Source organism: Lacerta agilis, chromosome 2, assembly GCF_009819535.1.
Source record: "Lacerta agilis isolate rLacAgi1 chromosome 2, rLacAgi1.pri, whole genome shotgun sequence".
NCBI classification, from domain to species: Eukaryota; Metazoa; Chordata; class Lepidosauria; order Squamata; family Lacertidae; genus Lacerta; species Lacerta agilis.
The window spans coordinates 64,708,831-64,847,582 of record NC_046313.1 but is presented as its reverse complement, the minus strand read 5'-3'; the positions used below and the strand labels follow the sequence as shown (position 1 = coordinate 64,847,582).

At 45.6% G+C, this 138,752-nt stretch overlaps 3 protein-coding genes across 7 annotated transcripts; 2 read left to right on the top strand and 1 right to left on the bottom strand.

The window, feature by feature from the left end:
* Positions 1 to 8,074: 8,074 nt before the first annotated feature.
* GPRIN1 (G protein regulated inducer of neurite outgrowth 1) lies at positions 8,075 to 31,123 on the top strand. Of its 2 annotated transcripts, none has more exons than XM_033140416.1 (2): positions 8,075 to 8,253; positions 28,522 to 31,123. In XM_033140416.1, the coding sequence occupies exon 2, from the start codon at positions 28,573 to 28,575 to the stop codon at positions 30,334 to 30,336; it is 1,764 nt and encodes a 587-aa protein (XP_032996307.1). In that variant the 5' UTR covers positions 8,075 to 8,253; positions 28,522 to 28,572; the 3' UTR covers positions 30,337 to 31,123. The 2 variants fall into 2 exon arrangements, with proteins under 2 accessions (XP_032996307.1, XP_032996308.1); XM_033140417.1 differs by lacking the exon at positions 8,075 to 8,253 and adding an exon at positions 27,067 to 27,088.
* Positions 31,124 to 35,975: 4,852 nt separating this feature from the next.
* CDHR2 (cadherin related family member 2) lies at positions 35,976 to 63,080 on the bottom strand. 2 transcript variants are annotated; one of them, XM_033140414.1, is made up of 32 exons: positions 62,997 to 63,080; positions 59,669 to 59,733; positions 59,058 to 59,126; positions 57,839 to 57,978; positions 57,377 to 57,430; positions 56,776 to 56,865; positions 55,933 to 56,022; positions 55,092 to 55,217; positions 53,829 to 53,972; positions 51,512 to 51,587; positions 50,936 to 51,042; positions 50,593 to 50,826; positions 49,710 to 49,865; positions 49,035 to 49,202; positions 48,765 to 48,826; positions 48,396 to 48,636; positions 47,893 to 48,132; positions 47,293 to 47,362; positions 45,946 to 46,560; positions 44,799 to 44,870; positions 43,579 to 43,628; positions 42,936 to 43,087; positions 42,350 to 42,452; positions 42,167 to 42,255; positions 41,112 to 41,195; positions 40,610 to 40,687; positions 39,740 to 39,800; positions 39,211 to 39,335; positions 38,416 to 38,529; positions 37,721 to 37,795; positions 37,326 to 37,389; positions 35,976 to 36,455 (listed from the first exon to the last, which is right to left on the bottom strand). In XM_033140414.1, the coding sequence occupies exons 1-32, from the start codon at positions 63,014 to 63,016 to the stop codon at positions 36,303 to 36,305; spliced, it is 3,987 nt and encodes a 1,328-aa protein (XP_032996305.1). In that variant the 5' UTR covers positions 63,017 to 63,080; the 3' UTR covers positions 35,976 to 36,302. The 2 variants fall into 2 exon arrangements, with proteins under 2 accessions (XP_032996305.1, XP_032996306.1); XM_033140415.1 differs by lacking the exons at positions 35,976 to 36,455; positions 37,326 to 37,389; positions 37,721 to 37,795 and having other exon boundaries at positions 38,423 to 38,529; positions 39,211 to 39,277.
* A 7,001-nt stretch (positions 63,081 to 70,081) lies between these two features.
* On the top strand, positions 70,082 to 138,543 carry RNF44 (ring finger protein 44). Of its 3 annotated transcripts, none has more exons than XM_033140410.1 (11): positions 70,082 to 70,278; positions 120,172 to 120,353; positions 121,458 to 121,674; positions 123,917 to 124,084; positions 124,925 to 125,098; positions 128,629 to 128,796; positions 129,379 to 129,497; positions 129,745 to 129,832; positions 130,151 to 130,272; positions 133,686 to 133,785; positions 135,770 to 138,543. In XM_033140410.1, the coding sequence occupies exons 2-11, from the start codon at positions 120,247 to 120,249 to the stop codon at positions 135,830 to 135,832; spliced, it is 1,326 nt and encodes a 441-aa protein (XP_032996301.1). In that variant the 5' UTR covers positions 70,082 to 70,278; positions 120,172 to 120,246; the 3' UTR covers positions 135,833 to 138,543. The 3 variants fall into 3 exon arrangements, with proteins under 3 accessions (XP_032996301.1, XP_032996303.1, XP_032996304.1); XM_033140412.1 differs by having other exon boundaries at positions 70,084 to 70,278; positions 121,555 to 121,674; XM_033140413.1 differs by lacking the exon at positions 70,082 to 70,278 and having other exon boundaries at positions 120,247 to 120,353; positions 121,552 to 121,674.
* Positions 138,544 to 138,752: the final 209 nt, after the last annotated feature.

The window sequence follows — 138,752 nt, the reverse complement described above, 5'->3', positions numbered from 1 at the left end:
TTGTAATAGCTATCCTTGACCAGTAAGTGGACTCTTAACATTCAGAATAACCCCTATTGACTTATTAATCACTCGAGCTCATCTCCAACAGAGAAACTGCATAATCATCAAGCTATATTGTCTCACTGCATGTTTAAATATGTCTTTGAACTATGAGGAAATGAGGTGACCCAGACTGGCCCAAGGCATTTTGAGGCAGAAAATCCAAAAGACAAACCCTCCTTTCCTATAACTAATATGGAGCATAATCCATCTCATTGAAACAAAACAGAAACAACTTGGAGTGTTATCATCCTCATCAAAGATCTTTCCCGCACCCAACACCTCTGCTGCCCCTAAGACTCAAAGCAGGTGTTGCCATTGTGTTGCTCACAGAGGCCTTCCCAGATGCCCATGGGGTCCCAGCCCTCCCCCACTGAAATTAGGCTTGAATGAAGCCTTCTGTAGCAAATGGAATGCTTTTTTCAAGCCTCATTGCTGGCAGGTGGCTGGGGAAATGAGCACATGAGGGGGGGGGGAGGCTGAGATGTGTGCATAGTTGCAATGTCTGCATGCTAGCCATCACAGTGTCTCTGGTTATCAAATGTCCCCATGGGCTCAAGAAGATGGAAAGCCCCTTGCTTAATGGCTCCTGAAATCCATGGCAGCCGCATCACCAGGCATCATGGTTAGATCACCTCTGTGTGCAGCTGAAATCTACATGTTTATATTAAATCCCTATTTATATTTTAAAAGAACATGGATTAAAAATAACCCATCTAGAGTCTTTTGCTTGTCTGACAACTCACCTCACCATGGAAATCTGTGGTGTGATATTAGAAGCAGGCACAGATTTCCAGAATGAGACAAAATGCGTTGCTAGCTTGTATTTTCACTTTATTCAAGAATTTTGTTTTTGGCCTTTGAAAAATATTCATTACCTTCTTTAGACAATGTAGAGTATGTACAAGAATGTAGTAAGTCCTTTAAATGTATACCTGTACATTCTGTTTCCTTCAGTGGTAGTCTTAATCATCATGACATTATTTTAATCATGATTCCTGTATTTTGTCCTGCAAATCCTAAAAGGAATTCAAAAAGGCTTGCCTACCTGTTAGTGGTGATCAGCTATAGATTATTACAGTTGAAATATTCCACTTTAATCTATTTTAAGGGAGCCTAAATTACATTCCCATAGTCTAATTTTGCTTCACAAGCCTCTAATCAGCCTATTTTCTTTAAATTGCTAAGTGAAACCCCTTTCTTTTAGAACCCATAGAAACTAGTGCTGTGTACACACTGCTTCTTAGTCTGGCTGCAGCACGCACCACTATTGTTTGAGGCTGAGTACACATTATGTTAGCCACAATACATCTGGGTCTTGTAGCTTCTCATGAAATGCTCCTGTTTGATGTGCTTTCCCTCAAACGAAAACAGAAGCCATGGTTAAACTGAGGTATGTATGGCTCAGGCAGCCATTACACATGTGCAGCTGACAGCACATGCACAGTGAAATGGAGTACAGCATGACGAAACAAATCAGATAATGGACATCCCCACCCACTCTCTGGTCTGTACAAAGATGTAAGAGTGCAACATGACCTGCAACAAAATGTTGCAATCTGGACTGCTCCTGCTGAAGCAACCATCACTGCTGCTTATGTGGATGGATCTAGGGTATGATGGCATACCCCATGGGTATGTTGGGGCCATGCATGTACATCAGGTGGGACTGCCAATCTGTTGCTCCTCCCCAGTGCACGCGCATGGCCCCAACCTTAACCAATGACCCACCCTAGTCACAGGCAAACCGTGTTGCTGGTGTCAGGAGGGCGACTGCGATTCTGCACTGCCACACACACCACTACTCTCAGCCATGCTGTCTGCCATCACCTACCCACCCCGCCAGCCCTCCTGTGTGTGTGTGTGTGTGTGTGTGTGTGCTCTTCCTGTCATACACACTTACCTTTCTGTTCCAATTAAACATGCTCAGTCCGGACTAGCTGGGATTTTGGGGGGGGGGTGTTCATTTTTCTTTCCTCTTTCTCAACTTCTATAAAATGTAGTGTTACCCTAATCGTGCTGGTACCTCCTCATGTGTGTAGATGGTGCTGCTTTGGTTACATAACATTCCACACTCAGAGAATCAGCTAACTGCTAGCTTTAGAATTATTCACAATGGCTATATGGAGCCACCAGTGTCAGAGGCAACATAACCCTGAATGCTAGTTGCTGAGCTGCAACAAAGGGGGTGTGCTATTGCCCTCTTGCTCTGCTGGTTTGCCCCAGTGGGGAAAGCAGGTTACTGGGCTAGATAGGTCTTTGGGCTGATCTAGCGGAGATGTTCTTATGTTCTCATGTGCCAGGTTTTCCCCAGCATCTGCCTCAGTCTAGTTAAGGAAATCCACATGTTAAGACAGGAAGCTAACTTATACTAAGACACCATTGGTCCTTCTGGCTCAGGATTGTCTACGCTGACTGGTAGTAGCTCTCTAAGGTTTCACACTGAGGTCTTTCCCAGCCCTAACTTGAGGATACAGGGATTGAACCTGGGGCCTGCTCTGCCACTGGGCCAGGGCCTCTCAAAACTAAAAAGCAACAGCCAAGAGGCATGATTGAGATTCCACCTCAATGGAAGGAGAAACAGACAGGGGAAAGGACTTCCTTAAAACTGTTCCACTGTCAGTCCTACTCCAAAGCAGAGCTGAGCAGCATGAGCATTGACACCCTGGGTCAGTGACAGTCTCCCTGATTAATCTGAACCATTCCTGGAAATTGAACACCAAAATCCATATGTAGACCTTCAATTCCCATAGAATCCTGCTGCAAGGGGACAGGTGGTGGCCTCTTCTCAGTAGGAGGAAATGGCTACTTGCTTGGAAGTGGCTTCAGTTATTTGACAAGTATGTTTACATTACATGCTTTAAATGGTTTTTAAAAACAGGTTTAGCGTTCACAGCTGCACTGCCTTTCCATCTCATGCTTTCGCCTCAGGCAGGAAGTCATCTATGAATTATCTGTGATTGCGTAACGGTAGACTCCATGGAGCCCTATGCCCAAGCAGCTTAGGAATGGCAGTTATCATTTAGTACAGTTCCGTACACCTCAAGACAGTTCCTGCTTCTTGGTAGACCTTGGCTATTGCTTACAGAAGAGAAGGATTAGAACCTTCTCCAATACGGCGGATGGAGAGTCAGCGCTTTAAAGAGAAACAGTGGGCAGGCAGACCCAAATGGGCAGTTCTAGGAGAAAATGGACACTTCAAAAATAACATTTGGGCAGTTAAAAAAAGTTTGCCAAAGTTGCATTATGTTTGGTGATTCAAAACGACTGATAACAATGTGAAAAGTAAATTGAGTAGTCCAAGCTCATCTAGAGCCCCAGGCCCTAATCAAGGATATCCATTTCTCTTTCTCCTGCCAAAGACACCCCCTTGCAGACACCACTGCTGCTCCCCACAGAATATTCACCAGTTTTTCTAATATGAAGGAAACGTAGCATTCTTCTGCATTAGCGTAGTCCAGAGGTCTCCAAACTATGGTCCGCGGGCCAGATACGGCCTGCGGGACTCAATTATCCAGCCCGCGGTACCCCCGCCGCCCACTGCCGCCGCCCGCTCTTACCAGCGTGGTGCGGATGCCCACTTCTGGGTTGGAGGAGCACCAGAAATAGCTTGTGCGCATGCGCAAACGTCATTTCCGGTTCACTTCCAGGTTGGAGGAGGCCCATGCGCACAAGCTATTTCTGGTGCTCCTCCAACCCAGAAGTGCACTGGAAATAGCGTGTGTGCACGCGTATGGGTGCACGCTCCTGCGTGCTCCCCCGCCCTCCGGCCCACCGCACAATCAGCACTGGAGGTAGTGGCCCGAGGCCCGGTGAGTTTGCTGATCCCTGGTGTAGTCAGATTGCCAGTCCTGAGGATATTCTCCTGCTCTGTGTAGATTTGCTAAATGTCATGCTATTGAGCAAGAAAACACATATGCACATGCAAGGTAATTGCATGTGCACCAGTGTGTTGCAACAGAGCGTGCCGTGTGAATTATAGTCACATGCTGCTGGACAGTTCTAAACTTTCCTTTTTAAGATGTTCTGATAGGGAGCTGTAGTCCAAAACACCCGGAAGGTAACTGGATTGGGTAAGGTGGCTCTACACAGTTGATGGTCCTGAATCTGTTGTTATTTTGAAGCTGAAGTGACCCTGCTATCAACCAAAGCACTGTGCAATGCTGAGTTGCTGAAGTCTGAGCTAGAAAGTGGAGGTGGAGAGAGTGTAGCAGGGTGGGAAGAGAAGAACCTGCCGCTGATGAGTATAAGTGGTTTCCTCGTCACTGCTGAGAGTGAGTGCGTAGGATGCTGTTAGACAAAGCCTGAGCTGGGAAGCAGCGGCAACAGAGCTTCTGTGCTCTCTGTGTGGAGTACTTTCCTTCCCAACCGCTCTGTCTCAGGTAGCGTCAATATTCAGCCTTCCACACATTATTCTCCCCCTCCCATCACCCCATCTACAATACCTCCAGAAGTGCAGAAGAGGGGGCATGAAGCAAATGGGAGGGGGCGAACATGCAGTGGGTGCTTCACCTTCCTCCCCCTCTCAGAGAATCCAGGCTCTTGTCTTTTTTTCTGGCAACAGCACATGTTGGCTTCTCTGATGGAGTTGGCAGAGTGGGTGGCATCAATTGTAGATTCAGGGTGTGGGTGGATTTGCACTTTGTGGGTTTTCATTCTTTCCCCCTCCTTCCCCCAGGCAATATTAGTAATCAAGGCAGGGCAGGGGATGGCAGTTTTGTTCCATATAGGGAGTGGAGAGAGGGAACGGGTCACTGTTGAAAGAGGAGAGTGATGATGTAGTTCATTTGTGCCCTTCTTGCAGATGTTGAAGGGTGCTTCTTGGCTTTTCATAAAGCTCACTTTCCAGTAGAGGGGTGGGGAATTGAGGGGTCTTGTGGAGATGATGCTGGCAGGAATGTGTTGTCCATAATCAACTTTACTGACTCTGATGCAAAATCAAACACCATTTCCCCTAGCCATCTATGGTTGACCCAAACTTTCCAGATGATTTTTGTGCAAAAATTGCACTGTTGTTTGATCCAGATGTTTCTACTGCAAAATATATCATTGTCATATCACTCCAACTATGACTTTTGTCACTGCAGAAATGCAGTCTCTCCTCCTTTCTCATTTAAATGGTGTATTTAGCACTGTATGGTATGTGGTCACACAATGGACAAGTGATAGACTTTATGCCCCCCATATTATTATATGATTTTTTTTATAAAAAACCATACTGTTTTTAATCATGTTTAAAAACTTGTTTGCTCTCCTAGTTTGTTCTCCTAGTACAGGCATGTCCAACAGGTAGATCGTGATCTACTGGTAGATCACTGGACATCTGCAGTAGATCACTGGTAGATCATTGGCTCCCCTCCAAAGAAGCTGAACAACTGTAGCTCCCGCAAAAAAAGTTCAACATCTTCAACATTTTACCTCCTCCCTAAAAAAACTCAACAACTTTGACCCCAGTTTTTATCTCTGTGAGTAGATCGCAGCCTCCTGGGAGTTGGCCACCCCTGTCCTAGTATAACATTCCAGTGTGGAATTATTCCTCTTAACTCGGGGGGGGGGGGGCTCACCGGTGTGATGCCCTCCAGATTTTGCTGGAATCCAGCTTCCATTACTTCTAATGAAAGACCATTTTGGCTAGAGCTGATGAGAGTTGGAGGCCAACAACATCTGGAGGGCTCCATGTTGGGTGTACCTGTTCTAATTCTTTAACAACAATGGTAGGAACACAAACAAGGTGTGTAACTTTGGCAAGGTTCTGATCCCTTTTAACAATGCCCCGCAATTTCATTGACTTCTTCAGCTACTGACTTGGAAGGGTGGAAATTTTATTTTTACACTTTGACTCGTATGGTCATGCTAACCTGACTCTGTGGGATAATCAAGATTTGAAAATAGAAAGGCAGTCTTTTTGTGGCAGAATGGGGTTGATAGTGAGATTTATTTGTTAGATTAGTTAGCAGGAATAGATAGAGATTTTTGTCGTTTTAAGTTCACTTAAATAGATATCACTTACCCACTTGTACTGAATAACAATATATTCTACTACAGCACCTTTTAGTGTCTGTTTATGGACCGTCAGCTTTGAGTACCTCGGCTTCTCCTATATTTCTGGAAAAAATAATTGGAAAGCTAACCTATAATACTTGCTTATACATGTTTATTGGAGTGTTGTAAATGGGATATTCAGGATCTTACAGGCAAATGGAACAGAGAGTTAGAGTGTTCCATTCAGCTCTAGCAGTGGAAAGTTGCATTAGCATCTGCAGTGTTTCTTTAGATTTAAAATTGAGATTTGTGTTTTGGGTATAGTGGACCCTACAGCATCTTTATAGGAAGGAATTTGCCAGTTTAGACAGATGCTAGTGATGTAACACTGAAAATATCTCTTTGAGGCCTAAGATGTGGGCATGTCCTATGGTGTCTTCTTTCTGGTCAGAAATTATTCTTTGCATTAACTTTGTCTAGGAGAAATCCTAGATATTTGTGGGTGTTCACGCACCCTTGAATTGCATCCCTGTGGTAGGGACTAACAGATGGACAACAAAACTGAATCCTATGATGGTTGCAAAGGCTGGAAGGAGAAACATGCACCTTCCATTACTTGGTGGTCTAGAGATCTCACTGCCTTTCTACATGGCTTATAATCAGTCTTGTTTGGCTATTTGGACATATGGACTGCTTAAAGTAATTTACACATTTAAGTTAGAATTGATGGTATATTCTTATTAATGCCAAATGGTGATGTTTCTATCTCCCCACCCCCAATATTTGCAAATTAAAAGAATAATATATATATATATATATATATATATATATATATATATATATATATATATATATATATATATATATATTTAAAGTGTGATCTGAGTAGAATTGGGAAGCTGGCACAACACTCTTAAGTGACTTTGTAGTAGCACACAAGTGACATTTAGCTGCTTCTGGTGTTAGCTGCATATATATCTTATTGTTGTGAGGACCAGGCTTTCAGAAATGATTAAATTACAAACAGGAATAGAATCTTCTTGCTACCTGTAGCTGTTGAGTCATTTTTCACATAGGAACAGTCATTCCTGCATTGCAGGGGGTTGGATTAGATGACCCTCGTGTCCCTTCCAACTTTACAATACTGTTATTCTAAGTGCTATGGCACTATATAGAACATTGAAGTGTAAGCTTGGAAGGGTAACAGGCTTAACAGCCAAGGCAAAGAGATATGGATGGAGCAGAAGAATGGGGGAATTGCCAAATATGAACCAATTTATAGAAAACCCCCAAAAGAAACCTTGTTGGTGTTAAAACCAAACAAAAGGAACCAGAATAGTGAGCAAGCCTTGAGCTCAAGGAACATCAGGCTGGATGGTAAGCAAAATAGAGAGTAGGGAAAAGAAAACGCTGTCTTGATGTTGGTAGCCACGCTTTTGGCAGTCCTGTGCACATCTACTTGGAAGTAAGTGCTACTGCGCAGGGGCATTTGCACCATTTACTGTGCTGCAAACCAGGGATGAGGAACCTGTTGCTCTCCAGATGTAGTTGAACTCCAACTGCCATCAGCCCCACCCATGGCCGGTGATCAGGGGCGACAAGAGTTGGAGTCCCACAGTATCTGGAGGGCCACAGTGACCCAATCTCTGCTAGAAACACTTTCCTGGGGAGTAAGCTTAGCTGGAAACTGGCACACTTTCGGGTGGACGTGTATCGGAGCTCAGCCATAGCGTTCTCGAAGGAGCCCGGCCAGTAGACCCTTGTTATTGCAACAAACTAATGAGACTGCCCCTCTCTGTGTAGAAGAGTCATTGTGTGTATTTTCGCGGAGGGACCAAGAGCAAAGGCAATCTGTGGCCAGTCTACCCGCCCTGCTATGGCATTGCCACGAGAATCGCAGCTCAGGCGAGAGATCCACTCTCTCCCACCCCCCCACCCCACCCCCCGCTCCTGTGCAGGTTCCTGAAGAGCTGCATCCCTGACAGAGCCTAGACTCTCCTCCCCCGTTGCTGGGAGCGCTGCCTCTCTCTCTCTCTCTCTCTCTCCAAGTGCCTGAGCAGGCAGGCAGCCTTCCTCCCGCTCCCTCCCTCCCCGACATCAGATGCCTGGCTGGTTCCCACACGCATGCTCCGAGCGGCACTTTCTCGTCGCCAGCAGCGCCCGGAGCAGCGGCGCAGGGCGAGCTGCGGCGCCTTTTCCGCACCCCGGGGCAGCGCATGACTCCAGCAGGTAAGTAATGGCACGCACCCCTCGCGGCTTGGGGAATCTCTGGAGCGCAAGGCCGGAGCCCAGGCCCGAGCGAGACTCCAGGAGGAGGAGGAGGAGGAGAACCCCTCCGCTAGGGTCCCAGATGGGGGCGCCTTTGACCCTCGGGAGCGTCTGGCGCGCTCTGTCCGCCGGGGAGGAAGGGGCGCTGGCGGAGCACGTGCCCTGGCGAGCCGGAGCTGGCTTTGTTCGGAGGTCGCTCGCTCCGGCGCCACCTCAACCTAACCGGGGGCAGCGGGCGGCGGACAGACGTGAGTCGCCGCTCCAGCTGCTCACTCCTACAGGTGATCAGAGGGTGGCATCGCCTACTGATCACGGGGTGAAGATCCCGGGTGAAGTCGCCTTGCATTTGCGCGCGGTGCGGGAGTCGTGCGCGCTTGGTACCCTCGTGCGCTGCGAACGGGAGAGGAAGGAGGTGCCCTGCGCGCTTGTGCGAATGCGTTCGCCGTGCCCGGGAAAGCTGCTCGAAGGCATCCTCAAGCAGCCTGCCGTCTCCAAGTGTGTGTCGTTATGAAAGATGAAATTTGACCCCAGTGTTTTGCGGGTCTTTCCCCCTACACCCCGCTCTCCGCATTGTGTGCGACCACGCGTACTAGGTAAAGCGTGTTGTTGTCTCGGGTGGGTGCGCGCGTATTTGGCCATGTTGTGTGTGTGTGTGTGTGTGTGTGTTTTCCGCGCACGCCGCCGCGGTTAAGCAGGCGTGTGGGCAGGGCGCCGCGTTAGTGTTATTTGCCTGTTTGTGTACATGCATGCGCTCGTTCTGTTTATGTGTGTGCTTGTGTATGTGCGTGCGGATGGAGCGTGTGCCCGTACCCGCCCCCTGCTGGTGGGTTGTGAAGATGTGCATTTTCCCGTGCGATCAGGTCCAGCGTAGTTTTGCCCACCTCCATGGCGCGGGATCCATTCATCAGTTTGCAGCCACGGCGCCAGTTCGGTTTCCGAGGCGACTGGTCTCTGCTGACAACCGCCTCCCACCCCACCCCCCCGCCCGCTCGCCTTCCTCTTCCCCAGTGAATCATGCTTGCTTTCCTACCGCACACAAGCCATTATGGCAAGATCCTTTCTCTCCAGCCAGCTAGAAAGTCCCTGTCTGTCCTCCTGGGGCTGCAGATTATTTAGGGATTCTCTTGCTTCTCAACTCTGGATCCAGCATTCTCTAGGCAGGGATTTCGTTGACTCTCAGCTCTTTCGCTTCACTGAACTCTTCCTTCCATTTGCCTGACTTTGCTTTTACTGGCTGTGTGCATTTAAGTTGGAGGCCACAGACCTTTGGTTTGTAGTGGGAGGGATGTGTTGCATATTAAATGTGGATGCAAGGAATACACTCCCAGTTTAGGCTCATAGTAAATCCTTCACAGCAAATCCTTCACATTTTAAAGGGCTCTTAGAGTGTTTGAAGTGCATCAGAGATTTTAACTAAGTAATCTTTAGAACAACAAGGTATGTGTGTTTGTTTAATACATTTATATCCCACCTTTTTCTCCAAGGAGCTTAAAGTGGCACACGTGATTCACCCCATCTCATTTAACCCCCACAACAAACCTGTGAGGTAGGTTAGGCTGAGAGGCAGTTACTGGCCCACTCATGGCAGAGTGGGGATTTGAACCCTGATCTCCCAGGTTCTAGTCCAGCACACTCACCACTACATCACATTGCCTTTCCCTTCATAGACGAAGAGGGTAGGGATAAGAATGGGCCATAGCTCACTGGCAGAGCACATGTTTTGCCTGCAAAGGGTCCCAGGTTCAATCCCACAATCTCTAGGTACGGCTAGAGAACTCCTTTCTGAAATGCCAGAGTGCTGCTGCCAGTAAGTATGCAGACCAGGCGTGGGGAATTGCAAGCCCTGGGTCTGAATGCGACCCCCCCCCCCGGCCTTTCTCTAGCCCTCGGGACTCTCATTAGATCATCCTTCATTGGCCCTGTTCCATGCCCTCCTTGAGTGCTCTTGGCTGACTGGAATGTGTCTTTGAACTGTGCCTGGATGGACGTGTGTGTGTGTGTGTGTGTGTGTGTGTATAGTAACACCTGACTTTTTGTGTGATTGGAATATAGCCTTTTATACAAAAGTAAGAGTCACATCTATAGACCTGCTCACTTTTGCCCATGGTCCAGCCCACGACTGGCATATGACCCTCAGATTGTTGGCCCCAAGGAAGTATGCTCTTCAGGATCTAAAAGGTTCCCCACCCTAGTATAGGCAATACTGTACTGAGCTAAATGGACCAAAGGGGCAACAAAGTATAGGATGGCTTCTTCATGGCTTGCCAAAGACTGCCTAGTAAGTTCATGGAAGGAACAAGATTTGAACCAGGGGCTTCTAGAGCTTACCACTTAAATGTCCCTGCTTCTGGCTGATGTGATTTTCCTCAGACAGATGCTGCTCCATAACAGAGGTGTGGAGAAACTTTGGCCCCTTCATATGCTGCAACATCTGGAGGCCAAAGGTTCCCCACTCCTATCATAAAGATTGCTGGCTTGACCACAGTACAGGCAGCTCCCAGGGGCAGCAGCACTTTGGAAGCAGCATTCAAGTTCTGCTGCTGATGTCAGTCCTGGCTTGGGTCCCCAGGCACGTTGACATGCCACGGATTTCCAGGGCCAGCTCTCAGGTTGCCTTTGCACTGCCCAACTTAGCGCAGTAAGAAGGGCCTTTCTGCCAGCCCTGTTGAATGAGCTGCTTTTCCCTACCCACAGATGAGAGGGAACTAACCTGGAGATTTTGTGGAGCCCTTGCACTGCTGCCTCTAGCTTGGTGGAGAAAGAAACAAAATGAGCCTTAATCATAGGAAATAAAGCCAAGGCAGAAAAAAGAGCTAGTTACGTGCTCTGGTCCATGGGGTCACGAAGAGTCGGACACGACTGAACGACTGAACAACAACAAAAATGAATTTTTGAATTCATTTCTGCTCCTGGTGCGATCCCAGCCTTGCCATGGCGATGCTATGCAGCTCATATCGCTGTAGGGAAGATATTGCAGATGTGCCATTTAACAGCTGGGATATGGATTGGGGAGCGACTGCAGCTAATGCCGTGAAACAGTTTTACAGACTCTGAACTCTGGAACTAAATAGGTGCTTAGGCAGCTAAGCTCAGCTGCCTTGCTAACTTTTGTACATTCAGAAGCAGCATCTGTTTAGAGGGGAACTCGGCCATAGCAGTGCTTGATTTCTCATACCTGTATAAGAGATGGTGCAGCTCAAACCAGCTGTAATGCCAGATCATATACTTGGAGTCCATATGTGTTGGTTCTAGCTACTCACATGTATGTAAGGAAAATGTGCATGTGCTCAGAGACCCTTAGTTTTTGTTATTTATTTACACAAGCAGGATTTGCAACAAAAGGTTGCAGCATGGACTATGCCTGTTCAGTGCAATCAAGTTACAGGATCTAAGCCTTGCACATAGCTTCTGTGTTCATAGATAACACATTTTCCTTATTGAAACTGATATCTGGGCGGGTGATATCTGCTCACACAGGTTCTGTGCAGGAAGTGTGTATTTACCTCGTGCATTGGTTAAATGACAGGAATGTTAATGTTACCGAATGGGAATTCTTTGCAGCTTTCTGTTTGACTGATGCTGAGAGTAGTGTGCGAATATATCAGAGGATGGGGAAATGCTGCAAACTCTTCAGATTGGCTTATTATTTTTATTTATTCGACTGAGTTATAGTACTCCATGAGCAATTTAATTGTAGTTCAGCTTTGAAAATAAATTCACAAAAGCTACAAACCCACTTGCCCATGCATAGCCAGACTAGTTAGTTGCCACCTAAAAGGAAAGAGAAACAGAAATTGCTTTTGTAAAACTTTCTGGTCATCTGGGGGCAATTCTGCATTCATCATAGGTGACCAAGTTGTTGACAAGCCTGCTGTAGATCACTGCATTGCATCTCTGAAAGAAGGAAGAATGACATTTTCAAAACTTAAGTACTGTATCTAAAAGGTTATGGGGCCTAGAAGGCATTTTTGAGCATGTTTGTGAATTTTCTTGAAGAATTTTAAAAGGGACATTTTTTACTATACTTTCTGGAAGCCTTGTGATGATTCTCTTGTCTCCATTGTTAAGTGAAAGACTTTTACCACTGATGTCATTGCTCAAATGTTTTGCAAGATGGAAGAAACTAATATTCAGCCATCCATATCAAAGCCTTCTCTCTAGAAGCTGCCTCAGACATTTTATCCTGACAAAGCCAACTATACTCACAAAAACAATGTGAGGCTTCAGGAATTGCTTTCCACAGGAACCACCAACCAATGGCATTCTGCTTAAGGAAGTAGGGACCACCATTGCAGCTCAGGGATGCACAGAGTAAAAATAAGTACTGGCACACAGCTGGATAGCATTTAGGGCCTATTAAAAATGCAGCTTCCTTGTAAATGCTGCATTGAATGCTTTTCTGTTTGTGCTAAAATGCAACCAGTAGCTTTGCTTGCCCAGTTATAGCTTTGCTTGCCCAACACTCTTGAGTGTGAAATGGTTCTCTTACAGGTTTGCCTGAGCATGAATGTGAGCAACTTGTTTTTGCCCAAATACATCAGTAGGAACCTGGCTGTGGAACTCTGGGCAAATGATGGTTCTTTGGCTCCAAAGATTAACTGGAATAAATATTGATTGAGACCCAGGCAGTCCTGTAGCTCTCCAGATGACGTGGGACTCCAAATCCCATCTGGCCTAGCCAGCATGGCCTCTGATCAGGGATGATGGAAGTTGTCATTCAGCAACAACTGGAGGACTGTAGGTTCCCCATTCCTGATGTGGCAATTGCATGAAATTTGTGTGTGTAGCAAACATGCCAAGTCTCTCTCCACACACTCTCCTATCTGGGAGAGGCAGCAACCAGGTATGGTGTAGGTATAAGTCCTAGAGGACAGGGCAGGAGCAAAACCTCCCCCCCCCACCATGGTGCACTTAATTATACCATAGTTCTAGAAAGGAGAGAATCTTCTGGAATGCCTCTCCTGATATAAACCTACACAGACCCTCTTCTTCTGAGGCCCTTTCTTCAGGCTCGAGGGCTAGTGACAAAGGAGAGGGCCTTTTCTGTTGTGGCTCCCCATCACTTCCTAGTGAGGTTCACCTTGCACCTTCATTGACATCTTTCCAGCACCAGGTAAAGACTTACATTTCCCCCCAGGCATTTGGTAGACCGAGATGATATTGTTTTGTTACTAGTGTACTGCCAAGTTTCTTGTAGCTATTATGGTTGAGAACTAGAGGTCTGGGGCATGGAAAAGAGGGATGCTTTTAGGTAGTTGAATTCATGTTCAAAGCAAAGGGGAGCCAGCAACTGTGCAGCACTGTCAGAAGCAAGGTTGATGTGTTACAGTGAGATTATGCAAAGTGGTGTGTGTGTGTCTTTCACACCGTGAAAGCGTGGGCCACATTTAGAAGCACTGCTGATCCCTTCTGTTCAGAGATAGCAGTGTGCCTCCTCACTTTTGTCTTTCATCAGCACAGGCAGAGAAACCTTAAGAAACTCCTATGTGGCACCTGGGCCTTCTGATGCTGTTTGGTCTCTGAGATGTATGTATAAGTTGTTGTTGTTGTTGTCATCCATCTGTCTCAAGAGACAATGCAGTGCACGTATTTAACAGTACCAGGGCAACCTCTCTAGGGTACAATCCTGGGCAGTGTGTTTGGAGGGCCTGGGCTACCCACATGACAAGGTCCCCATCTTGGCCTCGCTGATGTGATCCACAGGAACACAGAGCAATACGTTTGGCTCCAGCTTGGCTGCAGGAATTGCCTGAAGGAGACGTACAAGGCAGCATCCAACCATCTTAGGGACTCCACTCCGCATTTGTGTAGGGTTTGCTCCTTAGCCTTTTCTTCCCCCGAAGATATCCCTCAAGGCAATGGAGGTTTAGCATCAGAGTTTTTCTTCTCTGAGATGAGTTGAACCCCCTTCCCAGGTTGATGAGTGCCATCTACCCCTCACTTCCCTTTACAGCCCGTGCAGAACTACCTTCTTGACCATTGGACCCACTGTTGGTGTCTTCTGCACAATCTGCCAGAGCCTGTCTTTGCAGGCAGGGGAAGTCTCTAATCAAACTGGGAGATTGAGACCCATCAACTACCTTCACCTGGTTTAGCCAGCCAGTCAAAGCCGTTCCCAGGGTGTGGCCGCTGTCACATGCTGACAGCTTCTAGGAGCCACAGGTGAGGGGTGAGTGCAGGGTAGGGACCAAAGGTGGACAAACTACCCCAGAAGGAGCACAACTTGTCCCCTACCAGAGGTGCTACCCCTCTTCTAGCACTGCATACTAATAACCTACAGTCATCAGCCTCTCTTGCAGTAAAGGCTGAGAATCACTCATTAAGCATTCTGGAAGAGCTGAGGGATCTTTGTCATTGTTTTGTAAACACTGCCAAGTGATTAATGTGTCATACCCAAAGACACACATACATCCAGGTGTTCAAAAATAATGTACAGCGTGCACAATTGCTTATCCTTTTTGACATTTATACACAGTCTTTTTAAAGAAAATAACCATGGCTGTTATCTTCATCCATATGGGCATCAAACATTTTTCTCCATCACCACCTGGTTGGCATAGCTCATGGATCTAGACCAGGGGTCAGCAAACTTTTTCAGTCGTGGGCTGGTCCACTGTCCCTCAGACCTTGTGGGGGGCCGGATTATATTTTGGAGGAAAAATAAATGAACGAATTCCTATGCCCCACAAATAACCCAGAGATGCATTTTAAATAAAAGGACACATTCTACTCATGTAAAAACACGTGGACTGTCCACGGGCCGGATTTAGAAGGTGATTGGGCCGCATCCGCCCCCACGGCCTTAGTTTGGGGACCCCTGATCTAGACCCTGGAAGATAGCATTTTAGAGATAATGGATGTACCTGAAGACCTCCCCCTCACACATTCACACACAACGTATGATCTGAAGTCTTCCAATGGCATTTGCATGGATTTCTCAAGTAAATATCTTTGAGTCACATTTTGGCTACATTAGAATAGTGTATAAAGTGCCCAGAGAAGGCAGGAGAAAAGGACTATACCCAAAACTGGACACAAAGGGTGTGAACGGTTTTGGTTGTTGCTGTTGTTTTAGAGTAAATAGAAGGTTGAGAGCAATCCATATTTTATTTATTTATTTTATTTGTATCCTGTCCTTCATCCAAAGATCACTGAGCGGTTCACAACATAAAAATACAAATATTAGGACTCAGGTGTGTGGAGATGTGTTAAGTGCTTTAATGCTTTGTCCCGCTGATGTGGTCTTGATCCAGATGAACACTGCTGTACTTGCTGTTTACTTAAAATACATATGTGATTACTTGCACATTTTGTTTGGCTCTAAAGCAGGGGTGGGGAATCCATGGCTATCCAGATATTTGTTGGACTACAAATCCCATCATCCTTGATAATTGGCCCTGTTGGCTGGGGCTGATGGGAGTTGGAGTCCAGCAACATCCAGAGGTGGCACGGCTTTACCACCCCACTCTAAAGGAATGTACCCGTGTCTTGCCAAGAAGTGCTAGGTAGAATTTTGATGGAATGATTGGCATCTAGAATTAGAAGAGCAACACATTTAACAAGTTGTCTGGTAGACATAGGCCGCAAGGAATTCTCTGCAGCAGGCTAATAGTCTCTTTGGGGGCTAGTAGAAAAAAATCTGTGAGCAAGTGTCCCTTATAGGCTAATTTACAAGGCTATGTTAAAGGCTGAGAGACCAAAACAAAACGGCCTGGATAGCACTTGCAGTGAGCCTTTGGCAGGGCCAGCTCAAAACATTTGGCTGCTTGAGGCAAAGGAGAAAACGGTGCTCACTGATTCATGTACAGAAGTCAATTGGACCGACAGTTGTCTCTTACTTCAACACTGGCAAGGGGATAGCAAACCCAACCACAGTAAAGGGAAATAGACTAGTTTAGAGGGAAGCAAGACAGGCTGTGGGGCACACGTAGCCCTGTCCTCCCAACAGAGGGGTATTGGTGGGCTCGGAATGCTGCTCCCCAGAATCTGCTGCCTGAAGCAGCTGTCTTCTTCTGGCTAATGATAGGGCCAGTCCTGGCATGTGGGATTCTACCTCCACCGCTCTGCTTGACTTAGCAAGTTTTCTTGCTTCATGTCTATTTTTTGAGACAGGTTTCCTTCCCATCAACCACATTTGCTTATGAGCCCCAATGAGTTCCACCCACCCCACCCCATTTCTTTAAAGCACAGCATTCACACAATTCCTCAGGGCACGCACACGAAAACCTTCCCATCAAATTTGGCATCAAATTAAGCAGCTTTGTGAGCAAGTGCTCGTGAGGCATGCTTTATTCCTATCCCAGAATTGGGAGGATTTGTTGCTGGGGTGTGTTTTGAAGATAGAATTGCAGCCTCCTTGAAGATGCCAGCTTATTACTATTCAACTGAAAGCCGGCTTCTAAGATCAAGGCAGAGTTATTTGCCAATCTACTTGGTTTCCATGCAGGCTGGGGGTAAAGGAAGCAAGTCTCTCAGTTCCATCCTTTCTCTTCCATTCCACTTGGTGGAAGACAAACTTTTACCAGCTTACTAAGAGGCCAGTACACTGCATTTCCATGCTAGTAGGAAACAAACACAACCCCACAGACTAGCAACTTTTATGGGCTTACTTACAAGGCTACCCTATTGCAGTTCTCTTTTGTGCTGAGCAGTGGTAGGATTTGAATTTAATTGACACTGGGAAACCTGTAACCCCTGTGGTGTTGGAGCCGAAACAATGTAGAAGTTCAAGCAGAATTTGGTGCCATTGTGTGGAATGAGAGAAGGTGATTGAGATGGACAGGCAGCTGCCTGGTTCTTGGAAAAGACAGATTATTCAAACATGGATGGACACTGAGGGGGAACACATGGCAGAACATGTCACTGCTCAGATGTAATAGAAGCTGGCCTGATCTGATGGGAGATCCTGCCCTGCCACAATGAGTTGCACTCATTTGTGTGAGAGATGTTAGAGCTTCTGCAGTTCTGCACTAAAAATCCCATACTGCACAAGTTTTCAACTGGTGAGGTGAGACCCACTAGGGGATTGTGACCTGATCCAATGTGAGTCGCAACAGAAGCACTACCACCATGCAAATATTTGGTAAAAGATTAAGATGTGGGTCCTCAAATGCATGTTTGGGTTAAAAGCAGATCCTGGGTCTGAAAAGGTTGAAGATACCTGCTGTACATCATCCTCTTCCCTCCCCTCCCAAAATAGATTCTGCCATCTGACTATATAATGCGAACTAGGAACATTCTGCACACAGCTGGCATTTTATATATATGTATACTTGGAACTAAGCTTGTTTTGCAAACCAGATAACTTGCAATAGGTACCTACAAATCCTACCGGTAATTCCCATTCCTCACTCACCCCTTTGCCACCCGATCCAAACATCTAAATTAATTGTGGAATGGGTTATTAGTAAAGGTAAAGGTAATTAGTACTTCAGAAAAACTGAAAGCACACCACCTGTGATTTCCCTCCACCTCTTTTTATGTACTATATTATTTTACATTCATGAATTTCAGTTCCATTGTATTTTGTTACATTTGTTGAGGCTGTTGCCTAAATGCACTGATCTTTCTCAGCCACAGCCACTGCCAAGAAAAGCCCCACAAAATAGACTTTACTGTTATTCCATGTGGGTCCCAGAATGCATTGCCTTGATGACTGTGGCACTGCTGCTGATTTTCCCATCCTCTTGTACGCCTTCCTGAGCTACAGCTTCTTTCTCAACTAACAGCAAACCTTTTTTTGGTCTAGCAATCAGCACTATTCCTTTGGACAGCTCCCTTGCTGATAGACCTGTCATCTGTGTCTTTGCCCTAGCAATCTCTCTAGATCTGAGGTGGGAAGAAGGCAGATTGGGATTTACTGGGTGATTTTCAGTAGAACCAAGGACTTTTGTGACTCTCATTTGCTTATCAATTAAAAGCCTAAAGTAGGCAGCTGAAGTGAAGAAAGCTAATTAGGAGTGGACTTTGATGTCTTCGGCTATCACTCACAGCCGAGTAAGATTGTCTTCCATGACCACAGTCTTAACAGTGAGCCTGAAAGTGACTGTGGAGGCCAATTCTGGATCCACATGTCCTTCAACAATGGGGACATAGGTTTCCGGGTGGGAGCTGATCATGGTGAGGGTTTGCCGAATGTGCCTTCCTCTTAGCTAGTTTCTCCTTTTCGCCCTAAGTTTGTGCTTCTTCAAAGTCAAGGACTTTGATGTTAAATGCCTTAGATAGCTCAGTTGGTTAGAGCATGGTGCTGATAGTGCCAAGGTTTCAGGTTTGATCCCCGTATGGGGCAGCTGCGTATTCCTGCATTGCAGGGGGTTGGATGATCCTCAGGGTGCCTTCCAATTCTGTGATTCTATGACTATTCTGTTCAGTTCTGGTTTTCAAAACAAATTCCTATGCTCAGAATGTGCTCAGAGGCACCCAGCTATTTCATTTTATCTGTGTGCTTTTGCACCTAGCTCTGGTTGGTAGATCTTGGGATTCTAGTAAAAACCACAGTGTAGATCCAACTAATCTGAAGTCTGCCCACCCCTGCTGCAGATAAGTTGGAGCCTCGGCCTGCTTTTGTAGAAACAGCCACATTGTCTTAGGCAAGGGCACCTGTGGGCCAGATTCTAACTCCCCAATCAAAGCCTTACCAAACGGTGCTTGCAAAGCCAAAGACCCTCCCTCACCAGCCTGAGCATAGATTGTCTGATGGCTCTTCACGGGGGATTTGTGGCAGCATATAGTTGCTGCAAGATTGCAGACCTGGGAAATATAATGAAATGTGGTGAAAAGCTCCAGCTGAGTTCCTTAGCTACAACCCCCGAGGGTGAAGGCATACACACTGCATGGATTCAGCTTCCACTTACCATGTGACTAGAGGGAGGAGGGGAAATAGTTCTTTTAGAAGGTGAATGTTTACGTGCACTGGGTTTTGTTTTTTAGATCCAGGACTGTCTGAACTGCTCTTTTTACTCCAAAGCCCACCTTTTTGGGGCAGCCTACTTGCTTAATGGTGCCACTGGAGAATAATAATAATAATAATAATAATAATAATAATAATAATAATAATAATTTATTCATTCATTTATTCATTCATTCATACCACGCCCATCTGGCTGGGTTTCCCCAGCCACTCTGGGTGGCTTCCAACAGAACATTAAAATGCAATAATCTATTAAACATTAAAAGCCTCCCTAAACAGGGCTGCCTTCAGATGTCTTTTAAAAGTCTGGTAGTTGTTTTTCTCTTTGACATCTGGAACAGCATTCCTTCAAAGCCATTGGCCAAAACAGAGTGGGATGTAATATCTTCAGCTTTCCCCATCCTCACCCCCACCTGCCATGGTGTTTTCTGCGTATTTCTGCTATCTTTAAGTTAACTGATTAATTGTTCCCCACCCCCAAATGTAGTTAAACTTGTGTGTGTGTGTGTGTGTGTGTGCGCGCACACACACGCACACACGCATAGGCACCAACTTTTTCACTCTCCTTCATGAAGGCCTCTTATCTGTTCTGACTCCCAGACTGTAGCCCTGAAGGCAAAGCCGTTGACCCACACTTACTTAGCCTGCGCATGGAAGATCACATTACAGTGAAGTAGTTGTTCTTTTGAGAAGCCACTTAACTGTTTGGGTGTAGCTTAGAAACAGGATTTGTTGTTATTATTCATAGAACTATGGATTTTTAGAGTTGGAAGGGACCCCAAGGGTGATTTAGTCCAACCCCTGCAAGGCAGGACAACTGCTGAAGAAGAGGCTTCTCTTTGTATGACAGGCCCCTTTTGGTCGAGTGGAGGCAGCCAGCAAGCACAGCTGGCATTCCCCTTCCCCCAAATAAACACACCCACCCCACAGTGACTAGCTTACATGGATAGCTACCTTTCCAAGATTCAATGAGAATGACTTCATTGTACACTTCTGCAATGGCTTGCTAACTGGAAGTGAGGCCGAAACCTTTTCCAAAAGTGACTTATTTCCAAACGTCAAGCCTGAGGCACTGCAGATGATCTTTATGAGAGAGAGCCTTGCAAACCGTGTATGGAATCTTCCTGGAACACTCTTATATGGTGCCAGAGTCCTTTGAAACTCCATATCCCCAGATTTTTGAAGGTTTATTGCCAATAGGGAATCTCCTTATTAACAGGGAATGATTTTCCCCGCTCTGTCGTGTCAATGACTTCCAGATTGCTGACACACTAAATCCAAATCCATAAAATCACAAGATGTGTCCTTCCACACTTGAGAGACAAGCGGCAGCCAACAGATATAGAATCAATTGCTGAGAAATAAGGTGAGCATTGGAACCATCAAAACTGGATAAGAGACGTAGCTTAGCCTCCAAGGTGACCTGTTTACCAGTAATAATAATACCAGTCTCCATTACAATCTGATTCCAGAACTTGTGTACATAATTACTTCCCACCACATATGCTAGTATGTTCCTCGTTCCTTGTACCTCACAACCCTGCCAGCGTAAAATCCAAAGTTTTAATTAATTATTTTTTCCTGGTGGATCTCTAGGACTGCCTACTATGTTATGTACGTTTGTGCTTTTATATTGTAAACCGCTCTGTATTCCTTAGATGAAGGGCGATATAGAAATTTAATAAATAAAAAATGAAAATGTAACAGCAATTCAAATACTGTTTTCATCATCATCTTGCGATTCCTGCATTTTAGGGGGTTGGACTAGATGGCCCTTAGGGTTCCTTCCAACTCTACAATTCTGTGAATCTATTATCATTTCCCATCTTCCAGGGTGGCAGTCAAGCTCCCCCCCCCCCAAAAAAAATATCTTTATTTGTTCAATTAAAAAGGCACGATTCTTCCAATTAATTAATTAATTAATTTTAAAGGTGTTATCCATTTTAGTCAAAAAGCTGGAAAACTAGTCTAGGAAGGGGATAGAAGAGCTGGGTTTGTTCTGTAACAAGTGTCAGCCCTTTAGCCCTCTGCACAGCTGTCTCCTGCGGCAAACTCCTGGAACCTCTTTCCTCAGAGCTCAATCCAGCAGGGAGGATGGTTTAATTGAACAAAACACAGCAAGGTTGTAGCTCAAATTATGCATGTTTGTACACAGCCTTTGTTTCCCAGTCTAGGCTTGGTGCCTACATTTTGCTTTGTTTACATAGCAGGGAAATCCACTTATGCAAATTAAGCACATCTGCACATACCTGTGGCGTCACTGCTTGTGGAGAGGTGTGCTGTTAGAGAAAGTAAAAGACAACCAGAAGATAACAAGCAGGTTCTCCTTTTTGCAGGGGGAAGCCAAACCGCTGTGTCTCACTCTTGCCATGTCAGAAGGAAAATCAAGGTGTGTGCTGGAATGTTTTCACTCACGCCACATTTACACCATACAGTACATTTAAAACACTATGATACCACTTGTCACTAAAATATCCTAGGAACTGTGGCTTGTTAAAGGGGCTAAGCGGTGTTAGGAGACCCCTATTCCTCTCCCAGAGCTACAGTTTGCAGAGTTCCCTGTGAAGAGGGATTGTCCATTAAACCATTCTGAGAATTGTAACTCAGCGGGGAATAGGGGTCTCCTAACAACTCTCAGCACCCTTAAAAAACTACAGTTCCTAGAATTATTGGGAGGGGAGTCATGGCTGCTTCAAATGGTATTTGTGGAAAGGCAGCATACAAAGAAATTGTGTGTGTGTGTGTGTGTGTACCATAATGCTTTAAATATGTGGTGTAAATGTGGCCTCAGTTTCACAATTTCCCTTCCAGTACTACTATATTCAGGGCTGCCAATCAGAAGGTTGGTGGTTTGAATCCACGCAGTGGGGTGATCTCCCATTGCTCTGTCCTAGCTTCTGCCAGCCTAGCAGTTTGAAAACATACCAGTGCAAGTAGATGGTTGCTGCTGTGGCAGGAAGGTAAAAGGTGTTTCCGTGGGCTCTGGTTTCCGTCATGGCGTTCCGTTGCACCAGAAGCGGTTTAGTCATGCTGGCCCCATTACCCAAAAAGCTGTCTGTGGACAAAAGCCGGCTCCCTTGGCCTGAAAGCGAGAAGAGCGCCGCAACCCCATAGTCACCTTTGACTGGACTTAACCATCCAGGGGTCCTTTACCTTTACCTTTACCTTATTCCATGTGATTGGAATATGGTACTGGTTACAAAATTCCTGAAAATCAATCTTCCTTCCTTCCTAAAGTAAGTTTATAGTCCTCACTGCTGCAAAGATAGACTTGAAAGTGTATGGGGAACACCTGGTAAAATTGGAGGAACCAGAAAGCGGATCATTGGGATTCCCAGTGGGTAGGAAATTGGCTTTCATTATCCCACATAGCTCCTTGTCCTTACAATCAGCAAAAGACATTACTTGACTAAGCAAATATATGCAAGCATCTACAATTTGCAAATGAATATGCAAATGAAGCACACATTTATATTTTGGCAACTTCCCTTCCAACCATGTTTTCTAAGTGCAATTGAAAATGTAATTCTGTTCCAGGGTAGCAATATGCTTTTGAAGAGCTTCATTTATTGGCAGACCTTTGCTCTTACTCTGGCAGTCTCTGTAGTTGGACTGGAGCCTCTGCCTCTGTTTGTCTTAGGCAAGAATGTCCACTTGGGTTGCAACTGCTTGTACTTGAGTTGTACTTGCATGTATTTGGGTTATATCCAACTCTAGAGAGACTACTGGAGTCAAGAAGATAGGTCTGCCAGAAAAGGAGATGTTCAAAGGCTTAGTGGAACCAAATAATAATAATTTTTTGCAGAGTGTATACCTGTCCTATCCATTGCCCATAATAAATGCGGATGGAAGGGAAATAACTAATGCACAGAGAGATGAAGGGAGGGTTCATAACATATCCACTAGTAGGATAAGTTTTAGATTAAGTTTGGGGAACCTTTGGTCTTCCAGATGTGGCTGAACTACAACTCCCATCATCCCTGGCCATTGGTCACAATTGCCGGGACTGCTGGAAGTTGTAGCTCAGCAACATCTGGAGGACCAAGGGTTCCCCAAACCTGGTATAAATATTGATAGACTTGCTTATCCTAAAAGCTTTGGTAGAAAAGGCCAAGAGCTTCGATCAGAGGAATTGGCACCACTATAGGTGCCACATGATACCCGTTCCATATTTTTAAGAGCTTTATTATATAGTGTGGCAGCATCTGCACTTTGGAACTCCCTGCCTATTGAGATCAAGCAGACACTTTCGCTGTACTCTTTTCAGTGCCTGCTAAAGACATTCTTGTTTAGACAAACCTACCCAGGTGTTTAGAAAGCTGAGGTAACTTTAATCTGTTTTAGTATTTCAACTTTTGTATGTTATAAGTAGGGGTATAATTTTTTCTTGATTTTAGTGGGGGGGTTGTAAACCCCTTTGAGATTTTTTACAATCAAGTTGCATATAAATTTTATGAATTAAATAAAATAAAAAGTAGGAGGAGAAATATGTTTGTATTATACAGTGGATGCTTGGGTTGAGGACGTAATCCGTGATGGAGGCACGTCTGCAACCCGCAGCGTTCGTATCCTGCACCTGCGCACATGCATGACATAATTTGGTGTTTCTGCGCATGCGTGAAGCACGATTTAGTGTTTCTGTGTGAGCGCCGAAACCCGAAGTAACCCGTTCCGGTACTTCCAGGTTCGGCGCAGAGTGCAACCTGAAAAGATGTAACCCACAGCGTTCGCAACTGGATGTAGTGGTCTCTGTGGATGATATCCTCCCATGGAAAAACATAATTAGCCCAAGAATCTCTCCTAGATCTTCTTGGATTCACAGTCAAGTATGTGGCTCCCTTGGAGTGGGGTTGTAGAGAAGGAGCTCCTCATGTGTGACAAAGCAGTGATGAATGAGGTGCCTCTCCCGACTTACAGACTCCCTACCCTGGGGGATATAGCACTTGCTTGTGTGTGCAGGGAAGGAGTGCCACAGTTAATAAAGTGACAAGAGAGGCAGGCTTACTCACTGAGCTGAAGATGAGCCTTTCAGCTGTGGATAACTGCCAGATCAGCAGGAAAGCGAGGAAGGTTGCCTCCTGGAAGTCCCAGGCAGACACTGCTTTAAGTGGAATATGTGTTTGGGGTGGAGAGCTCTGCTGTGCCTCATCAGCACAGGGCTGTGGGTGTGAGAGTCTGTCTGCTGTGATTGTCTATATCCTATGTGTGTAGAAGACACCCGGCTGTAGGCAATGTGCCTGCCAGTTGGATTTATTGAAAACCCTTTCCTCACCCAAGAACCCATTCCATCTTAAAACCAAGCAGCTAGGAAATTGTTTTGCCCAGTGCTATTTTTCTAGGGAAAAAGGGGGTGCTGGAACTCACAGTGAACACCTCCTTTGTTCTCTTATAATGGCAGCGACCCCCACCTGAGAGGCGCCGGAACTGAGTTTCATCAAGTTCTGGCTGAAAAAAGAGCCCTGGTTTTGCCAGTGTTCTCTGATGGGACTAAGCTATATGTTAACTGAGCCACACACAGCACTGTTTTGAAGACTGAAATTTGCCTTGGGGAGTGGGGGAGAAAAAATGAGAGCAGAGAAGCTACAGAAAAGGGGAGGGTTCATAGAATCATAGAATCATAGTGTTGGAAGAGACCACAAGGGCCATCCAGTCCAACCCCCTGCCAAGCAGGAAACACCATCAAAGCATTCCTGACTGTCAAGCCTCTGCTTAAAGACCTCCAAAGAAGGAGACTCCACCACACTCCTTGGTAGCAAATTCCACTGCCGAACAGCTCTCACATCAACTGTTTCTCTGCTACATCCCTCCCCTAAGTCTTTCCTGCTTTGCAAGTAATGTGTAGATAGTTATGAAACAGGAAACTTTCCACTGAGAGTCAGGTGACAATGTATGAGCACTTGCTGAGATCCTTTCCACATGGCAGATCTCTTAGGTTTTGCCATTTTTTGTGAAAAGTATTCTGAATGGCAGCATACAAATATCTCCCCACATGGCGACAAGCTCCATGTGGAACCATTTAAAATGGCGTCAGAATGAGAGTGCATGGGCTCTTAGTCTCAGCACGTTATAAGGCAAAACAATAATCAGTTTGGATTCTGTTATAAAGGTTTAGCTACTGTACTACCAACACAATACATATTCCACCTGCATAGACAAGACTGTGTGTTTTCTGTGATTATGCAATTACGGAATTTGAAGTTGGGCACAGAAACCTATGACCTAAGAATCTCATGCTTCATTTTTTTAAAGCAAATTTCTGGTCCTTGAGGCTGCAGAGAGAAGCTTGAGGATGTGTTGGAAATTATGTAATTTATGCAGTTGCAGGACTGAGCATCTCCTTTGTGGAGAATTGTGCAAAAAATGTTTCTGGAGAATTTAGGCTGCCTTGGTGTGGAATTTTGATGTTTATTCTTACTCCATACCTTCTTGATTATAGCCAATGATCATGTGCTTTCCTTTATTATATTAATGTAGCATGATGAAGGGAGAGAATGAGTAAGGCTAGACTTCACAACAATGGCTCAGTAGATGCTTCAGACTCAGTGTTGTTTGAAGTCTATCTGCATTTTTGGCATACACTGTTTTCTTTTTTGCTGGCCGTAGAAAGGCCAGTGGTAGACCTGTGACTAGTGGGTAGTATGAGCTTCTAGGCTGGCAAAAATAAAAGGCAGCTGGCTGGCCAACCAAACAGTATCTTCTGCTTAAACCAGTAATGGAGGACCTGTGGCTCTCCAGAAGTTGCTGGGCTCTCAACTCTCATCATCACTAGCCAGCATGGCCAGTGGTCAGGGGTGGTGTGTTGGGTGTTGTATATGCACCATGGAAGTTCAGTTGAGCAGTTGGGCTCATCACAGGAGCTATGTAAACACACAGTTGCTACAAGAAGTCTTCACTCTCTGAGCCCAGAGAGAGTTCCAGCTTATGAAGTCCTTCATGAGACAAAAGTCCATACAGCAAGTGCAAAGTCCAGTAGCTAACAAAGTCCTGCAACTGCCCGAATTCTCTGAGTCCAGAAGTCTTGCAGGTTGCCCAACTTTCTTCAGATGGGCTCTTCGCAAAGTCTTTCACATTTTCACAGGATTCTTTCAACAGTCTCCACTTCTCCGGCAGATTTTCCTGTACTCCCCAACAACGGATGCTGTAACTTGAGCTCTTATCTACGTAGTGCTACATGCTAGTTTGCCCAGAAACACATATAAGATAGTCACAAGATGCCTGGGGTACAATTTCTGCTGACCCATGGAGAATTTTTTCACTTCCCTTAACATGATGGGAGTCAAGTCCAACAACATATTGGGGGCTGCAAGTTCCCCATTCCTGGCCCAAATGAAATTAGGCAGGCTCCATCTCCAGATTCGATTCCACTCCTCATACTCTAATTCCAGCAGCAGGTAGTTGGGACCCACCCACATATGTCAGGATTCTGTATGGGCACCTGTATTCATACCCACCCTGCCCCTCACTTCACCTTCACATGCTGACATTTTCACACACCAGCCACGCAGATGGTACATAATGAGCCCAGCTGGCAGATCTACTTTCAACCTGCTGTGGCACTGCTACTGCTTTGGCATCAGGAACAACCATAGGGATGAGTGCACCTGAGAAGGGAGAGAAGGTGCCAGAGAAAGCCATCTCAGGTGGCACGTGGTCTTGAGCTGCCTTGCTATTCCCACTGCTGGAGAGCTGAGGTTGAACCTTCCGCTACAATTTTTATAAATTCTCTTTTCTTCCTTTCCGTTCCTTTTGGGGAGGTGTGGAATTGAAGTTATAATACGTCTTTGTTTATATTATATTTTCAGGCTGTTTTACTCCTGCAGTTGCCGTGGCCAAGGCTCTAAGCAATCTCAAAAGTATTCCCATAGAGTTTGCAGCATCTTCTAATGGGTGGGTGCCGGCAGTTGATTATATGTGGTTACAATGGGATTTCTACTATTTGCTTGCTGTTAACACACCACCTCCAGACCAAATGTCTCTTCTCCGTTGTCGCCATGGAATCTCTGCAGGCTTCGGTGCCAGAATATATGTGCACAAATCGTGTGGCCAGCCTCTGTGTGCAAATGTTGGAGGAGATTATCACAGCAGCTGGCAGTTTAGTTAGAGGCGTGCAATTTGCTTGTGACACTAGAATGACTATAGACCTGATCTTGTTCATTCACTTATAAGGCTGGGTTTTTTTTGGCGGGGATGTGGAATCAAGTTCCTTGAATTGTGACATGGCTGAGCAGCTTTCAAATCTCTTAACTTCCTCCACCAAATCTCCCACCCAATTAGCTGGATGAATCAGCTGCCACCCTTTGAATATATGATTGTCTGTATGTGATGGGTGCTTCCTGCACCATTCAGGCAAAGGTGGCTATAGTCTAGGGACTAATGTTGTAATGTGGCTACAAGGCTGAGTTGTGAATGAGGAAACCACTAGTCAAAATCCTGCCTCTGCTGTGTATTTAGTATATGACTTAGGGGAACTAATGTTCTCTTAGCTTCAGCTTCCCACCTGTAAAATGAGGATAACAGTACTAATCTTGGATGAAATAGTGTATGGATGAATAGCTCAGTTGGTTAGGGCATGGTGCTGATAACACCAAGGATGTAGGTTTGATCCCCATATGGGCCGCCTGCATATTCCTGCATTGCAGGGGGTTGGATTAAATAACCCTCGGGGGGGCCTTCCAACTATGAAGTGCTTGGGGTGGTATGTTTCCAAGCACAATTCAAAGTGTTGGTGCTGACCATTAAAGTCCTAAATGGCCTCGGTCCCTGTATACCTGAAGGAGTGTCTCCACCCCCATTGTTCTGCCCGGACACTGAGGTCCAGTGCCGAGGACCTTCTGGCAGTTCCCTCGCTGTGAGAAGCCAAGTTACAGGGAACCAGGCAGAGGGCCTTCTTGGTAGTGGCACCTGCCCTGTGGAACGCCCTCCCACCAGATGTGAAAGAGAAAAACAACTACCAGACTTTTAGAAGACATCTGAAGGCAGCCCTGTTTAGGGAAGCTTTTAATGTTTAATAGACTATTGCATTTTAATATTCTGTTGGAAGCCGCCCAGAGTGGCTGGGGTATGAATAAATTATTATTATTATTATTATTATTATTATTATTATTATTATTATTAAACTACAATAATCAGAAGACTCATTGAAGTAAATGAACATGACTACAAAACCCATGTGCCAGATACACCTAGAGTATACCAGGGCACCTCAGACACAGAAGGCTCCAAACATGAATAGCTCGGAATTGATGGTGTGTTTGAGTGAGTTTCCAGCATAGGCATAACTTTACTCTGTCCCCCCCACCCCTTTTTATCTCCCCTTTTAGAGTCCTCCAAGAGAGGTGCATGGAATAGCATGGCAGAAGTTTCATCTCGAGATGGGCAGTGCTAAGCAGCCAGAGGCGTTGCAGTTGTTGAAACAAGATGCAGTTCCAGAAGATGTTCCCCAGCCCAGCAGCCGCTTACCTTGCAGTCAGGAGAAAGACAGCTGTCTCCAACACACCCAATGTGACGGAGGAGATCTCACCATGAGGAACTGCTGTGTGAATGACCTTGGCACCAAAGACGGCAGCCAAGAAGACACCATGGTGGACAACCCAGACCAGAAGGAGGAGGCGCCAGCTGTAGCCACAAAGCCTTCCGTGGAAGTAGTCACTGCCACAGGTACCGTGGCTCTGAAAGATGCAACAGCTGGAGGAACCACCTTGGAAGAGGACGGGGAACGAGCAGCCCATCATGACTTGCGGCACAACAGCAAGCAGGGCTCAAGCTGCAGGGATCTTCCCAGTAGCTTATCCAATACCTGCAACCCTCTGGAAAGTAAAGCTGTTCCTGGAGATGCCGGTACGCATCTCCCGGCAGAGCCCTGCCTAAAGGGAATCAACAAGGACCCTTCCAGTGCACCAGCCTCCCTGAAACATGTGGCATTTCTTGAACCAACCAAAAAAACCGCTGAGGCTGAAAGCATCCAAGCAGGAACAGCACATTCTGAGGGGGGTGCTGCCCTTCCCACGTGCCTGAAAAACACAAGCCAAGGACAGCCAGGTGCCTCCAAGGGAGATATATCACACTTCAGCAGTGATGTCTGTGAAGCAGCGGACCACTTGAGTGAAAGACACGGAGGTCCCCTCGCATCAGAACCTCCCAAGGAGTCTACTCAAGACCCCTCGGCAGCTGAAGCCACATCAGGGAAGTCAAGCAGACCAGCGACAGAAACTGACCAGTTGGGGGACCACAGCAGGGAAGTGAGGTTCCCTGCTCCGGAAGCTAACACAGCTGGGAACTCCAGTAGAGTGCCAGGAAAGCCTGTGTCTGCCGTTCCTCATGAAGCCAAGGGCACATCAGGTGAGTCACAAACAACCCCAGGTGAAGCCACCAAGGAGGCAGAAGGGCTCAGAGAAGTGACACCCTCTGAGTCCAATGGTCAAAACCATGCTCAGGAACAACAAACGCCAGAAATGACCAGTGTGGCTGTGAGTGAGGAGCGCACAACAGACGTCGAGAAGAGGTCTGTCGAACTTCTCACCCAAACCTGCTCACTTGAGGTCACTCCCCCCCAGCACGACGCTGGGACTCAAGTTGACAATCGTGTGTCTTTGGTGTCGGTGGCCGTCAGCCCCATCAACCCGCCTGACGGCTCCTCGGCTTTCACTTTCCACACAAGAGGCTTGGGGGCCTCCTCTCTGAAGAGCCCCGGGCCGGAGCAGAAGCCAGCCAAGAGAGATGCAGAGATGCAGGTGTCCATCCCAGTGGAGACCAGGTCCGTGGCCACGGGGCCCATGACTCCCGTGACCAAATCCCCCCAAGCATCCTACCCTGAGGTGCACGTGAAAGGGGCCCAGGAGGAGGCACCCGAGCCAGTGCGGGAGGTCAGCTGGGACGAGAAGGGCATGACATGGGAAGTGTACGGCGCCTCCATGGAGGTGGAGGTGCTGGGCATGGCGATCCAGAAGCACCTGGAGAAGCAGATTGAAGAGCATGGACGGCAAATGGTGATGACACCTCAGAGCACCCGTGCCAGCTCCATCAAGGGGGCTCCCCCCAAGGGGGAGGTCAAGAGGCAGCCCAGCGTCTTCAGGGCACTCCTGCAGAATGTGCGGCGGCCCCGCTGCTGCTCCCGAGGAGGACCCACTGTGGAGTGAAGGGGCCCCCTAGGGTTTTCTTATAGCAGTTGGAACGTGCAAATGTTACGTAGTTTCTCAGGCAATGTGTGGGACGGTCCCTTTTGAATCTCTCGAGTCCCCAGGGTTACGGCGCTCAACACCCCTGACGTCTCCTGGAAATGCAGGCCTAACCCTATATATGACAAGCAAATAGCACCTTGCCCAGTTCTGAAGCACCTGACATGTCTCAGCCAGCAGCTCTTACACTGCCACGCACGCTTGGCAGTGCTGCTTTGCATCCTGGGACATGTAGTCTTCACAGTGCCAAGCTCAGATGATTATATGCAGGGCTCTCAGCAACCTGTCTGTTTGGTACAGACTGGAGACGGCTCTCAGACATTTTGAAGACAGATGTTTGGGAAAGCCTGGTGTAGTGTTTGTGGAGATCACTGTACTAGCAGTATCCTATCTTGGGTCTAGAATGGATTAGTAGTAGGGGCTGCCAGATCACAGCTTTCAGAGAACATATGCATAGTTCGGGATTCCCCCCCTCCCAGTGCCAATAGGTTAAGAAACAGTCTGAAATCTTCACAATTATCTCTAGATGTACAGTATATGTTTTAACTTAGGGGCAGCAGCATGGTGGCATTCTGAAGGTGATTTTGGCTGAATGATCATGTGTCAGGTCTTGAGAAAGCCATCCAGTTGAACAACTTTAAACAAAATAAGCAAGTTCGCCTAATATTGTTCAGTTGCATAATTTTACGGTGCCCACAGAACTTGAGTGTTCTTGCTGTGGAGATTGATCATTTACATTGCACAGAATATAACGAGTTACAGGTACGTAGTCATGTTGGTCTGCCATAGTCAAAACAAAATAAAATAAAAAAATTCCTTCCAGTAGCACCTTAGAGACCAAGTACAAACTTAGTTGGTCTCTAAGGTGCTACTGGAAGGAATTTTTTAGAATATAACGAGTTTGGGGCATTATAGAACCATAGAATTGTAGAGTTGGAAGGGGCCCCTGAGGGATATCGAGTCCAACCTCCCCCCAGTTGCAGGAATCAAAGCTAAATAATCCCTGACAGGAGAGAGTCCACTGCCCTTTGAGTCCAGCGCCAGACTGCCTTCCCTATTCTAAAGGACCATTTCAAGAGAAAGCAGGGGCTGGGAGAAAAGTGCAGTAAGAGTAACCAGGCTCATCCTACTGCAGGAGAGAATTTGGATGGAATATTTAATCTCTTCTTAATTACACTCTCGACCTTTGCCTGCAGCCCTGCAAGTCTGTTCAAGGCAGGTCCCTCAGGTCCCTTCACTCCCTTTGCTAGAGGGCCCTGCTGAGTCCCAGTGGTGGCATCTTGCATTACAGGCTGATGCCGCCACCCGACCAACTTGCCTGAGAAACTAATAATTTGGAAGGCCCGGCGTCTTTTGTGCGAGAGTGTGGCTCGATGCGTGCTCTGGCTTGTGTGCATGTGAGCGTGCGTGTCATAGCCTCTTTTCCTGTCAATGCTATTTCCCCCCCAGGGAGCAAAGAGGCCTGTTGCCATCAGAAACGTGGCTAATTTTTATGTTCCTGACTTTTTCAAGAGATCTGGGGTAGGGTGGGGTATTTTATTCATATGTGTTGGAATATGGGGGCTTTTACAAAACACTCTTTACTCTGTTGTGTTTACTCTAAATCAGGTTCTTGTTTCTCTGAAGGTGTCTTGAAGATGCTGATTTCCTTTTCCTGCCTCCCCCATTCCCCGCCCCCTCCCAACAATATTTTATGCATTGGGATTTGGGGTTTTGTGGCTTTCACCCCTAAGAAATGAAATCTGTGAAGGCATAGATGAGAAATTATTTGACACTGTGTAAAAGGAGAGCAGGGGACACTTACATGGTGGAAACCAAGACTTGTTTTTTGGAGGGGAGCTCCTTCCTCCAGAGTAGCTGCACTAGGTACACCTCCTTCAAGGATGTTTTCAGTTGTGAAATGTAGTGCCAAAAACTGACACCCACACACTCACTTTTGATAGAGTTGGAGAGCACTTCTGCTGTTTATAGTACTTCCCTGATTTTGCCAGAAGACTTCATGTTGATTTCTGTTTACAAGTCTCCTCACCTCTCTGTGAATTATAGTTCCCAAAGTTTTTTTATCTGGCTGGGCTTCTGTGTCTTTAACCATTGCCCAGAAGGAGGACATTCGGGTTCAGCTTTTCCCAGTCTGCATCTAAACCAAGCAGGATGGGAGTTTTCAGCTGAATTTCCTCCGCAAGGAACAACCCCACTTAAAAATAAAACACCAAAAGCATTCCTACTGTAATTGTAGGTGCTAGGAAGTTTGGGGCTTTTTCCCCACAGAGGGGGCAGAATTTATGTCCTTTTAGTGGTGACAACATTCAGCATCCTAACTGCAACACTGTGAGGAGAGGATCTAGGCCCGAAGAATCTCACTGTTCCTCAGTGCTCTCTTAGATATGGGATGAGGGCCCTGCTTCCCTCCAGGTGTTGTTAGACTACGTCCTATCATCATAGACCACTGGCTTTGGTGGATGGGCCTGATGGGAGATGAGGTCCAAAGCCAGCTGGACGCACACAGGCTTAGCATTCCGCTCTTGCAATGCAGATTGGCCAACATGGTGAAGCTGACCAACATGCTAGAAAGTTCTGATGGAGCTGGTGGCTGTGGGGCTTTTCTTTCTAATGCCATCCCATTCAGCTGGGAAGGGCTTGCCTTAAATCTGGATTGCCCCTAGGCTGCACAGGCCAGCAGTATCATGTGCAGATCTTGGGAGAGAGAACTTTTCTCCACAAACAAAGAACCACACTGTTGGCTCTTTAAAAGGACCTGTGTGTACCAATACAGATGGAGAAGAGACGGAGTGTGCTTGTCTGCTGTCTGCAAGAAGAGGTAGGACTTCCGGCTGTTCTCTCTCGAGGGTGTACTGTACTATCTCCACCTCAACCAGGTTCCAGTGAGTGGTATCGATGTGCTGGTTCACTTGGCCGACACAAGCATTCGTGCCAAATTCAGTTCAAGGCACTTCCACAAATGGAAAAGGGGAAAGAACTGGTCCAATACTGTCACTGTATTAGCAAGAGCTCTGCCTGCCCAAACCTAGCTCTGAATCAGTCTATTGCAGTTCCCCTTTGGGAATAAGTAGACATGTACAGGAACTGACCATAGAGGGGTTTCTACAGTGCCCAGTGCTCACAAGTAGCCTTCCAGTTGCAAGACATGGGAGCCAAGCCCTGTAAGAGTTTAGGTGCCTTGTGGATCTGGCATGCTAGTAGGTCTACACACACAGAAACTTGAGTTTCTGGCACCAGCATTCTTCTTAGAGGGACTTGGCCAACTCTGCAGCACTATGCTGCAAGAGGCACATCTAGAACCATGCAAGTGAAGAGCTGGGAAGAGGCATCCCATCTGAGATATGTCAGGCCACAAGGTGCAGGCATCTGCACCCAAACCTGCATCCAACTGCTGGCAGCATCCCTGGGATGTAGGATGTTGAGCATGTAGACAGTACCACCCCCACCCCAGGTTACTGGGGCCATTCACAGAACTGCGGAGGACCCTTCCCATTCCTATGCCCTGCCTTGTGTGCTGTTCTCAGTATGGTGTTCACGTGCCATATGGATCTATAGTACCAAGCAATGATGAGTTGTTGACAGTAACTTTGCCTTTTGGTTTCTCTCCCCCTCCCTTTCTTTATTTGTTTAGGGTACAAACTTGTAAAACTGGCTGTTGGATAATAAAATTTTTCTCCAGAAAAAAGCAACCACCTCAATATGCCCCCTGCCCAAGAGGGCTTTATTTGTGTTTGTCAAGGGCTTTGGAGGGGAGGAGGGTTGTTTTCTTCACGCTCTGTTTCCAGCTCAGAACAGGTTCACTCTACTGTGGGGTTGGGGTGGGGAACTACGCTGCTGTGCTACGTGGATGGGCTTTCACAAAGCTATATCTTGGCGGCTTGTAAAAGGGGCTGAGATCTGTGGTCCTCCCCATATCCAGGCTTGCTGGCTCAAGCCTTTTTGCTGCCTGAGGTGGAGCCCTCTTCCCATCAAGGTGCATAATAACCAAGGCCAGCCATGTAATTTTGGCACCTGAGGCAGAAAACCCCACAAGCGTCTGTCTGTCTATGGGAGTAAAAGTAAAGTCTTAATAAATAACATTTTGCTGCTCTTTCATAATGGCTAAATTCAGTTCACCGAATGGCTGCCTCAGAAGCATTGCCTTCAACGGTGTCTTTAAGTGGGTGTTAAGTCTGTTGGCACAGCTGAAGAAAATGCTTGTGTCCCGGCAGCTTAGATGGTAATAAAAGCTCAGAGACCCTGGCTTTGTACACAGTTGCATATCTTAGAACGCATTCATTCATTCACCTGCTCATCTGAATGCTGTTTGTTTGTCTGAGCAGCTTCAGCATCTTACCACGGTTTCCCACTATAGTAATTCCAGACGGTGAGGTGAACGCTCCCTCATTTGCTGAATATATATTGGGAAGGTACACATGCTTCACACAGCCATGCAAATGGTAAACCAATTCAAAGCCTACTTCAGAAAGCACTGACCATGGGCTGAGGGGTGGGGGAAAGGGTTTATCTGTTAACCAAACAGACTCCCAATGCCCATCAAGCAAAAAGCAGAGGAGAGGCACACTTCTAGTTTTGCAATCATTAATATGTTTTCCATTTGACTGGGCAATATACTTTTCTCCTAACCCAGCATTGTAGTGGTGCATCTTCCTTATAGTCATGAAGAGGTGATAGCTTAGGCCAGTGGTGTCCAAACTTTTTTCAAAGAGGGCCAGATTTGATGAAGTGAAGGGCGATGAGGGCCGACCAAAGTTGTTATCCTTTTTTTAGGATTGAAATTGTTGAGCTTTTTTTGGATTTTACCCCAGGAAACAAACTGCCACAGGGGCCGGATTAGGCCCCCGAAACAGACTTTGGACATGCAGGCCTTAGGCAGATCCTGGATCTTGCTCCAGCATTTCCCCCCATTTGCTTCTCCATGAACCTAACCACATGTCAAAGGCACTGCAAATGACCTGCAAAGCAGCTGCAAGTTAGTTGGTAATCGGGAAGGACCTTAGCTGTTACAACTAGGATTATATAGGCCCTATGCTTAGAACCCCACAATACGCTTTTCCAGAGGAATACTCAAGCTTGGATTATTATCCCAGGAAAAGAAAAGGTGAGCCCAGGATACAAGGAGCTGAATCAGGACAGTGGCTTGTTCTTTTGTCACTGGTGATGCATGGGAAGCTGAATGTGCTACCTGGCCACCAGTCTATCATGATTTCATGAAAAACAAGGTAAGATACATCACCTTAGCAGGGATAGTGGTAGCACTGCACAGCACAGGTTCTGCGCCCAGAGATTAGTAGCTTTGGGTGATATTCAATAAATGCATCACCACTTGTGCAACAAAACTTGCCCCCTTCTCCCATGCCCTGCATCCTTCCCAAATCTTATCCAGAGTGTTGAGTGAACATATTTAGGGGATGGAGGGGGGAACACCCCAGTGTGCAAGCAGAAATCCTCATGCTGACAAACCGTCTCTTAGTGCTAGGTTCGGTTGGATACAACCTAATTCTTTAAATCCCCATTCCCTCCCTGCCCTGTTTCCAGTGAGAGGTGGAATTTTTATTATGTTATTTATTTCATGAAATTTATACACTGCTTGATTGTTTTGTTGTTGTTGTTGTTTTTAAAAACCCAACCCACAAGCCATTTTGCATCATACCTTTTGAACACATGAAAATACTGGTGTTGCCTAGCATGGTAGGCACTTACCACCTCTTCCACTTTCTTGTTGTTCAGTGTGATCTCTCTAGTTTGGGCCAGGCTCATTTCTGCCTCTAGGATGCAGGCTTGCAGACAATCATAAGTCATGGATTAAAAAGGATTCCCAGTGAGTTTCTTTACAGTTGCTGGCGCAATGTCTCCGAGCCAGTGTTGCTATACAAGTCCTGCTCATAAGTGTCTGTTCCTCTGCCAGGAGGAAGCAGGGTGTGTGATCAGAGATCGCTGGTGTCCAAGGAGGTGTTCTGGAAGGCGAAAGACTGCTTGGTGTGTCCCAGTTGCTCTGGCTTGTCTTTCTTGTGAATTTCTAAGGCAGCTTTCAATGGCTCATTCTGGCCATTTGCCTGGTGTACAGCATCTGCTTTGTCCTGGGATGAAAGAGAGTATGAGTTTAGAATATGATCCGTCTATCTTGTAAAGTCCTAGTTGCCATTGTATCCTTGGATTATTGGGTGGACTGTCACTCCCAAGAACTGCAATGTCGAGAAAGAGACCACATAAGCAGCCATTTCCTGTGGTGCAGGAACCTGAACCTCTGCATGTGAAAGCTGACTATCAGGTCTAAGAGAGCAGATCCACTTTGAAGAGGTAGCCTGGGGGGGGGGTGTCTGCTGACATACCTTTGATCTTAGCTCTGTTGCAGCTAGGCTACTACAGCATAGTAGTGGGTTTCCAGGCCTATCATTACACTTGAAGAGAGCCAAGCACATTGCAGCAAACCTTTGAAGTGTAGTGCAGAAGGCACTTTCCATGGCTGTACACAGAATACCTGCACAATACCTCTTGCTGCCCGTCCCAGTGAATTGGGAAGGCCCCTGTGAGGCCTGTTAACAGTGGTGCTGCCAGATGAGACGCCCCATGAGAGGCTCGCTGAATGTGAAGACATACGTATGGCTGGTTCACCAGTAATAGGTTACCAGACTGGAACGTGCCTCGTGACAAAGTCACACTGGGTCATCTACAGGGTGGTGGTGATAAAGGGCCACTGCCTGGCATTTGGGTTAACAGTCCAGAGCTCTTCAAAAGAGAAGGAAAAATGAAACAAGGGAGGTGCTTTTTAGGGGCAAGAACAAGGCATGTGTCACGTGACTCGCCCGGGAGCGTGCCCCGGAAGACGAGCATCCCAGTTTTGCATCGGAAAAAGTTGAAAGGTATGTCATCGTCATCATCAAATGGCAGGAACATGCTTTGGTTTGGAGAATGTCCTGTGGGGCAGTGACAGGTTTGAGGGTCCTCACCCTTTTGTAAGCGGCTGGAGCACCCTCTGGAGCATCAACCATGTTCTCATCCAGGGAGTTCAGGCTGTAAAGAGAAAGCAGCATGGGCTGATCAGGGAGCTCTTTGTCACCCCTAGCTGCGAGTCTCCATGCCCCCACCAGCGGGAGCAAGGGATGTGAAGTGAGGGGAACAGAGGCTCGCAAAGTGGTGGTCCTGTCTTACATGGTTAGTCATTCTAAATATTACAATGGGTGTGTGGCCAACTCGGTTCTTTGGCAGCAGCCCCATGGCAAATGTGACCTTTGGGGCAATGCATGAAAGAGGGTCTTTGGAGGGCAAGTCAGTTTCATTCATTCAGTCATGACCTGGTTCGTACACAGGAGGTGAGACTGAAAGGCAGGATTCGTAGGCATACCTGGCCACTTCAGAGCTGGTGTTTTCCTCCAGGTCCAAGGAGGGGTACAAGGAGAAACCAAGCACGGGGTTAGCCCTGAGGAACAATAGCCAATGGTGAGTTTCTTAATCGCTACAAATTCAGCCCACCAGAATCTTATCAGGCAGCTGACTAAACAGCACAGAATGTCAGACAGGGGAGAGAACCACAAGACCACTCAGAGTGCAACAAAATCACATGCAATGCATAATTGATAACAATTGTCAGTGTGATGCACACAGTGCAGCAACAGCCTTGTGGTGTTGCATAAAATGTGTATCACCTACAGTCAAGGCTACTAGCAGCTTCCTCCTTAATTTTGCTTACCCATGTACAGCAGAGTTTGACACTTCAAAGAAGGAAATTCACTAGTTACTGGCTAAAAATATGGATACCCCCTAGGCATCAAATCCCATCCTTTCCACTGTATAGCCACAGATCAATCCTTTTCTGAATTTGTCTCGAAATGCTGGACATACTTCTGTCATATTGCAAATTCAGTACAAGACCAGTTCAGCACATGGAGTTTAACAACACAAATTTGAATAACTAAAGGGTATGGGGTCTACCAGGAGGCAGACAGGCACTTACGTTTCTTCCTGATTTTGCCCCTCCACGGGTCAATCCAGGATACATCCCTCTACTAGAGCAAACCTTACCCCACCCCAAAAGCATACCCTTCTGTGTTGTATCTGTTGGTCCCAGGGATAGCAGGCCCCTGTACCATGTCACCAGGTGAGAACTTTGAAGCCACCTTCAGGGCTTTTAAGGCGTTCAGCTTCCTCACATAACTGCAAAAAGAAATGGGAAAGAAGAGTGAGCAACCTAAGAACAGCCCTGCTGGAGAAGACCAAAGGCCGCCCAGCATCCTGTTCCCACAATGGGAAGCCAGATGCCCATGGGAAGCCCTCAAGTAGGGCATGGCCAACACTCCCACCACACATGATCTCCAACAGCTAGTAGTCAGAGGCACTCTCCCTCTGCAAGTAGTACTTAGCCATCAAGGCTACTGGTCAGGCCAGGGAAAGTGCTGCCCTACCATGAGAATGCCACAAAACCAAGCATGTGGAATAGCAGAATGGTGGAACCATATGAGGGATGCAAGCTATGCTGGCTTTGGGGAAGGTGCTGATGCAGTGCAGCATGCGTACATACATATAGAATTTCATTTGTATGTCACCTTTCCACAGTTAAAACCATGCTCAAGTGGCTTACAACATGAAAAAATACATTACATAACAAACACCACAAACAATAAAAAAGCAAACCATTTCCACACAAATCATAACATGAAATAAAGAGACAAAAAAGCAGTAACAGCAACAACCCTGTCCGCCCCCCACAAAAAGCCCTTAATAATGCACCAGCCCCTTTTTTGTTGAGTGTGCAGAAACAAACAGAGGCAGCGTTGAATCAGCTGCAGCAAGTACATTCATATACCTGCCATAATAAGGGGAGGGGCACTTTTGTACCTTTTCCTCATGCCTATTATTATCAGGATCATGACGTTGAGGATAAGAAGCGCAGCCACAGCCAGCCCTGCAATGACAGCGAACAGCTCATTCTCCTTGTTGGACGGCATCACCTCCACAGGGCCCTGGGATACACAAGAGTGTCACTACACTGGCTCAGCAAGCGCCCGTGTCTACAACATGATGTTTCAGCTATGCCCTGCCTACAGCCTCAGTGCACACAGCCTCTCTCTATGCCAGTCCCAGCTGTGGTGCAATACTGGTTTCCAGTGTGCCATTCTGCCAAGGTGCCCATTTCTCCACCAGCATTGGCTCCAGCCACACAATCTCTCCCATGGCCATCTCACTTGTCCTGGCAAGGTAGAGCTTGCTGTCCTGCCAGGGGCACACACCAAGCCTCTGATGCACCCATCCTGACAGAGCTCTCCTGTTTGAGCTTTAACAAACCCCACTGCCGCCACCTTACTTCAGAGAGACACTAGAGCTGCTCCTCAGTGTTTGGGAGTATGAGCAGGAAATGTGCACTCACAATGATGGATAGGCCAAGCTTGAGCAACCGAGAGAGTTCCTCAGGGTTTCTCTGGATGAGTCTGGAAAGAAGACAGAAAGGTATCTCTGAAGTGTTCAGGACAGGCTCCTTGGGATATAAGAAGCCCTGCTGGATCAGGCCAAAGGCCCATTTGGTCCAGCATCCTGTTCACACAGGGGTCAACCAGATGATCATAAGAAACCCACAAGTAGGAGAATGACAATGAGTTCAACAGGACTCCCCCCCCCACTTGGGATTCCTAGCAACTGGTATAAAGAGGTGTGTTGCACCTGACAGTGGAGATGGAACACAGCCATTGGGGTGGCTAGTAGCCACTGATAGCCTTAACCTCCATGAATTTGGCTATTGCTTCTTTAAAAGCCATCCAAATTGGTAGCCATCACTACACCCCAAGGGGAACCTTTCCCCATGATTCAAATTACTGGGAGTGGGGGGGGGGCAGAAGGAGCCTAGCCTCTTATCTACTGGTTTTCGAAGACCTGGGGAGGGCTATGATTTCATTCAAACTGGGTTTAAGTCGGGGTCAGCCATCCTTACCTTCATCATCATTCAAACACTTCCTTGCCATGCAAACCTCTGCCAGAGTAGATACACATTTCCCCTTTCTGATGCTCCCCTCTTTCCTCCTACCCATGCTCTTCAGCTCAGCCTTCCCTAACCTGGCACTCTCCAGAGATTTTGGACTTCAACTCCCATCAGCCCCAGCTAGTCCGGCCAATGGTCAGGGATGATGGGATATGTTTTAGACTACAACGCTTTAATCTGGAGAGCACCAGGTTGGGAAAGGCCACACTGACTTTTGCCTGGGCTCCTCAGCCCAGCCCAGCTCCACTGTGATGCGTCACTTACGTTCGTACTTCTCCGGACGTCAGAGCTGTGCCATTGCTATAGACAAAATAGGCCTCCATTGCTGTCTTCTCCACAGCCCTAGAGGAGTTGAGATGGTGATGTGTAAGATGGACATATGTGGGGATGGGGAAGGGGTATTGCCAGAAGCCCCTTCCTAGACCTTTTACTGATCAAAGAGCCAACGCCCAGGAAATTATTGGGTAACCCGACTGGCTTTGCAAACACAGCCAACCCCTGATGAATCAGCACTACAGAGTCAACAACATCATCTGTCACACTGGCTACACACAACCTCAGTGCTTGGAACCTCAAGGAGGACATGAATCCTCAAATATTCTTTACCCCTCTCCATGTAAACATTCAAACATACTTCCTACCAGCATCATACAGCCACATTGCAAGAGGCATCACAAATACTTCCCCCTTCGTTCATGTTTCTCAGGCACTACTGTCTTCCCTTTAACTTCACTCATTTCCTTTCATCTTGTTCTGTCCCAGTTACCTGTCAGATCTGGAGCTCCCGGAATCCTCAATGGACCTCATGTTTGCTACATAGACTGTTGCTTGGGTAGCTATAGTCAGAGCCCTGGAAGAAGCACAGAAAATGAGTGTCTCTAAGTGTCTCTTTAACTTCATGTTCAGGGGTCAGCTCCTCTGTGGTGCATGGCCTGCCCTGCACCCTTGGGCATGAGATAGTAATGGTGACAGTAAGTTTCAGAATCCGGCTTTAGATCTGAAAACATTAGCAGAATAGGAATTGTTAGAGCACACAAAGCCCTCAGTTTTTAATTACATTTGCAGTGCTTCTTTCCTTTCTTATATTGTATTTTCCATGGAATTCAAATTGCAATGCAATAGATAAGAAATAAAAGAAGCAATAAAAATACAATTAAAGATCATACCACCTGTAGCACAGCACATTACAATTGCTACAACAGGCAGAAAAATCATTAAGTGGTCCTCCAAGGCCCCCAGCAATTTTCAAGTGTAGGGGGGTTGATTTGGGAACCACTGGTATACAAAGGAAGTTGCACACTGGTTGTGGTGTGCAAATGAGTTCCTTAGAATGTTGAATGGCTTATCAAGGAAGGGACAGATTGTGAAGTGAGAGGAAAACTCTGTATGGCATTGCTACAAATCCTTGGTAACTGAAGCCGTAGCCACCTTGGGTTTGTCAGCATTCAATACCTTTTCTCTTCTACATTCTCTCTCTCTCTCTCTCTCTCTCTCTCTCCCACAAACACACACACACACACACACACACACACACACACACTATTCACTTATACAATTTCACACAGAGACACCATCCTGTGCCCCACAATGATGGGGAAGGAAGCTTTGTATTCTAAACCAAAAGAAACTAAAACTTGAAGAGGTTCTCTCAAGAAGTGATTTCTGGGTCAGATTTCACATTTTGTGAAATACACAAAATGATCCACCAATGCCTCAATCCACTCCCCCTGTAGTTTGATCTCTCTGTGCACTTTGCCACTCGCTCAGCGCCAGAGTCTGTCCCTGGATCAACCCACTGAAGGGAAGGGAAAGATGCCGTACACATTGATTTCATTCGAGTTAGACTGCACGTCCTGCAAGGAAGAATCAAACACCAGCCGGACACGGTAGCTCTGGTCGACAGTGTAGATCTGGAGAAAGAGAGAGGCAAACGTTCTCAGAAGAAAGCCATGATGAATGTCTGCATTGCGAAAAGAATCTGGGTAGATAAGAAAGCTGTCTTACGTCCAGTGATACCGAGGAAGACAGTGGAGGGTTCCCATGGTCCTTGGCTTCCACTGTCACCCGATACTGACCCTTCAATGAACTGTCAAGGCTGCTGGCAACTCTGCAGAAACAGAGGAATTGGTCTCAGAGGGACTGAGAGTTCCTGATCCCAGAGTCTGTACAGGGACAGACAAGCTGCGAGTTCTACAATGCCCTGTCTGTGCATGTGGCCCTTAGGACACTGCTCCAAGCTTGGGGATAGATCACAGGGAGACCAGATAAAACATGTACCAAACTGGAATTCATAGTGAAGTATTAGACCCCGAACAGAAGAAGTGAGAGACTAGTGTTAACATTTAAGCTATCTGTTTTGCTATCACTGTCTGTGCTGAGAAGCAACACTCTCTTTCGAGATAGGATGCCAGGAGTATAGCTGTATTGGTCATGCTCAAGCTATTATCAGAATTTCCCCAAGATCAAATGACTGGCAATGCCACACTTTCCTCTTGGTTTCCATTCTTCCTGGATTTTCTCTCCCTGTCAATACAGTGACCACCATTGTGGTCTTCACAAAGCTCCCAGACAACAAAACCCCATCAATTACTGGATGCTCCCAATGTAGAGGTCCTTCTCTGCTGTTGTCACCACTTTGAAAAGATTTTCACGGATCTGCTCGGGTCCATTGTCTGGGATGAAAAGTACCCTGGAGATGGCAAATGAAATCACTCTGTTCACACCCGAATCAGCATCTTTAGCCTGGAAGGAGGAGGAAGAGGACACTATCATTGCTGCTTCTTTAAACTACATCACATAGCCTGTGGGAACTAGGAGCCAGTTCCCACCACAAGGAAGGAGCTGTGTGAAGTGTAGGTGGGTTCCCACGAGGCAAGACATAGTGATAACAGCAAGAACCTTTATTGAACTACATAACTGGGAAACAGGGGCAAAGCAACTGCTTACAGGTATATACGTTCCTGAAACCCTGGGCCACTCCCACTGCCAACATAATTGGCTGTCTAAACTTCCAAGCTGCGAATCACGACTCAGAGTTCAAGGGCCAATGGCAGAGGCCCAAATCCTGAAATGTTCTGTGATTGGACATCATGTATTGAATCAGAACACAGGAGCTCAGAAGCCTTAGTCCAGACTCAAGCTCAGGGAAACACAAACCACTGAATACATAACACCTTGTACCCAAATGAGTACACACTCATACACACACGTGCCCCAACATTGCATTCTCTCACCTTGACCACAGCCACCTGCAGGTCCACAGGAGAGACTTCTGGGATTATCACTGCAACAAAACACCAGATACAGGTCAAAGAATGGGTGCCAAAGTGCAGGGCATGCTGGACATAGGTCTTTCCTAGGAGCTTGCTCCAGCTTCCTTTGTCCTGGCTAATGTTAGACAGGAAGGCAACCAGCTGCTTCTCCCTTAACAAGTGACTGGGGAAGATGGCTATTTGACACTACTGGAGGAGGAAAGGATACCCTTCTCGTGGAAGGAGGAGCTTTCTGAGAGCTACGATTGCTTTTAATTCATTAAGGGGGGGGGGCTCCAATTATCTTAGCCCCAAAGAGGCTTAGCAGGCAAGAGGAATGTCTATCAAAAGAGAACAAACTTAGTTGGTCTCTAAGGTGCTACTGGAAGGAATTTTTTATTTTGTTTTGTTTTGAAAGCTGGAGGAGACTCTTTTATGCAGTCTCTCATACACCACTATCTACCCATCTATCCATTAGGGGGCAGTAGCAGCACATCAAAAAAACTAAGATCATGGCCACTGGTCCCATCACCTCCTGGCAAATAGAAGGGGAAGAAATGGAGGCAGTGAGAGATTTTACTTTCTTGGGCTCCATGATCACTGCAGATGGTGACAGCAGTCACGAAATTAAAATACACCTGCTTCTTGGGAGGAAAGCAATGACAAACCTAGACAGCATTTTAAAAAGTAGAGACATCACCTTGCCGACAAAGGTCCGTATAGTTAAAGCTATGGTTTTCCCAGTAGTAATGTATGGAAGTGAGAGCTGGACCATAAAGAAGGCTGATTGCCGAAGAATTGATGCTTTTGAATTATGCTGCTGGAGGAGACTCTTGAGAGTCCCATGGACTGCAAGAAGATCAAACCTATCCATTCTTAAGGAAATCAGCCCTGAGTGCTCACTGGAAGGACAGATCCTGAAGCTGAGGCTCCAGTACTTTGGCCACCTCATGAGAAGAGAAGACTCCCTGGAAAAGACCCTGATGTTGGGAAAGATGGAGGGCACAAGGAGAAGGGGATGACAGAGGATGAGATGGTTGGACAGTGTTCTTGAAGCTACCAACATGAGTCTGAACAAACTGCGGGAGGCAGTGGAAGACAGGTGTGCCTGTTGTGCTCTGGTCCATGGGGTCACGAAGAGTCGGACACGACTAAACAACAACAACAAAGTGGCACATTTCTCTTGCATATATTGCTCTCACCAAAGGTGGTGGTGCTTTCTTCAAACACTGGTGGGTTGTCATTCACATCAGCGATTAAGATTCTCAGGGTCTCTGCAGGAAGAAGAAAAGGCACAAGAGAGGAGGCACTAGTTACTGGCTGAAGTGGCTCTGCAGACTCCACCCTGTTCCCAGTGAGTAACACAATACTGCATCACCTATAAAGGTTTGTCTCTCAAGTCCTTCAAGAAACAGCCCATTCACATAGCTTACTAAATTAGTTCACTGTTCTGTTGCCTCCATTCTACAGTGCTAAGGAACCTCCAGCTGTGAAGATGCTGAGACCAGATTAGCAATGACATTTCTCTCACAAAGTAGATCCAAAGTAGATGCAATGGCAGCAGAACCACAGAGGTAAGAAAATAAGCTTATGGCAATTAAGTCGTTTCATTGACAGAACCTAGTGTTCATCCACTTTGTCACTAAATCCATCTAAAAGCATATGGATCGGGGCAGATACTTAAAGAGATAGCTTGCGGGGACAGAAAATGTGAATGGGATCCTTTCACCCATGCTTTCCCCTCTAAAACAGGTTCTCCACAGCCATATTTCTCCCAGTGGGCCTCCCGAACCACGAGTAACCCCTGCTGGGAGAAAAATGGCTCCAGATAAAAGATTATTTGGGATCAGGAGGAGGAGAAGTGCAGGTGGTGAAAATCCAGCCCCTCCCCTTCCATAATCTCCCCACTCTAGGACCCTGTGCTTTATTTAAAAAAAAAAAAAAAACCAGCAGAACACAGGTTGAGTTGTTGTGCCACCATCACACTTAGTTGCTTCCTCATGCAATGACAACATTTTTTTTTTTTTAAAGTCAAATGTACAACAAGGTAGATGAGACTCTGGAAGGTTTGCCCAGGTACAAACTTTCTATTCCACCGACTCATTTCCTTCAGCAACTTTTCTATACAATGCCCACTGCCTCTGAGGGAAGGCTGGGACTGGAGCATATGGTATTTCCAATGCCCACCAAGCAGCAGTCCTGCATGGCTCCCTGAAGCATCTCCAGCTAGGACCCAATGCTACATCCAAGCAACGAAGAGAAATTAGGACTGATGGAGAAAAGGAAGGAAGCTGTAAAGCTCAAGATTCAGAGGGGATGCAGAACCGAGTCTTCGCCCTAATGTCTTACCATTTCCACTGAAGGGGTCTCCCTTCTCGGTGAACTCATCCTTAACACGCAATGTGAGCTCCACCAGGTCGCAGGCCTCATAGTCTATCTCCGAACTATTCACAAAAATTGAGCCATTGGGCTCCAGAAGGAACCACTCCTGGCACACATTGCCCACATTGAGTGAATGATTGAAGCAGGCCACAGCTAACTCCTGGAATACCAGCGAGTGGTTGGTGTCCACGTCGGTGGCATTTAGCGTGACAACTAACTCATGCAGGGTGACGTTCTCCAAAACTTCGATGTCTCGTGGTGGAGATGGCTCAATGGTTGGGGACTCGTCATTGACATCCAGCACATTCACCCTCACCCCAGCGGTGTCAGCATTCGTGGCCCCCCCAAAGTCTGAATTTTCCGCCTGCATGGTCAGACTGAAGAACTTCTGCTGCAGCCGATCATAGTCAAGAGCAACATCGGAGTCCAGACTCAAGATCCCCTGGTACCAGCCAGAGCCAAGGCGATTCGAACGCACCATAAAGTTATTTGAACCTGCGCTGCTTACAATGTAGAATGAGATACGGTTGTTTATCTCTGTTTGATCAGCATCGGTAGCCTCCACACTCCCCACAAAGGCTCCTGGAGATGGAAGGTTAGTTAGAAAGAATAACAACATTTTCACCACATCGCCGCAGCCCCACAGATCTTAAAAAGCAATGCAACCTCTACACTTATAATGCTCATGAAAAGCAACATCTCCTAACTAGGAAATGCAATTATATGCTTCCTGTTTAATGTCTTGCCACACCTTCCTGTTCCGCACTGCTAATCAATGCAATAAATACTACAGATCACTGGTAAAACATCTGTTTTAGCAAGTAGGGGTTGGTTTGTTTTTCAAATTTCTACAGATGAATGATAATTTCTAATTTCCTAAGGAAATCCCACTCTGCCAAAGGAACCAGAAGTTATCATTCATCTGTAAGAACTTGAAAAAGACTGCTTGCCAAAACGGATAACGTTTTTGTATATGGCCAAAAACCTATTAGTACAATGTAGGTATTATTTAGATATAAGTTGGGTCCCCCTATTTGTTGTGCATACTATTTTTGTCAACAGAGGCAGATTTAGGAGAGAGCGACAGGTTTGGGCACACTGAGTGCAGAGCCTCGGCGTGCCTCAGGGGGCACCACAACTATGATGTAGAATGGAAGGGAGGGCACCAAATTTTGGCATTGCATAGGGGGCTACTGAAATTTGAGACCCCAAGGTCCACCACTGTTGCCAGACTCTCTTGTTGCATCATGTTGTTGTCCCAGGTTAATCCTAGTTCTTTTCCACCTTGGACTAAAGATCACTGGTTCACCATACCTTGCAAGCCCTCTGGAACAGAAAATTCATAAAAGGAGCTGTTGAATTTGGGTGCGTTGTCATTTATGTCCTAAAGAGAAAAGGGGGAAACTGGTAATGGGGCCATTCCACATCCAATTGGGGAAGGGCTGTAGCTCAGTGGTAGAGTATCTGCCTTGCATGCAGAAAGTCTTAGGTTCAATTCCCCGGCGTCTCCAAGGAGCACTGAGAGAGAACCCTGCCTGAACCCCTGGAGAGCTGCTGCCAGTCAGTGTAGACCACACAGAGCTCAATGGACCAATAATCTGATTCAGTATAAGGCAGCTTCATCCGTATGTTTCTCTGTCCTCGAGATAATATAGGGCATCCTGGCAGCAATGACAGAGCTGCAGGAGAATTTTGTGGGGCTGTAACATCCTCTAAATAAGCAGGGATAGCGCAGATTTTGAGACCCCAATACCATGGATTAGCCATCTGCCACAAAACACACTCTCTTAGGGTGCCTGTTCCTATCACCGACAGACACTCTGGAACCTGGCTCAGCTTACCTGAGCAGGGCCTAGGGTCCCTCTTTATGCATTAGTCTCCTTTTTCCAGAGCCCTGACTGGGTTCACCATTACCTCCACGATGAAGGTGACATTCACTGTGTCGTTCAACTGAGGGATGCCCAAGTCATGCACGAGGACTGTCACCACCATCTTGCCCTCCAGCTCTGCAGGGATGGCTTCTCGGTCCAAGGGCTCTTTACTGCTCAGCACTCCTGTGTTTGGGTCGATAGTGAAGTTGCTGCTGAATTCGCCAGGCACAATCTCAAACTGCAAGCGGCTGTTATTGGTCTCTGGATCGTCCTGGTCAGTGGCCTGGGGAAGTGAGTTGAGGGAATTTTCAGCCAACAATGAGAAGAAGTAAGATCCTGCTTGCTTCAGCCAAACGGGAAGTGTGGATGAGCCCTAAGTGTGAAGGTGTCTCCTGCCACATAAACTTTCAGGTGCAACAAGTAATTATTTGTTGTCCTAAGAGTAAATCATGCCAGGGTTACTTCTTTAAAGTGCACAGCAGCCTAATTTGGAAAGAGGCCCAATGCCCAGGTCTAATAAAGGGGGAAATGTTGCCTTGAAATTACCTGGATCTGGACACGGGTGTTCTGGCCCTCCGTGACAAAGACATTGTAGGAGCCCACCACAACTGGAGGGTTGTTGTTGATATCAACTACTGTGATCTCCAACTGTGTGGATCCAGACAGACCGCCCCCATCCACTGCCTGCAAGGTGGCATAATAGACAGAACGCTGTCCCCAATCCAGATTAGAGCCATTCGCCACTAGCACTGCCCCGCTTGTTGCATTCACCGTGAACGTGGAATGGCTGCGTAACAGAGAAAAGACACAGCCTTAGTTTTGAGATACTGTAGTTCTCTCCCAGCAAAAGTAGGCCCACACCACAATGTTCTCCTTGTTCCTCCCCCTGTTTCTCTAGCAATCACATGTACATACATGCTCTGAGGAAGCAGATAGTAGGTGATCTCTCCATACTTTCCACTGTCTGGATCAGTAGCCTGCAGAAAGCAGAAGGATCAAATTGACTGTTATTTTTGTTAATTGACTTCCCCATTGGGGGTGTGGAGGAAGCCCAAGATGCATGCTTCTCAACATGGCCATGAAGCATCTGGCCACATCACAGAAAACAGGTCCTTCTGATCACACAGAGAGAGAGCTCTCTGCCCCCCACCTCCTGGTCCCAAGGCAGCTGCGGAACTTGCTTACTGTGATGTTAGAGGAGACAATGGTGCCAGGTGGACTCTCCTCCAGTACGTAAAGTTTGTACTCGCTCTGGTTGAACTCAGGTCTGTGGTCATTGATATCCGTGAGATTGATGGTGACCATGGCAAAGGAGCAGCAATCAATATCCCTTCCAGTGTCATTTGCTACAATCTGCCAGGATTAGAAGGAGCCAAGTAAACCTCAGCCCAAGCATGGTCATGGTCATGGGGGCAGAAGTGGCTTCAGAGTGACTCTTACTAAACTTCATGCTGCCGCTTTTTGTGGGAAGGATCTAAACAGGGTCTTCTGGGCTTCAAAGGCTGTCCATATTGTGGGCCTATTTCCTTGGCAGCCGGTCAGGTATAATAGGATGCTCATACTTGATGAGGATCCAGAGCTGGTGGGGATGCTTTGATTCTACAGGAAGATGGTCAGTCACACAGTGCTAACCACACAGTTCCCACACAGCCTGATGGCTTCAGGCTCTGAGCAGACAGCAGAATGGAGTCCTTTTAAAGCTACCTTCTGGGGTGTCTGGTCATAATCCTCACTAAGGTCTTCTACATTGAAATGGCCTAGAAGGAGATTCAGTTACTTGTAGGGAACAAACTGCTGAGTCAAGATCCCAGTTCTTGGCAGGAAGGGAATGGGACTCCCCCTGACCCTTGTTTCACTCACCTCCACAGTCATAGTAGGTGTCTTTTCGTAGTCCACAAGACTTGAATTGCTTACAAGGACCTGCACGGTGCCTTCATTCACGATTTTCTGGGGTGCGACTGAAAATGCAAACGCATCTGGACCCCGCAGGGACAGCTGGAAGGTGCCATTGGAGCCCTGCTCAGGGAAGAAGTCAGGGAGCTCGGATAATCAAACAGGAGTGGCCAGCCTCCCAGTGCTAGGCCTGGCCAAAGCAAAAGTAACCATCCGTCGTCTTCATCCCCACCCCACCCCACCCCCACTCATACTCTTATGCACCCACACAGACCACATGCACAAATGCACATACTGACTACACGTACGCTACACACATACACACATGGAGGCACATACAATGATATATCACAGTCTTTCTTTTGCTCTATACTGGAAATAGGAGATAGCAGCTACAGAACTGTGTTAGGACCACCTACCCTTGAATTTTCCAGTAGCTAAAATACTACAGTTGTTGACATAGTATATTCTCCATATACCGGTAAATTTCATATTGAAAAACATTACAAATGGTCTTGGACCGACTGTGGCACACTTCTGAATATACATTTAACATCTTACAATATGGGATGAGACATTTTAGATTGACCTTTGGCTTATGTTTTGAGTTGATATACTCAGTCATCACCTGTTTTCCTTCTATAGCGATGCAGATGCTTGCCAAAAATCATAAGGAGCCACCTTCCCACTGCATGGTATGAATGGCCCAACACTAACATGCTAGTTATAGGCAAAAAGGGGAGCAGCATCCCAGGATAGCACTGGCATCAATCATCCCTAGTATCTCCTTGTCCTTTGAGCTTTGCATCCCACCCACACGAAGCCTCGCAGACTCTCCTCCCCTGCTCACCTTGTCAGGATCATAGGCCACTATGTTTAGGCCGGCCACAGGTGTTCTGGCAGAAGCGTGTTCCTCAATCTCACCAGAAAAGTCACCCTCTGGGGGGCCTGTGAAGTCACAGGTTGCGTAGTCCACGCACAGATAGAACTGAGGCTTGTTGTCATTTATGTCGGTGACCTGGATGGTCACAGTGGTGTTCACTTGCGCCACTTGCTGGTAAATGTTGAGGTTTCGTTCCCGAGCCTGAGCATTGAAGCAAGAGAAAGAGAGAATCTGAGGCCTTGGACGAGAGGAGCGTGGGGTGGGGAAGGCAGAGAGATCTTCCACTTCCCATAACCGCTCTGCTACTCACCACAACCTGGAGCTGCACCTCTTCACCTGGAATGCCCTCTCGGTCCAGGTGGCCGCTCACAGTGATGACTCCTGTGGCATTGTTGATCGTGAACAAGCTAGTGGCAGCTAGGGCAGAGGGAAAAGAATGGTGGGGTGGGAGTGGGGACACACGTCATCAACCACACTGGAGTGGAGCCCCAGTCATGCTGTTTTCTGCCTAGACACAACTTTAAATCACTAGCACAACCTCATGGGTTGTTGTACCATGGATGTAGCTACCAGCCCATGGTAGCTCATTATGGCTGGTTATGCTGTCAGTCTCAGGGGAAAGAGCTTGAGTAATCCACTGGGACAGAAAGAGCATCTAAACTGATGTGCAGACCTTTCACCATTTGCTACGACCTGAGAGCCCATTTGTTCTTTGGCCTTTCCCTCCCTCGTTGTTGGTACCCCATCAATCACCTCCTCAGCACCACCCGACATTACATAAACCACCTACACACAAAGAGAGATACAGGATCTCAGGAACTCTAACTAAGTACCGTCTGCACACTTCATGGCCTATTGTGCCCTGATCCACCCTTCCATCACTCACTGATGATGCTGTAATCGATGATGTCATTCACATTCTTGTCCTGGTCAATGGCCTGCACCTTCACCACTGACGTGCCCTAGGATGAGGAAATGGCCTGTGAGTGCCGGGCCTGCTTTGTACCAGCCCCCAGCAAGTAGGGGAATCATAGAATCATAGAGTTGGAAGAGACCACAAGGGCCATCCAGTCCAACCCCCTGCCAAGCAGGAAACACCATCAAAACATTCCTGACAGATGGCTGTCAAGCCTCTGCTTAAAGACCTCCAAAGAAGGAGACTCCATCACACTCCTTGGTAGCAAATTCCACTGCCGAACAGCTCTCACTGTCAGGAAGTTCTTCCTAATGTTTAGGTGGAATCTTCTTTCTTGTAGTTTGAATCCATTGCCCCGTGTCCGCTTCTCTGGAGCAGCAGAAAACAACCTTTCACCCTCCTCTATATGACATCCTTTTATATATTTGAACATGGCTATCATATCACCCCTTAACCTTCTCTTCTCCAGGCTAAACATACCCAGGCCTCCACCTAAGGGAGTGGGGGCTTGAGGTCCGTAGCTTCAGGTCCAGTCCTCGACATCTTGTATTGAACTACTTGGGTACAGGGTACCTCGGAGATAGTCTGCACCCTTCTATTCCAGAGCAATCACTGAGATTATCTGCAGGAGCGTCTTTGGTTATTCGATGGGTTGAGGAGGCTCCTTTGACAACAACAAGAAACTGAGCCTTTCATTTCATCAACCTGGTGAACACCCTGGCAAAAGTGATTCAGCAGGCAGCTTCTGTGCCAACTTTTAAACACTTGCTGAAAACTTTTCTGCTCCACCAGGCCTATGCAGGCAATTATGAGTACATTCCCCATAATGGTCTGTTGATGTTTGTTTCAAATTTTTATTTGCTTTTAACTTTTTATTACTTTATTGCTTGGTTTTTTTATATAGATGTGCTATATCTTTATGTTACAGCAGCATATAAATAGAGTTAAAAAATAAATAAATCTATCATCTATCTATCTATCTATCTCCAGGTAAGGCTGAGAGAGACACATCTGTCTGAAAGCCTGGAGAGTTGCTGCCAGTCAGGGCAGACAATACTGAGCTAGATGGACCAGTGTGTCTGACTCAGTATAAGGCAGCTTTCTGTGTCCCTAAGTTCCAGACTCCCCAAGTGTCCCTATTTCCCAGGGACGTCTCTGATTTAGAGAAGCCGTTCCGGTTTCTGATTTGATCTTGGAATGTCCCGCATTTCCTTAGGATGTCTTATTTTCACTGGAGAAATGTTGGAGGGTATGGAGTTATCCAACCACCAAGTTGTCTGAAGGCAATCCCAGATAGGGAAGTTTTTTAAAAAAATGTTTAATGTTTTGTTATGTTTTTATATGTGTTGGAAGCTGCTCAGAGTGGCTGGGGCAACCCAGTAAGATGTGTGGGGTATAAATAGTAAAATGATCATTATGGAATGGGACGCCCCTATTTTCATCGGGGACATGTTAGAGGGTATGAAGTTCCTGCTTGCCAACTTCAAGTGCTTGGCAACTCACAACCCCAAAAGAACTCAAGGCCCCCTTAAGGCATTTGCCTAAAGCAAAGGACAAGATGCCGCCACCACAACTTCCACCCAGTTCGACGAACAGAAGCCAACTAGACTGGCATTTCAACTCAGCTTCAACACTGGTCATACAGCAGCATCCTCAATTGCATCTGAATGTAGCAGTCTGGCTTTGGGACACCCACACACACACCCTGCTCTGCCCTCCAAAGGCTGGGAGAGGCACAAAAGGATCAGCCATTGGGGCTGCCAACTGCCTTACTCTGGTCCCTGAGTGAGTTGGAGCACATTGCAAAAGTGACCTGTGTTCACTCCACACTTGATGCCATGTTCCTTTCTTTCTTGCTCTGGCCAAGTTTCAAAGCTGCTTTGTTGAGAACTGCAGCCATGAAGGGCATAGTTTCCCCTTGAAGTGCTAAGGTAAAGCCCACATATTCACCACACTCATATGCTTGTCCTAGGACCTAGACAGACACAGACAGACAGACAGACAGACAGACAGATGCAACAAGGTACAATTTGATGGAAACACACACATACAATCAGCCTATGAGTTTAAACGTTGTTTCTTTGTGTATATATATTTTACAGTTCCTGTACGTGATTCTTGCTCTCACGATTTTACATGTAAATGCCTAATAAAGGTTTGATAAGTAAGTGGAAAGCCCCCAAAAGGCTGCATTTTTTTTCATGTCAAAAGAGAGCCATGTCAGAAGCTGCAGGATTTCATCACTTGAGGGTCAGGAGGACACTAGAGAACTGAAGACATCCCTTACCAGAGGGCAGTTTTCTGGTACAGAGCCTGAGTATGGGGCTCCCAAGAATACAGGGTCCAGGTCAGCCACATCCACAACTGTCACAGACAGATAGGCTGTGTTGTTCTGATAGATGAGCTGGCCATCCAATAATCCCCCGTTATCCTAGAGAAGGAGAGGGAGAGACACACAGATAGAATGATCACTTAAACTCTGTTCTCTCTACCTAGCCAAAATGTATCCCTTCTCTGCAGCAATACATACTGTTTTGTCCCTAGTAAACCCTTCCTGCTCATTGCACAATAAAGAAACAACACCCTTGTCTGGTAGACACTCTTATTTGCTTCCAACTTCTTTGAATGTAATTGTTGCTACTGCTACCAGTACTACAAATATCCAAGTCTTCTAATGCATCTTAAAAGGAGAGGAACCAAAGGAAGAGGATGGAAAATACTGATGAAAGAACATGCTGATACAGGAGTGTTTGTTCACAGCATTAGTAATCTTTCTTCATTGCTTGAAAATCTGGTTTTGGATCAACTGGTGCTTAGATTATGAAAGAAATAACAGAAGAGCACCTCCCAATTTTAGCCAAATCATTGGGTGGGTTTCAATTACCCAGTAAGTTTTACTCAGAGTAGGACTGTTGGAATTATGGACCGTGACAAAGATAGACAATGTATATACAAATATCGCCATCTAAAAATATCAAAATACTGCACAATATTACTAAGCATTAACAAATGGGGAGTACCAGACCAAAAAGATATGTTTTTCACATGCATCTGAAAAGCTGAAACTGCCTTGACCCTTTACTTGGCCTTGGAATGACAAAAGAATAGGCACCAAGCATGCTTTCAAAGGGGGAATCGTATCCCCAAAGCCTTGAAAACCAGCAGCTAATGAGGCCTCCACAAATATAAATTGGCCAAGACTGGCCCATCACTTTTTCTGCCTGAGGTGAAGGACAAGATTCCTGCCACCACCAGCATCCCACAACCTGCCCACTGGACTGCCAACTGAACCTTACTTACTTCAGCGCTGGTGATGGCTCTGTGTGCTCCACAAACCTCCAACACTTTGCTGCCACTCGTCACCTACTAGCATCTGCCACCTGAGGCAGCCACCTCATTCTGCCTAATGGTAGGGCCTGGCTGCTCTGCCCATAGCTGCTCTGCTCATGGTAGCTAGCTGCCTTTCTCTTTTTCTGATAAATGCTCCACAGAGAGAAGGTGGTGTTTACCCTCCCTTTTTCTTCCCAGCATGGAACAATCTGAGCCTCACCCTGGCGAAGATCTTGATTCGGTAGAAAGTGCTCTTGTTGTTGTAGCTAAGTGAACCATTCAGGAACACCGTGCCATTGTATTGGATATAGAAGAGGTCGTGATTCTCTGCATCGTTTGGGTTGACCTGTGTATGGCACATGTGGTGTATAAATGTGAGCCGTGAGAGAATTTAAAACGCGGGGAGCTTTTCCCAGAGCAAAACAGCAGACCCTCCCCCCAGGACCCTCCCCCTTGTGGCAAATCCCTGCAAGTGTTAAAGATCAGGTGGTGACGGTTTTATTTATTTATTTATTTATTTGGTACATTTACACCCCACAACTTCAACACACACAAAAATCCTCAGAGTGGTTGGAAGAACACTCAGCAGAAGGCACAAGGAAGATGGTAAAAATGTAGGAGGAACCTCAATAAATTTTAAACTTGATGCCTTCTAATTGCAGCCTAAATCTGCTGCCTGAGGTAGTATACCTCACCCTACTTAAAAAGGAGGACTCCTTCCCTGGAATCGACATGTTTAGTTGTCATTTAGCCATTACATAAGGAGAGTCCTGCTGCGTCAGATTATAGGCCTGTACAAATCCAGCATCCTGTTCCCTACAGTTGCCAACCAGATGCTTACCAGAGGACTACAAGCAGGATAGAGAAATGAGGTAAGTCTATCTGCATGTATAAAATCCCAGGTTTCAACTGAACTCAGGCAGCTGGCTGAGAAAAATATTTCTGTCTGAGCCTCTGGGGAGATGTTGTTAGGCTGACTAGAAAGAACTGGGGCAGCTCATTCTCTGTAAAGCAGTTCCTTGTACCTTACATCTGTACAGTATTTACGACGTGACACTCACTTCCTCAATTGAATAGGATACCCGTCCAGCGTTTCCACTGTCTATGTCTACAGCTAAGACTGTGTAGATTGAGGAGCCAATTGCTGTATTCTGAAAGAGAGAGCATCAGACAAATCTGTTTAGACAAATTGGTGCTTGCGTACTAGGATTGTGGCTCCTGTTTCCACACAGACACAACAGGTTGTCCTGACCAGAGAGGTGTCTCAGTTGGTCACATAGTATTATTGTCACTACTGGGTACCTTCAGTAGTTTGTTTGCTTGTAGACTACTTGATGAAGGAACTAGTGAAAGCACCAAACATTATGCAGGAGCTAGAGAAACTCTGGCTTTGATTTCACAGAGGAAACTGATCAAGCGAACATCTCTGCCTTATCCCTTAGTTTAACTCCTTTGGTGTGGACATTTCCATCAGATGAGTTATTGGCACTTCAGATCATGGAAGATCCTAGAAACCCACTTGCTTAAAACAGAGATACAGATCCCTTAGCTCAGTACATGCAAACAAATACAGATCCCTTAGTTCAGTACATGCAAGCTGGCTTAGGAAGTGGTACTAGTACAATTGTGGTCAGCTGAAATTAACCACATTGGGTGGGAAGTTGCTCCTCCCAAGTAGTTTCCCAAGTGCCACTAGGTGCATGCAGTTGCAGTGGGTCACTTTGTGAATTGTCCCTAAGACCACAGAGAGGGCTGCCTTGCAAATCCACCCAGATAGGACAGGTTTCTTAAATTATAAAATGGGTGGTATATTTGTATTGCTTCCACTGTCTTCCACCAGCTGTGGAATGCCATGGACCACAAAGAAAAGAAGTCTAGGCATGAGCTCAGGTAGGCAAAGGTACCTCTGGGACATCAGTAAAATAGGGTTCATTCTGGAATATTGGCTTATTGTTGTTCCGGTCTTCTACAATGATGGTGATTCCCATAACGACCTGTTGAAGGAAGAAAAAAGACAGTAATGTGAAGAGACAAGGTAGAGGGGCTTCAGCACCCGAGGACTCCATACAAGGATGGAGGAAACCTGAGCTTTAGGGGAAAGGTTACCGGATGCAAAGGAGGACAGGGACTCATGAGCCTTCTATAGTAGGATAGAAGAGGCAGCTTCATCAGGGACCGCTCATCATGGAGACAGGCTCATATCTTCTACACAACTATTGAAGGCATAAGACTCCTTTTCCTCTTTGCTTCTGGTCACCTGACACAGGGTTGTGCTGAGCTTTTCCTACATTTGTAAGTAGGAGCATGAGATCTCAGCCGACATTGGTTTAGTGAAAGCTGCTTGGTGAGTCCCAGTTTAGTCCAGCAGTTGCTCCTCACCACCACCTGAGAACTGGGAGAGCAGCCACCTTCCATGTCCCATTCCACAGGCAGGCTCCCCTGATGGATCTTTGCTCCATGCTTAGCATCAGTGTTATCTTTCCCCCAGCATGTTTCTTCACTTACTGGCACACTTTTTCCATCCGTCACTTGGGCATCCAGAAGCATAATTTTTGTGTCCTGGAAGGGAAAATGCAAAGCAGATGCTGATTGGAAAAGAGGCATGATGACACCACCACCTTTCCTATCAATATACTTCTTCCCCAGAATCAGAATAGTCTGGGGTGCCTCCTTTCTTACATGCCTGAAAGAGGCATGGAATTCTTGAAGCAAGGGGTTCACCTGGTGAATAAAACCATTGCCATTAATAGCAAGCTTGAGCTGCTCCCTCTGCTCTCTCTCCATGCTGAAATTTGTTCACTCCATTTAGAGAAGTTTCCAACATGGGGCCCTTCAGATGTTTTGGACAACAAGTCCTATCATTCCTGGATATTGGCAGGGGCGGAGCTACCTGCCCCGGCACCCAGAGCGGTGCAGGGCTAGCTGTCTCTCCCTGATGAATTCCTTCATTTGCTTGGCCATTCTTACCTCATAATTCACTCTTTGCTTCAACGTCACGTTGCCTGATCTACTGTCAAGATTGAAGTAGTGGGCGTAGCTGCCACTTATGCTATAGGTCAAAACATCCCCTTCATCATCCACAGCCACCAGCCTTAAAACAAAGGCTCCTGCAATGAGAAAGGAGTACCAGAAGTAGAGAGAGAGATAGGCAGGAGGATTTAGCTAGACTAGACCACCCAGATAGGAATCACATCATTACAACAACAACAACCTCTTTTCTCTGACCCATCATCCCTGTAGGGACACACCTTTCAAAGGAGAACCAGTAACAGAATGTTTTCTAGCTTCCTTCACCCCTCTTCCCTTCCTATCCCTTGGCCTGGATATTTGAATCATTTTTAATTATTTGTTATTATTCAAATTTTGGGTCACCTAACGCAAGACACCTCTAGAAAATTTGCAATTGAAACAAAAACAGACAATGCCATGGGTGGTGGTAATAATAATAATAATATTTATTTATTTATTTATTTATTTATTTATTTATTTATACATACGCCACCCATCTGGCTTCATGTGATCAGCATCACAAGCCGACACCAAGAATGAAGTCCTACTTTAGACAGAAGACCAAATAATCACGGGGTCCCCATTCAGAAGATAATAACCCCAATGAACCATGTTAAACTACCAGCAAAGAAAAGGCAGCAAACACCTAGACCCTACATAGTGGATCTTAAAGCCCAGGTAGACTCATATGGGAAGAAGTGGTCCTTCAGGTACTTAGGTCCCAAACCTTGTAATGCTTTTATTAGTTGAAATCAGCACCTCTGAGTCAGGATACATTAGCAACCTCACTACCAAGTTCTGTACTAGCTGGGCTTTCCAGACCATTTCTAAGGGTACATATAACACATTGCTGCAATCCAAGAGGGAGATAAGCAGAGCATAGATTACTGGTGCCAGGTTATCTATATACATATACGGGTGCAGCTAGGTTACCAACCTAAGCTGGTTAAAAAGCACTCTGTGCCATGGAGGCCCCATGTGCCTCTAGTAACAATAGTAGATCCCAGACTACTTCCAAGTGCCAAACCTGATTACTTCCCCAGTAAAAAGGATCCAAGGAGGAGGTAAGACAAAGGGAAACCCAAGGACTTCTCTTTCCACCATTCTCACAAGTGTATCATTTCCCTTTACTACCGTACTTCCTGCATTCCAGGTGAGCATTCTTCCCTTTACTCACCTATACGTGTGTCCTCTGGCAAGGTGAAGGTTCTGTTCATGTTGAAGTATGGCGCTGTGTTCCCTGATGCTGTAAGGAAAACAGTTAGCTGGGCATTAACATTTTTCATGGAGCCAAAGTCAGCCTCCACAGTCTTCTGAGTCTTTCCTTGTTCCCATCCCAATCTCTGTGGCGTATCTCCTGCCATTGTTGTTGTTGTTTACTTTCCCAACACTACATAAAAACTAACAGTTTTGGTTTCCAATGAACTCAGTGTTGGGAAAGATTTCCTTTAATAGAGGAAGCCCATGTAGCGATACTCCAATCCTAACTCGTAAGACTTAGGAAGATGTACCATCCAGCTGAATTTCCACCCCCCAAATACTAAGGAGCAGTAGACAAAACAGGTGCCGTTCTAGACCTCTACAACTCAGTCCTATGAATCTGTATGCAAATGCCACTGGTTTTAAGCTGCAGCACTGAAGATTGCAGCCCTAGCCTTCTGAGGCAGTCATCCCACCCACCAACAAGTTGGGAGGCCTGATGACTAGGCAGAAGACCACACCGTTTCCACACAGAGAGCAAGGGAGCCTTTGTAGCAAATGGATAACCCTCATCATGGAAAAACTTACCTACTGCCAGAAACATGGAGAGTATCGCCCATGATAGCAAAAGCATCCTGCTAGGGCAAACAGACCTGTAAACACAGCGTAAGGAAGCATCAATTGTTGGTAATGATATGCTTTCTTTCTCCCCATCACTGAACATAAGAAGAGCCTTCTTGGATCAGGCCAAAGGTCCATCTAGCCCAACAGGGGTTCACCAGATGCCTGTGGGAAGTCTGAAAGCAATGGTGCTCTCCTCACCTGTGATTCCCACCAACTGGTCTTCAGAAGCAGACACCCTCTGTGAGTTGAGGTAGAACATAGCCATCATGGCTAGTAACCACTGATATCCTTACACTGCATGAATTTTCCTGACTCTCATTTAAAGACATCCAAGTTGGTGGTCATCACTACCTCTTGTGGCAGTGAGTTTCTTAAATGAACTGTGCACAAGCAGTTCCTAGTGGCCTGCATGATCCCACAAGCATGTTGAGCTTGGTTTCCCTTGGAAAACATGGTGCTGTGCATACTGAAAACAGGGAGGAAAACACACCTGGGAGGACAGATACCAATAGAATACTGTTCATACTCTGGACTTCCTCACTGACAATATTTTATAGGCTTATTTAGGCCTCTTGGGTGCCATAAATGACTTGGTTCTGCAGGTGGCATTGATCGAGTAAGTGCAACATATCCAGGAAGTAGCAACAGAAACCTGCTATCTCTTGTTATCTTAGTAACTCATAAACAAATGAGGAGGTCTATGCTTATTCCAGGAACTCAGTTTCTCCTCTTATCAAATCACATGGCATAACCAAGCCAAACTGATGACGGGTGCTGTGCGTCATGCAAGCTGAGGAGAGGGTCCATGTGTTGCTGGACTAAGTACAGAGACCCCAGGGTGTGGTGAAGCATAGTGTGCTGGTGCAATGTTCAATGACTATATTTGATACAATGAAATGTTAACAGAATGCTTAAATGTGCCAGATGGCTTTGTACTCACTGGACCAAACAGTGGAAGCTGGAAGTGAAGGTTTTTCTTACTCAGTGACTGGGAACACTGTGAGCTGCGCATCTCCTTATGACCCCATCTGCACTAGACATTTAAAGCAGTACCATACCGCTTTTAAACAGTCATGGCTTCCCCCAAAGAACTCTGGGAAGTGTAGTTCCTTAACGGTACGGAGTGTTGTTAGGAGACCCCTATTCCCCTCACAGAGCTTCAATCCCCAGAGTTCCCTGTGAAGAGGGATTGATTGTTAAACATTCTGGGAATTGGGGGAAGCCATAACTATTTAAAGTGCTACGATGCTGCTTTAAATGTATAGTGCAGATGAAACTATATCCCCATTAAGTATAATGGGACTATAGAGAACCATTAACTTTGATAGAATTAAACCTGTCTGTCAGTCTATCTATCATCTCTTCCCTTAAACCAGCCCCAGCAAGCATGGCCTATGGTCAGGGATGATGGGAATTGTAATCCAACAATATATAGATGGCCACTGGTTCCCCATCTTAGACCATACCTTGAGCCACAACATTGCCTCACCAACAAGGCCCCACCTCACCTACAAGCTCTTTGGATTAGGGGCCAGATAAAGGCACTGCAGTGGTACCTCGGGTTACAGACGCTTCAGGTTACAGACTTCGCTAACCCAGAAATAGTACCTCGGGTTAAGAACTTTGCTTCAGGATGAGAAATCGCACGGTGGCAGTACGGCGGCAGCAGGAGGCCCCATTAGCTAAAGTGGTACCTCAGGTTAAGAACAGTTTCAGGTTAAGAATGGACCTCCGGAACAAAGTTCCTAACCCGAGGTACCACTGTATTTTTCTTTCCCAGCTAGGCTTGGGCTCTGACCTACCATGAACCTGTTACAGGAACTGTATTCATAACTGTATATAGATGGCCCTTTGACTGTCAAGCATTATATCCTTCCGCCACAGGGATGGGGCTGCCAACCTGTGAGCCTTGTTGGAATCTAGCTCCTTTACTGACTGTGCAGTGGGAGATATGCTGAACTTGCTAGAGAGTGGAATTTCTACGCACCCCTGTAAATCTACCTCATCTTTCCAAAACCTCCCAAATATGCACCACATGTCACCAAAATGCTTTGCACACAATAATTTATGGAGACACACACTGGTCTCACCATCTCCCAAAACGTTTTGGGCAGAGCTTGGAATGTCTGTTATAAAAAGTAACTAGTTCTATTTCAAGTTCGCCTTGTCAAAAAAAGGAACTTGTTCCAGTTCATCCCTTTACGAAAATGAACCCGCCTGGTTCACTTCAGTTCAATGTTTAGCTGAAGTTCACCCAAATAATCCTCACAAAATAATAATAATAATAATAATAATAATAATAATAATAATAATAACAACAACAACAACAACAACAACAACAACAATTCCAGCATTCATAATGCTACAAGCTGCTGTGCCGACATATAAAATGTGCTTTATGTTCTTTAAGTTTAAAGACCCCAAGGATCCAAAGTATTAAAAAATTATGCAAGTGGACTAAGAAAACTTCAACGTACACACATGGTAGGGTAGTGATGCCAAATTTTGGGGGCCTGGTGGTACATTTGGATTTTTGAAGGTGTACTCATACAATAACCACCACAGGTTGTGATTGGGCAGACTGTGTTCAAGTTGCATAAAATGTATGGCATGTCACCCAAGGAGCTCAGATAGAGCTTTCCAAGGTGCTACATGGCTCCATCATGCCACCAAAAGAAGAAGAAAACCCCTCATTCTCTTTCAGTTTACAAAATCTTCCCTGCCTGTGCAGCCGCAAGTTCTTCTTCTTGTTATTATTTATTAAATTTCTATACTGCCCGTCATCCAAGGATTACAGGGCAGTTTACAATATAAAAACACAAAAATGCATAACCTAGTAACAAACAACAATACCGACACACACAGTTTGAAAGGCCATAGAAAGCCATAATTCAGCACAACTGATGGAAACTGACAGCTTATGAATCTGCTTTAAGCAGAAGACGCCATTACAAAATATAGGCAGCCATGTACTGTTTTCCATCATTCTAGGGTGACCTAGATGAACAGCCCTTCAGTCTACTCTGGTGCCTTCAGGAATCCATGATCCAGCCCTTTCTCCCTCAGTTCTGGCTTTCATTGTTACCCCATCCTGTTAACGCAGGAGGCTTTCCCAGGCTCCACAGCTGCTCGCAGGGCCTGGCACCTGCTGGTCTATGCAGAGCACTCATTCTCCAGTGGACCAGGGATGTTTTCACATGGTGCTGCAGAATTCCCTAGTGTCATTGTAATCCCCCTGGTCACAGCACTGATGGGCAACCAATGATACACGTAACAGGCCCCCTCCCCTTACCTTGTTTCCTGAAGGACCATGAGAAAGCGGCTCAATTCTGTTGCAGGCGACAGAGATCTGAGTAGTTCACTCAGACTTTGGCTCCTGCTGCAAATTAGCTGATCAATCATTAACTGAAATTAGTGGATCAGGCGTTCTGGTATCTCAACGGCACAAGTCATCTATCTTGCTTGAGGCTTGGAAGTCAGTCCCCACCCCCCTTCCCCCAAGAAGGTGTCCATGCTGTCATTCTTCCTGGGTGTTCTGGAAAGGAAATATCCCAGCCACAGGCCACATCCAACATGACTGACAGCTTGTCACCCTGAGGGGCCTCATTCCCAACACCTTGCTCTAAGGCAGGCATGCCCAAAGTCCGTTTTGGGGGCCTAATCTGGCCCGTCGATCGGTTTAATCCAGCCCTATTTTCTAGGGTAAAATCCCCCCCCCAAAAAAACCCTCAATAACTTCAATCCTAAAAGAAGCTCAACAACTTCAATCCTAAAAAAGGGTCAACAACTTCGGTTGGCCCTTTGGTCGGTCCCCACGGCCCTTCACTTCATCGAATCAGATCCTCTTTGAAAAAAGTTTGGGCACCACTGCTACAGGGAATGGAGAAGAAGTGCCTACAGATTATTCTAAACAAACAAACAAATTGTCTCTCAGTGCTTGTAATAACCTTTTAAAAACTTACTTTGTGAGATCTGCCTGGAAAATGGTTTATAAATACATAAAATTAGGGTGAGGACACCTGTGGTCCTTGGAGTGCTGTTGGGACTACAGTTCTTGTAATTCTGGTCCCATTAGCCATCCTGGCTGGTGCTGCTGGGAGTTGGCATCCAACAACCGCTAGAGGGCACCGTATTCCCCACTACTGCCTTAAATTAATAAACAAACGCAAGCCTGCTTTTCCGTTTTTGCCACTCCACCTTCTGTATGAGGCTCTGGTCCAGACTACTTTATATGGCCCAGCTGCTGCCTATGCATGATGATGACTCATTAGCGGTTGGAGTATCCGTTTCTGCTGTGTGACATCCAGGTCACATCGCAGGGTGGACATAGAGAGATTTACTGGGCGGTGGGGAGAATCACTTGAGGGGAGATGTATTAATCTATCGTGCTGCTGAAATGAAGGGCCAAGTGTGGGGTGGACCACAGAGAGGAGGCGAGCTGCTTTTCTGAACACTTTTTACCATACAGCATCCCAGCAACCTTGCATTTATAGGTGACCTATGAAAGCACCAACCTATGAGGTGGGACTTCCTGGAGAGACCCCTCTTCCCCCGAGTCACCAGCCCACTTTTGAGCCCCATGCAGAGGATGTAAGAAAAAGTTGCAGGTTCAGAATGCTCTTTTAAACGCACATCTGTGGTAGGCCTACTGCTGAAGGATGCGAGTGCTGCTGTCACCAGTGCTAGGACTACCATCTTGGTTGGGTTTGATTTCCTGGTTGGGCTCCTCTCCCTTTCCATAGCTGCCTAGCAGGCAGAAATTCAACAGCCCCAGCTTCCCTGATGATTGCTTTTGCATGTAGCGAAATAGCTGGATTTCTACCTGCTGTGGAGCTGTTCAAGGCAGATCAAGACGACAGCTCTACCCATGGGACAGGCAGGGGAGAAAGCTACCGTCTTACCCCAGGCTCCTGAGCTTGATCCTGCCTCATGGTCCCTTCCACACTCGGGCTTTGCATTTGGGAGCCCTGCATAGGCCCAGGGATGCCTGCACTCTGGCAGGGCAGATGAACCCCCTTTCCTGGTGCTGCTGGTCTCTGCCTTTGAATTCAGCCTGAAAGAAACTGACAAGCAAGAGGATTCACCAGACAGGGTCCCGGCATCTGTGTGTTCATAGGCGGGAGAGAGTGGCTGCAGCCTCCCCCATGACCTACTTACAAGGAACAAATGAGGATTGTGCGATCTCCATTCAAGCAGAAGATGGGTTAGGGTGGAGGAAGTGAAGGAAATCATGTCAGCCTGGTGATGTGTTATTTGGGCTAGTGAATGTACTGTCACTCCTGTTGCTGTGACCAGCAAGGACACAGCAGGGATATCCTTAGCAGTGGTGGGGGAGGCCAAAGAGACAGGCGATGAGGCTCACTGCTGGTGCAAGCGGGCCTTTGGCCTCTCACAGCTTCCTGCTTTCTAGGTGCAGAGAGCATTCCCAGTTCTCAGCCTGCAGGATCCCAGCATATTACAGTACTTACTTTTTAAAAACGAAACAAAAAAAAACAGACCAGTCAAGTCAAATTTAGATTTTAACAAGGTTACTAGATTTAAAAATTGTACTAAAATTCCATGTATGAAATATAGTAACAAAAACAGGAATGCAGGATAGAATGATTTCTTACAAAAACAAAACCTGATTGATCTTAACTAAACAATAAATAATAAGCTGTTGTTGTTGTTTCATTACCTTGAAAACAAATGCCTCAGAAAGCAGCAAATGTATGTTTCAATTACTTCTACCTCACTTTAGAATTTTTGTATGTATTTAGAAATATAATTTCTGGTTCTGGAGAATGCAGTGGGTTTTTTTTAACTCAGAACAGGCACCCCCAAACTCGGTCCTCCAGATGTTTTGGGACTACAACTCCCATCATCCCCAGCTAACAGGACCAGTGGTCAGGGAGGATGGGAATTGTAGTCCCAAAGCATCTGGAGAGCTGAGTTTGGGGGTGCCTGACTTAGAAAGTCAGCTCATAATAGTAATTCCTGAGTACTGACCCAGAGACCTTTCACGTGCCAAAACTTACACATTTAGAATACAAAGCATTACATTGTCTGAATTCGCAGTCTGATTTTGTTCTGAATCCCCACACTCACCTTACTGCTGTTTCTAGTTCTCTTAAACAATGTACACCTGAAAAGTGACATTAGACTAATGACCTTCAAACTTCTATTTCTGGCTGACCCTGGGCATGACTTGTATCAAGGAGGTCTCCTTTTTGGGTGGAAAGGTTGTAGAAGCCACATGGTGGAATTTTGCGACACCCGTCTTTGAGTGGTAGCAGCCCTGTGAGCATAACCAGTGGTGTGGGATGATGGAGTGCAGCCTAACAACATCTGCAGGACCAGGGGCTCCCCATCCCTGAACTAAGGTGACAAAGTCATTTATGTGCATGAAGAACCTTATTGACAGTTTTCAGTTTTTTTTCCAGCAAAGCCAGATGCACCTGTTCTAAGGTTGCAGTCACAAGGCATACATACCTAGGAATAATCCTCCACTCAATAAGGGGTGATGTACTTTTGCAGAGGGTTGCACTGTCAACTAGAGATTCAGCACAGGATCTGCTGGCTGGACAGAAGGGTCAGTGACTGATTCAGTGGATAGATACAGGAGAATGGGCAAGTGAAAGCTGAAGCTTCCAGAGCAGGCATTGGCAAACTCAGCCCACCAGACGTTTTGGGACTACAATTCCCATCATCCCTGACCACTGGTCCTGTTAGCTAGGGATGATGGGAGTTGTAGTGCCAAAACATCTGGAGGGCCGAGTTTGCCTATGCCTGTTCCAGATAAAACTCAAATATGCCAGAGGCAAAACTGCAGTCAGATATCGGAGACATTTGGAGGCTTTGTGCTGCTGCGCCTTTGGATTACTTTTAAAGCAAAAGATACCACTTTTCTTGTTTCAGTAACTATTCTCCACCCTCCTTAAAGCCATTATGTATCTGTGGACATCAGTTTTTGCTAGCAGCTTCCCCTACATTCCTCTCCTTATCAAAACTAGACAGGGCATGTGCATCTTATGCACATCCCCTTTCTCCTCCTCCTCCTATCTCTTGTGCACAGCCTGAGGCAGCGACAACTCTAGGACGAGCAGAGCTGAGCATAAGTGGTTAGGTAAAGGTAAAGGGACCTCTGACCATTAGGTCTAGTCGCGGACGACTCTGGGGTTGTGGCGCTCATCTTGCTTTACTAGCTGAGGGAGCCGGCATACAGCTTCCAGGTCATGTGGCCAGCATGACTAAGCCGCTTCTGGCGAACCAGAGCAGCATGTCTGTATCACCCCTGTTTTGCCACCAACATTTATGCATGTGCATGTGTGTGGCAGAGATATGTTTTATGCTGTTATGTACATCTACACTGTTATATCGTGACTGTGATGCAGCTATGTTTTATGTTCTCAATTGCAAAGGGAAATCTGTCATGGTCACAAGAAATTCTCCACTGGAATGTCAACAGCTTCCTGCTGAACTCCTGCCATGTGGTCATTTTCATACTTGTGGGATTTCTGCCTTTTAGTTGCAGAGTATTTTCACTCCCATCTAAAAGGACAAGTATCCTCTGTACATGTTGAAGCTGCTCTGCACTTTTGGACTCCGCGATTTACTAAGCAGCAGTAATAATGATCTCCAGCAGAGGTCTTTCTCAGTCTGTCACCTAAAGTCCCTTTAATTGGAGATGGCAGGAAATGAACCCAAGACCACCTGTATGCAAAGCTCTGCCACTCACCCATGTAGCCCTTCCCTGATTGTCTGATTTGAAATGCATGCCCATACATACATACATACATACATACCTTTGTTACTTTTAGATACAAGCCTTCAAACAATTCCCAAAGCAATTTACAAAAAGAGTAAAATGACAATAAAATCAGTATTAAAATCACTCAGGATCAATCAATTCAATGCCTAATGTTTGATCTGGCATGCCTCTCTGCAATTGCATCAAATTGTCTTTCAGCAATAAAGGAATGACAGACACGAACAGCAGGTGTGTCTTGGATAGTTAAGATGTTTGTGATTTTTGTGGGACCACTGCTGTTGTCTGATGTACATTATTTGGTTTGCTTTGAACTGTTTCATTGTATTTTAAGGTGATATGGTAGTAACATACCCTGTGATCTTATGTTGAAGGGTAGGTAAGAAATCTTTAAAGTAGTTATTAAATAAATGTATTCTCAAAAGAGCTGGACCATAAAGAAGGCTGATCGCCGAAGAATTGATGCTTTTGAATTATGGTGCTGGAGGAGACTCTTGAGAGTCCCATGGACTGCAAAAAGATCAAACTTATCCATCCTTAAGGAAATCAGGCCTGAGTGCTCACTGGAAGGACAGATCCTGAAGTTGAGGCTCCAGTACTTTGGCCACCTCATGAGAAGAGAAGACTCCCTAGAAAAGACCCTGATGTTGGGAAAGATGGAGGGCACAAGGAGAAGGGGACGACAGAGGATGAGATGGTTGGACAGTGTTCTCGAAGCGACTAGCATGAGTTTGGCCAAACTGCGGGAGGCAGTGAAAGATAGGCGTGCCTGGCGTGCTCTGGTCCATGGGGTCACGAAGAGTCGGACACGACTGAACGACTGAACAATTCTCAAAAGTACAAATCCCATTTATTTAAGTGGGGCTTGCTTCCACATTAGTTAAAGTAGTACTGTTTAGGAAATTAAAGTACTGTTTAGGAATGTAACTCTTTAGGAATTTGTAACTGTTAACTCAATGTAACTTTCCGGAACTAGCCTGTATTATTTTTACCTGGTGCTACTCTGTTGTGACACACGATATCTGATATGACAGACCACATTGGTCCCATTATTCACACCTTGACCAATGAGAGGTTCTGATCTCATCTTGTTCTGATCTTCCTAGTAGGCTCACCCCTGATCAAAGCAACATCTGCTTGGGGATGGAAAACTGTGCTGCAATGTCCCTTCATGGGCACACGGTGGCAGTGGATAGCATGTGCGCTGGGCAGCTCATTGTATTGGGCGAAATGCTCAGAGTGGCTTCTTTGAGGCATCAGCTGTATCTTTATCCTTGTCAGAAAGCACATGGCTTCTAACTCATAAGGGAATATATAATATTAATATTAATAACCCCACAGTAAACAAGCTCTCTATATTGTTGTATGAAATTATTCATATGACTTTTTAACACTCCAGGATAGTTGTGCCAGTAGAGCATGGGACTCAATCTCAGGGTTGTGGGTTCAAGCCCCGCTTTGGGTAAAAGATTCCTGCATTGCAGGGAGTTGGGCTAGATGTGATCTCTTCCAACTCTACAATTCTATGATCCTATGACAATCTCCCTCAACAAAGGTGGCCCAAACATGCAGCTGAAATGTTTAAATAGACTAGAGAAAGCCACTAGGACATGCATTACAACCAACTAAAACCAAAGACTAATGAGGTGAAATCCTCATTGGGCAACTCCTTTCGAAAACAGGCAAAAGGGAATGTTGTGCATGCACATTCACACATCACATAGCCCTCTATGTACTGAAGAGAAAGGAATCTTATTCCATTCGCTTATTTGGAGGTTCCAATGTGGAAACGGGGGGGGGGGGGAGAGAAGTCACCCCCACAGCTAAAGTCACTATGTCCCAAAGGCCTGGAACTGGGAGGGTGGGGCGGGCATCTGCAGGGGAGGGGGGATGCGTTCCCCTCAGAGGATTTTCACCGTTAGCCAGGAGGAACCCCTTGAATTAATTTCTGCCCCGTTGAGGGCAGGGCAGCCAACTTTTCAATGTACTTCTCTCCACCCCCGCCCCCACCCCCCGGCTTTTTTGTGCCTTTAATACCTGGCGCACCAGCAAGCAGGCGGGCGGTAGTGTGTTTTTAATGGCTGCATTTATTGAGCCCGATAAATGGCTGCTGGGAACGCTCCCCTTAAACGCCTAGGCGGGACAGCCCGTCCGAGAAGAACCCTAAACGGAGATGCGAGGGCTGTGGCGCCTTTCTCAGGTCCATTTCTCCGAGAGCAATTGCATGAGCCTGCCCGCAAGAGAGCAGAGCTAAGCGGTCTTGCAAGGGGCTCTCTCCCGCCCGCCGGCGCTTTGGAGACTTCTCCTGCTCTCCTTTTTCCGGCGCGTTCCATAACATTCCCGCCGGTGCCCAGCGAGCAATCTTTCCACTCCCGCGGATCGAGAGGCGCGTGCTTTTGGCGTATTACGGGCGCAGCCGTCGGAAGCCCTCCGTAGGCGCCGAGGGACCGAGGCTATTAGGAGCAATACGGTCTTCTACCAGAGCTTTTCTCTCTCTCTCTCCCGTGCCCGTAGGTGCAGATGGAGACCGCTGCGGACGAGCCCACTTCCTCGGGAGGGGGAGGCTGCTGCTGCTGCTGCTGCCCTCGCTGCCGCTTCTCCTCCTCTTCGACGAGCTGAGCACAGCGGCCGGTTCCATCGGGGGAGCTGTCTGGGGGGAAGGGGCTGGGAAGCCGAGGCGCGCGGTGGCGAGCAGGAGGCGGATCCAAGAGGACGGGCCCGAGCCGGGACCTCCGAGGAGGAGGACTGAGCCCGCGGGGCTCCCAGCGCCCGGCTATGCGAGGTGGCTGAGTCGGCGGCGGGGGAGAGGAGGCTCGGGTGCCGTCAGGTAAGCGGGGCGGTCAAGCGGGGCGGTCGCTCTGCACCTGCAAGGCCGGCGGTGATTCGCGGGCTTCTTTCGCAATCCTCGCCGGGAGAGGCAGGCGGCTGGCCGGGGATGAGGCAGCTGGGAGGCGGAGGCTGCGGGAGGAAGCGGAGGTAACTGCAGGAGCCGCTTGCAGCGGGGAGCGGCGGAATGGACGGAGCCGGTGTGTGCGTGTGTGTGTGAACGCTCTCTCTCTCTCTCTCTCTCTCTCTCTCTCTCTCTCTCGTAACCGGGGGTGTGGAAGCAGGAGAGCCAAGCCGTAGGCAGAAACGGATCGGGAGCCGCGGGTGCTCTTACCCCGGCAATCGGGGCCTGAAGGGCGGGTCCCGCTTGCAGGGGTGATGTAGGGAGCAGTTCCTTTCCGCGGGGGCTTGTTGGGGGGCGAAGAGAGGGCGTTCCCCCATTCCCGGGGCGGCTTGCCTCTGGCGCTTGAGCATTGTGCAGCGTAGGCTGCTAAGAGAGCCGGAGCGGCAGCGGGCTCCTTTGTTCTGGGGGGACGGATTGGGACGTACAACGAGAGAATTATGGGGCTGTGTCGTCGTCTTCCCTCTACACCTCCACCCCCTCCGAACGCGTGCATTGGCCGATTACTTAAGATCCCCGGAGATGTCCTTTGCAGATCCCCTGGCTGCAGGAGAGGCTGCTGCTTGTGCAGCGTCTAGGCCGGGGGAGCAGCGGGGACGTCGTGGCTGCCTAGCGGAAGGGCTGTTGTGTTTAGGGAGGGCGTAGGGACCGCCTGGAGTTGCGCGGGGGCCTGGAGTGTCGGCGGGGACCTGCCTTGGCCATTTGGGCGACGGAGGAGGGGCGATTGGTCGCGCCTGGATAATGGTGTTGGGCGACCCAGTAATGTCAAGCGCACTCAAGGGGCCTGTTGTGTTGGGCGTGGCGTGGACCGCCACTGTGAAATTCCCACCACCACCCATTTTACCGATTTAACGCAATGCATTGCTTGGCTCTTGGCTGCAGATCTCTTTGCGATCACTTAGAAGGTTTTTCACTAAGTGTGAACTCTTGGCGTGACTACTGGGGTCGGGCGGGGGGCGGGGCCGGTGCCACTAAAGTTTTTGTACACCACCACCCTGTGTGTGTGTGTGTGTGTGTTGTAAAACACCGCAGGGAAGGACTCCCCTGCAGACACGTCTTTCATTTATTTATACGCTGTTAGAGTGACTTATGAGCTCAGTGCTGTGCGCATTTGGTACCTTTGTCTATGTTAGCACTAATGAACTGATGCAATTAAGTCTCTTCTGGAGTTTGAGAAACGTTTGGCTTTGCCTCCCCACCCCCTTTTCCTCTTGGGTACAGGGAACGGTTTGGATACTGCTGGCAAAAGTGCAAATTCTTTTGCCTTCCATCTGTACTGCATCATATAGATGTAGCTTTTCTTCTTAACATGAAGGTTTAAGTTAACAGAACCTCATTTTCTACTCTTCTGGCAAAGAGTGAGAGCTGTTGCATGATGGGATTTGTAGTTCAAGGTGGTTGCTGTTGTATTTTATAGATTCCTGGCTGGCAAATGTTGTTTTTTTTAATGAGGACTATATTTTCAACTGAGCAAGGGCTGAAGGGCCGGCAACACTGGCCTTGTTCACTGATTCATTAGCATACCAGGTGCTGGGCTCTTTAACCCTCTATTTCTCCCAGTGAAAGCAGCAGTAATGGCTTTGGCAAAGTCCTATCCTTAAATAAGTACCTCAGCTCTTCACTTCTATACTGAAGCCAAGGTAACAGGAAAACAGTACAGAGCAGCTCAGGTGCATAATCAGGAGGCTGTACAAAAATCTTTCGTTTAATGTTCTTCTTGTTATTATTTTTCGAGTATGTATAGCACTGCTCTCTCTGTGTGTTTTTTTTAAAAGTAAACTGTGCATGCAAAAAAAGGGACCAGAATGTGACTAGTAAATCACCAAGCAGTTGGATGGCACAAAATCATAAGTTGCAATTACAAAGACGGTATCATTGCTGTGTTTCTGGAAAGAGGATCCCCCTTGTGCTTATCCACTTCCAATTCTGTACTTTGTTCCCTCCCCCCACTCGTATGTTGACCTGTGTCAGGCTTTGAGAAAATATGGAAGAGGTAAAAATCGGAATAGTAGAACTGTGTAAGTTTTGATATGACACAAGAAGACTAGTGGCAAGATACTAGTGGAGGACTGGGCATTGGGTGGCTAAACTGTGCCTCTCCAAATGTTGCTGTACTACAGCTCCCACCAGTCCAGCCATCAGGGACCAATGGTCAGGAAACTGTAGTCCAGCAACATCTGGAGGGCTGCAGGTTCTCCATCCCTGTACTAGATAAAAAGTTGAACATGCTGTGGAAAGGCCAAAGGCATACTGGCTGAAATGCCCCTCGTGACAGTAAAGTGGTTTGTTCAATATTTCTCTGTTCTTCGGTTGTGCATCATTTGGCAGCAGTGAGGCCTTGCCATATTTTACGAGAATTTGCAGAGGAGTAGCTGGGTTAATCCATTGCAGCAAAATGAACAGAGACTCCCGAGACATCGAAAAGACTAACAAACTTATTGTGACATAAGTCTTTTGTGGGTCAGAGCTCACTTTGTCACTGAGATATATGAAGTGGAATATGACTAAGTGAGCACATAGGTAAACCTACAAAAGAGAAGTAAATTGGTTTTGATCTGTGCTTTCCCCCCCAAATGTTAAGGATTGGCTTTTCCTGTGTTCATCTCCTCACATGTTTAGATAAATGTGCGGCTTTAACCCCCCCCCCCTTTAGTTTGGTAGTTTCTTAACCTGTTGTGGCACCTTTGTTGGGCAATGTCTTCTGTAGGGATGGGGAATGTCTGGCTTATTAATTGCTGTGCTTTTGACAACAAAACCAGTCTTTTCTATCAAGACTTTTGGGGGATTTGGCAAATTGGGTTTGTGGGCCATTGTGTTGGTTGTTGAGTGCTTTCATTGTTTCATGTTTGCTAGCCAGTGTGGTGTAGTGGTTAAGAGCGGTGGACTTGTAATCAGGTGAACTGGGTTCGCTTCCCCGTTCCTCCACATGCAGAGTGTTTGTTGTGGGGGAGGAAGGGAAAGGAGAATGTTAGCTGCTTTGAGACTCCTTAGGGTAGTGATAAAGCAGGATATCAAATCCAAACTCTTCTTCTTCTAGCCATCCTGGTTGTTGCAGAATGTTCGCTTTGTTTAGAAAAAGAGGCAAGATATATAAACTTTTAAATAAATAAAACAAGTTAAACAGAAAAATACTGCTATAGAGCTGGCATAGTACTATGGAAAACATGCAACAACAACAATTATTTTTCCCAGAGAATGTTTGCCTGGCTGGGTCTCATCCTGAGTTAGTATCAGTTGTTGCCCTTCTAAAGGGGAAAAAATCATAGCTCTTTTGTTGGATTTTACTCTTTAATGATTGTGGTTTGATATGGTAGCATGTTATCAACAGTTCCAAGTATTTTGGCAAGGAAGTGGTCTGTAAATAAGATTCTTTTGCTGCTTAAAAATATTATTTTGAAAATGATTTTTTTAAAAAATAAGCAGCTCTTAGATGAAATGACTGCATAGAGGGCAGCTCTGAATCACTTGTATTAAAAAAAAATCCTGCCTTGAAAACTAGTTGTGTGATAGAGAGGTCTTGACATAATAATGACTTTGGTCTTACTTACACATACAAAAGGCCAAGTCTATATTTTGGGGCTTGCTTGATCTTGTAAATTTCCTAAGTGACCACACACAGTGCAGAAGGTAGGCCAGCAAACAGACTTTCCACACAAACAGTACCACACAAACTGTTCTAGATTTAGCTAGGTGCATTGCAAGAAGTTTTGTCCGCATCAAGAAAATGTCAAATGCCTACACTCAGTCCATTCCTCCCCCTCTTATCCACCCTGTGATATTAAAGATACAGATCATAAGAAAGTGCTAAAAGGTTTCCTATCTTGAGCCTGTTGTTGTTTGTTTAGATCAAGAATGGGGCTTGCAACTCCCACAATCCCTGATTATATAGGTCATGCTGCCTGAGGCTGAGGTGAGTGGTAGTCTAACAATGCCTGGTTTATATGATCAAGTTCTGTATCATAACATGATGTAGGGATATACATGATGTAGAATCTGTTGTTTGAAGTACTGATTCTACATTTATTTCAGTGAAACTACATCAGCAGTTAAGTTATGGCCTAGATCCTGCACTAGGAGTTGCTTGGTGTATCTGTTGGCATCTGTTAATTGATGGTCCTGCCATCTTTACCTTAGACCAGCTAATTTTTTTTTACCTGTCTGTATGATATTCTACCTCCCTCCCACAGCACCCACCATGTTCTGAATTATTTCCCACTCACAACATACCAGGCTAAGGCAACACCCACAAGGTATGGGGACGTTACCTGGGGAATTCATCCCCCTCTAAGGCTAGCCCTATTGCTCCATTGCATAACGCAGTGGGAATCTGTTGCCCCACGGCAACTTGGCAATTGCCTTTGCTCAACAGAGCTGCTGTTTTTTTCTAACTAGCAATCAAATGACATGCGAGCAATGTGCTGCCACTGTTCATTGCCATGGGGTGATAACGCAGCCAGTTACTCCCATATGCCGTGGAGCATGGGTAGGCAAACTAAGGCCTGGGGGCTGGATCCAGCCTAATCGCCTTCTAAATCCGGCCCGTGTTTTTACATGAGTAGAATGTGTCCTTTTATTTAAAATGCATCTCTGGGTTATTTGTGGGGCATAGGAATTGGTTCACACCCCCCCCCCCAAAAAAATAGTCCCCCCCCCAAGGTCTGAGGGAGAGTGGGCTGGTCCCCTGCTGAAAAAGTTTCTTGCTCCCTGCCGTGGAGCAAATGATTGGCCATGACCCTAGATCCATCCCAGAAAGTACTAGCTGTTGGCAAGCAATTCCTTCATGGCTCTCTGGGTGGAGATGAGGAATAGATTGGTGCTTTGCTCTCAAGTACCTTAGTGCGAATGTGCTTTACACTACTGTAACAGAGCACTTACAAAGAAATGTTTTGTCATCTGACCCCACTGCCTGTCAAGCAAAATAGGGAGAGCAGCTGCAATTCTGCACCTTGTCAGCTCTACTCAGAGGGTGAGTGTCCTGGGTTCTGGTGGCTTTGTAGTGCTGTGTGGGTAATTATGCACATCACAATTAAAATAATAAACCTGGGTTCATAGCAGAAGCTAAAATACAGATAGTGCCAACTACCTGTCCCTGAGCTTTATTATATGTCATCTTTTACTGCTTGATTTCAGGATGCCGCCCATCAAAGCGGGAATCTGGACCTTCTGTTATGGTTTGCTCCTGGTTTTTAGCTTGAAAAGTAATTCTTATTTTCCTATCTCTTTAAAAATAAAACTTTATGCATTGAAGTGGACTGCAACCCACAAAAGTTTATGCCACAAGTTGTTGGTCTTTAAAAATGTAACAGGCCTCTCTTTGTTTCTTGTGTGTATATATGTCTACCTGTCTTCCGAAGTTGTGGAAAGCCTAAAGGAAGTCCTTGTTGGAAGAAACAGATATGAAGTTCAATTTTGCTGGAAGAGGTTGTGGAATGGACAGGGGAAATCCAGGCATGATTTATAACAACTGTGGGGCGACTGCTGGCACAGTAACTGAAAGGGGAGCAATTTGCTTCAGCCTGGTTCAAGATAGTAGGTTACTTTGTCCCCAGTAAACACCTGATAGAAATGCCTGGAATTCTCATCTCTGTTGCCAGTCCTCATGGGAGAAGCAGTGACTGGAAAGAGCTGTGAGAACTTGACTGTGCATCCTAACAGGAGACCTCTTGGAAGAAATGCCAAACAGAGCTGAGCCTCCTGTTGCACTGGCTTGATATGGATATTTCAGAAATGCTCCTTAACAGCACAGCTGTGGCTTTTGTTGTTCTCATGATGGACTGTATCCTTTCAGTGTTGGCAGCCATATGGGCCCCTTGTATGCCAACCTCAGCCTCTACCCACAATGCGGGCTGTGGAGAGTGCTTAGTTTTCACTGTGGTCATGGCACAGGGATGGTCAGCCTTTGATTCTCCTGAGGTTGTTGGACTCCAGTTCCCTAATCCTTGACCATTGACCATTCGGGCTGAGGCTGATGGGAGTCCAACAATCTCTGGAGAGACCACAGCTTCTTCATCCTCTTCTGTCCCGAGAGAGACCATGTCCCTTCTGAACTTTGTCATGCGCAACAAATGTGGCACAATGCCGATACAGAAAGAAGCTAGCACACTTGTCATATCAGCACTATGCAAGGCGTTCAATATTTCAGATACAGTCTGTGTAAATGCACTCTGTATTTTCTCAGGGCCTGCCTGTCTAGAAGGCTGGTTTGAACTGGCAGGTGAGTGTGCATTTATCTTGAGTTCCTCCCCTTCATTTGACATGTGCCAGTACAGCATGTACACATCACATCCTGTACAGGATGAGCACCCAGTCCCCATGGGCCTAGCTCTCCTAAGCCTTATTTGCATGCCCACAGCAATGCTATGTCCGTGAGTTTAAGTGCCAGGAAAACTGTCCCCTAAGCTGCACTCCCTTCTTCCCCTCCCATTCTCCCTTCTAGTGCTAGTTGCTGTGTAGCATGTCAGCTTCATTGTCCCTTCTTTCCCAATAGTCAGGCACAGTTTGTTCCTTAACTGCATTGGCTATGCCCCTCCAGGTTTGGCTTTCCAGCAGTTTGGGAGCATGTTAAGGTGGCCAACAATAGCCTTTGTGCTCTGGCCTTATTTCAGTTACCTGGGTGAAGGTGTGTGGTATATGCACTTGTCAAAGGAAAGTGCTTTCTCAACGGGGGTGAGGGCTAATAATACAAGTGTTTGGAGAAGCCCCTTGCTGCTAGGTGTGTGACTACAAAGGATGTGGGAGGAGGAGCCTTAATATATTGCGCTATTGGGTATTGAGGACGAGATGGTTGGACAGTGTTCTCGAAGCTACCAACATGAGTCTGGCCAAACTGCGGGAGGCAGTGGAAGACAGGAGTGCCTGGTGTGCTCTCGTCCATGGGGTCACCAAGAGTCGGACAACTAAACAACAACAAATTGGGTACATCATTTCCCCCCCCCCACCTGGTGTTCTCTACTTTTGGACTACAAGTCTCATCAGCCTTAGTCACCTGTAGCCAGTGGTCAAGGATTATGGGAGTTGTGGTACAAAATATCTGGAGGGCTCCAGGTCTGGGAAGGCTGGTTAAACTTAATTTGTTTGCTACATTTGTATCCCACTGTTCCTGTGAGAAGAGCAGAGCAGTAGTGTATCCTCTGAGCAGTGATAGTCCGTGTTGGCGTTGGGTTGCAGATGGCCTGGCTATGTAACTTACACATGGGATGGGCTTGGAGGGGAGTGAGCCTTTGGCTCATATACCCACCCCGCTGTGCACAAACCTTGCCATATGAACTTGAGTTCATGTGCGCAGACCATACTCATATGATCCCTCTGGCCACCTACAGAAAAGGGATGGGGTGTGGCATATTTAGAGTTCACACTTAAATATTCCAGATGCAATTGGAGGAAGTGTCTGGATTCACGGTTCACCCCCATGCACCATTCCATGTATAGCTTATGACCCCATACGACATTCATCAATTACAGCATTTGCCAACCTGGTGCTCTTCAAATGTTTTGGAATCCCAACTTGCATCAGCCCCAGCCAGCACTGCTGTAGTCCATAACATCTGGCGGGCATTAGGTTGTCAGTGGCTGATCTGGGGAGGGGGTTAAGTGTTCCCTGCTTGTTAGAGCACAACTTGCTTTAGCCGAGGAGGAATACTGGAGGTGGTGGTGGTGGAGCTTGTTGCTTTGGTATTCCCCCACACCCCTTTAATGCCGAAGTCTGATAAAAAAGATAAACGGCACAGTCTCCCCTTTCATTGGGCACTAAATCTGGCTTGTAAAAAACGGCGGTAGAAATGACGTTCCCTTCAGCAGCTGCTGCTGAACGACATGGTTTATGGCTCCCATTTTCAGGCAACATGTAATAACAAACAAGGGGAGGAGGATCTGAGGCTTGTGCAGGGGCAATACTTGCTCCTTGAGACTGCCTTGTTTCCTTTGCCTGTGACAGATGCTGCCCCACTGCAGGGAATTGATTGAGCAATAAAGCCCAAAGCCTTGCTAACAAGAGAGGGGGGTGCAGTGCAGGATGAGACGGTGGAATTCTTGGTATTAAGTGGAAGGGAGTTTTTTAAGAGAGATTTGATTATGAACCCGTTTTATGAACCCGTTGGAAGAATGGAAGAGCGATGAGTGTGGGATGGTTAAAGAAGCCTAGAAATGTGGGTGCTTGCTGTTGAGATATGCTGGCTACCGTGAGCCCCATGTGCTTGGCAAATAACACCAGCAGATGCCACCCTGTTTGCACTGGGCCTTGACTAATGAAAGGCAGTTTTCTTATTTCCTTAGTTATTCTGACACATCCCACTGCTTTGCTGGAATAAGAACTACTTGGCATAGGCAGGATCCTCTATTAAACTACTGAACTGCAAGAGTTCCAGGATAAATGTTTACACTTTTCTCCTTTTTAAATGTGAAGGCTGTGTGCACTTAAAAAATAATAATTATGTGGCAAGGTTTCCCAGCTTTTATGTAGAAAAAGGCCAAACCCTGCAACCTGCATAAGGAAAATAATATTGAGCGCATTTACATTATATTTTGTTTAATTTGTCCCGTTTCTCCTGTTCATGGGAGACTGAAGAGGCATGCAAAAATGTCAAGTTAGAACTTACCCAAACCTCCAGGAGAATGCTTTGAAGCTGCAAAATGCTTATGGGACCCCCTCCCCTCAGTTCCTTATTTGTAATTGTCATCTGGAGTCATCAAACAATTAATGCAAGTTTTGCAAGAACATTTTTGATTGGAGCAAATCACGGTCAGTCTTCTTAGTCTCCCGGTCATGGGGATACATGATAATAGGGTTCAGGGGCATATAAACTTTCCTTGCTTGTTACATTTACTGATTAAGATGATTGCTAGTTCCCTGTTCAAAAAACAACTTCACAATTGTTCTTACGTTAGGTTTTCCCACCTCCTTTTTCAAATCTATCCTTGCCGTCCCCAAAGTTTGTCTTTTGACTTACCTATTCTTTTAAAAAGCTGGAATTTTGTGCTCTGCATCACATAGGCTTCCCTGTGCCTGCACAGAATATATGCAGCCCAACTTTGGGCACTTCTTCTATATTCCTTTAAGGACTCTGCTTACCACATACCATCTAGGTTATCTATTGGAAGGTATTTCTGATGTAAAACCCGAGGATTGGCTTTCCTTTTATAGTCCCCACACTATGTAGCGACTTGCCGAGTCTTCAAACAATAAAATGCATTGGATAAATGTTGACTTGCATGACACATAGGAACAGGAGGAGGAGATCTCCATGTTTGAGGGCAAAAACGAAGATAATTTCCCACCACCCGCATTTAATTAGGACCAATAAAATATTTTTGACCATGGAGAGGTTCTGGTATAAATTGTTTTTTGCTGGAGTACGGGAGAGATTGGGCTGAACATTTCCTCTGTGAACTCAGAGCTTAAATACAAACCATGTTAGATCAGAGAATTCTTAAGAAATGCTGATGGGATCCAAACAGTTTAATCCTTTTGCTGAACTGGCCTTATACCTGGGTCATGGGAAGTGGCACATGTCTGCAGCAGCAGATGGTCTCCTAAGGAGGTTGTGTTCAGGGAAAGTTGGAACTGAGTGACTTCTATTTCTAGCTGCTGAGGAAACTGAGATGCATATTCTTGTTTTACAGAGTGTTTGTAGAATCACTATGGGAAGAGGGGGGGTCCACTCAGTTCGTTAACAGTGGATTCCTGAAAACTGATATATATTAGGATGCTGGATAGCTCAGTTGGTCAGTGCATGGTGTTAATAACTCCAAGGTTGCAGGTTCAATCCCCGTATGGGACAGTTGCATATTCCTGCATTGCAGGAGGTTGGAGTAGATCAGGCATGGCCAAACTGGGCCCTCCAGATGTTCTGGGACTACATTTCCCATCATCCCTGACCACTGGTCCTGTTAGTTAGGGATGATGGGAGTTGTAGTCCCAAAATATCTGGAGGGCCAAGTTTGGCCATACCTGGACTCGATGATCCTTAGGGTCCCTTCCAACTCTACAATTCTATGATCAGCATGGAAGATGGATCTGCTTTCCTTTGAATAGAATAGAATAGAATAGATCTTTATTGTCATTGTCCCCTTGCGGGAACAACGAAATTCCTCGGTTACTATATCAACTCAAATAAGGCACTCCACATAATTTAAAAATACTAATAAACACAATACAGTACAGGACAATATAACAAATAAAATAAGATGACTTCAGAGTCCAGAGTTTCCATTTAAGGCCAAAATTGCTCTAGGAAAGAAACTGTTCTTAAGACGTCTCGTTCTCGCCTTCATTGTTCTGTATCTCCGTCCCGATGGCAGACGCTCAAAGAAACGGTGACCAGGGTGTGATGGGTCTCTTAATATACCGGTATCTAATGCCTTTCTGTGGCACCTGATGGTATAGATATGTTCTAAGGTAGAGAGTGAAGGTGGATCAGCTAGTGCCTGATTGCCAGGAAGAAGAAGAAAAAGAAGAGTTTGGATTTGATATCCCGCTTTTCACTACCCGAAGGAGTCTCAGGATGCTTGCAAAGAATGCTAGTCTAGGTAGACCTTGACTTGATCTAGCAAGGTACTTCTTATTCTCTTAAGAAAAATCTGCTTGTCTGGCACTGTGGGTTTGGTGGGTTTTTTTTGAAGGTGTATTGTACAACAATAGTGCTTTAAGAGTGTAGGTTTATACTGGACGTCCATACATTATTCAACTTTATTCTGTGATGTTTCCCCAGTGTTACACATTATTGGCATCTGGAAGGGGAACACTTATTGAGCTATAGTGCAACAAATGTGGATAACCTCCCCCCACCTCCAAAAAACCACCCAACCCTGAAACATCTGTGGTATGAAAAATTACAGGAAATTAGCAGGAAGCTTTCCAATTGGAAACTAAGCAGTATGATCACCCCAACACTTCTGCGGGCACAAATAATACTTTAAGACCAAGTTTAAACCACGCCGATACTGTGATAAGCACCAAAAAATCATAAATGTGGCATAAAAGGACAAAAGGAGAGTTCCCATTGCTGTGTGTAAACTAGTTGTACTTTTTGATAAGAGGCTAAGTATGTACACCAGCTTTGTAAACTGATTGCTGTATGCAATTTTCTGGGTTTATTTTATTTATTTATGTTGTTATATCCCAACCATTCTCCCAAAGGAATCCCAACTATTCCAGTACGGATGAAGACTGGGAAAGATCTTTATTTAGAAGATTAGTTGCAAGAGGAAGGTCTTCAGTAGGCACTAGAAACAGACAACAGAGATGGTAATTGTATCATTTGGAGGGAAGTCCAAAGACGAAAGGCATAATAAATGCAGAATGGACCTCTTGATAAGATGGTATCTGCAGTAGGCCCCTGCTTGCAGAGCGCAGTGATCTATTGGGCACATAAGTGGTGAGATGATCTTTCAGGTATCCTGGTCCTAGGCTGCGTAGGGCTTTGTATATCAAAACCAACACCTTGAAGTTGACACATAAGTTAATTGGCAGCCTGTGCAAATCTTTCAAGAGTTGGGTAATATGGTGACGATATCTTGCCCAACTGAACAGTCAAGCTGCTGCATTTTGCACCAGCTGCAGCTTCTGGACCAACCTCAAGGGCTGCCCCACACACAGTGCATTGCAGTAATCCAGCCAGGAGGTTATCAGTGCATGGATGACAGTGGTAGGGTGCCATCAGGTCCAGAAATCGCCATAGCTGTTTTATCAATCAAAGGTGATAAAAGGCACTCCTAGTTACTGAAGTCAGCTTGGCCTCTAGAGGAAAAGGTGGATTTGGAAGCACCCACAGACTTCAAACCTGCTCTTTCAGGAAAGAGCAAGACCCCATCCAAAATGTGCATTTTGCCTAGTTATCGCATCACCAGGATTCAGACTAAGTTTGCTGTCTGTCTTTTGTTATTTAATGCCTTAGTTGTTAAGAGCTGATTTTGTACTTTGGTGTTTTTCAGGCTTTTGTATTTAATCTAGATATATCATAGACTTCATTTTGTAAGCTACTTAGAATACACTTTTGTACAATAGCAGGATTGAAATAATAGGTCTGTTTAACAGGCATGTTTAAGCATACTGGGGTTCAAAAATGAGTTTGGTTCTTTTTTGTAAACGATAGGTGAAAAGGCGTCTGCAAAAATGAAGGTGTTACAGCTCCTGCACAGATGATAATGACTGAAAGCTTTTCCTATGAATAGCTTTGTGAGCTGGCTGTTGGTATTGAAGCGTTTTCTTATGTACTGGCATTTGAATATTTAGAAATAGTGTCAATATTGTTAGTTCTGTAGTTCACACACCTTGGTATCACCTCCATCTGTGGCAGGTACTGCCCCTGGAATTGCAATTCTTTCCATACTCTGACTCGTGGTCTCAAAACTGGCCAGGTGACAACCTTGCTTAAGTTAGGCCTGACAGTAGTAGAGTATCAAGTGGGTTACACCCTTTCTATAGTTCAGCGCTAGCTTTTAGGGACAATATTTTCCAAGTTGCCCAGAGCAGAGGGAACAGGCCATATCTCTGTAATTATTGTTATTTTGCTAAAAATCCATGGTATCCACTTTTGCTGCATGGTGTGCTGTTAACATTGCTGTCCCTAATATTTATTTATATTTTCAAAAGTATTTATATACTGCCAACACATACAAAATATTAGGGTGGTGTACAATAAAGCACAGTGGGAAACGCTGTAAAATGGGCATTAAAATGACTGGCTGCGGAAAAAAATATAAATGGCTGCATGAGCCTGTTGGCATAAAAAGGTCTTCAGGAGGATCCTCAGCATGCGGCTGGTGACACTGAGTCTAGGCAAGCTTTGGACTTGCACACACTTCCTTTTACCATGAGGATAAGTTCAGAAACTTGTACTTCCCATTTAAATTCTCCATAGCTTGCTGTGTCATCTGAACATGGCAAAGTTGGTTAATCTTACCCAGGGGTCAGCAAACTTTTTTCAGCAGGGGGCCGGTCCACCATCCCTTGTGGGGGGCCAGACTATATTTTTTTTTTGGGGGGGGGGGAGAATGAATTCCTATGACCCACAAATAACCCAGAGATGCATTTTAAATAAAAAACACACATTCTACTCATGTAAAAACACCAGGCAGGCCGCACAAATAAACCAGAGATGCATTTTAAATAAAAGCATTCTACTCATGTAAAAACACGCTGATTCCCACACTGTCCGTGGGCCGGATTTAGAAGGTGATTGGGCTGGATCCGGTCGCCGGGTCTTAGTTTGCCTACCCATGATCTTACCTATGAAGTAAGCCACTGTCAATCCATAGTTTAAGAAGCGGGCTTTTCCCAACTGTCAGCAGTTAAGATTGACAACAGTTCAAGATTTGGACATAAATCCAAACTCTGGTTTGAAACAGGCTTCTGATCCCTTTGTGACCCTACTGAAGGAAGAGAGAGTTTTAATGTTACCTCATGGTTTAGTGCCAAGCCTGAACCGGGCTATATTCATAGTTGAGCCCATTTTATGTGGAATGTGGCCACCTGTTTCCTTGTTATCAGTGTATGTTCTAGGAGAGCATTTCTAAAAATAAAACAAAGCAAATCTGTGGGAACTCTCCTCACAAGCCATTCACTGTTGTGGTTATCAAAACATATCACACAAATGGAAATACTTTCTACAAAACCAACAAACCACATGAGTGGTGTTGGAGATGAAATGCTCATGATGTTAATTAGCCATTATAACCAGGAACTTACAGCATTAATTTTTTTTTTTTTTTGTTTAAGTATCTCAGCTTATCTTCTTGTGTGTAGGATGCAAGACACTTTCCTTAGCCAAGGCTTGCATTAGTAAGATATGGGCAGTAATAACACTGGCCTTTTTCACCCAGCTGCTCCAAGGTTTAATACAATGATGTGAAACAGTTTAAATTCTTATGAAAAGTGCTATATACATTTTAAGTAGTAGTAGCTGTCTTCTTCCAAAGCTCACAAAGTAGAAGGGTATATGCTGTCTACATGTTCTGGTGAAATTAGGTTGTTCTTAAGAGGCTGACAGAAGCTGACATCTAATATGTTCCTAAGTCCTCTTTCACTTCCTCTTCTCCAAATCATGCGAAGTAATAGATTAATCGCCCTTTTTAAAAGTATATATTGCATTTTCAGTTATATTTCTTGTTGGGAGACAACTGCGGCTTCTGTTTTGATGAATTTTTGAAGTCGCTCAATTGCATAGCATTTAAATAACTCCCTCCCCTAACAGATCTTGCCTATTCATCCTATGGGGAGTGCAGCAAGGATAAAAATAGTGATTGTGGGAGATCTCTCTTTCTCTCCATATTTCTGAATGGTCATGGGGGGGGGGGATTTGCTCATATTGTATGGCAGTTTTAAGGGGGGGGTGCAACACCCCCTTTGGAGATTCCTGGTTGTCTTCAGTGCACACAAGGGAAGTAGAGTATGCAGGATATATGCCTATGATTCTGCTTCAACCCTGCTTGCAACACTGTTGTATTTCTCACAGAGGTGCTAGACCTGTCTAGTATGTACCATTTCAGACTTCTAGTTGCGAGCTGCCTGGATGAGAGAGACATCTTCCTGATACCAAAATTTCTATATGTATAGTTCTGGTTACAGGTAGGTAGCCGTGTTGGTCTGCCGTAGTCGAAAAAAATAAAATAATTCCTTCCAGTAGCACCTTAGAGACCAACTGAAGACACCTGAAGAAGTGTGCATGCACATGAAAGCTCATACCAATAACAAACTTAGTTGGTCTCTAAGGTGCTATTGGAAGGATTTTTTTTTATTTTGTTTCTATATGCAGGGAGCTTCCCAGCCCCCAAAGGCCTATTTACCCATGTAAGCTCCAAACTGCTGTCTGAAGTTGACCACCTCGGTAACAACTAGGTGTAGGTTTCTTAGATTTGACTTTCCTTCTTGTTTTGCTAAGAAGAATACTTTTAGGTTTAAAAAAAATTGAATGTCTTAGTTGCTAAGACACCTCAATGCCACATTTGTTTTCTCAAAGGCAAAAAACCCCCTTTCTCCTATTTTTACAGATTTTGATGAGCAGCATTGCTCCTGCAACACAGAGAGAATTCATATGGATGTGCGTCTAGCTTATTCTAAGGCAGGTATGGGGAAGCTCAGACGCAGAGATTGAATGTGGCCCTCCAGGGATCCCTCTCTGCCCCACCCCACCCCACCCCATACCCTTCTCCAGCCCTGCTCTACATCCTTCTTGAATGCTTTTGCCTGGTTGGAATGTGTCCTTGAACTCTTGATGCCTCCTGCTTGCCTGGATGCAAGATTGAAGTATGTATAGAGACTTCTGGTTCTTGCGTGGCTGCAGTGTCGCCTACTGTACAAAGGCACTGTATCCACTGCTCTGTCTGCTGTTGTCCCTGGTCTTATCCACACAAGGGAATGCACCCCTTGAGCTGAATATGGTCCCCCAGCCCTGTTCAGAGTGGCAGCCTTTAACAACCAACACTGCCGCTGCCCTTTGGTACTTGTGGCACGGACTTAGCCCTGCTTTGAAAAATGAGGAGGCGGTGGCATAGACTCCGGCTCTTGGGCAGCAGAAGGGGATTAGTGAGGGCAAGCTTAAATTGTTTACAGCCTGCTGTTTGAATAGTGGGAGGTTGCTAGACTGTCTGTACTGGAAGCAGCAGTGCTGGTGGCTGCCTGACACAGCTGGAGGCAGCCCAAGACATTTTGATACCTGAGGCAGAAAATCCCAAACGGCATGCCTCATGGTGATAAAAATGCAGTAAATTAAGAGCTGTAGCCAACCAAGTTCCATTTGCGGATGTCCTTGTGTGAACGGGACAATTTTGTTGGCTGCGGACCAGAGGAATTGACAACTTGCTGCCCCCCCCTTTTTATTACTCCCAAATCTGCCTGAGTTGGGCTGTCTCACCCTGTCTAATGGTGGCTATGGTCCTCACCACAGGCTTTCTTCCCCCCTCCCCCATATTCCCCCAGTAAATTTGGAGATAAAAGTGGGGAGGGTTCCCAGACAGGCAAGAAACGATGTACGCATGAATGGCCCTAGGCATATTTTACCAGATAATACTTGTTAATTTGAAAACGCTAAAAGAACACTGAAAACTCCTCTACGCTTATAAATCTTGCTGCATGCCAGCATTCACATTTAATTATGAGGAAATTAATGAGGGGGGAATTACCACAAACTCTGAAACACATCCATGACCTCTTGTTGTCTGGCTTCCTTCTTGGGCCTCTTCGCACAGTTACATAAAAAGATGTGGTAGTGTAGGAACTTTTCAAAAATGAATTCAAACTGCCACTTGTTAAGTAATTCAGAATGCTCTATGGCTGGTTGGAAATTTTTGAGGGCCAAGCTAGGCATCACACTGGATATGTGGCAGCATTTAATGTGCCTCATTTTTGCCCTTTTAATATTAGGTAGGTGGCTCTGATCAGAGCTGGAAGACTCTGAGGTACAAGGAGGAGAGCTAAACACTTCCTCTCCCAGGGCTGAGACCCTGAAGCTGCTCTTGGCCCCAGGGTGTGAGCTTTTTCATGGGTAGCTTCCTCAGGGTGTACCGGTAATGGGATTAATTTCAGTGGCACCTGATGGGGGGAGAGTTAAGACTTTCCCATCCTTGCATTGCAGTCCCAATCCTGATGGACATCCCCACCCTGTGACTGCTCTACAAATAATTAAAAGCAGGTCTACACACATTTAACATTGTGACTGGTTTGGCCGTGAGATGCACCATTATAAACAAGCCATAGAGGTAACTTAGCAGAAGTACTCAATGCTGAGCAGCGTGACTTCCAAAATACATGCAGGGATTTTGTGTGTGTGTGTGTGTGAGAGAGAGAGAAGAGAATGCAGGCCTATTGTGTGTCTAGTATAATATAATGGTGTTTTTTTTCAGAGTACACCCATTAAAATGAATGAACATATGTTCATTAATTTCAATAGGTCTACTCCAAGTAAAACACAGTGGAATAGCACCCAATGTATCACAGTTATGTTTTATCCTGGCACTAACCATTTTATACCAACATACAGCCTTTTAAAAGCCTTTTTACCCTGAGCACTTTATAATTTCTTATGTTCCCATATTAACATCTCTGCTCAATGCAAAACATGGTTTTCCAACTTCTGACCATAGGAAAGTGTATAATACATAAAACACATCACTTATTTTTGTTCTTGATTTGGGGGACCCTTACAACAACAACAAGCTTTCTGCTGTACAAAGTTTTTCAATATACAATTATGTAGGATTTCTCACTGCAGAAAACTTGCACCATTAGATTGGCTTGCAAAGTGAGATCATACCATATTGATTGATGTTTCGTAAGCTGTTCGGCTTGTTCTTAAAAGTAACCAGTAGGGACTAGGTTTGCAATGCTGTGCAGAGTTTCTTAGTGTTCCGTCTCCTTGAGCACCTTAGTAAATATTCAAGTTGTCCCAGATTGTGATGAATAACGCTAGTGTCTATGTAAGCATCCTATCTTGGAGCTGCTTTGTACAGTGTGGCAGCAAATGTGTATTTGCTACCCTGCATGCCATGCAGATTTGTATATTGTCACGTATTTGCATTACATTTCTAGAAGGCCCGTCGGTTGTTGGCCCCCCCCCCATTTTAAAGTAACCTGGTGCTGTTTTGCCACCATTCACCAACCTTTTCAACTTTTCTCCTGCCTCATATATGCTAGTTCTACTGCCCTAGCGAAGTGGGTGTAATACTAAGAGCAAATGAAAAGGACTAAGTCACCCTTGTACAGTAAATCTGATTTCTCAAATAAGAGGGCTTAAAAAATAAAAAACACCCTCTGCTCAAATTTTATTCAGCCAAATCACATGTTTACTGAAAAATAAGCATTGGCGAAGTTAGTGAGCTTACTCTGAAGTATGCAAATATGTGTGCTGCTTCCCAAGTATACTTGCAAAGTGGTTGCTTTCCTTTCAGCAGCAAATAAAACCTGGGGTGCTCCTTTCTACTATTTCTCATGCAAAAGAGGAGCATCCTGCTGGGCTGCCTGTAGGCAACAATCACTGGGTGATATCTAAGTAGCACTCATAAATCAGCGGACCTACTCTTATGTGTAACTACTGCTGGATGTCACCCACTGTGTAGTGTACCCATGTAGTGTATCAGCACTGTCAAGGTGATTCGCCACACATCACATCTCTTTTAACAACATCAATCCTACCTGAAGGCAGCCCTGTTTAGGGAAGTTTTTAATCTGTGATATTTCAATGTATTTTAATATTTGTTGGAAGCCGCCCAGAGTGGCTGGGGGGACCAGGCCAGATGGGCGGGCTACAATTATTATTATTATTATTATTATTATTATTATTATTATTATTATTATTATTGAATTGCCACTATCAATATTTCTTGCATTTCATCTCCTCCTGACCCCGCTGCTTAACTCTTCCTCCTTACAAGCATGTGGGCATATACCTGCAACTGAGGATTACACTTTATGCATAATATGTCAATTCCAGCTCACAAATGGTTATGCCATGACATTTTTTAAAAGTCTTTATGGAGCCATAAAGATATTTGCTGCTTTTGCTGCAGCAGACTAACATGACTACCCCTCTGAGAATTGTTTCAACTCTAATGCTAGAGCGCACCCTCTGGTCCCCAGACATGCATTGCGTTGTAGCCCATTAAGTATAACCAATTGGCTGGGGGGGGGGGGAGAGGCAAAGCCCAAAGGGTACCAACCTATCCTAGGTAGGAATGGGTTCTTGCTGCTAGCAAAAAAAAGTACTTGGGCCACTGGGAAATAATGCCTTCTGGCCTGCAAGGATAACTAGCATCTTTATTGTGAGAGAGGCTTACTACACTTGCTCAGAGGAACATTATATCAGAAAGCAATCTGACGGCTGCATGCACTCTTTCTGCAACTGATCCCTCCTGGTTCTCCTCTTTCTGAGACTACCCCAGTTGTAACGCCTTTTCTTTTTTTAAAATAATATTTATTAAATTTTATAAAATAACAACACACAAAACACAACACACAAACAAAACACAAAAATTTCAAAATCTGTCACATTGTTATATTCCATTGTGTGGGGACTTCCCTCAGTCCCCCCCTCTATGCTGCATTGTCCTGTTATCACATTTTAGCAGGTTCATCTTCTAAAGTCTTGAACTATGATAAAAAGACAATCAGTCCATTCTATCCCAAAGTTAACTCATATATATTGCCAAAAACCTATCTATACTTCCTTAAAGGTAAATTATATATTGCAATACTTTTTCATATATTCTCTAAATTTTTTCCCATCTTCTTCCACCTTCTCTTCTTTCTGGTTGCGGATCCTTCCAGTCATCTCGGCGAGTTCCATGTAGACCACAATCTTTATCTGCCAATCATTTATTGTGGGCATCTCTTGCATTTTCCAGAATTTGGCTATTAGTAGTCTAGCTGCTGTTGTGGCATACAAAAAGAATGTGTAGTCTTTCTTTGGGATCTCATCTCCTACAATTCCAAGCAAAAAGGCTTCTGGCTTTTTAATAAACACCTTTTTCAATTCATTGTAAATTTTTCCCCAGAAGTCTTTTATCTTGGGACAAGTCCACCACATGTGGTAGAAGGTACCTTCTTTTTCTTTACATTTCCAACACTTATCAGCTGTATGATGCATTTTTGTCAATTTCACAGGTGTCAAGTACCATCTATACATCATTTTCAACATATTCTCTTTCAGTACATTACATGCAGTGAATTTCATACCTTTTTCCACAATTTCTCTCAGTCATTCAACATAATATTATGCCCCACATCTTTTGCCCATTCACTCATCACTGACTTCAGTTGCTCGTCTTTCGTGTGCCACTCCAGCAACAAATTATACATCTTAGATAAAAAAATTATTTTGTATCCAGCAACTCTATTTCCAATTTTTCACATCCATTTTAAACACTTCATTAATCTGATGATATCATTTAGCTTATCTTTGAGCTGTTCATATGGCTTTAACTTATATTTATCTTATACTTCAATCAGCAAATCTCTATATTTTAGTCACTTGGCTTCCATATTTGGCCTTTTATGGGCCTTAGCCTCCAACGGTGAAATCCACAAAGGTGTTTTTCTTTCTAACAAATCTTTGTATCGAATCCATACATTAAACAGAGATTTTTTAAGTATATGATTTTTAAAACCTCTGTGGGCCTTTATCTTATCATACCATACATAAGCATGACAACCAAATACATTATCAAAACCTTCTAAATCCATGAGATCTGCGTCTTCTAAACTAAACCATTCTTTCAACCAACAAAATGTCGCAGCTTCATAATAAATGTTTAAATCTGGCAGGGAGAATCCACCTCTTTCTTTTATATCCGTTAGCAATTTATATTTAATTATTGGCTTCTTCCCCTGCCAGATAAACTTAGGTAACACCTTTCATTCACTGAAACATTTCACTTTATCTATTACAGGAATCACTTGGAACTGTTGAAATTCGGCCCAACAGAGATAATTTCAGATTTGACCATATAAGTCTCTTAATTTCATTCCACAACTTTTCATAATTATCTTTATATAAATTCAAATTTTTAGAAGTCAGATTTACACCCAGGTATTTCACCTTTCTGTGGCCACCTTACCTTGTTGCTGCTGTTGCTTTTTTGTTTCAAGGAAGAGGATGTAGCAGAGTGTCAATGCAATGATTCTCTAGGAGGAGCTGCAATCTTTAGAGCTTGCTGCTCTAGTAGGTGGTTGATAGTGAGCAATGTGTCTCTTCTGGAAGTATAACAGTCTTGTGGCCGTCTTGGAAGACTAGGAAATTTATCATGGTGTAAACTTTTGTGGGCCACAGTTCCTCGCCATAATACCAAAGTCCACCCCTGGCCTGTCCCACCACCTTTCCTTTCTTTATTATAAAGTTGCACCGTGAATTTCCTTGCTCTGCTCTCCCTGGCCCCCACCCGCACTTCGGGCACACCGTATCCCAAACGTGTTCCAGGCTCCGTCCCCAGTTGCCATGGCTCCATCCTAACACCTCCTCTTCAGGCTGCAAGCCCCACTGCTGCCGCGTGCAGCTGATTCCGGCTACAGCAGCGCGGCTGCGCAAAGATGGCCTGTGGCTGGGGAGGGAGGCGCGGCGGCGCGCCTGGTCACGTGTCCATAACCCGGGCCCGCGCTCCCGCCCTCGGCTTGCTGGAGGCCGGCGCGCGTGCGCGCTCTTCTTCCCTCTCTCTTCTTTCCCAGCTCCGAATGTTGTGAATAAAATGCGCCGTTTGTTACACCCTGGCGGCGCGGGCGGTTCTTAAAGGGCCAGAGACCCTGGGGCCAGGGGCACCCTCTTTCTACCTCGCCCGGCTCAGCTGGGAGCTCAGGGAGGGTCCCAGCTCGCCCCGAGCGTAGAAGAAAACAAAAGAAGCGACCGGAAACAGCCGCGGCGGCGGGGGAGGGGGCGCGGGCCCAGAGCCCAGAGCAGGCGCCCACGAACAAACAAAAAAAGAATAGGGGTGTGTGTTATTTAGGTGCATTTGCACCCCGAGCAGCCAGCGGAGCAGGTAGGTCCCGGGGGCGGAGGGGTGTGATTGCATGCATTCATCCGCAAGCTGGCGATGCATGGGGTGGGAGGAGAAAGAGAAGGGGGTGGTGGTCGTGCAGCTTGGACAGTTGAGCTGCAAAGCTTCGGGGGATCAAGTCCTCTTTAGCCACACTAAATAAATAAAAATCCAGTCCGGGTGCTGCTCGGCAATTCCGGGGGGTGGGGAGGCATGGATGGGCCAGTATTGCAAACTGCGGCTTCCCTCCAACACCAACACAGCCCGGGGCATTTCCTCGCCTTTGATGGTGTGTTGCACCTGCAGCGACGGGGCGCGGGGGGGTGTGCAACTAAGGTCGTCCTCTCCCCTTCCTTGCAGAAGGTGAGCGGCACCTTCCTTGTTCCTCATAGCGAAATAGCCCCTAATCCCGCTCACCCCCTGAAAGGGCCGATGTTTCCTCTGCCTTTTTTCCTCCTGGGTAAGGAAGAGGCGATTGTGACTCCGAGGAAAGGGGTGCTGGCTTGCTGGGAGTTCAGCTGAGGCGGGCAGCCTCTCCTGCTTCAGTGACACGTGCTGCTCCTTCCCGATGTTGTTGATGCCTTTGTCTGATAGCGGCGAGGAGGTTGATTTCTTTCTGCGGGACTTGGCGTAGGGGGGGGGGCCTCCTTGGGATCTGCTACCAGGAGGTAGGATTGGGGCTTTGTGTGTGCTCCTCTCCCTCGCTCCTCTTGCTTGTCCTTCCCGTTGTTTTTCCGTTTTGGCTGGGGCAGGCCGGAGGACGAGGCTGGCTCCGCTCTCTTTGTTATTGCTTTTGTTTCGCACGGAGCACATGGCCTGTGATCTCGCTGCTCTTAAAGTTACAGATCCCCAACCTTGGCACAAACGGATCGATTCCCAATTGTTAGGTCCTCCAAGCGGGAGGGGAATTGTTCCCTTTGGGGCCTCGATACCAAGAATTACAAAGGCCAAATTAAAATGTTTTTGGGTGGGTAAGTGGGTGTGTTTTTGCAAAAGGCAGAGCAAAGCAAGGGGTGGAGGTTACAGAGGAGAGAGGAAAATGTACAATACACCCGCGGATTAAAATAAACTGCATTGCCTCGCCTGTGTTCTGTCCAGCGGTCTGGAGTAAGCCCAGTAATAGCAGTGCGGTAATTAAAGTGCTGAATGTGTTCTGAACAGGAGTTGGCAGCTGTCTGGGGAAATGACAATATTCCAAACGGAAAAGTGGCACGTTTGTTCTGGATCCCCATTGTGTCTGATAATGATGATCCGGTGTCTGTGTTCTAAGAACAAGTTCCTGAAGGTGAAGTGGAGAATGAAAGTGAGCAGTGGTGCAAAAGAAGCAGGAACTATTAATTCTAGGCTTGCCTGAATATGTTTCCTAGTACTTTGAGGGCGGTACTGTAGTTAAAACTCGAACTGGCTTTCTGATGCTGGTTCCAGTTTATCTCATGTAGGGTTGGGTTTTCTCTTTTTCATGCATTTTTCTTTTTAAGGAGCCCTGTCCCATGGCTTCCTTACTTGTGAGTGTTTAAAGGAGTGTTGCTGCCACAGTCCCCACTGGTGTTGTGTGCAATGATAGGGTAGTTTTGTTAGGCCTTCCTTCAGAGTGTATTTGTTCCTTTCACAATTTTGCTTCTTGGACAAGAAGGGAGCTTAGTGAGCTCTCTCAACTCCCACTCAGAGTAGTGCCCCCAAAGCTTGTTGTGTCTGCTGTTGCCCGTGAGCACTGAAATGGCATTTCATGCTGTTCCCTAAGAGAGAATTGTATTTGTTGTTATCACAGTTCTATCAATGCTTTGCTTGCAAGGAGCTCGTGGTGGGTCTCTGCCTCCTCATGATATCCTGTCAACCACCCTGTGAAGTAGGTTACACGGAGAGAAAATGACTGGCCCAAGGTCGCCCATGAGCTTCACTGATAAGTGGGAATTCGAGACCAGCTCTCCTAGACCCTGGTCAATACACTATAACCCCCCCCCCCCAATCTGTTCTACATAGAAAAGGAGTGTGTTGAAAGCAGAAGTGGGCATAGAAAATATACTCAGGAAGCAAAGACATTTTTGGCTAATTTTTGGAAGTAGATCAGATTAAAGTGGGAGGTTTCTGCAGGTGGCAGAAGCGAAGAGCCTTGGTTCATCATGGAAGCGTCTGTTGCATTGTGGTGTGAGATGGAAGGAGAGAGAGAGAGCCCTGAGAAGCCAAAGTTGGGACCTGGAATTTTTTTTGAAGGGGGAGCTGAACTAAGAAGGCCCAAATTCTGCCCAGCTCAAACCTGTTTGTTAGAAGATATGATATAAATGTACAGGATTTTGCATGCATCAACTTACATAATAACTATTTTAATTTTTTTTTGTTTTTTTCTACTTTGGATTTTTGTTTTGTTAGGAGTAAGATGTAAGCCGGTGAAGCACAAGTAACATGTGCCAAGGAGGCATTGAATTGTGCAACGAATAGAGCGGCTGAATTCCTTTGATAAGTTATTAGCATCTGTTGAAAATTTATTGGCATATCTTGAAGTGTATCTCTGCAATCATGAGGTCCAGTAACATTTTTTTAAATGACACATCATACAAAGCAGATTCTCTGTTCTGCGGCATGAATATCCACACCCTTAGGCATAGGGATATTATAAGTGTTCACTATTGCTGATATAAAAAGTGTGTGAGGAAATGTGCTGCATTCAGAGAGGTCACAGTGAAGGGATCTGGCTGTCTGAAGCCAGAGAACATCATTGCTAGATGAGTAGTAACATGGTGGAGAAGGTGCACAGTTAATGTGTTAGAAGAGAAGTATTTAAGTTAACTTGGTCCCTTTGGAAGTGTAGACAAAGCGAGGCAGATTCCTTAGTCATTATCACTTCCAACTCAGGAAGCCTCCTGAAGTTTCTGTGCTCCACTGCAATATTGTATATAATCGCCCCATGACATTATTGTGAAGAATCTCACTACAGTAGTTGAGTTAGTGTTGACCATGCTTTTGTGGACAGTGCTGATCAGTGCAAATCTTGTTTTTATTATGTCAGTTAACTCCATTTGAAATACTGGGAAGCTTTCATAGCAATGGCCAGCCAAGGAATGTTTAGATGAATTGGCAGATTGTTAGGCGACGGAGAATAATTAAAGATGGCTTCTTATTTGCTTTTGGGAGAAGCAGAAGAGTGGATGGTTGTGGTGATGAAAGTGCTGCCTCCTTGCTTCTGGTTCTGCTGATGAGTCTCAAGCCAGTGGGATGCTCCATGAGTCAGGCACAGAGGGACCACTGGATATGGTAGACAAGAGTGACCTCTAGATGTGCCTTTGGGGGAGACAATACCAGAATTGCCGTTTTTGCCCCCTTTTCTGCCCCCTCTCACAGCAGAGGGACAAAAAGCTGAACAGCAACCTCTGTTAGTGTTCTCATGGCCACACTTCACACCTTTGCTGCTCAGTGTGTCATTGAAGGAAGCCTCCTTATGCTGGTAGTGGTTCCAATCCCCAAAGCAGCTATAGGCAGCAATGTCTATAGAATTCCTGTTGTCAACCCTCACTTGCAGCAATGAGAAAAATACTGGTTATCTGCTGCTGTGGGAGTGCAGGGCCTCACTAGGTCTTTTTCTTGGTTTTTTTGTTTTTGGTAGAGGTGTGGCAGATTTTCCCCAGCATTGAAACCGTTCTATTCCTTGCGTTTAGGGGTGCATGTGGTGCTGTGGTCTAAACCACTGAGCCTCCTGGGCTTGCTGGTCGTAAGGTTAACCAGTGTGGTGTAGTGGTTAAGAGCGATAGACTTGTAATCTGGTGAACCGGGTTCACGTCTCCGCTCTTCCACATGCAGCTGCTGGGTGACCTTGGGCTAGTCACACTTCTTTGAAGTCTCTCAGCCCCACTCACCTCCCGTTGCTTTGTCCTAGCTCCTGCCAGCCTAGCAGTTCGAAAACATACCAGTGCAAGTAGATAAATAGGTACCGCTGCAGCAGGAAGGCAAATGGCTTTTCTGTGCACTCTGGCACTTGTCACCCAGAAGCGGTTTAGTCAGAGCTGTCTGCGGACAAACGCCGGCTCCCTCGGCCTGAAAAGTGGAGGTGAGCGCCGCACCCCATAGTCAAATTCGAGTGGACTTAACTGTCCAGGGGTCCTTTACCTATTCCTTGTGAATACTGACAGATGTTTATAAAACTGAAGACTGATATTTGTTAAAAGACTTTGAGTGTGTCTGGGAGATACACTTGATGGACAGCTTTTTGGTGGAAATAAAAGTGGCATGTCATGGTGGGCAGCTTTTCCACCCTACAGAGTTCTCTAAGAATCCCTGTTGTAAATAGCCTTTTCTCCTCCTGTCTCCTCACCTGTACATTAGAACTAGAAGGAAGTTTTTGTTTTTTCTCTGTTGCGCTGTTGGCAGTTAGGGTTGAGTATGACAATGTCTCATCCTGTTACCCTTTCCTTTGATACTAAATGGATTGCTGTTTGATGTATTAAACTGTATAATCCAATAACATTTGCTTGGAATGTATTATTTGGACAATTGATTCTATTTGTTTTGAAGTCAGGGAAATTTGGCTTTCCAGGCTCTAGAATTTTAGATTTTGATTTGCATTAAACGAAGTTTTCCTTCATGTCATTCAAGCAAAAATGCAGGCAGCAGTTTTATCATGGGTTGATAATGGTATTTTTGTTAAAATGGGCGTTTAAATTTTTCCCCTGAGCCACGATAGCCTGACTGGATAGTGACTGATATAAACTAAGCTTGCAAATAGCCACTTGCTTGGTTGTCTGTGGCAAGTAAGAGCCTCTTAGGTAGGAAGGCTTTTGCAAAATCAAAGATAATTGGTTGTTTTTTCTTTCAGGACGTTGATAGATTGCAAATGCTAGTCTGGACACTCGGACTATAAAAAATAGTTGTGGACAAGTAACGATTGTTGACTTATTTATAAGATTGCTATACATGCAAACCCGACTTTGCACATGGAATCAAATATAAACATGGGAGAAATGAATATTTTGATTACATGGAAGACAAACGTGTGTTTGGATGTGTGCAAATCAATACGTTGAGGCTGTAAATGCAATACGTAGAGCCAGTGATATGGTGTAAAAACGTTCTAGAACATTTTCCAGTGCTTAATATTTTTGCAGGAAATTTTTCATTTCGTAAGTTCATTCGTAGGCATGAATGGATTTGAGTTGCAAATAAATGGTAGACAAGCATGGCAATTCCAAGGTTTTTAGCTTTGTTTGCTAAATGCAGGTATAATAAGCATGTTATCTTAGAACACAAACTGAAAACTACCCTGAGTAAATTATCCTAATTTCCCAATTCAAAGTTTTCTGGAAAGCACAAATAGCACTGTAGAGCTGACCCTAGGTTATTGTATTGCACCACTGAAGCAAGTGGAACAGGAAGCCTCAGAATTGTAAGGCAGAAAATGCAGGGTGTTTGTGATATGTTTCACTTTCAAGAGAGATTCATGAAGCACATCAGATGCATTTTCGAAGGGCCTCCTTTTAAATGGTGAATGGTTTCAACTGGCTTCTCCCAAGCCACAGCAGAAATTTCTCTTCTGTAAAAATTGCTTTCCGTTCTAAATGCCCAAGCCTGTAATTTCAGACAGAGTGAGAAATAGTGATTGAATCTGGAAAAACTGGAATGAGGAATAAAAAGTGCAAAAAGTTACAAGCAAAGGCAAATAACAGACAGGGCAGTTAACAAAGAGATCCATTCTGCACCACTTTTGGTGTTCATGTTAGTCCTGAAGTAATGTGATGGTCAAACCTACCTCAGATGTACTGGGCCAAGCAAGTTGGTATTTGCTTTCTACTGTGGCTTTTGCACTTGAAGCAATGTGGGAGCAGTTGCATCAGTCAGCAAAAGAGCATTTTCAGGCCATTTTCTCCCCCACCATCCACCCCGCAAAATGCAAAAAATGTCTAAGTCTAAGACCATCTCTGAATTCTGTGAAATGACTCAGTTGTGGGTGTATCTGAGCTCAGAAGAGGAAAATAACTATCAAGAGGAGTTAACCAGCTATTAGAATTGAATGTCGCAGACCCTGCTGGGATATTTCACTTTACAGTACAGCACTTCAAACCACAAATTGACATTGTTGGGGCTGAAGTCACAGAGGCGGTGTTAGAAACTGGGATAGTAAAGCTAGAATGACTCCTGGGACCTGGGTTGTGGGTGCCAAAACAGAATGTCTAGTCACTAGGGGTGTGTGTCAGCAACACTTTTTATTTATTGTTTTGATAAGCATGAGTAAATACGCAATACACACAAGTGGCACATTGTTAATATCACATTTTTAGCAGAAATTGTTAATACATGTTTAATTTGGTGTTTACAATAAAAAAACATTGGTACCATACTTCAGTTTTCAAAACACTCTACTCTTTATTGTTAAACTCCTTAACATATTGTCTATCCTTAACATATACTTTGAGGCTTCAAAGCACATACATTTCTGTAATCCTTGAGTATCATTCAGGTGCAAAAAATGGCACCTTGACTATTTGAGGTGGTCGCAAGTGGAGAATCTTTAGGCGCAAAATGCACCTGGCTCCCTGCTAATTTTGAACCCTGCACAGAGGGTAAAGAATTCAGTTCCCTATTGCCACAAGCCTCATTGACCATAATAGGGAGACGCAAATTGTGATCCTATAGCAGGGGTAGGCAACCTAAGGCCCGGGGGCCGGATGCAGCCCAATTGCCTTCTCAATCCGGCCCGCAGACGGTCCGGGAATCAGCGTGTTTTTACATGAGTAGAATGTGTCCTTTCATTTAAAATGCACCTCTGATTTGTTTGTGGGGCCTGCCTGGTGTTTTTACATGAGTAGAATGTGTGCTTTTATTTAAAATACATCTCTGGGTTATTTGTGGGGCATAAGAATTCGTTCATTTTCTTTTTTCTTCAAAATATAGTCGGGGGCCCCACAAGGTCTGAGGGACAGTGGACTGGGCCCTGGCTGAAAAAGTTTGCTGACCCCTGTCCTATAGCACTTATTTGGGAGTAAGTCCAACGTAACTCAGGTGGACTTGGTGCTGAATAGACGGGAGAAGGGTTGGAGCTCAGTGGTACATCTGCTTCCCATGCAGAAGGTAGAGAACCCTGTCTGAAACATTGGAAGACTGTTAAACCTATAAGTCCAAGGGAAGCACAGTCTTCTGAGGGCCACATTCCAGTGTTGGATGGAGCTAGAGATAAAAGTGGGCAGAGTATTGGATGTTATTTATAAATAAATAAATTTTTATTAATTACATGCCCTTCTGCCTGAGGTCCCAGGGCAGTTCACAGCATTAAAACACAATATTAAAAAATATTCTTCAACCATAAACAAGGTGGGCCCTGAAATACACACCTGAAGTGTGAAAAGTTAGAGTGAAAAGGGTGCATCTTCAGCATTCGTAGGAAGCTGTATGATGAAGGTGCCAAATGCACCTTTGTACAGTAGGCTAGCTTCTGAACACATTCACACTCCCTCTCTGTCTGTCAACCTTTCCCATTTTTTTGTGGGAAATTCCCTTATTATAGCATTGGGAAACAGCAGGGAGGGTTGACAGCTATGCTCTCATCTAGTCAAGCAAGTGTCGTCATCAAAATTCCAGGACTTCAACCAAGCAGAAACACGCAGGGTACGAAGTAGGTCCAGTGAGGCATGTGGCCCAGACCAGGTAGAGAGGCCTACGGAACTGCATTTGGCCCCCCAGGCCTGAGGTTCCTCATCCGTGGTGTGGACCATACTGAACTTGATGGACCAAAGGTCTCATTAGGTACAGGGCAGCCTCATATGTACAGGATTGTCCAGCACAAGCCAGGAGTGGAAATGAGGCATTTTTGTTTAATTTATTGAAATAATTTTGAAGAGTCTTTTTCAACTTGAGTTCCCAAAGTGGTGTACAATATACATTTAAGTATTTTCTCTGCAAATACATTACATATATTGTGTACAAATATAATGTACAAAGATATATTGAATATGCCCTCACTGTTGTATTTTAGTAGACTGCCAAAAAAAAATCATTGTTTCAATAAGCCTGCCCAGACATGTAACTTTATTATGCATGCTTTAAAAAAAAAAACCAAGACTTCCGGTGGAGCTGCGGCCATCATCGGATCGTGGAATTTTCCCTCTGGGAATTCCGAGCGCACTGGGGGGAAAAAGGGGTCGCGCAAGGGCTACGCGGACCCGGTCACCTCAAGGGGGGTTACCTTGAGGTCCAGTGAACCCGGCGGCGTCATTTGCTGCACCCCGTACCTAAAGTCTGAGCCTAGACTTCAGGAAAAGGGTGAGAAGCGGACGCGACACGGGAACATCGCACCCCCCCAACGGCGCAAAGCCTCGAGATCCAGATGAAAGCAGCCCGCTTCCAAACAAAAGATTAAGAGATAGAAGAAGAGCGGGACAGTGGAAAAGATCGGAGCTGCCTGCACTTGATGATCGGACATTGAAATTTGGATGGGAGTAAGAGACGCAAAAAGGGAGTCCGTCCTTACTCTGGCGTGAAAATGGCGCTGGGCATGACTGTGCAAGGCGAAAAAGAAAGTAACGTACCTGTGAAGTGAGTAAATTGTTTTTTCTGACTGATCACTCGGGAAGGTAAAGTACCGGGACGATCGGAAGGTGGTAACAGAGGAAAATAAAGGAGAAAGGGTTGAGAGTAAGCAGAAACCAAAGATCTGACGGGGGCGAAGCAAATAAAGGGAGAGAAAACTGTAAAAAGAACTGCAGGAGCTTTAGAGTGGTCTGCCGCCGCGCCACGAACGGAGAACAGAGTAAGAAAAAGAAACGGGCATAGCGGCGAGGAAAGAGAAAGGCTGCTCTGGATTTAGGGTGCTGTGCGGAGCTCAAAATCTGCTCCGTAGAGGGTCGCTGAGTCTCGGAAAACATACTCTCCCCCCCCTTTATGAGAACAAGAAGACCAAACCGGCAAGCAGTAGAAGACCGAACCGGCAGGCGTCGAAAGAGAAAGAAATAGGGGTACCGACCCCCTGGATTACAAACATCGTTTGACTCCCCTGGATTACAAACATCGTTTGATCACTGTTGGACTATCGCAGAGGGGTTGAAAACATCGCGGAGAAGAAGGGTGACTATAAACTGCCGAACTGCTGGACTGCGTTTTTGGGGAGCCTTTTGGGAGGGAGGGGGGTTTTACTTTACAGGTGAACTTTTGTTTATTCTTAAGGACAATCTCCTTAAACTGGCTGATATTGGATTGACATTAGAAAGGTTATTTAAGTGACTTCTTAGGGTCTACAAAGTAGCGAGGAGAGAGAAGGGTCTGAAACAAAGAAATCGAAAGTAACTGTGAGACGCTGGTGAACAAAGAAATTGAAAGCAAAGAGAAGGGACTGCTGATCTGAACTGCTGATAGACGCTCTCCACAGAGTAATTGGCGCCACCTATAGGCGCAAATAAGGTTGTAAGGTGGAAATTAACAAGACAAGAGGGATTAGAGCCCCCTGGTGGTTGTGAAAATAATAGCAGATTGTAAATTTAAAGTAAAATGAAGTCAGTTAAAGGGAGCGCAACACCAAATGATAGAAGGCCCTCAAAACAGGAGGAAGGAAAGGAATGGGAGAGTTTATTATTAGAAATTAAAAAAGAGATAAGGCAAAGTGAACAGAATATTGAAAAAAAAATTGGGGACCTGCAAGAGTCTATGGATCAAAAATTTGAGAAGGTAGTAGGAGAGCTGTCAGAACAACTAAAAGAATTGTCTAGTAAATCCAAAACAATAGAAAATTCAGTAAAGAGAGTTCAGAAAGAAGTCAAACAATCAAAGAAAGAAATAGAGAAAGTCAAAGAGGATATAGGCGATCTGAACAGAGTCCAGGAGGAAATGCTGGACAATATTGCTATGTTAGAACTTAGGCAAAAGCAGCTTAATCTTAAATTCCGCGGGATTCCGGTGGAAGTGAACGAAAACATAAGGAAGAAAATAGTGATTGAATTGGCCAGATGGTTAAATATTAAAGAGGAAAATGTGGACTATTCCATCTTAAATGTTTTCAGAATTGGGGTGAAGTCGGCGAAAGCGAGAGCGAGAAAATTACCAGGGGATTGCCTGGTAATGCTTAATTCGATGGACCTTAAGAACGAAATTTTGAAGTTAAGCTATACACAGAAATTAATAATAGGAGGAAGGGAAATTATCATATATAAAGAAATTCCCACAAGATTTTTGAAGAAGAGAGAGCCGTACTTAACCCTGGCAGGAATTCTGAGGAAAAAAGGGATAAGTTTCCGATGGGAATTTCCTGAGGGACTTACCTTTTATTTCAAGAACAAGAGATTTAAGATTAAGAGTCTACAAGAGTTAAAGAAATTCACCAGAAGATATCCGAAAGAATTGGGGCTGGAAGAGGACAAGAAGGGAAAGAAGGCGAGAGAAGCAGTAGAAGGTGTGACGGAGGAAGGTGCAATAGGAGGAGTAGAGGAAGAGGAGGAGGAAGAGGAGGAAGAAGGAGAAGGAAGTGATCAAGAAAGTGTAGAGGGAGAAGAGGAAGAAAAACAGGAGAAGGAAGACCCAGAAAATAACAACACTTAAGAAGTCTAGATAAAAAGATTTATAGGACAAGAGAACCAGAAAGGAGACATGATTTTAAAGCTTCAGTCATGGAATATAAACGGTTTAAACAATAAATGTAAAAGAAATAAAGTTGAACATGTTTTGTATAAACAAAAGTTGGATGTTATATGTTTGCAAGAAACTCACATTTCCAAAAAACATAAAAGAATTTTGATAAATAAAAAATTGGGCTTAGATTTTGTAACAGCTGACAAAAAGAAGAAACGAGGGGTGGTTTTTTATGTAAAACAAAAGTTGGAACCCAAACTAATCTATAAAGATGAAGAAGGGAGAGTGATAATCGTGCAAATAATATGGCAGGGCGAAAAAATACAGCTAGTAGGAGTATACGCCCCAAATAACAGAAAAGCCAAATTTTACAAAAAACTGGAAGAAATAATGTTGGAATACGCTGATCAAAAACAAATCCTAATGGGAGACTTAAATGGGGTAGTGACTCCAATGATGGATAGAACATCAAGAAGTTCGGGTTCAGAGGGCAAATTACCAAAGACCTTTTTTACGTTAACAAATAATCTAAGCCTAATAGACATTTGGAGAGTAAAAAACCCAACAACAAAACAATATACACATTTCTCACAACCCAACCAAAGCTCAGGAAGAATAGATTACATTTGGGTAACGAAGGGAGTGATGCCAAAAGTTCAGAAAATAGAGATTCACCCGAGAACTGTATCAGATCATAATGCCATTTATATGGAGTTAAGGGGAGAAGGTGCCAAAGGTAGATGGAGAATGAACGAGAGTTTATTTAATGATGAAAAAGTAGTAGAGAAAGCAAAGAAGGTGATAAATGATTATTTTGAAGTGAATGCAAACAAAGGTACTGATTTGAACATAGTTTGGGATGCCAGCAAAGCCGTGATAAGGGGCTTTATGATTGCACAAGATATTGGAAAAAGGAAGGACAGAGAAAAGAAGAAGGAAGAAATTCTGAAAGAGTTAGAAGTCAAAGAAAGGCAATTAATTGTAAAACCACAAGATAAGGAATTGAAACAGAGTATCAAAGATTTAAAAAACCAATTTGATATTTTGATTAACTACGAGATTGAATGGAAGTTAAAATGGCTGCGACAAAAAAATTTTGAATATGCAAACAAATCAGGAAAATTATTAGCATGGCAGCTAAAAAGAAGACAAGAACAAAATATAATAAATAAAATTAAAAAAGAAGAAGTTGTGATAGAGAATCCAAAAGAGATTAAAAATGTTTTTCAGGAGTTTTATAAGAATTTGTATCAGAGAGAACAGGAGGAGGAAGAAGAAATGGATTTGTATCTAGAGGAGAACAAACCAAGGAAAATCTCAGAAGAAGATCAAAAACAATTAAATGCTCCAATAACAGAGGAAGAATTGAACTGTGCAATACAAAAACTAAAAGGGGGAAAAGCTCCAGGCCCCGACGGCCTTTCGGCTAAATATTATAAAGATTTGGCACCGCAATTAATACCGAGATTGTTGGAAGTGATGAATAAAATCTTAATCAGTGGAAGGATTCCGGACTCGTGGAAAGAGGCATTCGTAACGTTAATTCCAAAACAAGGCACAGATTTGCTGAATGTGAAAAATTACCGGCCGATTTCCTTATTGAACTTAGATTATAAATTATTCACTGACATATTGGCAGGAAGGTTGAAAAAAGTTTTAAACACAATAATACATAAAGATCAAATGGGGTTCCTCCCCGGACGTCAAATGAAAAACAATATAAGAATAATCGTTGATTTAATTGAATATTTGGACTTAAAAATAGATAAGAAAGCAGCCTTAATCTTTATCGATGCCGAAAAGGCATTTGACAATGTATCATGGCAATTTATGATAAAGACTTTAAGAAAGATGGAGGTGGGAAGGGAATTTATGAATGGGATATCGGCGATTTATAAAGAACAAACGGCTAAATTAGTGATTAATGGTTCATTGACAGACAAATTCGGAATAACAAAAGGTACAAGACAGGGGTGTCCGATATCCCCGCTTTTATTTATTATTGTCTTAGAAATTTTAACAAAAAAGATAAGAGATATGGAAAATATTAAAGGAATTAAGATTGGCAAAAGAGAATTCAAAGTAAAGGCATTTGCAGACGATATGGTCATGACGTTGGAGGAACCTATGCAAAGTTTGGGGAAAGCGCTGGAAGTGATAGAGGAGTTCGGAAAGTTGGCAGGGTTTAAGTTAAATAAAGGGAAAACAAAGATACTGGTTAAAAATTTAGAAAAGAAGGAAATGGAAGAATTACAAGAAAAATATGGCATTATGATTGTTAAAAAGGTAAAATATCTAGGAATATGGCTTTCTCCAAAAAACATAAACCTATTTAGTGATAATTACGAGCCAATGTGGAAGGAGATTAAAAGGGATTTAGAAATCTGGAACAAATTAAGTCTATCGATGTGGGGAAGAATAGCGAGCGTCAAAATGATGGTCCTACCAAGACTCCTATTTCTTTTTCAAACGATACCGGTAATTAAGGGTACAAGTCAGCTGAAGGATTGGCAGAGAAATTTGTCAAAATTCATTTGGCAGGGCAAACGCCCAAGAATTAAACACAAATTGCTGATAGATAAAAAAGAGAGAGGAGGATTTGGATTACCGGATCTCAAAATTTATTATGAATCATCATGCATGATTTGGTTAAAAGAGTGGATGATATTGAAAGATAAGGAGTTGTTAGACCTTGAGGGTTTTAACAACAGGTATGGATGGCATGCCTACCTCTGGCAGGACAAAGTAAGAGTACACAAAGAATTTCTGACACATGTATTTAGAAAACCACTTTATGAGGTGTGGCAGAGGTATAAGGACTTGGTAGAAAGAAGAATACCCAGATGGTTGTCACCCACAGAGATACTGACAATCAAAAAAATATATACAGAGGAGGAAAACTGGATAACGTATGAAGATTTATTGATTGAAACAGAAAAAGGATGGGGAATTAAACCATATGATCAGGTGGCGGATAATTTGACAGGATGGATCCAGTATCATCAGATATTTAATCTATTCAATGAAGATAAAAGAAAATGTAATTTCGATAATAAAAAGTCAAAGTTCCAGACAGAAATACTAGAGGGAAAAGAGAAATTACTTTCAAAGATGTATAATTATCTTCTAGATTGGTACACAAAAGATGAAGAAGTGAAGGAGGTAATGGTGAAATGGGCTATGGATGTGGGTCATAATATACAATTTGAAATGTGGGAAAAACTTTGGAAGGAACATGTGAAATTCACAGCCTGTATAATATTGAAAGAAAACATCATGAAAATGATGTATCGCTGGTACTTAACGCCAGTAAGATTAGCGAAAATGTTTAGAAAATATGACAAAAAATGCTGGAAATGTGAGATTAAAGACGGAGAGTTCTATCATATGTGGTGGACATGTGAAAAAGTGAAAAATTTCTGGGAAGCAGTCTATAATGAACTAAAGAAAATATTTAAATACACATTCGTCAAAAAACCAGAAGCCTTCCTGATTGGCCTAGTAGGGGAGGAGATTAAAAAAGAAGACCAAAAATTCTTTCTATATGCCACCACAGCGGCAAGAATATTGCTGGCGCAAAATTGGAAAGTAAAAGAAGTACCAACGATAGATGATTGGAAAAAGAAATTATTAGAATATGCAGAATTGGCGAAATTAACAGGAAAAATAAGAGAACAAAGAGATCAAAGGTTTCAATTGGAGTGGAGTAAATTTATAAACTATATGAAAGAATATAAAATCTGAAATCACTTACAGGTGTGATAGTAATCTTGTAACAGAACAAAACATGGAAAGAAAAATGTTTACAGATAGTAATTGAAATAAGTACAAAAGAAGGTAAAGCGAAGGAATGATGTAAATTTAGAAAACCAAAGTAAGGAAGGAAGGAAGTCCAAAAAACTCGGCGGAGTTTATGTATTACTGTAATTGTTTGTATGAGGATTTGTGAGTGTTTCTTTTTTGTTTTCTTTTTTGGACGAAAATAAAAAGAAGTTTGCAAAAAAAAAAAAAAAAAAAACCAATTCTGTGACTTTTACCTGCATTTTAAAATAAACATTTAATGTAAAAGGCGAAAGATTTATACAATCTGAGGAGAAGCCATTTAATGTTATTTTATGTAAACTGCTTGGATATTTTTCTTTGATAAAGCAGTCTGTAAATTTTACTTAAATGAATAAAACCAACTGATAAAACTATTAAAATGCTGATTGAAAAGAAACTAGAAATGATACAAAAACTAAAAGAAACGCCATGCAGCAAGAACAAGGTTAATTCTCCAAGGGAATTATTTTTGGTTGGGTGTTGAATGCATTTCTAATTTGTAAGTCACCTTGAAATTAATTTTTATTAAGAGGAAGACAAAGAAGTATTAAATAAAGGCATAACAAAGTAGAACTGCATGGACATTATCGGAGAGGGAGGCATGGACATTGTGATGGAGAGTACAGAAAAATACTTCGTTTCCATACAAACTAGTATTCGTGTATCTCACCAATTGGGTGATCCCAAATTTTGGGACGGCAAAAAGTAAGAAGAGACACTCCCTGTGGTAACCAGGACCCAAACCATTTGGGGCTTTGGAGGCAAAACCAGTGCCTTGAATTGCATCTAGGAACAAGGTAGTAGTGCAGTTGCTTCAAAAGAAGTGTAATTCTGACTACTTTTAGACAATAACTGGTCACTGGCATTATTAGACTGAGGTATGAAAAGGTCTTTTGCTCAAACATAAACCCTCTACAGGTAAACCAGGAAACCTCTATTTAATCAGAGAGTGACATTCAACTAAGCAGTGGGACTCCCCCCCCCCCAAAAAAAAATCAGATCTCAAAGACCGGGGAAACCACCATAACAGGTTTAGGGGGCACAGGAAGGAAGAGAAGGGGGAAGAATCCCACTGTGTGAGTGGACTTCATTCCCCTTGTATATACCCCACTTAGCACTATGTTGAATTCCACTCATAGTTTTTTTTTTTGTTTCACCCAGACTGGTAAACTGGTTGCCAGCTTCAGAAGAATCAGAGATATTAAGGCACCTTCAAACTATGTTTTAATATCCTGGCTTATTTCTAAGTGAACAACCATCATTTCCCAATTTGGAGGAGACAAAATCATAGTTGATTGAACACTTCCACTTGGTTTGCTCATGCGGCAAAGTGTGTGCGTGGGCAAAAGGCACGATTGTATCTTGGCTTATTACCTGAACATGGCCAACATGTGCCTCAGTTTCCATTCCAAAAAGCTGGTCTGGAAAGGTATCACGGTTGATTGGATCCAAAGCTGGAAGATTCACAGGGTTGTATGAAAAGTTGATGCTCAAGTTTTAGGTACGCAGAATTATTCAAGAGCAAGGTAATGTGGAATTTGGCCTGGAGGGATGAATAGGATATGCAACTGCTGCTGCTGCTTCTGTGCTCTTTCTACAACCGTTTGTGAGCTGCACATGGCCATGCATGTTGCAGCTGCTGCATTTCTTAGCTCTGCCCCAACATTGGAGCTATGTGACGACTAACTATCGTGGTGTTGCAAGGGCATTTATGTGCAGTTCTCCTCACTTTGCAGCTCCCTTGTTAAGAGCAGGATTGTGATCTCAGGGTTTGTTTGTTTGTTTTTAGCAAATATTTCTTTCTCTGATTGTTCAGCCCTGTGGTTGTTGACTGCTGTCCTGCTGTCCTAGAGACAACACAGATCTGTGTAGGACCCCCCCCCCCAGCATGTTCTTATTCAATAAGTCAAGAAGACAACAGGTGGCTGCAGACAGATGGCTAGGACAACGCTGATCAGCAAGACAGGCCATCATCTCCATATGCTGCTTGTCTTGCTTGTGTGTTCCAGCTGAACCAGAAGGTCTAGGTTGGATAACTGGGCGAACTTTTATAGCCTCTGTCTTTCAGACAAGTGGTCATTTCAAATCACTTTCCCCAAATCTATTATAACTGCATTGGCCTCCTTGTTTAGTGCATTGTTACAGAGCATTCATGTGGGGCCTTTAACATCACAAACTCTCAGCTATAATACTGTAATCTGTTCCAGGCAGGTACTGCAAAGGTTGGTACCTTTGTTTTTCCACCGGCATGTATGAGATGTTGGCCTTGAGCTTGCTGCAACACTTGAGTATTGTCCTGTTTTTGTAATGCTGTGCAGACGTAGCAGTTGGTATGAGATAGCTGTCTTAAGCATTAGGGGGATGGGAAAAAATGATCCATAAGAGGTGGGCGTTAAGAGGGGCATGCCAAGCTTTCTGCTTCCTCAAAACAAAATAAAATAAAAAATTATTTCCAGTAGCACCTTAGAGACCAACTAAGTTTGTTCTTGGTATGAGCTTTCATGTGCATGCACACTTCTTCACATGAAAGCTCATACCAAGAACAAACTTAGTTGGTCTCTAAGGTGCTACTGGAAATAATTTTTTATTTTATTTTGTTTTGACTATGGCAGACCAACACGGCTACCCACCTGTAACTCTCTGCTTCCTGTTAGAGACCCTGTCCCCAGTTGCCAGCAGCAGAATAATTATTATTATAGAAAAGCACCTTCCTCTGAATACTAATTGTTGCAGGTGGGGAGAGCACTGTTGCACAGTCTCTGCTTGCGGACTTCCATAGACATCTGGTTGGCTGCTGGGAGAACAGAATGTTGGACTAGATGGGTGTTTGACCTCATCTAAAAGGGATCATCTTATGTTCTTAACCAACAGAGGTAAGATTGGGGTCTAATTGATCAGGAATACAATAACAGATCCATAGTTTTACGAAGTTGGGGCAACTGAGTCAGAGGTAGGTGTGTGTGCGTGTGTGTGTGTTTAAAAGAATGCCTTCCCTGGTTGCCATTTCTCTCTTTGTGTGTTGTAGTGGGGGTTGCAATATAACTTGGCTTTGAGAGACCAGTAGTGTTATGAGGGGAGGTCCTTTAAGGAAATCTTCATATCCTGCAGAAGGTAGTAAGCAATGAACATGGATGTTCATATGTGGGAGAAATGGGAGAGAGGTGGAAATTCATGGGTGTGTTTATGGTAGAGGTGGGGAGCCCCGGGGCAAGTGCAGCCTCCAAGCCTTTCTCTTTGGCCCTTGAGACTCTCCCAAGGCCTCACCCTCTCTTCTGCCCCATTCTGCACTCTACTTGAGGGCTTTTGCCTGGCTGGAATGTGTTCCTAATCAGCTGTGATGAGGCCACTTGCTTGCCTGGACGGAAGATGAAGAGGTGTGGTGTAGACTTTTGTGTGGCTGGATGTGCACAAAGGTTAATAGCTGCCTCCATTGCCCTGCTTGCTTTTGCCTTTGCTTCCCATGCCACAAACATTCTGACCCCCCCCCCCTGGAAGGTCACAAACAAAGGAATGCAACCCGAAAAAGGTTCCCAGCCCCTGTTCTCTGGTGAATTGTCATATATTTATTTTTCTGAATTTATACACCATGCTTCCTACACTGTAACATCCCCATTTGCTTGTGGAAGGGTGTTGCTTGGCATGTTGTGACTTGATTTCAGCAGCAGTCTAACTACAGTGGGTAGAAGACCTGTGGTGCCAGAAACCTTCAAAACTAATCATGCATGGTCCAGGAAACTATATTGTAGTGTACAAGAGATATCCAGAAGGAGGGTTTAAAGAGCTATTTGCTTGCAGGATGGGTTGAAAAAGTGGGTGTCTCTGCTTTTAAGGTACTCCTTGGTTTTTTTCTGAGATGTGTGAGCCAACTGTCTCCTGCATTCCTGTTTTTTTCCTTCAACAAATGTCAAGGAGAGGTCCTTCTCTCTGAAGCTAGTTGGGCAGTAGCACCTTCAGCTTATTCTAAGGAACAGGTGTTCTTCTAGAGACTTGCCATCCTCCTGACTGCTGGGTTGGCCAATATGCTACCCTCCATATGTTGTTGGATTCCAGCTCCCATCATCCTTGACACGACCATGTTGGTTGGGACTGGTGGGAGCTGCAGTCCAACAGCAACTGGTAGGCAGTTGTTGACTACCTCTTTTTCCAGAGAGTGTGATGGTGATTTCTGTTGCTATCCCTTGAAGGCTTTGAAAATCATTCTTGAGTGAGATCTGTGTGCGGCTCTTCTCCCCTGTGGTGTGAGCCTCTGGGGGTGAATCATGCTTCTCATGTGGGCATTGTTGTTGGGGCAGATGGTGATGCTCACATAGCCTTGCATAATTAGTGAGATGTATGTATGATTAATATATAGGGATGCTATGCTAAAGGCTGTTGGCATGAGATTTTTGAACAAGATGCAGATGATCCTCATTTGAGAGAGGTGGGGGCTGCCTTTTCCTTATAATATGTGCAGATTGCTTTTTTAAATCTATAAACCAAGTGCTCTGTAACACATAGGTGGTTTATGCCATGCCACTTTTTACAGATGTAAAATAAAGGAAGCAGAATTACTATTGTGATTATTGTTGTTGTTGTTATTTTGGGGCAGTGTCCTTGTCTTAATCCATATATTGCTAACATGGTGCCCTCCAGTGTTGTGCATTTGTCATCCCTGACCATTGGCTATGTTGGCTGGGGATGTGGGAGTTTTAGTCCAACAACTTCTGGGTGGCACAACTTTGGCTACCCTTGCTTTATGCCAGTACTTATGCACTAGGACATACTTCCTCTTGTGCACTCTCAGATCTCTGTGATTAGGGGGGCGATCAACTTGTATGTTTAATGTCCTCTTCTTCTGGTGTAAACGTGCCGCTCAGCAGTTTACAACATTTGAAATTGCTGTTTAATAAAAGCAATATTAAAAAAGAATAAAGCAAGGAGACGGGAACAGCCGTTGTATTATCTGCCACACACAACGAAAGACCTGGCAGAGTAAAACTGTCTTACGTAACTGAGGAAAAACAGCAAGGGAACTAATGGGAACCAAGTTTGATTGGCTTAGCTTTGATCCATCCCTGTGCAGAACATTTTGCGTCTCTCCAATACACCAATACACATTCATCTGTCCTTCTGAAATGACTGCTTGGGATTACCCTCACACCATTTGCATGCCATACTGAGGCTACTTTCAGTACTTCTGTTGCATTACATGTTATCTGCTCATCATTATGGCTTTTTAAAATCCACCCTTTCCTTTTTATATTAATAAATAGCAACATTAAGAAGTTGTTTTAAGGGGGGGAAGCAAGGGAGTGGGCCACCCGTGCTTCACAGGGCAAGGTGTTTGATCCATAATCTTAAGTGCAGCCACAAAGAAGGCCTCTCCTCTCATCCTTCTCTAACATGCTTCCAGCCTAGGTGGGACACAGAGAAGGGAATGGGCAGAACAATATGGAAAGAGGAGTTCCTAAGGTATCCTAAGCATTTAGAGCTTTAAAGGTAAATCACCAACACTTTGAATTATGCCTAGAAGCGTATTGCTAAGGAGGGCAGCTGTGTAAATGATGCCATGGACATAGAACAGGATAGCTCATAGAATCATAGTGTTGGAAGGGACCTCAAGGATCATCTGGTCCAACCTCCTACAATGCAGGAATATGCTGCTGTCCCTTATGGGGATCAAACCTGCAACCTCGGCGTTGTCAGCACCACACCCAAACCAACTGAGCTATCTGAGCACCCACTGACATCCTTGCAGGTGCATTCTGGACCAGCTGGAGTTTCATAGAATCATAGAGTTGGAAGAGACCACAAGGGCCATCCAGTCCAACCCCCTGCCAAGCAGAGACTTTTCAAAGGTAGCCCCATGTAGGATGTGTTGCAGTAATCCAACCTGGATGTAATGAAGGCATGTGAAGACTTATATTAAAATATGCAGACATTTTAAGTGAGTTTTCTCTGAACTTACAGTTAAGTGTATGATATATGATGTCTCCTGTTGCACACTGCTTAGAAGCTACTGCATTAACTAGTATATATACCGGTAAATTATTTTAATAAATAATCTCTTTCTGTGGCCACTGGGCATGGCTGGCACACCAACCTCAGCTGGCTATAGGTACTCTTTGCCTCCTGATCAGCTAGGCAGAAAGCAGAGCCCAGGAGTATGGGGCCATAGTTTGGTGGTAGAGCTCATGCTTTGCATGGAATATCCCTTGAGTGTTCGGTCCCTGGCACCTCTAGTTAAAACGATCAGGTAACTAGTGATGGGAGACACCTCCCTCTGCTTGGAGACCTTAGAAAACCGTGGCCAGTTAGAGTAGACCATACTGGAGTCAGTGGACAAATAGCCTGGACTTTTTGTAGGACAGTTCAGATTTTGCATGTAGAAAGAAACCGGGGATTGGCATCATTGCCTTTTCAGTCATGGAATGCCTGTTGGAGAATGTGGTCAAGGCACTTTGCTGCCAACATATCAGTTCCAAATTAATAGTGGCCGAACTGGAGGTCCACATACAACCTCAAGTGTGTGACAGGAGTGTTCGTTATTCAATCTACAGCATTGCACTGTAAATCTTGCCTATACGATCTCATTTATCTTTTATAAACACTTCCTGTGATGCTCCCTTCAGAATTGTGGACTGAAGAGTGGCAATATTATGATGTTGTTGCTGCTGCTGCTGCTATTAGTTTGTTATATTTCTTAAGATGTCCTTCACAAGAAGGTCCCAGGACAGGTTACAGCATATAAAAATACAATACACTTCAATCAGAAATAAATAATAAAAAAACAAAACCATGCATAACTCCAAAACAATAATTCCATGAAACACGTCTCGGAGAGGAACACTGCAGTCAATTCATTATAAAATCAATTCATCAGTTCATTACAGAAGCAGGAAGATTCTAGCATCAACACTGGTAAGAGTTCCATAAGAAGAAAAGAAAAGAAAAGAAAATAGCTTTACCACGGCATGTGTTGTGGTCCGAAAAGCAATTTACAGCTAACTGATTTAGATGGGTGGGGTGGGGAATCTGACCTAAGGGCCACAGTTTTTTTCACCAGGGTTTTTATTAATATATAGCACAAACAGACAAACAAATCAAATACAGTGGTACCTCTGGTTACGTACTTAATTTGTTCCGGAGGTCCGTTCTTAACCTGAAACTGTTCTTAACCTGAAGCACCACTTTAGCTAATGGGGCCTCCTGCTGCCGCTGCGCCGCCAGAGCACGTTTTCTGTTCTTAACCTGAAGCGAAATTTCTGGGTTAGCAGAGTATGTAACCTGAAGCGTATGTAACCCGAGGCGTATGTAACCCGAGGTACCACTGTACAGAAATTTAAAACAAGTGGTACAAGTTAATGAACATTAATATATTTCTACTTCCCTTTGCCATCTAAACAAAACCAGAGCATTTGTATCTAGTGGTAGTCCATATGGTATCTTGAAAACAGGAACTAGCGCACTAGGCTCTTTTGTGGCATCATGTGCTATTCCCCTTGGCCTCAGTGTGACTGGCAAGGAGGGGGAAAGGGTGCCCCACTCACTTGAACCTTACCCACTAACGGCAGATGCCCCCCTGAGAGAATAATACCCCCAACAGGGAAAGGTTTTCCACCAGTGGGCATCTTTTATTCTGAAAGCTGCAAGACCAAGGTTAAAGAAGTTGGACCATAAACTTACTCACTGCCAAGGTAAATATAGGATTACAGTGTTCAGAAGACATTTTTGAACAAAAAGAGCCAGGGGGGAAATACAATTGGTGCTCAGATGCTTTCTAAAAAGCTTATCCTTCAAGTTCCCTTAGTAAGTAAGCGATGTTCACTTTAAGAAAGACACCAGAGTTCAACCCATCCATGACCTTGGGGCCCCCAACATCGCTGTAAGTACAAGGGGCTTAATTTGTTCTTTTAATATAGGCTAAGGAATGTGTGTTTGTGTGTGTACGTGGGTGGCGCTGTGATCTAAACCACCGAGCCTAGGGCTTGCCGATCAGAAGGTTGGCGGTTCGAATCCCTGCGATGGGGTGAGCTCCCATTGTTCGGTCCCAGCTCCTGCCCACCTAGCAGTTCGAAAGCACGTCAAAGTGCAAGTAGATAAATAGGTGCCACTTCGGAAGGAAGGTAAATGGCATTTTCGTGCACTGCTCTGGTTCGCCAAAAGCGGTTTAGTCATGCTGGCCACATGACCCAGAAGCTTTATGTCGGCTCCCTCAGCCAGTGAAGCGAGATGAGCGCCACAACCCCAGAGTCATCTACGACTGGATCTAACTGTCAGGGGTACCTTTACCTTTACCTATATATATGTGTGTGTGTGTGTGTGTGTGTGTGTCTGTTGAGTTGACATGCTGCTATATGCTTTTTGAGAAGTTTTCTCCTGAGTTGACTGGTTTGGCATGCCTCCTCCGTCAGTACCAAACTTTTAAGTGCTGTTTTGGAAGTTATCTATGTATATATGTATTTTAGCACCAAGGTGGCTTATATATTAAAATAACGGTGCATCAACTGTAACAAAAGAAAAGTAAGAGCAGTTTTGAGTCAGCCCATTTCTTTCCTTGTGCCCTCCTTATCCTCAATACCAAGAATGTGGGGGATGAGCTCCTTTCCCTCTTTCCAACTTTATTCTCCCAGGCACTTTCCCTCTCAGCTAGGGGAGAAAGGACTGAGGTTAGTAGGGAGAGTGTTCGGCATGCACCATCTATGTGCCCTCCCTTTGGCACTTTAAACCACACCCACTGCTTAAACATGGTTGGGGCACATCTCCTCTAAGAGACAGGAGGCCTGGTGCTGTTTTATACAATTTAGACCTTAGGCTTCATCCCATTGTGGAGGGTGGGGGGTGGTGGTTCTGTGCGCGCACACACTGCTACTTTCTCCTTGGAGTTGCTCTTTCAGTTTAGCTGCATTCTAGGATTGGGTGTTGGGCCAGTCAGGTGTTGAGAAATAACGGTTGAGCATTGACTTTTATTAGGACAGCAAAAATTAAATCCTTAGTAGATTTGATGCATAGGTAACAGTTACAAAAGAATTGCATGAATGCCTGTTGAATTGCTATAATTTTGTGCTGCATTTATATCCCACCCATCCTCCATGCAGCTCAAGGCAGCATTCATGGTTCTTCCTCTTCCACACCCTCATCCACCCGATAACCCTGTGAGGGAGGTGAGACTGAGAGAAGGTGATCAGCCCAAGTTCACTCAGTCGTTGAGTGGAGATTTGAACCTGAGTCTCTCCAGCTCCAGCCTGGGACTCTTAATGGGCCGCTCCTTTAAAATGATTTCTGTAAATGTGGACTATTAGTTAAACAGTTCTGTTTCGGGTAGGCTCAGCCTGAATCCCACCCCTCAAGTAGTTAAAAGAGAAAAAGAACACATTATTATTATAATAACAGCTAGTTTTTAAAAGCAATTGGGCCTTATAGGCAGCAGATATCACCAGCGTCGTGCCTTTGACAATAATTTGCTTCAGTCAAGTAGATAGGTGGCCAGTCAAATTGACTTGCATAGAGCTTTATTACACATTTTGTCCATCCTAGCAAGATGGCTCTGCTTTGTAAACACAATTCACACAGATTCAAATGCACTTTGGGAGTCTGCAATGTGCTGCAGCCCAGCCAACACTCACTTAGCATTAGTTTATTGAACAATAAAGTCAGGTGTTTAACAAATTGTCCGCATTTATCACTGAACAGGGCTGGCCCTCTCTTCTGTCTCCCCCCACCCTCCATCCATGCAGTAGGCAGGAGTTTTTTCTGGCTAAGAAAAGGGGTTAATAGTGAAGAACGTTAAGAAAATGATGAAGATTGTGGGTTTTTTTTCCTTTTAATTAGAAAATTTTATTTAGAAACAAACAAACACATAGACACAAAACAAAATTCATATTACACTACCACCCTAGGTTACAAACATTAAAACACCCTTGTGACTTCCCTCCACCGTCCCTCACCCTCCTATAAAGATGGTTTTTGCTAGGCAAATAAAAACTGTGGCCATGTGAAACCATGACCAAGGACACTTGAGAAATGTTTTCATTTTTGTCTCACTCATAGGTGTGTGTTTGCAAATAAAGTTGATGAGCAAGCATTATAGGGAGATGATCAGCAAGGGGTTTTTGGGCTGCAGACCCTTTGGAATAGCTTGCCTTTTATAACATCCATATGCTTGGTAAACCTTGGGCCTGGAGGTTTCTATGGTGATCAGGGCTGGAAGGAAAATACAGTTCAGTGTGTGCATATATATGTATGTATATATTCAGCAAATGAGTGTGGTGACCCCCAGTATGGGCACGGAGCTCTGAATTTTGGGACCTGGCTGGGACCATGCCTGTACTTATTAAGGAGATGATGAGGTTGCCGAGCTCAAATTGCAGAAGATTAGGGGACATTGGAAGATTGAGGGCACTGACAGCAGCACTGAAAGATTGAGGGCACCGACTTGCTCCATATGCTGATCAGAAATGACCCTGAGGGATGCAGTGGCACTACGTTGCTCAGCTGGGAGAAGGTCTGCGAAGATGTGGCAGGCTTGTGGAGGTGTGTGGGGGGGGGGACAAGGCTTTTTATCTTTCATTCCCTGTGGAAGTTATGGGATCAGAACGACTGCAACCATGCTGTAGAGTCAAATCAAACTAGATTTTTTTCCTGATAAGACTAATATAACCTACCTTCCTGGTTAATATGGCAGCTACATTCAGTGTTAGGGGAACAGTCCAGTTCACTGCATCCACAATGCTGGGAGCCGGTGTCTGCCATCTATCACATTGCCTTATTTTTTTCTTCACCTTGCCTACCTTGTAGCTGGGTTTGTGTCTATATATGTGTGTGTATTTGGCAAAGGGACTTTATCCTGAAGCTTAGACTAGGCCAGGGGTGGCCAACTCCCAAGAGACTGCGATCTACTTACAGAGTTAAAAACTGGCAGTGATCTACCCCCTTTTTGGGGGGTTCAGGTCAAAGTTTTTCAGCTTTTTTGGGGGAGGAGGAAGGCCCGTTTTTTAGGCATTCAGATCAAAGTTGTTCAGCTTTTTTTTAGGGAGAAGGAAAGTCCCAGTTTTGGGGGGTACAGGGCAAAAAAATATTGAGCCTTTTTTAGGGGAGCTAAAGTTGTTGAGCTTCTTTGGGGGGAGCCAGTGATCTACCACAGACATCCATTGATCTACCGGTAGATCACGATCTACCTGTTGGACGTGCCTGGACTAGGGTAACCCTGTTGCTGTTTTTCAAATTGCTGCCCTGTGTGACTTCCTATTTTAATTGCATCCTGTCTCTCCAAGGAGCTTAAGGCAGCATGTATGGTTCTTCCCTTTTATCTTTGCAAACAACCTTGTGAGGCAGGTTAGGTTGAGAGATTGTGGCAGGCTTAAGGACACCCAGTGAGAGGAAGGGGAGGTGGACCTGGATCTCCCCAGGCCTTGTCCAAAACTCTGTGACCACTGTGCCACTCTGGCTCACTTCTCAGGCCTGTTTGCAGTTGTGTGGGTTCAGTCAGTGTCATCTGTTGGAGGAGGGGTTCTGGCACATTTCATCCTCCCCGTGCCTTTGGGGTACTGTTGGCCCCTGCTACCATTTGTGGTACTGTTAAGGGAAGGGAGTGATTTGTCTTATCGCATGAAAATAGACAACATATTGAGCAATATCCAACTAAATAGATCCGCTAGTTGCAGGCATAGGCAAACTCGGCCCTCCAGATGTTTTGGGACTACAACTCCCATCATTCCTGACCACTGCTCCTGTTAGCTAGAGATGATGGGAGTTGTAGTCCCTAAACATCTGGAGGGCCGAGTTTGCTATTCCTGCGCTCGTGCAAGGATTTCCACACGTGCAACAGAATTTCTCCCACACCTGTGCCCTCTCCAAATCTATCGTAGGGTTAGTGGAAGCCCCACAACATATTTAGGGGAATATGTAGAGAAGAGAAGGAGAATTTCCGTGGCACAAGTGGAAATACTTGGGCTAGCAGATCTACTTACTTAGATGTTGCCCACAGTCTTTTCATCTGTTATTTTCCACACAAAATGGACAGAATAGGTTCTGAGTTAAGTATCAGAAACATTGAACATCAGCTTTTTATCCCTAGAGTGAGTGTTCTGGGTTGTTGTTGTTTGTTTGTTTGCCTTCTCATTCATTCCAGTTAGGGGTAGAATTGATCCCCAAAGCCGTAAAAAAGAAGAAGCATAGATTTCTCCCTAAATTAAGGATTGAGTGTCCTGCAACACCCACATTTAAGGAATACCTGGAATAAGGAGTTGTGGAAGACTAACTGATTTCCACACACCCCATACTTTTGGAGTGTGTTTGTCCCTACCTGATGGCACAGAACTAAATTGCACCAGGCTGTTGGCCTGCACAGCTGGTAGCAATGTGACCCTAAAACCTGACACTGCTCAAAATTCCTTTGGCAGCATTCTGGGCTAGTAGAATTCTGTTTTATTAGTTTTAGTGGTCTTCAAGGGCAGCCCCATGTAAAAGTGTGTGTCAGCAATCCAGTGGGTACTACTAGTGTATGCTTGACTTCGGACAGGTCTGGCATCTGCTGAAGTGGAGCAGAATCACTTATGGCCAGAGCCACTACATGGACCATGCAGGATCAAAGCCGAGGCCTGGAGCACTCTCAAACAGTGAACCTGATTTTTAAAGGGGAGTTCTGCCCTGTCCAGGTCAAGCCCCAGGACCACTAGGTTTCCTTGTCCCAGCTACGTTTCACCTTGCTTGCCCACATCCAGCCTGCCCAGTGGCTTCTTCAAAACAGGCTTTCGTTTCCCCCTGTCCATAGTTCTGGCTACTCATGGGAATGAATAAAATAACAAGGATACTGTAAAGGAACAGAACTTAGCCTTGCGACATTTCTTTCTCTGAAGAGACTTGGGGCTGCTCACACAGCCAGTGGTGCTCAGTTCTCAAGACACCTTGGTATTACCCTGTCCACCCATGCCAAGGCCTGGACCCCGTAGAAAAGCACCACAGCTGTGTTTTAATTCCGTGGATTTGTTACAAAGTCATCTGTTCACAGAAGCATTGCAGTTGGGGGCATCGCCTTGCTCTGTTTGGGTCATTTGCCAGCTGTGTGCTTAATAGGACGTGCAGCCTTTCCGCTAATGGTGATGAAATTGATGCCGTTGATGAGATGGGGGCAGGAAAGTACAGAGCTTGTGCCGAGGAGCAGTTCCCATGGGGTGGGGGTTGGTCTTTTATCACAGCAACTTTATGCGCACATGGCTCTGTCATCGGTGCCTTTGAGCTCTGCTCTGTCTTGCCCCCTCTTCCCACCTTTGGGAACAGGCTCGGCTGTGAGCAGTGTGGTTTTCTGAGATTGCTTCCCCCATTAGACAGGCATAGATTGGCACTTGGTTGGCAATAGTGGCCTGTACGCATTGCTGGGGGGGCGGGGGCGGGGAGACACACAACGCTTCTCCATATTAACCCTCCCCCCTCAAAAGATGCCATACATTCGCATGCCTCTCGGTCAGCGTCCAATTTGCAAAACATTCTCTCCTGGAAGAGACATGTCCATGTGGTATAGTGGTTAGAGCGTTTGAACTTGGTGCTTCAAAGCCAAAAGGCAAATCTGCCACATGCCCACCCAGCCACAAATCTCACTGGTCAGTGTGGCTCAGCCTAGCCTACTTCACAGAGCTGTGGTGGGGATTAAGGGAGACCCTCAGCTGCTCTGGTGGCAGGGGTAAAATACGATACATGGAGAGATACAGGTAGAGGAAGGGAAAGGCTGGTGGAAGGGGTCTGAGCAGAGGAAGTAGACATTCGGGGAGAGCATCTCATATGCATTGTGGGAGGAGATGTAATTAGGGAAGAGGCTTGGTCTGTGGCTGAATGCATGAAGCATTCCCTCCCCCCACTTGCCGATGTGCTGTAGCCTCCTAGCTTTGGCATGACTGATCCGGAGACTGTTGTCCTGAACTGAAACTGCTTGACGCTTCCCATTTCCTCCAGGCTCCAGCTCACTGGCTGTTTCTCCACTTTCTACAGATCCCAAAGAACCGGGGTGCTGTCGTGTTTGGAGTCTGAGATCCAGCACCCCCTCCTGCCTTGCCAACGTCCCCAATGCGACCATGGGAACTGGCAGTGAATAGGCAGCCTCCTTCTGTCCCCTTTGACCCGCGACGATTCTCAGGGGGAAGCTGTGACAGCCCAGCACACCTCAGGAGAAGGTACGACTCTTCCTCTCTTTCACTGTGCAGATCACCTGCGCTGAAGGTTTCTTAGGGCAAGCGCTGGGAAAGCCAGAGTCTCCCTATATGGAAGCGGATAGCGAAGGTGGACCCCTGTAATTTCCAAAAGGTTCCCTATGCAATTCTGAAAGCAAAAGTGCAATCCATGTTAATGTAAACCAACATTTTCTGGAGCAAATTCACTTTACATGCTAGCTCCCATCTTCTTCTCATATAAAGTTAAATGAGAAGAAAACCTTGCACTGTCCATCTTGTGTTATCTCGTTGACACACACAGCTTGTTTACATGCAAGGTGTTTGTGAAGGTATCTGAACAAAATTAAACCAGATACTGCCTGAGCAAACTTAAAGCTTTGCTCTCATCCAGAGTCCAGGTAGCCATCTGTGTTGCAGTGCACATCCAAGATGCAGGTGCAGAAGGAAAGACTTGGGGTGACCAGGATTACCAGTGGAAAGGTGTTGAACCATCAGTTGAAAGGCCTCCATAGCAAGCCTGTGTTTTAATGATTTTAGGATTAATTTACTCGCCTTATACTAAGCTAGCTTTGCTCCAGATGCTGGGAACCTGCCATGTTTGGGAGGCTATTTGAGATGTGACACCTTAACCTATTCCCGTCTCCCCCGATATTGCTGATCTCCAACTCCCATCAGGCTCAGCCACTCTGGACATTATCTGGAGGACCACATGTTCCCCAGCCCTGCCTGAGATACCGGGAAGAACAGATTCACTTTGTATGCTGAAGGGTTTGGTCAAACCAGAGTCCTGGGAAAGAATGCAGCAATGATAATAAAATAATATATATTTAGATTCTGTCTTATCCCTTAGCCTTCCACTCAAAGGAACCCACTCATAGGCTTTGTTCCGTGTTATGTCTCTGTATTCAGTGTTATGACTGAACTTGTGTCCTAGTTTTTTTGCTGCACCAACAGTTGCTCCCTTGTGTTGCTGTTCTGGCCTAGCCCTGCTGTTAAAAAAACCATAAAATAAAATGGGCGAATTTGTAGCTGAGAGCTCAGCGCAGATAATTGGCTGGCCCCTGGGGTCACCCCTCTATATTTCTCTCCCCACAACTGGCTCCACAGCCCTTCTTCCCGGCACCACTGGGGCCGACGTGAGCAACCTCTGCAAACTCTCCTAGCCCAGGATGAGAACTACTTGCACCCGGCTTTTTTCCAGCAGCCACACACCCCTGTAGATGAGCACCCGGCGTACGCTCTGGCCAATACGCCACCACGAATGCTTCACCCGGCTGCACACCCACCCCACCAGCATCCATTCATGGTGGATCTCCATGAGCAGGTAAGGACGGTGCCTGGGGAGGCGTGGGGGGTACATGGCTCAGAACTCTGTGGATTCCAAGGGCTGGAATCTTGTCCCACCAATGGAGAAACTGTGGCTGGGATTTGCCTAGATCCCAGCTGACCAAGACCAGCAGACCAAGATCTGCTCCCTTCACATTTCCGCCACTGAAGTGGAAGGCTATATATCCGTGTTGGATATACAGTAGAAGCTCGGCTTACGTTACCCTTGGGTAATGTAAACTTTGGGTTGCGAAAGCGGCAAACCCAGAAGTATTTTTGCAGGTTTCGCTGCTCATGAATGCGCAGAACAGGCACCTCCGGTTGCAGAAACCTCGGGATCCAACCGGAGCTCTGGAACGGATCCCGTCTGCAACCGGAGGTACCACTGTACTCCGTTTTTGTCAATGGAGATTGGCACAGCTGTATCCAGGCCAGTAGAGTGCCTGGTGGCAGGTGCCCACTCCCAACAGTATGCAGCAAAAAGCTGGCACCTTCCTTGCTAGCCTGAGCACAGGGAAACGGCATCTTTCTGCATCAGGGTGCTTTACCTGTGGCCTCCCATGTGTTGGTGGCCTACAGCTCCCATCAACCTTGGCCAATGCTGGCTGGGACTGATGAGAGTTTGGAGGGCTACAGCTTAGCTACCCCTGCTCTCCGTGTTGTTCTCCACCAGAACTTCCATTTCCTGACTGACAAAGCAACCCAAGCCCAAGGACATGAACGTTCAGTCAGAGCATTATGTTGAAGTTTGATTTTGTACCATGTGCTTCTTTTGGCTGTAAGATCCAAAATAGGTTGGACTGGTGTGTCTAGCAAATACGGAGTGCAAGTCCCTACAATGGGATTCCTGCAGACTCCCCCCCCCCCCCAAAAAAAACTTCAGTGGCTGTGGAAGACTTTTTTACAGGCCATTTGCCCGGGGGGAAACACAATAGCACTGTTCTCCCTTCCATTCTAACTATATCTATCTGAAAACCACCCATCACAAGCAAAATAGGTTGGCTAAGGATCGAACACCCCAACTTGGGACCCTTTTAAGCTGGTGGAACAATGTGATGACGACGCGTCTACTAGTAAAAGAAGGAAGGAGGCCTTCAGGTGCACAGACTGAACCCAGTGCATTTTCAAATAACAAATCCTCCACATCGCACTGTGCAATATAAAAATAAAATACAATTACGTTGCTAACCACCTGCAAAATAAAATGAAAATAAAACTCAGGGATATCGTTTTCATCAAAGGCAATAAACTGAACTGTAGATCTGTCCTCTGGTGTGAGGGTTATGTCTCAGTTTGGGAGCTCGCACAACCTTTTGGGAGACCAGAGGGTCAAAATTGCCAGTTTTCTGTGTGTGCCGCATATCCCAAAATGAGGGACTTTGAAACAGGAGAAATAAACTATTTGGGGTAAGTCGTAAACAGAATGTATATATTTCAAGGCACAAAATAGTAATCGATGAAATACAATTGAAAGCATGTGGACAAGTTTTCAAGATCTATTTCTTAAAAGAAGCCCAGGAGAATTCCAGACACTTGATGGGTAGTTGGGTCACTAGATTCACCTCAGGAAATTTTCACCGAGAGTCAGTTTGAATGCAGAGCTTTAGAAATTCATATATTGTACAGAGTCCTGCAGCTTCCCAGCAGGGGAATGAAATGAGCTTTTCATAAGTTCAAATATTAATTCTCTGACCTACGGAAAGTTTTGCCCTCACGCCCCGAGAGCCATAATGGGAAAGCTTCTTCAAGGGAGAAGCTGCAAGTGTCTGTCAGCTGCAGTGCTGGTACCTAGAGGAAGCTGAGTACTATATAACTCATCCTTGATCTCCAGAACTTACACATAGCAGCTTGGGAAGTGTTCTTTCAGAGAGCGTGTCATCCCAACTCTTAAATTCTTGGACTTGCTTGTGGTGGGTGGGATTGCCAAAGCCATTTTCCTCACAACTCTGCCTCCATTTAATTTTATTTTTGCCACGTGTGTAGAGCTGAATTTGCACAAGCTAAATGCGCATTAGTTGTGGGCCTGCTGTAGATTTGGAATGCTAATCTTACAAATTGCATTTCATCAATTTATACTTTGTGGTTATCTGAATCTTGTATCATTCTTTGGCATACTTTAGCCATGGGCTCTCGGGTGGCGGCGGTGGCGGCAGGCGAGGGGTTATCTAAGGCAGATGTGAGCTTCCCCATGCAAGGAGGTGTGACTTTTGATTCTGCCTCTGCTGCTCTCTTTCCTCCAGGTGCATCAGGGAGCCATCCCTCTGTCCTACACGGTGACCACGGTAACCACGCAAGGCTTCCCCATTCACACCGGCCAGCACATCCCAGGTTGCAGTGCACAGCAGCTCCCAGCATGCTCAGTGATGTTCAGCGGACAGCACTACCCACTCTGCTGCCTCCCACCCCCCGTGAGTCTCTTGGTATGGGGAGAGAGAGCAGTGAAGGCATAGCTGTCAAGTTTCGGATTTGAAAATAAGGGATCAACAGTCACATGTCAGTGGTGGGCGGAGCAGCAATGTAAACTCCAAGCGGGCTCGGACTCGGAGCGGAGCAAAGAGGAGGGCAGCCATGTGCTCTGCGCAATGGAGCCCCATCGTCTTCTTGTCTGATCCCATCAAAACAGGACAGGAAGCAGCAGCTGCTCAAAGGCAGCCAGGCTCCGCCTGCCAGCTAACCCTATTGGCCAGCTGAGGGGCTCAACGGCAACGGATAGGGGCTGATGCAGGGGAAGGAATACACCCCCCTGTAAGCACGGGAAACGGCTCCCACTTGCTTTGAGGGCTGAGGCTTTTCTCTCCAAGTAGGCGAGGTCTTCCCACCCAGTCCCTGGCCAGCAGGGGACTTCCATTAAAAACGGGAAATTTACGGGAAATAAAAAATAAGGGAGAGCAGCGGGAAACTGCTTGAAATAAGGGAGAATCCCGGGGACAGCACTGAGTGAAGGTTAAATGTCTTGTTCTCTAATTTGCCATGAAGGGGGTGGGCATTGCACCACTTCTCTGTTTGGGTTTGATACCTGATCAGCCGGGCTGGTTTTGTTACCTATAAAAAGAGGCTAGGATATATTGACATTCTGCTTAAAGGCCTGCAGGTTTCCTGCCGATCTTAGAGGAGAGGATATAGCTTGCTGCTCATGGGATTCTCCCCACCCTGTTCTATAGCCAGACTGACGTCAGCTGCCTTTCAAGTTGGTTGTAGCCTTCTCGTGGTGACTCTCTTCCCCTCCCTCACTCCTTCCCTTCTTATAGCTGATCCAGGCCTGTGCCATGCAGCAGCTCCCTGTCTCCTACCAAACGTTCCCGCCGCTCATTTCCAGCGACCATTACATCCTGCACCCTCCACCGCCTGTGCCGCCACACCAGCCTCCACACATGGCTCCCCTCAGCCAGTTTGTCCCACTCCAACCCCAGCACCCTCGCATGGTAAGTTGTTTGGGGTGGCAGGTGGGTGGGCTTGGCGGAGGGAAGGGTGGGATGTCTGGGTCCTATCCCTGCTCCGTGCTCTCAGCTCTGTTCTTCTGAGGGATATCAAAGCTGGTGCGATCTCAATTCTCCAGCGTAGCGTACAGTTTGAAGACACGGGTTTCAGTCTTCAAAGGAGGTCTCTTGCCGTTGTAACAAGAGAGAACTGTACCTGGTTTCCAGTGATCATCAGAGGTAGGTAGGCAATGCTAGAAACTCACATATAATGCTAGAAACTCGCATATATAAGCTAGGTGCCAAATGGTTTCTTAAACCAAGGTTTCATTTGCCAAAGCAGAACATCTAGTTGCAAGACGGCTCCAAAGTCTTCTCTTCCCCCCCCCCCCGCACAAACAATGGACTGACTGTAATTGATTAGCAGTTAAACATCTGACTAGTTCAGATGACAACCTTGAGTTAGGTTAAGAGCTTTGAGAGCTTAAAGAAGAAAAGTCACTTGATCCAGGGACAGTCCATATACATATTGGCCTATGCCAACCTCCTTCTCTTAATGGTGTCTGCTCCTGCTCAGGCTACACAGAAGAAGCATTTTGCTTCCTGGAATTCATGTTGAGTGTACTTGGTTGTAAGTGGCTGGAAGCCAGGTGCAAAATGTGCCTGGCTGATTTCGAACACTGAAGGTAGGTTGTCTGTATGATGGATGGGTCTCCTTTTCACTGTATCCAATGTACCACAGTCAATTGCCTAGAATCCTGTCTGGCTCAGGCTAGCTGCAAAGCCAAGCCTGGGCTGCACACATCAGCAGGCATGAAGTGACCTTGCTCAGTATGTACCATGTAAGACAGTGTGGAGTGACGGTACTTAGTGCCTCTGTGGCAGCAGTTCCATCCATAAGCCACATCTGTTGTGACTAGGTGGAACAAGGAGGGGGTTCTGCATGAAACTGGCAATGCACAAGAGAGAGAGAGAGATTGGGGTAAGGAGCGGTCCCTCGCTGCCACTGATCACCTGGGGCAGATTGGACCTTGGCACTGCAACCAGATGGCATGCTCTTGATGGGGTTATGCTGCCCCTGAAGGAGCAGGTTCATAGTTTGGGCATACTCCTGGATCCTTTGCTTTCACTCAAGGCTCAGGTGGCCTCAGTGGCCCAGAGTGCCTTCCATCAGCTTTGGCTGGTGCTTCAGCTATGCCCCTATCTGGACAGGGATAGCCTAACTACTGTTGTCTATGCTCTGGTAACCTCAAGGTTAGATTACTGCAATGTGTTATACGTAAGGCTGCCTCTGAAGACGGTTTGGAAACTTCAGCTAGTGCAGAATTCAGCGGCCAGGTTGCTCACTGGAGCAAGATGGTTTGAGCATATTAAACTGATCTTGGTCCAACTGCACTGGCTACCAGTTAGTTTCTGGGCCCAATTCAAAGTGCTGGTTTTGAGCTATAAAGCCTTAAACGGCTCAGAACCACAGTATCTCAAGGACCACCTCTTTCTACCTGGACCCTGAGATCATCTTCTGAGGCCCTTCTTTGTGTGCCTCCTCCTCGAGAGGTCCTTCTCTGCTGTGGCTCCCCATCTGTGGAATGCTCTCCTCAGGGAAGTTCACCAGGCACCTTCATTATATACCTTTAGGTGCTGAGCAAAAACGTTCCTTTTTAACCAGGCCTTTGGTTGATTTGCTTGACATTCTATGCCCTTTTTATATGGGGGGGGGGTTGGGTTTTTTTTTAGGGGAAGGTTATTGGATTGTTGTTTTTATTTTGATTATGTATTTTGTGGTTTTATATTTTGATTTGATTCTGTGAACCGCCCTGAGACCCCCTGTTATAGGGTGGTATATGAATTCAATAAATAAAAATAATATTAGCATGCACATTTTCCTTGCAGTATTTATGAATTGCATTTCCATTTTTAATAAGAATGCTCAAGGTGATTGAAATAATACATTGCTATAGACTGTTCGGTGTCCCTTACATCACAATTCCATCCTCCCAACATGCAACACAATGAATCCTGTGCAGTTGGCTCTTAATCGCCCTATTTTGTAAGTGGGTCACTGAAGTTCAGGCAGCAACTACCAGAACTTCTTCAGGGCATTGGAAGCTTGAGGTCTGTTACCTGTCTGGCCTTCTGATATGGTTGGCAGATTTACTGCAGATCAGATGAATCCATACAAAGTTATATGAGCCTTACATGTGTTGGGATAGATTTTTACAGGCTACACTGTTATGCACACACTCCCGCCCTGGGTGACTTCTGTACCCTTCCTATATTTTCTGCCTGTATAATTTGGGTTCCATCCCTCAGTGTCTTCTCTTTGAAGAGGAAGCAAGGAAAGGAGGGTGACTAAATGAAATGGAGATGACAGATTTGGAGCAACAGTTCCCAGCGATGCTACTAGTTAGGAGTATGGGACTCAGTGCACTATGCACTGTGCTTTTTCATGTACTGTAGTCAGCATTAGGAACTTGCTGCCAGAGGGAGCAGTGCCAAGAATTTAGTATTTGTCTAAAAGAGCAGGCATCCTTATGAGAAAGGGTCTGTGGCAGTAATAGTAGGCCTTAGTGGTTTGAGTGTGTCTGGTGTACAGTACAAAAGTAGGGATTTGATTTAGGGTTTTGGATGGGGCAGTAATCATCTTAAAATTACAATAGGATGCTGCCCTCTGTTCTTGTAGCCCAGTGTTGTCTACCCACTCACTGCCAGCAGCTTTCTCAGGTCCCAGAAGGGCCTCTTTTCACCACATTCCCTGGAGATGCTAGGGGGCCACACTGGGCTCTTGCAAGCATAGCCTGTGTTCTGCCACTGAGCTGTGGACTTTCTCCCAGTGTCCATTCAATAAATCAATCCTTTTATTTGTATGCCACATTTCCAAAGTTAAATCCATGCTTAAGGTGGCTTACAACATACAAAAAATTACATAGCGACAAACATAGAAAAAGTAGTAATAAACACTACATCAAAAATACACTATCATAAGACCCAAAATAAAGTTACAGAACATAAACATCAGTAACTCCTTGTGCAACAAACCCTCTCAAACAACACTGCAGCCCAAGAGTGTTCTGCAACCTCAGCTTTTTATAGCTGGAGTCCATCAGGGCTCCACCCAGTGGGAAAAGGCCTGCAGGACAGGGAGCAGGTCTTTCAGGACTTGAATTCAAGATACAGAATGCTGGACAAAATCTTGTTGCATGGAGGGAACAAGGCAAAAATAGGATGCTTCTCCCCACCCCCACCCTCACTCTGCCTTTGGGAAGGAGGTGTAGGGCTCTGGCAAGGTCCTAGAGCCCTCCCACCTCCTTCCCAAAGCTTAGCGCCTCACTTATCCAGCTTTGGGAAGGTTGCGCAAGGGCAGGGGAGGAGGTTCCTGTGTTGCTGAGGGCTGCCAAAAAAGGCCTTGAGGGCTGCACATTGGACCACCCTGTTCTGTACTATCCTGAGTAAGAATGGCAACAATAGCATTTCTAACTCTATGGGAGTATTTGGGAGCTGTTGCTAGTTAGCCCTTATGTTGTCTGCTTTCTCCACAGCCACTGCAAAGGATAGACAATGAGGTGGAGCTCCGGGGTGAACAGCACTCTATCGGAGGCTTCTCCTATTCTCCTTCCCACCATACTCCTGCACTGTCTCCCTCCATGCCACTACATTACCTTCCACACACCCATGACCCACTGCACCAGGAACTGCCCTTTGGCGTGGTGAGTGTTCTGGGATCATAGCAATGAGGCCTCAAGCACTGGACCCCCTGAGGGGGAAAGGGCCTCTTAGAGGGTCCTTCGTTTGCTCAGGAATAATGGGACTCTGTGCTTCAGCAGGGTTGACCATCTGGGGACCCTTTGCATACCATGAGGTGCAAAATGAGTGACCAGGGGGCAGGGTCTTTCTCCAGAGTTGGCTAGCTGTTTTCAGTAGCCTCTGTGGGTGGGTAGATGCCCTTTCATGAAAGGATGACTCCTCACAGTTTGGGAGCTTTCCTTTTGCTTTTGCAGCTCTTAACTCCCCCACTCATGTAGGAAATACTTGTGCATGTGTGTGCCGTTGTTCCGTGGGGATACAGACAACCTGTATAAGGTGGCTTTGTAGATCTGCAGCGATTGATAGTGTTTACATAATGTTTCATGTTGCAGGATTCAGCCTTTCTTGGTGCAGAATGTTTCCATTTTCCTAGCTGCAGATTTTTTATTTGTGTCCTGTTTGGTATGGGGAATATACTGCCTAGGGATTAGTCAGCTCCATCTCGATACGCATCAAACTGACTCACCTCCTGGTGTTTCCAACAGCCATATCCACACATGATGCCCCGGCGACTGAACACCCAGCGATACAGATTGCAGCAGCCACTGCCGCCTCCACCCCCACCGCCGCCTCCATACTACCCAAGCTTCCTGCCATACTTCCTGTGAGTATCCATTGATCAAACAGAGGGAGGAAGTGCTGCATGAGGAAGAAACCTCCCCTTTTCTGCTGGGGTCGAGAGCTAAGGGCCTTGCCTTTCTTTCAGCGTGGCCCCTCAGTGGGAATATGGACTTGCCTCCTTTCCCCACCCATGTACTCATTCAAAACGCAAGGTTGGTTTCTGCCTTGGTTTGTGTGCCTGCGTGATTTTCTGCTCCTGTTGACTGCTCCGCTCTGCCTTTGAACTTTAGATCAATGCTTCCTGTGTCACCGACAGCTGTGGGGCCTACAATAAGTTTGGACTTGGATGTGGATGATGTGGAGATGGAAAACTATGAGGTGGGTTGGTCTCCCTCTCCCTAGGGGGTGTCAGAATGGCGGGAAGGCTCTAGAGCAGCTGGTTAGTGGTGCCCTCAGTGCATGGTGGAACTTGGCTTAGGCAGCTCTCTCGGGAAGAGCGTAGGGTTTGCCGTGTGATGGGGTCAAGTGGCAGCAGTGCCAGGAGAAGGACGGAAAGATGCTGCCCTCTCTGGGACCGTCCTGTGGTGAATGTACTGCTGAAAGAGCTGGTTTCAGGGTGTTGGAGGAAGCCTGATTGGAGCCCAGAAGGAAGCTGATCAGCTGTGTATGTATGTTCTTTTCTATATCTTCCACTAGGCATTACTGAACCTGGCCGAGAGGCTAGGAGAGGCCAAACCCCGGGGACTCACCAAAGCAGACATCGAACACCTTCCGTCCTACCGCTTCAACCCAGAAAGCCATCAGTCGGAGCAAACCTTGTAAGTGTTGGGACAGAGGTCCTCCAATGGAGCCCTAGATGGGGAATAGAAGGCAGCACAGCTGAATTTGGAAGGAATTGGGACATCAGGCATTAGTGTTTCAGTTCGTGTGTGTGTGTGTGTGTGTGGGTAAAAGAGAGGGGGTGGTGGTGGTGGTGGTGTAACTAGCGCTAGATACACAGGACCTAGAACACAGGTGGTCATTGCCACTTTATGTGAGTGGCAGCAGGGAGTCCTGGCTGTCTCCTGCTCATATTGCAGGGACCCAATCTTTAGTTGTCCATTTCCTAGCAGCTGAGGAAAGAGTTTCCTTCGGCATCATTTTGCAAACTGTTGTAAGTCTCTCTGAGCAATGCAAATGCAGTGAAAGGGTGGAATATAAACAATTCTAGGGTGATACCCGGCTAAGTCATAGTATGAGTGGATCCACTGGAAGAAGTGGACTTCAGCCCATTGATTTCCATTGGGCTGCTCTTGAGTATGACTTAGTGGGATGTCACATTAATAAATAAAATAATTCATGTTGACTCTCCTATGGAACATACAGTGGAGCGAGAAATAAATAGCTTGAGTTGCAGGCCTGCTGCTGATCTGCGCTTGCCCCTTTTTATTATTATTTAACCCTAAAATGTATTGTGGGGGGGGGAGCGAGTTGCACTCACCCTTTTTTCTTTATCTTTTCTTTCTTGACATACGTACAGACTTCCAAACCGAATCCAGCTCATGAGCAACTGGTTCTTCCTGTTCCCAGGGCATGCGAGCTGTGCAGAGCGCTCATTGGCTGGTTCTTGTGGCCTTCTTATCTATTTTTTTTTATTTCATTTCATTTCATTATATCCCACCTTTCTCATAGCGCAGGACCCAGGACAGCTCACAATATGCATTAAAAAAGAATTACAGCTAATGAAACACCTCAGTCGGTTATAAATAGTTTTTAGAAAGTTGCCATATCAAAAACACTGATTCAAAACAATATAAAAACACAAGAGAAGAAGAATATATACAATCCTGATTTTGCAAGTATTGCTTTGACCTTCTGCTAATCAAAGGCCCCTTTCATTCAGAGTGGTCCTTGAAGTTTGAAAAAAATAATAGATTGGTGGTGGTGGTGGGGGTTAATAAAAAAGGGGACCTGTTAAATATTTAAATGAATAACCATGAGAAATGCGTGAGAGTGGGGAAGACTATTCAAAAACCCAAACCCCTGCTCAAAGCATGGGGGTGAGGAGGTCTTGGCCAAAATCTGCACTGATTGTGGTTGCTCATTGGGGGAAGACAGTTTGAGCATATTACAACAAAATAAAATAAAAAATTCCTTCCAGTAGCACCTTAAAGACCAACTAAGTTTGTTCTTGGTATGAGCTTTCATGTGCATGCACACTTCTTCAGATACACTGAAACGGAAGTCACCAGACCCTTATATATAGTGCTACTGGAAGGAATTTTCTATTTTATTTTGTTTTGACTATGGCAGACCAACACGGCTACCTACCTGTAACTGAGCATATTACACCGATCCTTGCCCCACAGCACTGGCTGCCAATTAGTTTCCCAATTCAAAGTGCTGGTTCTGACCTATAAAGCCTTAAATGGCTCAGGACCGCAGTATTTCAAGGACCAACTCTACCCATATGAACTACTCCAGACTCTGCAATCATAATCTGAGGCCCTTTCTCATGTGCTTCCCCCACAAGAGGCCCAGAGGGTGGCAACACAAGAACAGGCCTTTTCTGCGGTGGCTCCGTTTGTGGAATTCTCTCCCCAGGGAGGCTCTCCTGGTGCCTTCATTACACAACTTTAGGTGCCGGGCGAAAACGTTTCTCTTCAACCAAGCGTTTAGCTGTTCTATGGCTTTTTACGTGTGTTTGTAGAAGGAAGGTTATTGGTTTTTTATTTTATTTTATTATGCATTTTGTTTTTTTCTGTTGGGATATTTGGATTAAGGGTATACTACTACTCATATGCAGCTGAAGGTGACGAGGAACTGAACTCTCACCCAGTAAATGGTGTGTTTCTTTTCAGTCTGCTTCTGAAGGTCCACCTTTAGGAATAGAAGGGCTCCTTGAGGAGTGAGTTCAGATTGTACCCGAGCAGATCTGTGAATTGTCATTTTCCTAGCATGATCATGCAGTGTCGCCTGGAAGTATGTATTGGGCACCTAAATAAGATTCTGCTGGAAACAGTGGGAGACGCTACTCCCCAAAGAGTGGGAGGCCTGTAGCTCAGTGGCAGAGCATCTGCTTCATAGGCAGAAGGCCATGGGTCCTCAGCATCTCCACGTGGGTCTGGGAGAGGATCCTGCCTGAAACCCTGGGCAGCATCTGCCCATCACTGTAGATCTGATTCAGCATGAGGCAGCTTCCTATGGGCCTGCAGAGAATCTTGCCCCTGTGGGGAAACTGGACCATGCGGTCGGGGGTGTAGCAAGGGGGGCGTAGGGGGCAGGCCGCCCCATGTTCCATAATGGAGGGGGTGACAAATGATCAAGGAGCAATTACTGCCCTACTAGGGCAGTTCATAAAAAAACCTTTTTTAAAAAAATTGCCTGCTCCAAAGGTCTTATCTTCCTATACTAGGGATTATATAGCTACAGTGGTGCCCCGCTAGACGAAAATAATTTGTTCTACGAGTGTCTTCGTAGAGCGAATTTTTCGTCTAGCGAAGCGGCAATGCAGAGCGGAGGTTTTCGCGACGAATTTTTTTTTTTTCTGTCTTGCGAGGCAGCCCCATTGACATTTTCGTCTTGCGGGGCAGCCTTCTGCTAGCGAATGCCATTCGTCTAGCGAGTTTTTCGTCTAGCGAGGCATTCGTCTAGCGGGGCACCACTGTATATATGAAATTTCATGCATATCTGTTAATATCTTGACCCTCCTCCACCAAAATAGCTGTTTACTTGGCTGTTTTCCTATGTCGTGACGGCTGAAATTTCAGTTCAGTGGAGCACTTACTGTTCCCAACCCTAACCCTGTGGAAAGCCATCTAGTTAGACTTTAATTTGATTTTGAGATGTTTTTAGGAGGTAATTTAATTATTGTTTGATTTTATACCAATGTTATGTATCTGATGTTAGCCACCCTGAGCCCGACTTCAGCCACGGAGGGTGGGATATAAATAAAAGTTTATTATTATTATTACTTATTATTCCTTTGTAAGAAAATATGAAATAACATAAAACCATTTTTGCGGGGGGGGGGGATCAATGGGGGGTGACAAGAAATTTTCTGCACCGGGTACCACCTGACCTTCCTATGCCTGGGGGGGGGGGACAAAAATTTTTTTGCCCCCGGGTACCAATTTACCTTGCTACGCCCCTGTAGGCGGTGCTTGAAGACAATGGATAACTATCTTGTGTGCTGCTCTTTTGTCCTCTTCTGCCACTGCGCTGACTGGGTCTTCCTCTCTCCCTTCCCCAGGTGTGTTGTGTGCTTCAGCGACTTCGAAGTCAGGCAGCTGCTGCGAGTTCTGCCCTGCAACCATGAGTTCCACGCTAAGTGCATCGACAAATGGTTAAAGGTAACATCTGCTGCTCTTGGCCAAGGGCTCTATCACTGGGGAACCATTGCATTAAAAGATTATTCTGTCCGGGATGCTGCGGCTTAACCGGCAAGGAGCATATTAGGAAGTGCATAATCATTGAGTGGGGGGCGGGCATGCAGAGGGGAACGGGCCTCTGTGCAAGCGATCTGAGAGACCCAGAGCATCGGAACCAGCTTTGACAGCGCTCTCTACTGGCTGTTGATTGCTACTGCACCATGAAAGTGAAGGGGACTCGGTGCGGGATGGATCTAGACTTTGCAGGAATGGCAGGGCTCTTCCTGCCCATGGAAGTCTTCCCTGCTGTTCTGGGGAAGTTTCACACCCATCCAGAGCAGTTTTTCCAGAGGGAAGAGTGACTTGGAAAAAGTCACCTCCGCCCCCTCCTGTCAGCAGGAGTGAAATCTGGGATTCAGCCACTGCCTCTAATCTCCATTCAACATTGTGGGTAAATTGCAGGCAAATCCTTTAAGTAGGGACTCTGGCTTTTATTATGTGCAAATGCAATGGCTGTTCAATGATTTTTTGTGCACCTGTAAGGCGACTCGGAATCCTAATTTAAATACGGGAGTGGGGAAAATCCTTAATAATAATTTTATTATTTATACCCCACGCATCTGGCTGGGTTGCCCCAGCCAATCAGAACGGCTTCCAAACACGTATAAAAACATAGCAAAGCATCAAACACATAAAATCTCCTTGACTTCTGATGGGAGAATGTTCCAGAGGGTGGGTGCCACTTCTGAATGGGGTACAAAAGAAAGTGCCTTTTTTTCTTTTTCTTTCCCAGTGTTTAGTATTCAGAGGCATGCCTAGAGATAACGTTGAACCGTCACACGTAATTAGCCATTGATATACTTATTTTCCATTAATTTTGTCCCGTGCCCTTTTGAAGACATGTGGGCCACTTATAAATTTCATGTGTGAACTGCTCACCCTTTGCAGCTCTATGAGACTCTTTTTGAGACTGAGTGACCAAAATGGTGCATAGTATTCCAAATTGGCCATACCACCGCCATTACATGACCTTATATTGAATCTCATTCATAATTTTATTGGGAGTTGGTGGGTTTCCACCATCTTGAATAATCTGTTGTCAACCACAAACATGGCCACTTTATTTCTCAGCTGAATCCAGATGAACAAATTAAGTAACATTGGTCTCAGTGCAAATCCTAGGAGTACTCCATATCTTGTCTCTGTTTTGAAACCTTCCTGTTTATTCCTACCGTCAGCCTCCTGCTTCTTACCTAGCTTCTGATCCAAAGGAAATTATGTCAGAAGGAAAGGTTTGGACTAGAGGGCTTCTGGAAGAGGAGGTTCGCTCGTAATTACCTTGTTCCCCTAGAGCAGGGGTGGGGAACCTCAGATTTGTGGGACCAAATTTAGACAACCGGCCCTCATGATATCTCCTTCGGCCACGCCCTCTCTCCCCAAGCCACGCCTCTCCCCAATCCCGCTGCGCAGGTCCTTTTTGCCTGGTTGGAATGCATCCTTACATTAGGCTAATGCCTCTTGTCACCCTGGATGGAGAGATCTGTGCAGGAATACCTGAGTTTTGGAAGGCCAGAATGTAGCCTGCTGCACAAAGGTGAGAATTGCATCTGTTGTTTTGGCCACGTTTGCCTTTGGCCCGGCCCACGATTGGCATGTGGCCCATGGAAGGTTGCTGCAGGCATGTGGTCCTTGGGGTCCCAAAAGTTTCCCCACCTGTGTCCTAGATAGAGCCCAGTTTCTTGTCCTTGTCCAGTGCCAGTTGATACCTTGAGAAGTCCATTCATTCTTTCATTAGTTGTTCATCCTGTAGTTTAGGAGAGAATGCCAAACCTACAACGAGCAACAGGTCTCAGATAAATGGATACAGGCTGCTGCTTCTGATCCTTAAGGAGAAAAGTTTCCTAGTGGGTGTGGTTGACCTTAAAACCACATCCCTTTTCCCTGATCCTTCCATTGGTCATTGCAGGCAAACCGCACATGCCCAATCTGCCGGGCAGATGCCTCAGAAGTACACCGGGAGGCTGAGTGAGGCTCGTCAACGCACTGCTGCACAAATTCACTCCAGGATACGGACCTTGGCCCAGGGGCTCTGCCCAGCCTGTATGCTTAAGCCTCTGGGGACTCTCCTGGGATGTGGTGAGAATATAAGCAATGTATGACACACCCCTACCCTTACCCCTCCGTGGCATGGACTGGGCCTGGTGGCAGAGCCAGCTCCGCAGTGTCACGCTTCGCTAGGGGGAGGCCTCCCCATGTGCTCCGCACTCCAAAGAGACTCCATCCTTGCGCCAATTTACTCTCCAGGTGTTCTTGCATTCCTTTCGTTTTGGTTCTCCTTTGTTTTGGTTTTTGTGGCTGTCTGACCCAGGTATTTCTAGTCCAAACTTCCCCCCCCCCAACCTACTTCTGGCGCCACCAGATCGGGGCCTTCAAAAGCAGAGCAGCTCAAAGATGGTGATGGGGAGATGGGGGAGGAAGTCCCTGCTTCAATCCCACCCCCCAACCACTTGCCCCCAAAGCACAGTGTTGTCGTGTGGCAGGCAGTGGAAGTGGTTGGTTGCAGCACTGATGAGGGGCGGCCCAAAGCCTTCCCGGAACCATTTGGGGTTGCCCACACACAAATCATGGCCCAGGGCTGCCTCTTCTGGCTTTTCCTTACACACACACAAACCATCTTGCCCTTCCTACATGCTGGAGATGCTGGGCGGCATTCAGGGCTCCGTAGCAGGGTGGTGGTGAGGCGAAACAGGCCTGCACAAGGCCCAGCAATATCCCATCCCACTCCGCTCCCCTTCTCATTGTAGAGGGGCGTGTGGAGACCCATTTCCCCCTCAAAAGACGCGGAGGAAAGTGTGAGTTGAGTGAGTGAGAATCCTCGTGGTGAAGCAGCTGGCTCTGCTTCATGCGTTTGTAAGGTGGAGGCTCTCTTTGCGAGGCCTGTCTTCAGAATCATGTTCTCTAGCTAGAGCTGACAATTACTTCTCTCCCCTTCTGCACCTCAGTAGTTTTCCTTGTGGTCCCCTTTCTTTCTCAGCACCCATCTCCATGAAATCCACCCCCCTTCCAAAAAATAATAATAATAGATCAGGTTCGTGCCACTGTTTCCTCAATATCTCAGGGGAGGGCACGCATGTTTCTCTGCCTCCCTCTCTCCCTGTTTTCCTTCTGCAGGGAAGAGGGAGATGCTCAGCCGACTGAAGCAGGAGCCTTTAGTCCCACTTGTAAATCCTGCCCGCTCTTCTGTGCTGACCCCAGGCTAAGCCCCTGAAAGCTGCCAGGGCCTCTGCGAAGCTCTCTGCAGTAGGATCCTGGGCAGTGAGCAGATGGGGAATTATTTATTAATCTTGTTGTTGTCTACCCTTGCACTAGCTATCATGGAGAAAAGCCCATCTGGCGAAAACCGCTCCTCCCTCCAAGATGCACTGCTGCATCAGCTTTCTTTCCTTTCTGCATAGGACCAGGCAGACGTTTCCATTCCCTTTTCCACTCGCTTGACCATTTCCCTCTCCTCCTCCTCCTCCCCCCTCCTTCCGGGGGCCCCATGTGAAGTTTGGCCCTCCTACTGCCACCCCCAACAGAGTGTTGTTTTTCCCCCCTGCATGGCCTGATGCTTGTGCTCTGGGTCAGGCACCGTGGGGTGGGCTGTTTTGCCATGACGAGCATACATGCGAGTTGTGTGCCTTGCTGTCTCTCTGTGCACGTGCGTGCGTGTGGTGCGTGCGTGCACACACACACTAATCCTACCTAAAAACAAAAACACAAAAAAACACCTGCTGGTTTGAAGCAAGAAAGCAACCGACCTGCCACCCTGTTACAGAAACCTGTGATCGTTTAAAAAAATATATATTAAAAAATAAAATAAAAGTTGTTTTGCATGATTATACCATGGAGCCGAGAGAGAGAGTGAAGCCCTCGCCATGTAGTTGGTTTGTGTTCGGAAGCCTGGCAAGAAGGACTCGGAGAGGACGATGAAACCTAATGTAAATGTTCACAAATTATGCATGCATGTTATGACCAGCTTGGAACTTGGTATTGGCTAACTCTCTAGCCAGCTGTGGGGGTGATGGGGTGGGGGGGGGGTTAAAGAGGGAGTTCTTTGTGCTCAGCTGATTACTGCCATGCACTGTACTGCACATGTCCGCAACGCCTCACAAGGACCGTCAACGCTTTTCAGGGCATTTCTCCCTCCCCTTCCCCCCCCCCCACCCCTCCAGATTAGAGATGGGTTTGAAACCTGGTTGGGCCAGGAGGAGGCAGCTGTGGGAGGGGGGGGCACATACAGGACTTAACCTCGAGGTAGGCTTGCAAGGGTCAGTGTTGGCAGGCGGTGGGGGAAGCGGTTAGTAGCGGCTGCAGAGGTGGGTGAAGTTGCACCCGCTGACATGCTCTGCCATAGCCCCCTTTCCTCTCTGCATCCCTTCCTGGCACAGGTACCTTGTCCCTGTTATCAGCTAGTGGGATGTGTCTGGCAGTGTGGCTCCCAGTCAGAATTCAACTTCCTCCACCGTCCACAAGGTGGAGCTCTCTCTCTCCCCCCCCCCTGCATATTCTCCATCTTCTCCCCAGCTGGGTTCATTGATTCCTGCTGCCTTTTATTGCCAGCCAAGGTCTGGCTTGTACCCAACCCCCTTTTGGAATTGATGGCAGCAGATGAGAGCGCGCCATGCTTTTCCTGCTCATCCAGCATCCCTGGGCCTTCATCCATAAACTGGAGCCTCTTCCCACAATACTACCCCCCCCCCCAATCCCATTCTCCCAGCCACACAAATGCCGGAGGGGCACTCATGAGCGGAGCGGGTGGAACGAACCCTGGGCCCATTACTCAGATTGGTCAGGCCAGCCTTGGAGCAGCGTTTGTGAAGGAAAGCTAGATTCTTCCAACCTGGCTCTTTTCTGTGGGGTGTTCCGAGCTCAGGTGGTGGCTGGAGAGGGGAAGTGGCCTCTTAAAA

Coding starts and splice junctions, on each gene's coding strand:
- GPRIN1 (XM_033140416.1), top strand. CDS start 28,573: ATGGGCAGTGCTAAGCAGCCAGAGGCGTTGCAGTTGTTGAAACAAGAT.
- RNF44 (XM_033140410.1), top strand. CDS start 120,247: ATGCGACCATGGGAACTGGCAGTGAATAGGCAGCCTCCTTCTGTCCCC. Junction 120,354..121,457: donor CCAGCACACCTCAGGAGAAG/GTACGACTCTTC, acceptor CTGGCTCCACAG/CCCTTCTTCCCGGCACCACT. Junction 125,099..128,628: donor AACCCCAGCACCCTCGCATG/GTAAGTTGTTTG, acceptor CTTTCTCCACAG/CCACTGCAAAGGATAGACAA.
- CDHR2 (XM_033140414.1), bottom strand. CDS start 63,016: ATGGTCCTTCAGGAAACAAG. Junction 51,588..53,828: donor TACCAGAAAACTGCCCTCTG/GTAAGGGATGTC, acceptor TCCTCATCCTAG/GGCACGTCAGTGGTGAAGGT. Junction 49,866..50,592: donor TGGCCTATGATCCTGACAAG/GTGAGCAGGGGA, acceptor TTCCCTGAGCAG/GGCTCCAATGGCACCTTCCA.